The sequence below is a fragment of the Anolis carolinensis genome, chromosome 1 (assembly GCF_035594765.1).
Source record: "Anolis carolinensis isolate JA03-04 chromosome 1, rAnoCar3.1.pri, whole genome shotgun sequence".
NCBI lineage: Eukaryota > Metazoa > Chordata > Lepidosauria > Squamata > Dactyloidae > Anolis > Anolis carolinensis.
In genome coordinates this window covers 262,618,440-262,762,618 of record NC_085841.1, presented here as the reverse complement: position 1 = coordinate 262,762,618, position 144,179 = coordinate 262,618,440, and the positions used below count along the sequence as shown (strand labels likewise).

At 40.4% G+C, this 144,179-nt stretch overlaps 3 protein-coding genes and 1 long non-coding RNA gene across 10 annotated transcripts in view; 2 read left to right on the top strand and 2 right to left on the bottom strand.

Moving 5' to 3' along the window:
• cdhr5 (cadherin related family member 5) overlaps positions 1-32,682 on the top strand; it is a 47,673-nt gene extending 14,991 nt beyond the window's left edge. The window contains exons 4-16 of one of the 2 annotated variants that reach the window (XM_008108516.3): positions 386-478; positions 1,929-2,030; positions 3,483-3,590; positions 4,729-4,899; positions 7,707-7,797; positions 10,084-10,181; positions 11,735-11,938; positions 14,407-14,523; positions 15,648-15,720; positions 16,079-16,333; positions 20,250-20,798; positions 26,857-27,002; positions 29,861-32,682. In XM_008108516.3, coding sequence (XP_008106723.1) covers positions 386-478; positions 1,929-2,030; positions 3,483-3,590; positions 4,729-4,899; positions 7,707-7,797; positions 10,084-10,181; positions 11,735-11,938; positions 14,407-14,523; positions 15,648-15,720; positions 16,079-16,333; positions 20,250-20,798; positions 26,857-27,002; positions 29,861-30,361 — 2,508 coding nt within the window. In that variant the 3' untranslated portion in view covers positions 30,362-32,682. The remainder of the gene's footprint in view (positions 1-385; positions 479-1,928; positions 2,031-3,482; positions 3,591-4,728; positions 4,900-7,706; positions 7,798-10,083; positions 10,182-11,734; positions 11,939-14,406; positions 14,524-15,647; positions 15,721-16,078; positions 16,334-20,249; positions 20,799-26,856; positions 27,003-29,860) is intronic. The other variant, XM_008108522.3, reaches the window with a different exon arrangement.
• A 4,849-nt stretch (positions 32,683-37,531) lies between these two features.
• On the bottom strand, positions 37,532-44,117 carry LOC134295623 (uncharacterized). The gene is made up of 2 exons (XR_010002254.1): positions 43,631-44,117; positions 37,532-37,859 (listed from the first exon to the last, which is right to left on the bottom strand). It is a non-coding gene; the product is annotated as an uncharacterized LOC134295623 (long non-coding RNA).
• A 30,533-nt stretch (positions 44,118-74,650) lies between these two features.
• Positions 74,651-115,181, top strand: irf7 (interferon regulatory factor 7). 4 transcript variants are annotated; one of them, XM_062967587.1, is made up of 12 exons: positions 74,651-74,805; positions 77,136-77,240; positions 79,198-79,348; positions 81,202-81,391; positions 82,692-82,783; positions 84,529-84,580; positions 86,147-86,284; positions 87,156-87,389; positions 93,129-93,323; positions 96,304-96,687; positions 99,661-99,779; positions 114,954-115,181. In XM_062967587.1, exons 2-12 carry the CDS (start codon positions 77,218-77,220, stop codon positions 114,972-114,974), a joined length of 1,599 nt encoding a protein of 532 aa, XP_062823657.1. In that variant the 5' UTR covers positions 74,651-74,805; positions 77,136-77,217; the 3' UTR covers positions 114,975-115,181. The 4 variants fall into 4 exon arrangements, with proteins under 4 accessions (XP_062823657.1, XP_008106770.1, XP_008106760.1 ...); XM_008108563.3 differs by lacking the exon at positions 114,954-115,181 and adding an exon at positions 100,935-105,283 and having other exon boundaries at positions 84,532-84,580; XM_008108553.3 differs by lacking the exon at positions 114,954-115,181 and adding an exon at positions 100,935-105,283 and having other exon boundaries at positions 93,132-93,323.
• phrf1 (PHD and ring finger domains 1) lies at positions 109,874-143,721 on the bottom strand. Of its 3 annotated transcripts, none has more exons than XM_016993516.2 (18): positions 143,428-143,721; positions 139,192-139,306; positions 137,928-138,041; positions 137,070-137,314; positions 135,918-136,001; positions 134,652-134,773; positions 133,892-133,992; positions 133,260-133,426; positions 131,668-131,797; positions 130,725-130,846; positions 130,386-130,573; positions 127,066-127,182; positions 122,773-122,927; positions 119,172-121,889; positions 115,181-115,332; positions 114,478-114,738; positions 111,406-111,534; positions 109,874-110,807 (listed from the first exon to the last, which is right to left on the bottom strand). In XM_016993516.2, exons 2-18 carry the CDS (start codon positions 139,280-139,282, stop codon positions 110,670-110,672), a joined length of 5,034 nt encoding a protein of 1,677 aa, XP_016849005.2. In that variant the 5' UTR covers positions 139,283-139,306; positions 143,428-143,721; the 3' UTR covers positions 109,874-110,669. The 3 variants fall into 3 exon arrangements, with proteins under 3 accessions (XP_016849005.2, XP_016849004.2, XP_062823656.1); XM_016993515.2 differs by having other exon boundaries at positions 133,260-133,432; positions 143,428-143,720; XM_062967586.1 differs by having other exon boundaries at positions 115,256-115,332; positions 133,260-133,432; positions 143,428-143,718.
• Between the last annotated feature and the right edge of the window lie 458 nt (positions 143,722-144,179).

Sequence of the window (144,179 nt, the reverse complement as noted above, 5' to 3'; positions counted from 1 at the left end):
ATGACACCAGTTTGTAGAACTAGTGCCAGCAGGAGCTTTCCTCCTATTATGAAAAGCAGGTAGGGAAGGAGAAATTTCAGTGAGAGAAACACAGTGGGAGTTAAAGCTCTCCTCCATACCATAGTCTAACACAGGTTGTCTTTATAATTACCAGCTATTTCTTGAAGAAATATATTTTTCAGGAAGGTTCATTACAACAGATTGAAAGCCTCATATCTCACTGAGTTATTAGATTACTATCCCTTGCAGTCTCGGTTCAAATCTGATACCAAGCAATGCAGTTCTCATTTGAAAACGATCTACCAGGTTCATACAATTTTATAGCACACTTGCTTTTCAACCTTTGAACTGTCAATCAATTTCTAGTTTTATTCTGCTTTACCAGGAACAGATTCTGATAGTTATGGTGACAATTCTCGATGTCAATGACAACCCTCCTGTCTTCAGGGAAACTAACATCACGGTCAATGTTAATGAGGTAAACTGATTTATTCCCATGTCACTAATAAAAAGTAATGAGTCATGATAATTAGCTGAATCTTGGATGGAAGGAAAATTGTATGAATAATAATTAAGGTCAAGCATTAAATCTGTTCTCCAGATGTTTTAGGCTACAACTCTTATCATCCCCAACCAGGCAATGAGTACCAGGTCAGGGGAGTCTTTGGTACTCAAAGGGTCAGGCAACCTAACAACAAATGGCACTTAACTCCAAAACAAAAGCAACAGCATTTTAATATCAGTGAGAGTAAAGAAATCACCATGTGGTAAAAGCATACAATTCACTACATCATAAACTTATCCATTTTTTTAATGTCAGAACTGCCCATATATGTGTGTTCGCTTTATCAGCCACTTCAGCATGAATGATGTTTTATTCATCTCTTTGTTATAAATGATTATGCTGTGGCTTGTTTGCTGATATATTGTATATCAATATTATAGTTGTGTTGCATAGTTTCCGGAAAACAGTGTTAAGAGGGCAGCCGATATCAATGCTGTAAACATGTAAATAAAGCATAACTATATTTTCTGGGTTCATTATACAGTGTAAATAGGAAATAGATACAGTGCACAGTTAAAAGATACAAGTTATAAAAATCATAAAGTTATTACAGTTTATTGAAATGTTAGATAAGATAGAATTTTTAGGGGGTTATAGTTGGCTGATGGTTCAGTCTTCTGATGCTTCGAACTTGCACAAATCAGGGTCTTTTTTTAGAAGGAAAAAAACCCATATTTATTTCCGAGCCCTTAGTGAACTATAAATCTCCAGGGGTGGGGGTTACAATGGTTCGACAACAAGCTTACACAATAGATTTTGAACAAACGTAGACCTGCGCTAATTTATGTAATAAGGATGCAAACAACTTCCATAGTTTTCTTATAGTACTGTAATAGGAATCACAAGGAAAGCAGCCCCCATTGGTACTAATGAACTCTTCCACAAAATGCAAGAAGAAGCATTTTGTTTAGATACTGTCTAAACAAGGAAAGAAAGAGCTCGGTTTATTTGCACATTATAGTCACAAAGTTGTTCAGTTACCTAATATTTGTTTATCATATCAGAAGCGAATAGTTACCTAGTGACAAGTATTTACATAACAAAAAGTTGCATATTGAATTGTATCACACAATCGATGTAATGTCAAGTTTGGCTGTGGACTGTGGAATTTAATATACATTCATTGATGTGAACTGCATTTGAGTATCATAAGCTGCCTTTGTTCTTTTGGGATGGTGCTGATGATATGACTATATGGGCATACCTATTTCTATGAACTATACCAACAAACTATTTAATATCAGTGAAGCTATAAGATCCTTTTTCATACTGATCCACCATGGAAAGCATCAGATCTAGTTGTACAGAGTAGAAGTCCATCAACTAAAACTAAAAAATTATGTTTCTTTTCCCTTCTCCCCAGGACACGAAAGTGAATACAATTGTTGTACCCCAGGCCGATGTAACAGCAACTGATGCTGACATAGACGATGTAATATTTTACGATCTTACAGGAAGTCCAATGGTTAGTATATAGTTCAACTGAGCTCTAAAGACTGGAACTGGAGATATAAATCAACTATCTAATAAGGCTGTAAAAAGTTATTCATTTCAGATATGAGCTGGCCACTCCTTCTAGACAAGTTGCGTGCCAAAGCAGGGCAATATGGTGGTTTGCTAACATTCACCTTGTTAATCTGCTGTTCCTATCTCCCCTGAGACAATTTTATTCTAATTTTAGAGATTTTAAGGACTTAATATATTTATATTTATGTGGATTGTGCTATGTTTTGTGCATTTCAGTTGTTTTATAATTTATTAAGCTGTTTTTGATTTGCTTATATATTACTGTCGGTATTGAATGTTTGCCACTGTGTATTTTGTTGTAAGCCGCCCTGAGTCCCTTCGGGGAGATAGGGTGGGCTATAAATGAAGTTTCATTCATTCATTCTGTGCTGCCAACACTGTGCACTCTTTTTTATTTTTTTACTTTTACTGAGGCAGAGGAGAGATGGCAGTGGGATTTTGGCAATGCTGTCCAATCTTCCCTTTGGAGACCCACCTGGTGCCAATATTGACTTCATTTTGACTCCAAGTGAAAAAATGGCCATTTGCAAAAACCTTTGCACCCTAAACATAAGCTCTTCCATCTACATAGTTTTCAATCATTTTAAAACTGTTTTAAGCCATTTGATCAGTTTCTAGCTTCTTCATTTTTTTTTTACAAAATATATTGTTATCCTTTAAAATATTATTTTTCACTGTTTAAATTATTCAGGTTGATCTTAAATGATTGTTTAAATTATTCATGTTTACTATTGTCAAGGGAGATATAAATATTTTAATTAATAATAAATAAATAAACAGTGGGGAAAGGAAGTCACACTTTCACATTTTTCTGGCAGTTTCAATGTCTGTGTATATGTGTTTTAACAACTTTGTTGCCCAGATTTCTTTTTAAGAGCCAGGATCTGGGGGCTCTTACCCTCTGTTCTCTCACTTTTCAGCTGCTTTTTAAAATGTGCAATTTTCCCATCCTGAGCTGAAACACTATGCTTTTCAGCCATGAAATGCACTTCTCTGAACTATAGTAGAAACTCTGTCTCTTAACAGTCAGCTATTAGGGAGGTGAACTCATTTTCCTATGATAGGCAGTATTCCTCTTTTGAATTCCTCCCAACTATATCATTCTACTAATCATCCCTATGTATCAAGACAATTCATAGTGTCTTTCTTCTACTGGCATGAATGGATTTCCCCCACATAATTCCTCCAGGCCCCATCCCCAAATGGTGAACTGGTTGTACATAACATGTTGCAAAGGCAATTTGATTTTATGAACGGGATGTTAGCCAGCCAGAGACCGCAAACACCCCAAAATACAGCTCTCTCAACATATGGAATTGATACATTAAACTATATATGTGATGGAATGACATTTTTCAAAAATTACTGTTTCTATCTAATCTGTTTACAGGCATTAGAATATTTCAATATACAAGGCGTTAATAATCCACAGATTTCCTTGCTCAAAGCCCTGGATTATGAAACAATGAATTTAATGGAGTTGACTCTATATGCTATGGTGAGTTTTTACTATGAGCAGAACATCTATTTATTTGCACCTGCCGTGTGTGTGTTCACAGAATAATCCCCTTTCAGGACAAAAGTTGATGCTGACAAGTTAAACAAACACTGGCAGCATTGGCAAATGTCACATCCCATGGGTCAGGGTTGAGAGTAGGAATTATGATTCACATATGAAGTTTCCTTCGTTTCATTGCAGGAAACTGAACCACAGTAACCACTTATGTAGAAGTCAGTGAAGAAAATCACTGGGGCATCAGTCTGTGTGTTTGCACCAGATTGAACATGAAAGCTGCAATCAATCATATCAATTGTAATTGAATGGGTCATTTATTTAGAGACAAGGAACATCTGGCTGCCCACCTCTTGCTGAACTGAAATCATTGCAATGAGCAATTTTTTTTCGTGTCAGGAGCAACTGGAGTTGCTTCTGGAGTGAGAGAATTGGCCATCTGCAAGGACATTGCAGGGGACGCCCAAATTTTTTTTTTTTTGATGTTTTACCATCCTTGTGGGAGGCTTCTCTCATGTCCCCGCATGGAGCTGGAGCTGATAGAGGGAGCTCATCCGCGCTCTCCCCGGGTGGGATTCGAACCTGGCAGCTTTCAGGTCAGCAACCCAACCTTCAAGTCATGAGGCTTTTATCCCCTAGGCCACCAGAGGCTGGCCTATGAGCAATGATAGGAATTGTAGTCCAGTAATACTTGGGTGGGGCACATATTCCTCACCCCTGATTTACTTGATGTACATCAGTGCAAAAGCTACATGGACTGGGGTGGGGCACTTGATGGCGACAACCTGTACTGGGCATGGGTAGAGGCTGTTGTGGTGCAACAGCTACACCCAATAGCATAATTTGCCTGGTGGATATGTGTGGTCTGTTTTCAAATAACTTCTGACTTCTGACGGCAACTCAAAGACAAACTTATCACAGAGTTTTCTTGATTTATTCAGAAGTGGTTTGCCATTGCCTTCCTCTGAGGCTAAGAGAGTGTTGCACCCAAGGTCACCAAGGGGATTTCCAAGACTGAGCAGCGATTTGAACCCTGGTCTCCAGAGTCCTAGTCCAACATACAAACCACTATACTGTGATTGCATTCATGTTCCTATTATCTGTTCCTTATTTTTTTGTATAGGATGGAGATGCACATGCATCAGATACACACACGGCTACTGCAGCAATAACCATACACATCCTACAGTCGGATCGCAGACCTCCCTGGTTTCAGCCATGCACTCTCTTTGGAGGCCACAAAATGTGCATTAACCATGGCTACACAGGCAAAGTCAATGTCTCACAGAATGTGGTATGTACAAAGGATGCTGGGCTGCATCTATTTCAAAATGCCTTACTTAATATTGGTTTTCCTCCTTCTAGCTCCTTCTCTTTCTCTCCATGTTCCTGGGATGCAGTTTATGCCGCCTCCATGGATTTAAGGTTGGCATCCTGTTAGCAGCATAGATGGTAATAGGTCAACCTTATGCCCACATAAGCAGTTAATTTGGACATCGTCATTCCCTTCTTCCATATACATTGACCAAAACCTGTAGAATTGCTGCAATCCCTTCATAACCATTCAATGACTAGTGGGGCATGGCATCCAATAGCAATCTGTTTATACTCCTCTAGCCAGCACAAAATGATTAAACTAAGTAAAAATGTATATACATACATTTTGGGCTTGTATATTCTATCTGTTGTCAACACAGCCACATTATCAGGAACTTAGTTTCAATGAAAAACATGAGAGACAGCCAAAATCAAAAGTCCGATCTCACAGACACCAAATTCAGAAGTCCTTGGAAGTCAAGCCAGAATAACAAGAAGTACAAACCACAAACAGAGAGGTGTGAGCCAATGCAATGATCCAAAGCCCAAGTAGTTGAAGTCAGAATTCCTTGAAGTCAAGCTGGTGAAGCAACAGAGTCAAATCAGGAAAAAATGTGTCAGATAACAACAAAAGCCAAGGTCACAATCCAGGGTCTGAAATGCTGATCGTCAGAAGAGCAGCAGAGTCAGGTTTCAGGACAAGAAACAACATCAATACCAAGGTCACAGTCCAGAGTCAGGAATGATGTTTATCATAAGTGCTGCAGAGTCAGGTTTCAAGACAAGGGTAACAGCAATTCTAAGGTCAGTGTTGGAAACCATACATTTGTCAGAGTCCAGAAGTCAAAAGCTCAGAGTTCCTAAAAACAAACCAAGGGACAGCAGATATAGGTTCCAAAATGAGAATACAAGGATGAAAGCTGAAGTCACAGTCAAATACCATTTGTCAGGGTCAGAAGTTGGAAAGCTACGAGCCCTTGAATATCAAACTAGGGTAGTTACCGGACAAGCATACAAGGTTCTCTGCCACCCAGAGCCACTACACTAAGGGCTCTTTATCTTGAGGTCTCAGCTGGTGTAATCCTTGCACAGTTAAACTCTGAGGCATGTGATACATTCCCTATTCCAGAGGAGAAGATATGGTTAACCTTCACTAGATTTGTGGGAGGGTGATGACCAAAAGGGCTGCCTGGACAAGCTGACATCTTGAGTTACTGCACTGCGTGACACCAAGCCTAGTGATGCCATTGTTCTTCCAGCAACACCGGCTCTAGTTGTCTCTGAATTTTGTGATGTTTCTCCATTCTAGTAGGTGCCCTTCTCCTGTTTTTGCACAAGGAATTAGAGAAAAAGTCATGCAAAGAAACACAAATCCCACCTGGTAGTCAAAACATTAATCATGCTTCTGGAACATGGCCATACAGCCTGGAAAACTCACAACAACCCAGTAATTCTGGCCATGAAAGCCTTCGACAACACATTAATAATATATTTAATGTTTTTGTTTTACTAATACTATGTGTTTACTAAGCACATAGATTCTGTTCTAGCTAAGGGCCTGAATCTCACTACTTAGGTTGTAATTTATTCTGGTCTACCCTGGCTTCAGCATAGCCTACGTGATTTGCACCACAGATACAAAGACACAGAAAAACATATTTGCATACACACACTCAAGCATTACAATATACCTTAGTTTCTCCAACTCCCAGTTATGTGGTTAAAGACTGTCCACACTGTTATCTAAGCCTCTGTAAATATAGACTTTCTTTCTGTGCATGGATCTTGATTTTGAAGAAATTCCCATAGTCTTTACCAGAACAGCTTTTCATTTTTCCCCAGATCACCGAGTAGCACAAACAGCAAGTCAAAGAAATTGCACTAGCAGTGACTGGCAATGGGCAAACTATATATCATGAAGTACATGATAAAGAGGGCAGGAAAATTTTGTTTCTACTGAGATGCCAGGACTGATTTGCTCTAGGACTGATTTATTTGACTTTTTAGCAGTCTGTGATGTCCAACCCACATTTCAAATGAGTTGATTTTCTTTGTTGTCCAGCATTCTCATCTATATCTAGAAACTGGAAATATAATAGTATGGATGACCCTGAATTTGGTATTTACTTATACATTTTTATACTTGAGGATCTTGTCTAGTTCTTCTTCAGAGCTGCCTTGCCTGTATCCATCGCAAATATCTGGGCGATCATGGGTTTTAGGATGAAACCAGAGCCAATAATATTATTCTATGGCAAATATTGTAGAGATATATAACCCTGTCAAGAAGCATCTTACATATAGGAAACGGCAGGTTGTAATGTGTATAATGAAATGTTACAGTACCAGGACATATCGCTGTCTCCTTGTGGCAGCCACTCTTTTTCCCCACAACGTCTGTTCCATGTCGCAGACTTGGTCACCAGGTAATAAATCTCAAACTTTGCATGTAGGCACAGAAAGTATATTGAAGCTTGTGATGGCATGAAAATCAACTTGGTCCCCCCATGTGTTTCTAATTCTCTTTACTATGAATGAAAGCATGTTTAGAAATGGGGAGGGATGTGGGAAGCCAGCATCAGAGCAGCAGCCTCAAAATTTTCAAGGGGATACGTCCTCTAAAAAAAGCTATAATACATCATCCTGTGGGACCAATGGTCTTGAATGTAACTCATTTTGGCTATAATCATTTCTTGCAAAGGACTCCCCCACTCCATTGGGGGATGTGGAAGTATGCTAAGCTTTGTTTTGGGAAAATCTGAAGACACTTTTCCTTTTTTGCAGATTGGGCCCTTGATCCTGGAACCAGGACCCCTTTATGCTATCGATGGGGACAAAGATTTGAATGAAATTATTGTATATGAAATAGTTGGTGGTGAGTATGTGGTACCTAATTGCAGAAATAGCAATTTGGGCTCCAGTCATTTCTAGGCTCATTTAATATTATTGCTTAACATTTTTCAACATATGGAGTGCTTTACACTTTCTCATCTGTACTAACTCCATGGAGAATGTTAGCTTCCAAAATTGTTTATTAGAATCCAGAAGGAATTTTGGATTGGGTGTCATGCTAGGCAGTCTCAAATTCAGAATTGTGGTTGGTAGACTTTCTTTTTTGTTTCTTTGCTTGCTTTTTTTTTTTTTTTGTATATGTTAAATCTCACTCTACAGTTTTACTTTTGTCCTCCATAAAATCTCCAGATTCATAAACAGATGTCTTGGTTTGATAACTAGAGACATCAAGAGAAACTTTCTGTCTACTTCTTGTTGTTGTTGTTGTTGTCGTCGTCATCATCATCATCATGTTTATTTATCTCTCACTTTTTCGCTCCATATGGAGACTCAAAGCAGCTTACAACTAAAAGCATTACAATACAACTTAAAATATACAAATATGCAAATATTAAAACAGTATTAAACGTCATTAGTATTAAAACAATTCATGTTTTTAAAGCATTTAAAAAATGATTTTGAGGATGTATGGGGGAAATTTATTGAGAAAGGACTCCAAAAAAGGGATGGAGGGCTACCGCCTCAGGAAGAAATGAGATTTTGGTTAGACAATACATAAGAAGTGGCTCGGGGTGGGAGGGGGATACAAAGTGGTGAAGAAATATAGATGGACAAATGTTACATTATATATCTGCTATGTGATAAAAGTAATTATTGTATGACATTTTTTAAATTCAATAAAAACTATTTTAAAAAATGAAAAAACCCATAAAGGATATTTTAAAAATCAAAGCAGCCCCTGGCAATCTTAAAAATATTGTTCTTTAAAAGCCTGCCTGAATAAAAAAGTTTTAGTCTGCTGCCTGAAGGACAGCAGGGAGGGGGCCATTCTGGCTTCCCTGGGCAGAGAGTTCCAAAGTTTAGGGGCAGTCACCGTGAAAGAAGGCACACTCTCTCGTTCTCACCAACTATGCTTGAGATTGAGGTGGGACCAAAAGAAGGGCCTCTCCTGAAGAGTTCAGGGCCTGGACAGGTTCACACAAGGGAATGTGGTCAACCAAATTACCTGGACCAGAACTGTCTAGGGCTTTAAAGGTTACAACCAGCACTTTGAATTGTGCCCAGAAACTGACTGGCATCCAGTGGAGCTGCTTCAATGGTGGGTTGTCTGCTTCCCTGCAGCCAGTCCCAGTTAGCAACCTGGCTGCAGCTCTTTGGATCAGCTGAAGTTTTGAGCACTCTTCAGAGGCAGCCCTACGTACAGCATGTTACAGTAATCCAGACAGGATGTAACTAAGGCGTAGACCACTGTGGCCAGATCTGGCTTCTCAAGTAATTTGTTTGTCCTCATCCAATCCATTACTGATGACAGACACTGGTTTAGGGTCAGGACAGCTTCCTTGGTTTTAGGTGGGAAGGAGTAGTAGAGTTGGGCATCATCTGCATATAGGTGGCACCGAACTCCAAAACTTGGATGACCTCTCCTAGTGGTTTCATGTATATGTTGAACAGCATGAGGGACAATATGGAACCCTGAGGAACCTTACAAGTTGACAGCCAGGAGTTTGAACAGGAGCCCTTCAGCACCACTTTCTGGGTATGGTCCTCCAGGAAGGACCGGAGCCACTGTAAGAGAGTGCCTCTCAGTCCCATCCCAGCGAGACCCAGGTCATGGACAATGGTATCAAAAACTGCTGAGAGATCCAGGAGAACCAACAGGGACATACTCCTCCATTTAGCTCTCTGCGTAGGTCATCCACCAAGGCAACCAAAGCTGTCTCTGTTCCATAGCCAGACCTGAAACCAGACTAAAATGGATCTAGATCAGTGGTTCTCAACCTGTGGGTCCCTAGGTGTTTTGGCCTACAACTCCCAGAAATCCCAGACAGCCTACCAGCTGTTAGGATTTCTGGGAGTTGAAGGCCAAAAACATCTGGCCTCATTAAAGAACCACTGATCTAGATCATCCATATCATTCAGAAATCCCTGGAATTCGGACTAATGTAGACCAATGCCTTGCCTACAATGTTTCTTTGTCTGTTTTGATGCTGGGACTTAATCCTACAATGGACTATGGTCTTGCAAATGTTAACAGCCTCACATGATCAAACTCATGCTCATATCCACTGTGTGATACCACACACCAGTCCATCAGACTTCCTTGTAGTAGTTTTAAAAGCCAAGATATATTTTCCCTCCTTTTCTTTAGGAAACGATGACAATACATTCACAATAGGCAACTCTACTGGAAACATAACGATGAACAAGCCTGTTGACAAACTAAAGACATTTGTGTTGTATATTGTGGTAAGTCTCTTGATAATTTGAGTATACTGTGCATCATTAATGAGTCAGGAATATATGTTTGTTGAGGAGAAAGGAATAAGGTTTGGACAAATGCAATCAGTAGATGTGGGATAAATAAGATATAATGTTGTACTCAGCAATAGCCATACTGTTATGTAGAACGAGATGACTGCCTCAGGCTGCAGATGCTAGATGACTTGTAGGAAAGATAAAAAGATGAAAAAATTCCTTTCCGTACTTTCTAGTTGTTGAAGGAGAAATAACGTGTTAAATTGCAGTCTGTCTTGTACTTCCAAGGCTAACCATTCATCCCAGTATATTTATGAAGACACCATTCTGTTGCCAATACTCAAGGATTTCTTTGGTAATCCAGTTGTCTGTATGTGGAATGAAGGAATTAAAAAAGTGCAGTCTTTTCCTTTGTCTCAGGCAGAAAAATTGTCTCTGGCCAACCCTACCTGCCCTTTCTCACAGACATTTTCTGAATGTGCTGGAAATGTCTTGTTAGGGCTGAAATATTTGTCAGCTCTGTTGCCTTGTATAATGATAGAATTGAAAACATCCATATGTCTCTGAGTTTGTTATGGCAACTTCCTGATGTTTATCATGGAATAAGTACTTGGAATCAGTTATGATCACCACCACCAACAACAGCGTTTGTATTTATGAACCAATTTGTCACAAAATTCTCAGGGTGATTTACTGTGAAAAGCACAATTAAATGAAATACAGAACCAATACAATGCAAAGCAGTTATGATAGTTATGGGTTTTTTTATATAACTCTTTCAGCATGTTCACACACTATGTAGGAAAGTGAATCTCACAACATACCAAGGTAGAATTAGTTATTCAGTAGTTACTCATGCTTAATTATGTATTTGGGTTGTGAGAAATACTGCATCCCCTCTTGCGTCCCCCAGGATATATCCCCAGGAAACATAGGAAAATCATCTTAGACAGACCCTACTCTGCCTAAGCTTTACTTAGAATATTATTCTAGGGCAAGGATCAGAGCCTACATGATGGGAGAAAGCAGCTGAACTCATTTTGAAGCTCAACTATGTTCTTGATTACACTATTTAACAAAATTTGAAAAAAAAATCTGTTTCTGGTTTGAAAGTGTTATTTCCTGTTTAATCGTGTGGTACTTACATACTCGTACATTGAATGTAGTTGTTATACTCCAGAAAATTTGTTTTTGTGGCTGACACAAACTACCGTAAGTTGGATTTGTTGAGACTCTATGAGGTACTCATTAAAAAACTGTAGCAAAATGTGCTGCAGGATATCCTGTAAAAACAAAGTTTTTGCAATTTAATAAACTTTTCCATGTTTTTGTGATAGAACCAATTAGGAAATGACATTTACCCCTATTAAGAAATGAGTGTTAAAAAGACTGGGAACACATCTCTGTGAAGCTGAAGTTCAGTTCTCAAAGATCTACTAAAAAGAAAGTTAACATTTCTCTTTAATTCCTTTTTCATCAAGTGATTGTTAACCCTGAAAAAACAACAGCCGTATATCTGCTTCTCTCCATCTCTCTTTCTCCAGGCTTCCCAAGAAAACAATCCATACAGATATTCTCAAACTACAGTAGAAATCAAAGTTGTGCATAGAAATGACCACAAACCTGTTTTTGACACTACTTACACGGGAACTGTGTCTGTAGACTTGCCTGTTTCCAGCTTGGTCATGGAGGCTGGAAGACCTTCAGTACCCTTGAAGATTTTTGCACGTGATGATGACTTTCCTGACGTAAGGAATGATTTGATGCCATGGAGTATATGATATCCATCAAGATCAGACTTTTGAAAGAAAGAGGGGAAAAGAAGGGGTGGGTGGGTTGGAACACAACGCTCAGGATTCCCCAGCTAGCATGGCCACTACAGTGACTTTAGAAATTGTGCTCCAAAAATGTAATTTTACCAAGCTCTGATTAGGATCTTAATTATTATACAAGGGGGCCAGAATCCTGTTGATTTATGTGGTCTTTTTTCAATTGAGTTCAAGGTACTCTTCTTTATTTTTTTGCACAACATCCCCCCCCCCCCCCCCCGCCTCTTCTGAACTCTGCTATGCCTCACCAATGGAGCCAGAAGAAAATATCATGTAGTTCAAAGGAGAAGGGATAAGAGGGTGTACCCCATCTGTAAGTGCCCTCCATTTCTTTCCCCCTCTAAACTGAGCCAATTCTGTCGACTGAGTTTTCTCCTCGCTCACGCACATCCCCACGGGTAAGCAACACCAGCCCTCCAGGGTTTGACAGCTGCAGCAGGGAGATTTTGGATGGAGCTCAAAAGACAAGAGGATAGTACATTCTGTCCCATCCGAAAAAGGATTTTTGTGGGTGGTGAACATGGAACTGCAGGGGTGGTCATAGAACTACCTGTTTGATGTAATATCTCAGCCATAATGATGAAGAAGGAACTAGATGAGATTAATGCAAGTAATGCATAGAAATTTCTTCCTTGGGGCAGAAGGTTAGATTGCACTGTTCGCCCACCCATGTGCCTGCCGGGGAGAGCTGGGAGGCCACCCTCGTCTGCTGCCAATCAAGGGAGGCTTCGTAGCTCTTGCGCCTTCACCCACTTGCACATCTATCCCTTGGAACTACAGGGGCTGCTCCAAGGGTCAGGCACACAAACAGGGATGCGACTATTATGCAATGAATTGCAAAATCCCCAAACAAGGACTCCCAAAAGGCAATTATTATGTGATTAAATATGGTACTTTCATGCTTATACTTCTGCAAACCTAGAAGTCTTGTTCTATAGTGAATGTGAATAAAGGAATCGCTTGCAAGCATTGCATAATTTTTGGGAGGAAAAGTAGTGCTCATGTAACATGCACTATTGATTTTTAAAACAATGAATTTGCTTTCAACCTAAATAATATTTGATTTAGAAATAACAAAAAAAACCCCACTCACTGAAATGGTGAAAAATAAAATGAAATAGAAACAATTATATTTGCCTTCATCCCAACAATCTTGAATGGAAATGCAATGATACCATGTAATTGCATTTCATTTCTACTTATGCTTGAAAAGGTACAAGAATAAGATTGGGAGAGCATATATTACTGGAAGAAATTATAGGGCATGCTAGAACCGTGCATATTTTGTTAAGATAACAAAATGTTTTCAAGTACAGTAGAGTCCAACTTATCCAACATAAACGGGCCAGCAGAATGTTGGATAAGTGAATATGTTGGATAATAAGGAGGGATTAAGGAAAAGCCTATTAAACATCAAATTAGGTTATGATTTTACAAATTAAGCACCAAAACATCATGTTATACAACAAATTTGACAGAAAAGGTAGTTCAATACACAGTAATGCTATGTAGTAATTACTGTACAGTAGAGTCTCACTTATCCAACACTCGCTTATCCAACGTTCTGGATTATCCAACACATTTTTGTAGTCAATGTTTTCAATATATCGTGATATTTTGGTGCTAAATTCATAAATACAGTATTTACTACATAGCATTACTGCGTATTGAACTACTTTTTCTGTCCAATTTGTTGTATAACATGATGTTTTGGTGCTTAATTTGCAAAATCATAACCTAATTTGATGTTTAATAGGCTTTTCCTTAATCTCTCCTTATTATCCAACATATTCGCTTATCCAATGTTCTGCCGGCCCGTTTATGTTGGATAAGTGAGACTCTACTGTATTTACTAATTTAGCAATGTTTTGAAAACATTGACTACAAAAATGCGTTGGATAATACAGAACGTTGGATAAGTGAGACTCTACTGTATTGACAGTAATGGGCAGTCAGTGCAAACAGTTAAGATTAAACCTAGGACCAGAGCCTGGAAAGGTTTTTTTTTTTAATGAAAGCTCTTAGAGCTGGTCAGCAAGTTTGGCTATTGGTCATGGTGGCTATGGGATACTGGGAGTCAGCAGGGGGATTCTTGAAGTTGCAGTCAGAAAGTAACTTATCCCATGCTCAGTCATCAATGGGTGGGAAAACTGGGCCCTTTAGATGGTGCTGGACTTCAGTTCTATCATTTTCCCCATTGGATATAGGGGTTGTCTGATGAGAGTTAAACTTCTGGAGGGTCACACTTTGCCTATCCCTGGTTAGGACATCCATAAATGGTACATATTGCCTAGTCAGAAGTAGAGTGAGAAGCAGTAGAGTTTTCTTTTTGAATTCAATTCATTTGAATAACGTCTAATGTAGATTTTTTTATTCACTATTTTCAGGGAATCAATCCTGACATTAAATATGAAATCCAAAACAGCAGTGATTTTAAAGTCACCTCCGATGGCTTTCTCCTGACTACTGCAATTTTGAATGTGTCCTCCACTATCACACTTTTGGTGAGTCTCCCATACACTGCTGTGCTGTGAGGTGCCGTGCCGTGCCATGCCGTGCCGTGCCATGCTGGCTCTCTCATGATAGAAAGGGGAATCATTTTATCTCATTGTAATTCATCATTGCAGAATGTAAATAGTTCATTTAAAGTTAATGGAGGAAAGAACCGTGAACAAGATTATAACTGTTGGATTTTTTTTGGTTAAAAGTTTTCATTAAGTGAATTAGTAGTATACAGAACTTAAGGAAGAAAAATATTTAAAGACAATCAAATACTGTAATTGCTATTTCAAGTGGTCAGAGAGTTAATACATACTGGTCCTCAAGGAGAAATCCCGGACCATTCAGCAGCCCACTGTGAAGAATTTGCAAGGCACTTTGCAGATAAAGTCGCTCAGATCTGTTCCGACTTGGATACAGTTATTGATACAGTTCCAATGTAACTTTGGTTCCTGCTTGTCCAGTGTTGATAGATACCTTTCAGTTTGTGCAGCCTGAGGATGTGGACAGGATCCTTGGAGAGGTGAGAGCTACCACGTGTATTCTAGATCCTTGCCCATCCTAACTGATCAAACAGGCCAGAAGGGGACTGGCAGAGTGGGTGAAGCTGATAGTCGATACCTCCTTAGAACAAGGCAAAGTTTCAGCTTGTCTAAAGGAGGCAGTGGTGAGACCTATATTTTAAAAATTCAATTCAAAGTGCTGGTCTTGGCCCTTTCTGAGCAAGGTCTTAGAGCATGTGGTGGCATCCCAACTCCAAGGATTTCTGGGTGAAATGAATTATCTAGATCCGTTTCAATCTGGTTTCATGTCTGACTATAGAACATAGACAACTTTGGTTGCCTTGGTGGATGAAAGCAGAGAGCTAGACAGAGGGAGTGTGTTCCTGTTGGTTCTCCTGGACTTCTCAGCAGCTTTTGATAACATTGACCATGGTATCTTTCTGGGCCATCTCGCTGAAGTCTAATGCCTGGCCATGGGATTTAGTATATGAGTGTCAGCAGTCAACATAATTAAAATCCCCACCCAGTGCATAGTTCAATGCTAGGTGTTTGTTTGTTTGTTTTTTTGCTTGATAGATTTGATACATTTCTGTGCACAGCTAACATCCACCTTCATGTCTGCACAGGTTATTGCTAACGATACCGTGGCTCAGCAGGAAGCAAGCACTTTGATTACTATAGATGTCCTGCCTTTGGCAAGTATGTTGGGTTACACTGTCCAGGTGGCATTTAGGAATTTCAGAGGTGGAAAGAATCTAAGAGCAGCACATTGCTCTGGCCCTGATAACCTTAGCTTTTGTTTTAATACAGCAAACTCAGACAATCCCATATATTAATTTCCAAAATATTCCCTTCACAATTGGCAGTAAACCATGCATGCTTTCTCTGAAGGTAAAAGGGTTTCTTTGCCAGAAATTTGTGAGAGCGTTGCACTGTTAGGGAAATCTTACACTTTTCATTAAGGCTGTGATCATTTCTGTGAACAAACAATTGAGCTTGTTGATATAGAAACATAGTAATACAAAGAGACTTATATTAAAACTTGATGTGTTTTCAGCTACAACAATTCCAACTACTACTACTACTACCACAACCACCACTACCACTACCGCCACCTCTACAATATCATTCACTGCTACCCCAGGGATAGGGACAACTACTTCAAGGACTTCAGGTCCATTCTCCAGTTTATCCCCTGGAATAAACAGCACTCTACCTACAGTTTCCTCTTGGTCTACTGCTTCTACATCATCACCCGCAAGTACAACTAGGAATACTGGCATTACGGAGAGTACCGGAAAACCCATAACAGGTACAAAATCTGCCTCAGTTATCCTCCTTTTGTAACTACATCTTCGTCAACATCAAGACATCAAAAATTCACACCACCAGTTCTCTCTGAACTGGGCTAAGCCAAATGCCAGTGGTCAAACAAACAGCTGGAACAGACTAGTTCAGTCTCTTTCTCACTAACCTTTCCATAACAGATTAATCTATGACAAACAAGCAGGATTTATCATTTTGTTTTTCAAACCTCCTTTCAGACTTCAGCAACCAAATATTCTACTACAGATTCGATTTCCACAATTGGTAGAGTCATACAATCATATATTCTAATTCTAAATATACTGCATCAAGCACAACTTCCACTGAATGCCAGAAAACAAGTCAATTCAGGATTTGATCCTGGATGAGCTGATATCATGAAACCCAATCTGTGGCGGGCATACCTTCTCTCAGCTCTGTCAGTCAGTTTTTTTCCTGTACAGCAGCAGATGTGTCTGCGGGTAGGGTGGTGGTGGTGCAGTGGTTTATTGCAATTCCATTTTTTCTGACCAGGTATTCTGTTCCTCAGCCTGCAGGGTTTCACTGTTTATACTTGATTGTGGGTAGCCAATCTCCCTTCTGAACTAACCACGGTGGTCTTGGCAATTGCGTTAGAATCTCCTTGACTTTTAGTGCTGGGGAATGCAAACATTCACGATGAAACTGACTTATTTGTTCAGAGCTTCCCAGCCTTGGTGACAATCAGGGTCTATCTCAAGTAGTTTCTGGGCTCAATCTGGTTGTTGTTTTGTATGCTAGAAGGGATGATAGTCCTCTTTGTTTGAGGTATCATTATTCGGACATCAAGTATCATTCTGTGTTTACCCGAATTGCACACCCCTAGTGACTATCTCTTTTGGGGGTAAAGTTACAGTTTTCTCCCGATTTAATTTAACTAGCTATATCACTCACTCCTGCAACTGAAGCCTTGTCTTGCAAATCCAAATCTAGAGCATCACAAGAACTGGCCTCAACCATTCTGAATCCAGAGAACTTTGGTACAGCGCCTGATCCTAATTAAAGATGATCAAACTCATGATAGCTTTGCATAAGCTCTTACATGATTTAAGAAGTCTATATCATTGCAATCACTTGATGTTTCCTCAAGTTCTCTACAAATGAATGTGATGATCCAGTGCCACAACAGTTGGCCTGCAGATCATTTAGACTATCTAAACTTTCCAGCTCCTAACTAAACTTTTGAACTAAGGAATTCTGGTGGCTTCAAGAATGTGCAAATTTGTTCAGACTTGCTCAACTTTACCATCAAGTCAATGATCCCCAGGCAGATCGGCAAGTTTGCTACAGCCTTTACCAACTTCCACAAGGTCTTAAAATTAGTATACCTAGATTTTGTAATAGACCTTTTGCCCTCAGGAGGCTCTATGATGGTAGTAGACTTGTTCACAAAGATTTTGTTCCATATACAGAAATGCCTTCTGCCAAGAACACTGGATGTTTGTTGCTACATAACACTTTTAGTCTGTATTAATACCTAAGGGCATTCATTGTGTACCACAGTTCTGGCAAGACAATGTTCCACCTTCTGGAAGTCAAGCTTCATCTAATCTCAGCATACCACCTATGCCAGACCGGCAGATGGAACATATCAATACCACCTTGGAACAGTATCTCAAGTGTTATGTGAACTATCAGCAAGATAACTGAATTGAGTTATTATTTGTGACCAAGGACCCTACAAGATAAGCCAAAAATCCAAGAGAAGTGGGATTTTTTTATTGGAAAAATAAAAAAATAAAAACTTCCCCCTGCACTTACTGGGAGAAGATTCCAACAAGGCCTGAATTTCCCCCTTCTTTGGAAGAGCAGAAGGAGGGCTTTGGGTAGGGTAGAGGGGATTTTTCCTTCAAGGCCCCTTGTTGAATCTTCCAGGGAGGAGGAAGAGAGGCAAAGACTTCAGGCCTGCATGGAGGGCTTCCCCCAGTAAGTTGAGAGGGAAATAGGGGGCAGGAGGGAGGAAAGAAAAACATGTGTTTTCCATTCCTGCAAAGGCATGGAAAGCTGCATGTTTCCTAGGAGGAATTGGATTTAAAGGTCAGCTTTTAAACACATGTTTTCCAGCCATTAACCCAATTCCTCCGGATTCCTCCTGCATTTTGGCTAAATATTGTTTAGACACCTCCCCTCTATTAACCTGATTTAACATGTCTAGAAGGACACAAATTTTCCTTGAGCATTTGGTAACTGCACAGATCCTATTCTTTGAAAACTGTGGTATAGTCCCAAATTCTTCCCTTTAGACTTGCCTTCAGATTTCTCTTCAGTGCTCACTGCACCCAACTCCTGCAGGAACTCCTGGATGCCCTCCTCAGAGACCAGCTTAAACAAACCAGAGAGGCCTACAATTTGCCAATGATGTGCAGAAATCAAGTTAGGGGAGCCTTCACATTAGAGATAACGTATGACTTTCCTCCAAATATTTTCCCTTGCATTACCACAGCCAAAAACTGGATGATTCATTCCCCATATTGATTCAAATAATCTCTGTCACATTTTAAATCCAGCTCCATCCATCCCTGCACATCAACTCTGTATTCCTTTTGACTCTGGCTTCATCAGCTCTCCTTTTCCAGGAATCTGAGGTTCACCACCACTGATCATTGTGGAGAAGAATATGAATTTGTCATGGTTGCCTGCAATACCTTGTGGACTGGAGTGGATAAAAGCCAGAGGAGTGACCATGGGAGACAGTTCCATCAATGCTATCATGGGAAACCTATATTCCTTTACCCCATGAAAGGAGAACCATCGAGAGGGATGTGATGTCATTCCCACCACCCTCCAGAAGAGTTCCTGTTCCTCAGGAGATGAAGAACACTCACAGCAGAGAAGTCCTTTTTCAGTAGTTCATTCTGGAGAACAGCAGAGTCCTCCTGCAGTTTAGCAAGAAGGGGAAGCTGAAGGAGACATTCCAAGCCATTGTGAGAGAAGACAAATCAAGCATTCAACACAGACCTCATATCATCATCAACATTTAATTACTTATTAATCGACCTCCATCCACGATGCTCTAGGCGATTTACAAGATAAAATTGTAAAGGATAAAAATACATACATACAAATATTGATAAAATTAACATAGATTAAAAGTTCTAGTAAAGAGCCAGGTCTTGAGTGCTAGGGTAAAAGGCCCTAACTCACGCATGGCTCTCATATAGGGTGGCAAGGCATTCCATAAGGCAGGGGCAGAAATAGAAAAAGCTCTGCGTCTTGTCCTTTCCAAGTGCACTTCTCTAGGACCCGGTACATAAAGTAAGTCTCGTTGGGATGGTCGTTGCGACCTCCGAAGATGGGAGAAGGAGAGACGGTCCCTAAGGTACAATGGGCCCTGGCCGTAAAGAGTTTTAAAGGTCAGAACTAGCATCTTATATAGACCACGGTAATCAGTTGGAAGTGAATGCAGATGCTGCAGCACTGGTGTTATGTGGCATTTCATGGGTGTTCTTGTGAGTTGCCTGGCTGCCGCATTCTGAACAATACGGAGCTTTCGGGTCGTGGACATCGGAAGGCCAACATACAGGGCGTTGCAATAGTCCAGCCTATATGCAACAAAAAGCTATGTGCTCAGCTGATGTATTCCCTATCAGGCATGTGCTGATGCGATCACCAGCAGGAAAAACTTTTAAAACAATTTTTTTAAACAATGGCCATATTGTTTGAAACTGAATGGCTTTTTATCTTCTTAACTGAATCTTATCTTTTAAACTGTATGGTAACATTATTCTAATACTATGAATAGTTTAATTCCATCTTAATGTCCATTTTTTGTATATTTTACCTGAATTTTTCTTTATTTATATGGTAAGCCATCTTGTGGCCCAATTTTGTGAGGAAAAAGTCAAAAATAATATAGCATCTTCTTGTTATTTTTGTTTTTGCAGCTCCAGGGCCTGGGGGACCCACACCATCAGCACACCCTACTTTTAAGTCTACCACATCAAGTACAACTTCTGCATCTCCAGGACCTGGGGGACCCACACCATCAACACTTCCTACTTCTAAATCAACTGCATCAAGTACAACTTCTGCATCTCCAGGATCTGGGGCCACCATACCATCAGCACACACTACTCTTAAGTCTACCACATCAAGTACAACTTCTGCATCTCCAGGATCTGGAGGCCCCATACAATCAACACGCCCTACTTCTAAGTCAACCACATCAAGTACAACTCCTGCAGCTCCAGGACCTGGGGGACCCACACCATCAACAGTCTCTACTTCTAAATCAACCACATCAAGTACAACTTCTGCATCTCCAGGATCTGGGGGCCCCATACCATCAACACGCCCTACTTCTAAGTCGACCGCATCAAGTACAACTTCTGTGCATCCAGGACCTGGGGGACCCACACCATCAACACGCCCTACTTCTAAGACTACAGTATCAAGTACAACTCATGAAACATCAAAACCTTTAGAATCAACAAGTGAGTTTTATAACTTGGAAGTTTTGTGGTTTTCTTGTTCCATGCAAACTATGGTTAAAATTAACTACAACGTCTTGGTTAAATAGGAAAAAACCCTAAACATTTCCTCACAGTAGTGCTGGAAGATGGTGGACAACCATGTCCAAGAGAAATTAAGTTTATTCTAGACATCATAAACCATGTTTTATTATGACATCAAAACATAGCCTTAATGATTGTCTCTCATTATAATATTTTATAAGCCAATTATACACATTCCAGTCTCTGTGTATGAGAATATTGTGCTCTTATTTTAGATATTTCCATAAACCTCAGGGCAGGATTAGGAATCATGAGTCAGAAGTTGTTGAACTTCAGGTCCCAAGTATTCTCATTCATTGGCTATATATGCAATCCAATAATACTGAAGGGCCACATGATTATCCCTTGTTCTGATCCTCAAAAATCATTATGAATCTCAAACCAGTTTTTCTATTCTGCATATCCATAGAGGGTTAAATAATAAAGAACCTGCAGTCTCAACCAAGCATAGACTCTGAGGTTCAGCAGACAGGCTGGTGACTGAACAGTCATGCAGTTGAAATGCAAAATCAATAGAGGGAATCCTGGGCTATGGCATTCTGGTGTTGTACACATAAAGTTCCAATCCAACAAATACAGTAGTGTAAAATGTTAACAGAATGTTGTTGTTGTTGTTATTTCTTTTTACCCATGCCTCCTCAAGTTTTGAGGCAAGGCACAACACAGTTAAAAACACATAATTATAAAACATTATATAAATTAAAATGTAATTCTATAAAATACATATATGAAAACACAGAGAACAAGGATTAAAATACAGTAAACCCAAGATGTGAGTTTAAAATTCATAGTCAAAAAATAATTGGGAATGTGAGGTTGCTGTTCCCTGCATTCAAATTGTTTCTAATTTTTGGCAGCTCTGAGGTAATTGTATCACAGGGTCTTCTTGTAAGATTTGTTCAGAGGGGTTTTGCTTTTGACTTCTTATGAGACCGGGGTAATGTGTCATGTCCAAGATCACCCTGTGGGTTTCTATGGCTGAGCAAGGACTCAAAACTTGGTCTACAGTCATCATCCAGCACTCAAACAAATGGTTAGAAATGGGAGTGACTGTACCTGTTTAGTAAAGCATGAACACTAAGCCTAATGTATTTGAGACTGAGCTCTCAGAAATAGGCTTGTTACTTCTGTCACAGTGACTAGCCAAAGGCGAACATTAATTGTCCCCTTGCAATGGACTCCATATTCCCCTTTTTGATAAATGAGCTCACTGAGTTTCTGAAAACCCTCTTAAATGATGGTTATTTAAAGGACAAACCTTTGTTAATGAAACCTGTAATTTGATGAGATTTCAAGATGAAATACTAAATTTCAATACCCAGAACACAAACTTGACATTTTTCTTTTGGGTACTCAGCATTAATTAATTGGTATATATTTTAAGCAGTTATACTGCCCCCACATTTACAATTATCCTAGGAAGATAGCTTATTGATTTGTGAAGAGGCGCTAAAGTGAAAAGTAATGTTTTATCAGCTAAACTCTTTCAATAGTAAAATCTCAGATAACAATTTTTCTCACAAAACACAAAAGAGATTTCTTTGCCTGCCATATTTTACCAAAATGAGAGAATTGTATTAGGTGGAAAATATGCTATATCCATCTTTATTACAGCTAACACCATTCAGCAAGCCATTAATAATATCACCTTCTTCAGGAATACTACACAATTACAGCAGTTTAAACCCATTTTCAATATTGTCACTTTGTTCCAAGGAATTCTAAGATATTTAGCTGTAACTGCAGGAAATTCTTTATATTCTCTGTTGTTGTTCTATACTGCCTAACAACAACAAAGAATACTTTAAAAACCCTTTTATTACAATTATCAAAATATTATGACTGCTTTGGTATATTTCTAGGCAGATACCTTGGAGACTGTAGTTCAGATAAATATAAATACAGTGGACTTTCAGTTAACTAGCACCCATGAGGATTGGTAGATACCAGATAAATGTAGTTTCTGGTTGCTTGAAAGTTTCTATTAAAAATAAGCTTAATACATACCCCGTACTATACCATACACACTGAATTGACTTGATATTAATACTGGAATACATCAATCAAATGCAAATAAAGACCAATTTAACCCAAGTTTACATTTCCATAAAAATTATTTTAATTTAATTTTAAAGTATTATTATTTATTTTTTAACAGTTTATCTTATTAAACTACAAATCCTAAGCTTCTTCAAGATTACGTCATGTTGGTCGCAAAGAAAGTTCATTTAACTTGATTGGGGCATAAGGAGGAGGGTTTTTCTGCTAGCAAACAGGGTTGTAACAATCAGAAGCAAGACCTCTTTTACAAGTCCTTGTTGCTGTTTGGAAAAGAGTGGCAACACCATTCTCCCAATGCCCTTTGCCTGATCTGCTGCTGATTTCTAAAATGAATTGTGGGGTGAGGTGTCAGGGAATATTACTTAATTACATTCACATAACTAAGCATAATTGGCAAATGTTTTTTAGAATGGTAGAACATATATTTTATTTCCTAAAGCACATTCATACCAGAGCAATGTACAATAAATGAAATTAAAGACAGGCTACATCCACAGGTTTACAATTTAATGGACAAAGTGAGGGAGGCATAGAGAGAGAATGGAGATTGGCTGGGAATAAAATAAGCATGAATAAAATCAGGTATGACCTAAAGTGCAGTTTAAAAATTGAGATAGAGATCTTTCTTAATGCCAGTAATTGAAACTGGCAAGCCATATTCAAAGTCCATAGAGTAGAGATTGCAGACATGACACATTATTATTAAGACTATAAACCTTAAGAAAAAGATTATCTGGTAGTTATGACATAAGAGTGTGAAGTGTGAAATGAGAATGTACGAATTGCTGCAGTAAGCAAAACCAAGCCAGCATTTTTAAAAAACCCTACTTCCCTCAGCTTCCAGATGGTTAAACACTAGGAGAGACAAGTATATCATTAGAAAAGTCACCAATACTTTTATCGCCCTCTAGCTGTGGGCCCTTCTAGTTCATAAACATTAACCTAAATTGTATCTCTAAATTTGATGAAACTATGTTGGAAATCTTTCAAATGGTGTAATATAAGTGTTGTATAAGAGTCCCCCCCCCCCCCCTTCGTGGCACAGTGGGTTAAACTACTGAGCTGCTGAACATGCTAACCGAAAGGTGTCAGGGAACTGAAGTCCCGACTGATTGATGAGTCAGGTCTCACCTTAGCTCATCCATCAGACCACTCAGCAATGGCAAAAGTGGCACCGACAAAGAATGACAGCTCAGTCGAACTTATCTGCTGAACCCAGCAGTACTAAAGACTTTATTTTACAAGAATATTTATAATGCTAACAACCAAAGCTGTCTGGACACATCTTGCCTCCACAAGAACAGATCATGGAGTTTTCTCCGTATTTCTCTGAGTCCATTATCAGTACACTGAAGCATCTCCTCACATTCCACAGTCTGTGACATATCTTCCTATCACGTAGCACATAAATGGAAGTCTTGGTCCTTTGCCCTTCTAGTCATCAATCAGGGCTTGCTGCAGTTAACCTCTTGACTGCTGGAATGCTTGCCGGAAAGAATCCACACACTTACACAGCAACAACGGATTAAACATTTCACTACATATCCCAAAAACTGTAACAAAAGATTGGTGGTTCGAATCCTGGAAGCAGAGTGAGTTCCCGCTGTTAGCCCGAGCTTCTGCCAACCTAGCAGTTTGAAAACATGCAAATGTGAGTAGATTAATAGGTACTGCTAGTGTGAGAAGGTAACAGCACTCCATTCAGTCATGCTGGCCACATGACCTTGGAGGTGTCTGCGGACAATGCCAGCTCTTCAGCTTAGAAATGGAGATGAGCACCAACCCCCAGAGTTGGACATGATTAGATTTCATGTCAGGGGAATACCTTTTCCTTTACCTATGTTGCAAATATTTCAAATAGTGTCATATAAGTGATGTGTTCTCCTCAGACAACTCTTCTTTGGTGGAACCAAGAACATTTGTGAGGTTTGGAAGTGTCTCATCATTTTGGTTCAATAGGAAAGGATGCCACAATTCTAATACTTGCATTATTACGTAGATCTTGTTTTCAGCTTGGAAAAACTAATTTGTTATCCTTGGAGAATCGAATATATTTGAATAGGTGAAGATATCTGACAGATATGCTAAATGTACTGATCAGGAAAAATCTGTCAATTGACCACTGAGGTATTTACTGCTCCATGAGAAATAGCCTTATCTCATTTCTCAATTTCTAAAAATAGGACAAATTTTGACTTGTGATAGCCAAACGGTTTCACAGTGTGGTGAAAGCTGATGGTATTCAGTCTTGAATTCAGTGATTTTCATTTTATGAAATCGACCAAGTTTGACTGATTCACTTAAGGCATGTTTTAGTTTTTCTGGTATCTTCTAAGCAACTAGAGCTTCCCTACATAAGCAGCAATAGTTTCAAGTTGCCAACAGTACAATACCTATAATCCAACCTACAAGCCTAGTAAGCCTACCAAGGATTGCTTGTGTAGTATCTGTGCTCATTCTAATGCATTCTACCAATCTCTGCCATGAAATAAGTTCATTGAAACTGTTAAATCATTCTTCAGCTATATGCATAAAAATGAGGATATGGAGTAAGATTTTAAAAATATTTATTGCCTGCTTATATTGAACATAGCACTTTGTGTGTTATATCTGAGCTGTTATTCAGTTGGAAAGGAAAATAGGGGGGGGGGCATGTGAATTCTTTGTAACAGCTTTTTCTTGACATTGGCTGACAAACTGTTAATTCACTATTTAGCTATGTCATTTGACAATGGTATTGGGGAAATGGTCATTATCATCTTTCTTGCTGATTATGCAAAAGCCATGATTTTGCAGGAGGTAATATACATTCTTTGGCCACTGTGTGTTATTTTTCTGGTTTTGCTGTTAGCCGAAAAACTTCAAATGAGGCCCTTGCAGAATTGTCATTGTTGCAACCACTGACAGTCCTCCCCCTCCCCCTCCCCCTCCCCCTCCCCCTCCCCCTCCTCTTCTTCTTCTTCTTCTTCTTCTTCTTCTTCTTCTTCTTCTTCTTCTTCTTCTTCCTCCTCCTCCTCCTCCTCCTCCTCCTCCTCTTCTTCTTCACCATTTTTTACTTTCCAAAAGCCCCTACTTCCTACTTTTGAAAAATCAATCCTCTTTGTGGTATGTTCATTATGTTTAGTATTGAGATGTCTTCACAACTTTGGTGATTTCACAACCTCAGTGAATAATGCTAAGGTAATTCCTTGTCTTCTAAGCCTGTACATATGAAGCCAATTGATAAATATTCCTTGTTTATAATGACAGCATTTTAAAAGATGGAGGATACTTTACTAGGATGCAGCCTCACCAACATCATCAGCACTTTTATATTTCAAATTCAGCCAGCAATCCATGCAGAGGTTTAGCCAGAATGTATTGACAGAAAATCCACAACAATAATATTGAAAAGTCATTTAGCCAATAGTAACCAAATGCTTTTATTTGCAGAAATCAAATAAGATGCAGTTTTAATAATCCACAATTATGATTCTGAAGTCTGTCTAAACACTCACTCAAACTGACTCCAACCATAGAATCATAGAATAACAGAGTTGGAAGAGACCATGAGCCATCTAGGTTAACCCTTGCCATGCTAGGCCCCTTCTACACTGCCATATAAAATTCAGATTATCTGCTTTGATCTGAATTATATGGCAGTATAGAAGGAATTGACCCCTTGGTCCTAATAACCTAATTCCCAAATATGATTCTTTTTTAACAGCTCCATTGGATTCATACTGTAGAAATAGCTTTATTACAACAACCACAGGGGGTAGGTTTGTTCCAGTCTTCATTGAGTATGTCTTTAACATGTTGCTGTCATACTGTTGGGGGGGGGGGGGGGGCTCTGCAGTCTCGCTCCTGGGCATATGGAGAGCAGCAATCAAGGATAAATCTTCATTTTGAAAACATATTTCTGTTTTCTTTGCAGATGTTCCGTTGGATATCTATAAACAAGATATGGCTGTTCTGGGTGGAACTTTGGGGAGTTTGTTGGCAATTACACTAGTGCTGCTCGGATTGATCTCCTATAAATATTACAAATTGAAAAATGCACCTGGAGAAGATGACAGCAAAGTATGTGGACCACTGATGCTTGTTTATTTGGAGGAAGCCACATACAAATGTTAAAAGAAGTCTTAATGCCAAGAATAGGATGGGATTTTGAGAAGTTGGTTGTGGTATGTTTGTTTTGCTAGCTTTCATCTTCATGTTGCAACAAAATCGGAGAAGATTTATGCACCATGTAGATGGAAGGCCACCAGCAGGGCACACTCACAGCTTCCCTGGCAATGTTCCATGTTCATATATTGGAAAGAATTGTTGGGATAATGCAGGCATGGGCAAACGAAGACCCCAAGGCCAGATGCAGCCCTCTGGGCAATTACCTCAGGCCCTCCTCATTTCCATGTCCTCTTGGCATAAGGACGCAGTGGCCCGCTACATCCTAATGCCAAAAAGACTGGGAAGGCACACAGTGTCAGCAGTTAAGAGCCCTCTGATGTGCTCTCAGCCACTGTGTGTCTCGCCGTCTTCCTGGCGTAAGGATGGTGAGAGTGGCCCCATCCTTATGCTGGGAGGATAGCCCAAGGAAGGCATGTGGTGGCTGAGAGCCCTCCGGAGCACTCTCAGCTGCCACCTGTCTCACTCTCCTCCTGGCATAATGCCAAGAAGACAGCCCAAGGATCAGGGGAGGAGGATCGAGGCAGTCGCCGCATGTACCGCCTTGCTCCCAGCATAAGGATGGGGAAAGCAGCCCCGTCCATAAGCTGGGAGGACAACCTGAGGATGACCTAGGCTCTGCCCTGCCCCCTCCTGGCCGTGTCCTCTTCCGGGCCTTATATCTTGTGGGCCTGCCCCACCTAGCATGCAAACAGCCCCCCTCTCTTCCAGCCCGGCCCTCCCGGTTGGGCCTGCAATACGGCCCCAAGGCAAAAAAAATTGCCCATGCCTGGGATAATGCCTTACATCTTCTACCTGAAACATTACCAGATGTTTTCTTAGTTCAACAAAAGTGTCAAAATACCGATCAATATTCAAAAACATACATACGTACATACCTTCTGTGTTTTCATTGAAAAAAGTGCTGTAGCATGAAGGTGAAGTATGTTTCCTGGCAGGTAGTTAAATCCAATTAACTGAGCATTGCTTTTAATGACCAAAATGGCCATGTAGGCTAGAGGTGTGGAGTCCCAGGTTGGGAAAGACTGCTCTAAGGCTGAATCTACACCGCCCTATATCCCAGGATCTGATCCCAGATTATCTGGCAGTGACTCATATAATACAGTTCAAAACAGATAATATGAGATCAGATCCTGGGATATAGGGCAGTGTAGATCCAACCTAAGTTTTTCATGCCAAGGCCACATGGTTCCACTCTATACATGTGAAAACATTCATTTTCTGCAGACACTGCCAAAGTCTCAATAAAGTAGAAAACCCTGAGTTCATCTGTGCAGAAGAAAAACAGATACTTGTGATTAGAAAATTCTTAGTTCTTTTCATTTTACCCCTCTTGCCTCAGGATGGATCTACACTGTAGATGCTCAATGCTATGGAATCCTGGGACTTGTAGTTTGATAAGGCACCAGCACTTTTTGTCTGAGAAAGATGCAGACCTTGTAAAACTAAAGCAACCATGATTCCATACCATTGAGCCTTGGCAGCTAAAGTGGTGTCAAATTGCATTAATTTGATAAGGTAGATGCAGCCCAAGTATATTTCTTATCCTTCTTTGCTTTTTGTAGATAGGATTCACAAGGGTAGAAAGAAATTAATTATAAGCATAATTAGCGGGAATGTGCTCTAGCCACTGATTTAAATGTCAGTAGGTATATATATATACTAGCTTTGCCCGGCCATGCGTTGCTGTGGCTTATGCTTTCAGAGTGTTGATCTTTATTTACTGTCCTGATTTTAGAGATTATATTGTTCTGTATTATTATATCACAGTAATTTTTACATATTATATTTATAATCTTATATTATCTGCTTAGAACTGGATTATATGAGGGCCCCTTCTTCATGGCTATATAAAATGCACACTGACGTGGATTATATGGCAGTGTGGAGTCCAGATAATCCAAAGCAGATAATATAAGATTATAAATGGGTTATATAGCTGTGTGGAAGGGCCTTGAGTCTACACTGCCATATAATCCAGTGCAAATTAGATAATCTGTGGAAGAGGCCGAGGCCTAAATCTGCCTGTCCCCTGGGCTGAGTTGGCTACTAGGAGATCAAGTGGGCAGAGATTAGTCCTCTAACTGGCAGCAATTGGATAAAAACAATTATTCCTTTCCCTCTAATTAGGACTTTATTTTTCTTTTCTTTTTGTTGTATCAACCTAGAGGCATGGATGATGGGTTGTGTTGTCAAATTTCGAGGTTGGGGGGCCTGTAGTTTTGTTGTTTTGTTGGTCGCCGTGATGCCATCACTTATATATATATATATATATATATATATATATATATATATATATGAATGTGACATATGTGAAATTCAAATCAAAAGAAAGAATTGACATGGCTAATAGATGTTAAAGATGCATGAGCCCTTTTTCCAGCACATCCTGAAAGTACCAGCTCCTTTCTGATCTTGGAAGCTAAGCAGGATCAGCCCTGGCTAACATTTGGCTGGGATATTTGCAATGGTTACCAGGTGCTCTGGGCTATATTTCGGAAAGACCTGCCAAATGTACCTCTGAGTATTCCTTGCCTAAGGAAACACTGTGTGAGCCATGTGGTTGCCATAAGTCAAAGCACACACATTAGGCCTTATCATTTTAAAGGTATGTAATTCTCCAATGTGTATCTCAGTCAGAGCTTGGAGACATTACTCCTAAAATCCTCAGCATAGCTATTCCTTTTCCAAAATCTAGTTAAAACTCTTTCGCCTTTTTTGAAACTATGTAAACCTGTGTACTTCTCTTGCAGTTTACTCAAGGTTTTGTCAATGAGACCTTTGAAAAAGATGAGAAACCTAACTCAGACGGAAAGGGTGATGCTCTGCCAGCAAGCTTAGAGGTTGAACACGACAGCCCAGGAGCCCCACCTCCTTCGGAGAAGAGCGTGGAAGTCAGCTTGGCGTCAGCTGCCCCTGAAGCAACTGAAAATGAAGCCAAAAATGAGGACAGTGAAAAGGAAGTGAAGTCCATCCTTACAAAAGACAGGCGGGTGGCAGATGATGGCTACAAATCAGTGTGGTTCAAAGAAGACATTGACCCAGATGCTAAGGATGATGTTTTGGTGATTGGAGATGAACCAAACAGAAATGATAGTGACGATGATACTAATGAGGAGGATGAGGATGAGAATGATACTGGCAGAGATAGTACTGATGTTGCCATCATTCCAGGAAGAGCTCATCTATCAGAGGATCAATCACTTTTCAGTGAGTCTCTTAAGAATACGGAAGAAAACAGCGTTTATTTGTAAAGTTAATGAAGTAAAATGTCCTTTCCTTGTGTCTTTCAATGTATAGCTCGACTAGGGTTTGTTGAATGGTTGAGTTCTACTCAATTCATGTGAAACATAGACTGAGATAAGCCATGTGTAATCTTATCTCAGAGAATATGGGAACAAATCATCCTTCTCCAAATATAAATCTGATCAGAAAGATGTTTTCGGGAATCATTGTGTTCAAGATAAGTATGATCATAATACATAATGTCCAGGCCTTTCTGGTGAACCTTATGCAGAAAATCCCACATGAACCAGAAAGTTCAGCACAGAACAAGTATTTTTGTGGCAGGCACTCTAAGCAAGGGTTATTGATTTACTTTAAGCAAATAGTGGTTATTCTCATGTGATGATTTGACTAATATGGGACTGAAGCGAACACTGTAAGGATGGTGAGACTTTTGATATCCATGTGCTAGTCTTCTGACAAAACCCAGTATCTGGAAGAGCTATTTAGCATTGTAGTGAGCTGGTCAAGGGACACATCTGGAATAGCAGTTATACAGAAATATTCATGTAAACCAGAAGGAACATAGAACCTAATTGTGGGATTACTGTTTTTTAAGAACATTGTCCTTATTTGAGAGCCAGTGTATTGTAGTGGTCTGAGCATTGAACTACAACTCTGGACACTAGGACTCGATTCCCCATTTGCCCATGGAAACTCATTGGGTGACCTTGCATGAACCACACATTCTCAACCCTAGAAAATCCTATGAGTGGTTTGCCTTAGGGTTGGCATGAATTGGAAACAACCTAAAGGTACACAGCTACAATATTATAATCTACTGAATGCACTTGGATGCAAGAGCCATGGTTTTACCTTATTCCCTTAGACAAGTTTCCCATTCTCAGCTGTGGTTATCCAACTGTAAAAAATAAAGTACCAGTGGCATCTCACTAGGCAACTAAAATGGTGATGTTGATAACAATCATATGCATGTTTAGTTAGGGATGTCCAATTGAGTTCAAGGCCACTTACTCCAAGGTAAGTGAGTACAGAATGTAAATGAATGGTCTCATCCTAAATACATGCCCTAGAAAACAGCTGACCAGGAATGGGACTTGCCCTTACATAAACCGGTATCGGCCTGAGCTGTAGAATTTTCATTTAGATAAGTAGTCGCATTTTTTTGCTGAATGGCTTTATGATGTTGATCACCTTCATATAATAATTTATTCATCAAGAAAATGATATAAAATCTTACAGTTTGTAATATAAAAGTTGAAGTCATACATTCAATTCTATTAACATCAACAGGCTGATACCAACCACTCCTTTGAAATGACTAAATAACATGGAGAGAAAAATAGCATATTTCCATCTTGTAGGTGTGATTCATTTCAGAATGATGATAGTGACACAGAAAGAGAATGCTGTAGTTATCTCAAAAAGAAAAAAAGAAATACAGAAATAACTGACAGAAAAATATTTTCTCAATTTTTAGAATTGTCCTTCAGCTAAGAATTATGAATTAAAAGAAAAAAATGGATAAATAATGAACTTACTTTTTTTACTTATTGTAACAAGAGTAAACAAGGCCCCACTCTTAGAAAAACTAAGCTATTTGATTGTACATTAAAAGAAGGCTATGAGAGATTGGAAGAAGGCTGACCATTTAATAACAAACAGCTGGGTAACTGGGAGGAATGTAGCATCTGAGGATGCGGCTGAGAGAAAAGGATTGGAAAGGAGAAGGCTGAGGGCAGGGAGGAAGACGTGGTCAGAGAGAAAGATTTAGAGCCATGCATATTGCTCTTGGATCTGTCTGATAAGAAGACGCAATAAATATTTTGTGAGGATTTTTGTAAGCTTGCCAGGTGATGTTGGTGGACTCTTGGTTAGTGTTTTATTTGAAGAAGTAAATACCATGGAAGTAGACTGATCTGTGACACTTATATAAAAAGACATTTTAAAAATAAAATCAATAATTGGCCTTTAATCTAATTGTGACAGCAAGAGGGGAAAGCGGAGAAATACTGTAGACAAAAGCTCCTCCCAGTTATCAAAGAATGGATGAATAATGTGTTTCTGCAGCAAGTTGACAAGTTGTGTTTGAATTAATGAAGGTAGACAAAAGATTAATATATTCTCTGTAAGACAGACTGCAAATGTCAATTAGAGAGAGAGAAAATAAATTAACATCTAAATCATGCCAATTATTTAGACTCTCTGATAATTATGTGAAGGGAGAATATAATGCTTATTGGCTAGTGTTCATTTTAGAAAATATAAGCTACCTCTGTATAAGACCTCCACCAATACAAATACATTAAAGTTTATTTTTAAATATAAAGTTTGCGAAGAGTATTATCTGTGGTATGCACTGAGATTCCACTGAGATTGCACTGAGATCTGGGATTTTTTTTTGATTTTACCTTTTTTTTCTGGAAAAAGCTGGTAAGTCATATTTGTCATTGGTCTATGCAAAATCTAGCCATAATCAAATTTCAGTGCAAGCAGAGAGGTACCATAACTGTAAGTTCAAGGTAAAGGTTTCCCCCTGACATTGAGTCTTGTCATGTGCGCCTCTGGAGGTTGGTGCTCACCTCCATTTCTAAGACGAAGAGCCGGCGTTGTCCGTAGATGTCTCCTAGGTCATATTGACAGCCTGACTGCATGGAGCACCATTACCTTCCCACCAGAACGGTACCTATTGATCTACTCACATTTGCATGTTTTTGAATTGTTAGAGACTAACAGCGGGAGCCCACCTCACTCCCCAGATTCAAGTCACCAACCGTTCAATCAGCATGTTCAACAGCTCAGCGGTTTAACCCGTTGTGCCACCGGGATATCCAACATAAATGTAGTAAATAATAAATAATACCAACAGAGCCTCTTTACAGGGAGAATGAAGTGCTGTTTTGTGCCTTCAAGTTCTTTCAGACTTATGGTGACCCTAAGTCAAGTGTATCAAGATTTTTTTTGGCAAGATTTTTTTGGAGGCAGTTTGCTATGATGTTCCTCTGAGAATGAGAGAGTCTGACTTGCCCTGGATTACCCAATGGGTTTCCATAGTTTGACCTGAATGGAGATCTGAACCTTGCTCTCCAAAGTCCTAATCGAACACTCAGATCAATATACCAATCTGGCTCACCAGGGAAATTGAACACTATCAGGCCAGCCGAGTTTATTCTCAATGCAAGTTATCTCGTATAGTTGGGTGAATTTTCCACCTCAGTCCATGAGGCGGTGAACCCAAGGACACTCACCATTGCCACATGAAAAAAAATCCCCACTCTCAAAGCGACTGGTCCTACATGATGTTTTGCTTTGAGAGAACTGATCATACTCCAAATGTCTCACCTTGAGGGGAATTCTTTTGCATAGCAAAACATTGGCATATTGCTCTTGAAATCATGGTCCTTGTCTACTACAGTTTCAAAGCTTTGAGGATGATGATGATGATGATGATGATGATGGCCATTTAATGCTCATCAAGGTGGCCAATTGCGACATTCACACTTGCCTTCAACAGACAGGAGTTCTTTCTCCCATCCTGGACATTCCACAGATATATTAACTCCACTTGCCTCATTTCTAACAAACCTCACAACCTCTGAGGATGTCTGCCATAGATGTGGGTGAAATGTCAGGAGAGAATGCTTCTGGAACATGGCTGTCAAGCTTGGAAAACTCACAGCAACCAATAATAATAGTAATTTTATTTGTTACCCACCTCTTCTCGTGGCTCTAGGTGGCTCAAAGCACAGTCAAAACACACAAACATTTCAAAAATTCCATAAAGACACATATTAAAATGTAGTTCTATAAAAGATGCATATTAAAACATATGTCATTACAATACATATGAAATACACAGGACAGAGATTAAAAAACAGGACACGAGTTTAAAATTCATTATTAAAACTTGCTTTGAGTTGAAGAAGGACCTTGTACCCCCTTCCTGCCCAGCCCTAGGGCAGGCTATTTGGGTTCAACCACCTCTCTAGACAGCACATATGCCTGGTGTCTCATAAGGTTTCAGAGTGAGATCTGGGGTGTCCCTAGGGAGCTGAACATCTTGTACAAATTCCTACTAATGCTCATAGCCATCTCCTTTCCCTGCTTCCAGTCAACATCTGGATAGCAAACTCCTCTTTGAACTGCTTTGTGTGACCTTAGCCTTTATCATCCCCCTTAATATTTCACATAATATCTTCAGTTTTGAAAACTCAGACATGTAGTCCATGTTTTCCTTGTTGATTCCAATTGAACACAGGAAGCGCTTTATGTTGCTGTGGCAGCATATACCGATTCCTCTATAGCAGTGGTTCTCAATCTGTGGGTCCCCAGATGTTTTTGGCCTACAACTTCCAGAAATCCCAGCCAGTTTACCAGCTGTTAGTATTTCTGGGAGTTGAAGGCCAAAAACATCTGGGGACCCCAGGTTGAGAACCACTGCTCTATAGTTTTGTGATGGAGCCCTGCCAGAAGTAGTTCTACATTGTGGGGTGGGAGCCAGCAGGTGACAACTACATTTGTACTTTGAATTCAGCTTGCAGCATCTGAAGAAGGGGAAGGTGAGAGGAAAAGTGAGAAACGGAGACATTTTGGATCAGCTGAAAAAGTGGCGTGACACAGTGGATGAGACAGTTGAAGGGTGTGCTGTAGGTGGAGCTCGCCTTTCAAATACTTCAGGTAGTCTCCATGAGAAAGAACTGGGAAACTGGAGATACCCCCAAATTGAATATCCTGTGTAGTGAGACTGGCTCTGTCACAGGATAATCAGCTGGCTCAGGCAGCAGAAACGATAGGGAAGGTAACAGCAACAAGATGGTTGCAGGAAATGTGCATGCTTTCCTTGGGTTATGTGATGACTTCATGTGTAGAAGAAGGTTTTTTTCATTTGCCTGAATCAAAGGAAAATAATTCTGTATATGGAAAGGAAGGAGAACACTATCTCAACCTTTGTACTCAAGCCGCAGAGTCCCTTAAGTCAGCTGTAGCCATCACTGAGCAACAGGAGAGATAAGAGAAAATAAACAGAGTGTGCCAGTCCTTTCCCTTGGCTCCTCACTTTCACATATAATTAATTCCTTCAGTATTAGACTTGCAGTTTCTCAAGTTGCTCCTGACACACACACACACACACACACATATAGATAGATAGATAGATAGATAGATAGATAGATAGATAGATAGATAGATAGATAGATAGATATTCCCCTTTCTCCAACTCTGCTGGGAGCAAGGTGGGATATAAATTAAATTTAAAACCCCTTTCTCCACATTGCCTCCAAACCTTGATGCCTTGTTAGATTTCAGCTGCCGTGTCTTTCTTCCCCCCACCCCAACTTTGCTGTATTATATAATCTAAATCTATCGAAATCTAAATCTAAAAGCAAAAACCCATATTTGTGTATGTGGCACAGATGTCTGCTCACACAGACAGCCTCCAGCCTCCACAAACAGGCTATAGTTCCCAGGGGCAAGAATCTAGCAAGTCACTCTTTTCCACTGACACTGCGGTTACAGCGAGTGCCATGAACATGCAGCCCAGCCCCTGCCAGTGTCCTTCCCAAACACTACAGCCCACCACCCAAGGAATGCTTTCGTTTGGGGACCATTTCATCCTAGATTTTGCTTTTTCTTCCAGCACAGGCAGGCATCCCAGGGTTCTCCATTGCTGTGAATTTGCATGGCCCCGCCCACTGCCCTTTCCTTTCCAATCTCTCTGCATAACAAACAGAGCAGAAATGAGAAGCAACTAAACTTACTGGAGGAGTTTAGGGACTGACTCCACATGGTGGAAGTTGTAGTTCACCCTGCATCAAGTCAGAGCACTGTCACTCCTACTGGGGAATATAGAGGAGTTGTAGTTCACCTACACCCAGAACGCTATGAACCCAAACAATGATGGCTCTCGACCAAACTTGCCATGCAGACCAGATATGCCCAGATTTGACTACTGGTGGGTTTGGAGGGGAACTGAACTGGAAGTTGAGGAGTAGCAGGTACTGGGATTTATAGTTCACCTGCAATGAATAAGCATTATATTTGGCACACAGAGCCCCCATAACCAATACAACATATTGGACAAGTTTGGGGAAAAGGGAGTTATAGTTCACCTGCAGCCAGATAAACACTGACCCCCACCGACAATGCACTAGGACCACACTTCACACAGAGAAGCCTCATGACCTACTGAACATACTGCAGCTATTTGTGGGAAGGGCCCTTAATTTTGAGAGTTGTAGTTCACCTCCATCCAAAGACCACTGAACCCAGCCAATGATGAATTTAGACCAAACTTGGCACACAGACTGAATATTGCCTGCTGTGGATACTGATACATATTTTGGAGCAATTGCCCCGGGAATATGGAAGTTCCAGTAGTTCACCCCCATCCACAGAGTACTGCAGCACACCTGGGACACAAGCCCAAAATGGCCAACTTATAATACTACCAGGGTTTGGGGAGGATTCAGTCACGATTCTGGGAATTGTAGTTCACCCACTCCAAACAGAATACATATCATTAAAAGACAAATAATACCATTCTCAAATGACCCGGGCATCGCCGGGTCCCCAAGCTAGTAATATATAAAAGCTAGTGTATAAACCCGTTCATACGAATGAGAAATAATGGTCATGATGGCATGTAGTTTAGGGAACTCCCTGGAGCCTCCGGTGGCCTAGGGGATAAAAGCCTTGTGACTTGAAGGTTGGGTTGCTGACCTGAAGGCTGCCAGGTTCAAATCCCACCCGGGGAGAGCATGGTTGAGCTTCCTCTATCAGCTCCAGCTCCATGCGGGGACATGAGAGAAGCCTCCCACAAGGATGGGAAAACATCAAAACATCCAGATGTCCCCTGGGCAACGTTCTTGCAGACCGCCAATTCTCTGACTCCAAAAGCAACTCCGGTTGCTCCTGACACGGAAAAAAAAGGGAACTCCCCACACATCTATTGTTTCCTTGAATTCCTATATACATTCAAGAGGGACAGCCAAAGGTTAGGCAAGGAATAAAAATGAATGATGCTGTAGTCTAAATTCTTTGGTATTATTCGCCAGTATTTCTAGTGTACTGTACTTTGGAATTTATGTTTGTTGTTCCATCTCTTAGCAGCTAATGAAAAGATGTAAAGGCCACGTCAGTAGCTGCTACCAAAGAAATGAAAACATGTATTTATGGTTGCATTTACAGAGATAAAGGAATTACTGTCTTTATTTCAACAGGTCATAGCCATGAGAAAAAAAGATTATAGCAGAATAGAATCAATTTATAGGAATAAATTGCACAACTTTCCATATCTTCATGAAAGTTTATATTTAGCTATAAGAAAATAGTGGCATTTCCTCCTCTCTTTAGGTGGTACTTATATAGATCTTGTTATGCTTTTATTTGGGTAGCAATAGCTCAGTCATGCCTTCATGCTGCTCACTTCTTTTCCTTGTTTTGTGCCTTGCCATCTTTTAATCATGATTTAAAATTATCGCCCATAGTTGGTATTCTCCTGAAGTTGTTCTGAAAACACAATATGAATTGAAAATTATTGATTCATCTAGTTATTAAATATTCAGTATTCACTAAGGAATTTATTAATGCATAACCTACAGGTACTTTATTTATGATCGCTTCATATTCACAATCCCTCCATATTTACCAGTTTAGGGAATATTTATTTTTGTTTATTTTATGTAAAGTATTTCTGTAACACGTCCCAGTGCACAAGGGCTCTTGCAGTGATGAATAAATAAAAAAACAATTAATCCAAAAGTCAAAACATGTTTTTAAAAAACACACTAAAATTCTCTTAAATGCAGTCTAAAAGCAATCCCGGAATCCAGTTATGAGACCGAAACTGGAAACTTGTCCAGCGTCTAACGTCACAAAATGTTGGAACATGCAACAGGGCCTCCTCTGAAGATCTAAAATGCCTGACAGCCTCATGTGGGAAGAGGCAATCTTTTTATAGCCTGGCCTCAGGTTGTTTAAGGCTTTGAAGATCAGCACCAACATCTTGAATTGATCTTGGAAGTAAAATATGGCCCCTTCTACACTGCCATATAAAATCCAGATTATCTGCTTTGAACTGAGTTATAAGGCAGTGTAGGCTCAGTTAATCCAGTTCAAAGCAGATAATGTGGATTATCTGATTTGGCAACTTGGATTATATGGCAGTGTAGAAAGGGCAATAGTCAGTTGCTTCCCAATTGACAGGGTAACAGACCTCTGTTGATTGTCACTGCTTGTGTCTGGAAAATTAGGATTATGTGGGTCAGTGAGATATTGTTCAGCTACCCAACTAAGGCAGTTATATACCTGAGTGGTTGATACAGAACTGTGGCCCCTATTTCTGACTTTCTGGTTATTTTTTTTTCCAAAATACTTTTGTATCCATGATGTTACAGCATGTAAAATCAGTTGGTGAGTGTGTTAACTGAAAATGCAAAGCATGAAGCTGATTGGTTGAGCTATACCCAGGGAGTTCACTGAGCCTGGGAGTTTTGACAACAGTTACATATACAGTAGTTTTTTGTACAGGAGCTTACCAAGGGAGGGGTTTGTTTCTGGGCTGCGGGAAGAAGACCATTTACATGGACATGGAAAGACTATTTGAATCTCTCTCAAAGGACATTGTGAGTCAATGCAACTGTTCATATGACTATATATATGTTGATCTGCATTTTGAAGAGTAAACTTCTTGTTATTTACTGATAATCTGCTTGGCATAGCTTTTCGTTGGCAAGACAGTGTGTGGACTGGCCAAATGTGAATTACGTGTGATTTTCATTTCTTCACACATGAGACATAAAGTTTCTTTTTCTCAGCTAAACATGATCAGCTTTCTACATTTGCGGGTATAACTTTTGTGGATTTGATTAATATGATATCTTTAGTAATATCTAAGTCCTTTAGTGGAATTTTATGGTCAACTTCTGCCTGGATTGCACTGGAGAAGCTAGATATTCCTAGAAAGGTATTCTGTCGAGTTAAAAAAATGTTTTCCTTATATGTGTTTTTTCCACTGTTGTGGAGGTCCTGCACCCCTAATGCAAGCAAATGTGGAGGGCTGACTGTAACACTGAACATTATTCTTATTCCCATGTAAAACATTCCAGATACTAGGTTGCTGTGAGTCTTTCGGGCTGTATGACCATGATTCAGAAGCTTTCTCTCCTGATGTTTTGGCTTACAACTCCCAGAAATCCCAGCCAGTTTACCAGCTGTGGGTGAAACATCAGGAGAGAAAGATTCTGGAACATAGAATCTCCATACAACCATACAACCATACAACCTGAAAGCAACCCAGTGATTCCGGCCATGAAAGCATTCGACAATACATTCCAGATACTGTATAAAAGCACAGGGCAGAAAAATTTACCAAGATATAATTAAAATTCTGTCTCATTGAAACTTTTAGAGTGGGACACTGTGACTACTATTGCTGTTCCTTTTGTTTAACCCAGTGGTTCTCAACCAGGGGTCCCCAGATGTTTTAGCCTTCAACTCCCAGAAATCCTAACAGCTGGTAAACTGGCTGGGATTTCTGGGAGTTGTAGGCCAAAAACATCTGGGGACTCCAGGTTGAGAACCACTGATTACCTTTTCAATTGCCATTAGTTGCTCTTGATTAATTTATAAATAATGTGAAATATTTTCTTAGGTACTTCCTGAGAGAAGTAAAGATCAGTATGCCAGCAGCTGAGCTATTGGGGGTGGGAGGTGGGGGCAGTATCTCTGCAATATAAACTTAGTGTAGTAAACTTGTTGAAAGTAATCTGGTATTTGAGTTCCTCCCTTTATATTTTGAAACCTTATTCTGTCTTATCTGCTGTTGCCTGAGTTTGGACTGTTGTTCGCCTTTTTTTGCCCCACAGAATCTCCCTTCTTTGTATGTGATTGATTTTTTAAAAAAATATTGTAGCTCTTTTGAATGTATTTGTGGTTGCTGAATTCAGAAACCACTATAGCAATGTTGTCCTGCACACACAGTTCTTTCACAAGTTACAATACTAATTTCAGTTCTAATATTGTTTTGTCACATATTACAATATACAAACGTCAAAGTAAGTTGTGAAAAAAACTGTACGTGATGGAACAAATCTGTTGTCATTTTTTGGATTTAGAATGCAAAATTCCTGTAAAACCAGCATACATTTTTAAAAAGGTTTTTATGGTCCTCAGTTTTGCAGTCCTGTATTATTTGACTTTGGCTTCAGATCCTATTGAACTGATTTCTGTTACTTCCAGTAGTAAGTACCCCTAGTTTTGTTCCTTGGCACAGCTTCAGAGACTCCTGGATTTCCTTACATACCAATTACTTATTTGCAACACATGCTAAGAATGGCTCTTGATCCTCATCTTTGAGCCTTGATTTCAGTCCTGTACGGACCTGGACAAGGACTACGACTCTGAAGACCAGGATTTGATTGCCCACTGGACCAGGCGAACCCACTGGGTGAACTTGGGTGACACACACACGCAGCCCCAGAAGGCCCCAGGATAAGTTCCAAAGTTCAACTCTATACTGTGTGAATAATAATAGAATCATAGAGTTGGAAGAGACCTCATGGACAATCCAGTCTAACTACCTGCCAAGAAGCAGGAACATCGCATTCAAGGCAGCCCTGACAGATGGCCATCCAGCCTCTGTTTAAAAGCTTCCAAAGAAGGAGCCTCCACCACACTCCAGGGTAGAGAGTTCTACTGCCAAACAGCTCTCACAGTGAGGAGGTTCTTTCTAATGTTCAGGTGAAATCTCCTTTCCTGTAGTTTGAAGCCATTGTTCTGTGTCCTAGTCTCCAGGGCAGCAGCAAACAAGCTTGCTCCCTCCTCCCTATGATTTCCCCTCACATATTTATGCATGGCTATCATGTCTCCTCTCAGCCTTCTCTTCTGCAGGCTAAACATGCCCAGCTCTTTAAGCCACTCCTCATAGGGCTTGTTCTCCAGACCCTTGATCATTTTAGTCGCCCTCCTCTGGACACATTCTAGCTTGTCAACATCTCCCTTCAACTGCGGTGTCCAGAATTGGACACAGTATTCCAGGTGTGGTCTGACCAAGGCAGAATAGAGGGGGGGCATGACTTCCCTGGATCCAGACACTATACTCCTGTTTATGCAAGCCAAAATCCCATTGGCTTTTTTAGCTGCCGCATCACATTGTCGGCTCATGTTTAACTTGTCCACGAGGACTCCCAAGATCTTTTTCACACAAACTGCTGTCGAGGCAGGCATCCTTCATTCTGTATCTTTGCATTAATGTTTTCTGCCTAAGTGGATAATAATTGTCCAATAATAATAATAATAATACAAAATCCAGCATATCTATCTTGTTTGCTGTGTCATATAATAATAATAATAATAATAATAATTGGGTGCCGTGCCAAAAGATCTCAGCCGGCATTTGGAAACAATAGACATTGACAAAATTACGATCTGCCAACTGCAAAAGGCCACCCTGCTGGGATCTGCACGCATCATCCGAAAATACATCACACAGTCCTAGACACTTGGGAAGTGTTCGACTTGTGGTTTTGTGAAACGAAATCCAGCATGTCTATCTTGTTTGCTGTGTCATACAACATCGTTGTGTCAATAATAATAATAATTTTATTTCTTACCTGCCTTTCCTTGTGGCTTGAAGCTGGTTGCAACATAATTAAAATACATAATCATTGTAAACATTCTATAAAAAGGACAAATTAATATTTATTTCTATATAATATATATTAAAATACACAGAACAAAGTGTAAAATCCACAATTAAAATTGGCTAGGTAGGCCAGTTGAAGGAGTACTTTCTTTAAAAAATCTCCACTGAAGTTCCCACCAGTTTTAATGGGTGACCCTGATCCTAGAGAGGGAGGAAGACCTTTTTTTTTTTAGTAATTTCCACCACAATACTCTTGATTTGCATGTCTCCTCTCACTGTCCTTTTTGGTAAGCAAAACAGCTCTAAACATTGTATCTGTTTTCTCAGAGGGGAATTTATCCGGTCTCATGATTATTTTTGTTTCCTGTATTTTAAACAAGTTTTTTTAAAAGATTAGAAAAGACCAATTTCTTGGTTCCAATATAGATAGCTAAATGAACATTTCAAAAAGATAAAATAATAGGATTTATGGATAAAGAAACATTTTTGAGATAAAATAATGTCGACAGAGAAGAAAATAGGTACAAAAATATATAAGAAACTATTAGAATGGAATATTGAAACAGGACAGATTAAAGAATGTATGATTAAATGGGCTGCAAATAATGGTCGACAGATTATTAGAAGAACAAAGAAATATTATTAAACTACCTAATAACAGCGAGAAATGTCTATGTGAGAAACTGGAGACTAAAAGAAATGCCAACAATTCAACAATGGTTAGTCAAGATCTTGGAGATAAAAAAATATGGACAAGTTAACCCAATTATTGATAAGACATCAAGGATCATTGAAAGAAGAAACAGATTGGAGCCCGGTGAGGGACTACTTGATCCAAGAGAAGAAAAAATGATGACCTAGACAAGTTAAATAAGACAAGAAATGCTATCTGAAGATGAGATGGAAGAAAAGGAGAAGCACTTAGTAATAAACAAACAGACTGAAAGGAAGAAATATAAACACAATGAAGAAGATCAGAAATTTACTTTGAACTTTAATTAGTTCCCCTTTTCCCTTTTTTTCTTTCTTTTTTCTTTTTCTTTTTTCCTTTCTCTTTTTTATTGTTATTTTTATTTTTATTCTAATTTCTCCTATATTCCATATTCTATTTTATGTACAAATGCTATCTATCTATCATCTATCTATCTATCTATCTAACCCACTCTTGGAAGAGATGGGAATTCCTTCAACTGCACATTAAAACAAATTTGAAAGATTATTACTCAGCTGAATGGAAAAAAACATGATATTCTTGCAGGATCCAAAGAATAGAATCATAGAATCATAGACTTGGAAGAGACCTCACAGGGCCATCCAGTCCATCCCCCTGCCAAGAAGCAGGAAAATCGGATTCAAAGCACCTCCGACAGATGATCATCCAGCTTCTGCTATAATAGGAAGCATGGATAATCCAGAGGGAGTCCCAGAAGCAATGCCAAGGTCAAAAATAAACCAGGATCCTCCTATGCTGGCAGGAACAGACCAATAACAGCTCTGTGTCGTTTTAGGCACCACCATTCAAGAAGGATATTGATCTGGAGCAAACTTGCTCCAGAACACAAGCTTACCATTCCTTCCAATTCTATGCTTTATTATTCTTCTGTAAGATTTCGTTGTGAATGATATTGAACCTTACCTTTTCAGTTTCTATTAATTTATGAAGTGTTAGTTGTGCTCAATTGTGCTCAGTTAAAGTTTCTTCTGTAAGAGCCATTTTCGAAAACAAGTTCCTTTGGGATAGAGTGCCATCTATTGACTAAAGCAGGTATTTTTTGTATGCTGAGGAATCTTATATCACCTTTGAGATTGAGAGCTCTACCAGACAGTGTCAAAATGTGGGTTTAAAAAGTGGGGAAGAAAATCCCAGGACCTGACAGCAAGTACAGACGCAGGTCTGTCAGTCCTGGGAAAAGGGAAATTGATGATTTTTAAGTGTTTTAGTGAATTTAATATGTTGTAAATGTGTAGAAGGTATGATGTTATGTCATTATAAGCTGTTATTTTTATAATTTTTATTGTTTGTTTCTGATTTGATATATGTTATTTTTGGCACTGAATGTTTGACATTACATTTTACAGTGCTGGAAGCCATCCTGAATCCCTTTGGGGAGATAGGGCAAGTTATACATAAAGCATTATTATTATTGTTGTTGTTGTTGTTGTATGACACAGCAAACAAGATAAATATGCTGGATTTCGTTTCACAAACTTCAGTGGAGATTTTTTAAAGAAAGTACTCCTTCAACTGGCCTACCTAGCCAATTTTAATTGTGGATTTTACACTTTGTTCTGTGTATTTTAATATATATTATATAGAAATAAATATTAATTTGTCCTTTTTATAGAATGTTTACAATGATTATGTATTTTAATTATGTTGCAACCAGCTTCAAGCCACAAGGAAAGGCAGGTAAGAAATAAAATTATTATTATTATTGACACAACGATGTTGTATGACACAGCAAACAAGATAGACATGCTGGATTTCGTTTCACAAAACCACAAGTCGAACACTTCCCAAGTGTCTAGGACTGTGTGATGTATTTTCGGATGATGCGTGCAGATCCCAGCAGGGTGGCCTTTTGCAGTTGGCAGATCGTAATTTTGTCAATGTCTATTGTTTCCAAATGCCGGCTGAGATCTTTTGGCACGGCACCCAATGTGCCGATCACCACCGGGACCACTTGCACTGGTTTCTGCCAGAGTCTTTGAAGTTCAATCTTGAGGTCCTGATAGCGGCTGAGTTTTTCCTGTTGTTTTTCGTCAATGTGACTGTCACCTGGGATGGCAACATCAATGATCCAAACCTTTTTCTTTTCCACAACTGTGATGTCTGGTGTGTTGTGTTCCAGAACTTTGTCAGTCTGGATTCGGAAATCCCACAGTATCTTTGTGTGCTCATTTTCCAGTACTTTTGCAGGTTTGTGATCCCAACAGTTCTTTACTGCAGAGAGGTGGTACTTGAGGCATAAGTTCCAATGGATCGTTTGGGCCACATAGTTGTGCCTCTGTTTGTAGTCTGTCTGTGCGATTTTCTTACAGCAGCTGAGGATATGGTGAATGGTTTCGTTGGTTTCCTTGCACGGTCTGCATTTTGGGTCATCAGCTGATTTTTTGATCTTGGCCTTAATTACATTTGTTCTGATGGCTTGCTCCTGGGCTGCAAGGATCAGGTCTTCTGTCTCCTTCTTCAGGGTCCCATTCGTGAGCCATAGCCACTAATAATAATAATAATTATTATTATTATTATTATTATTATTATTGTCCCCCACCATCCTCATACCTTCCTTTGAAGCAGATCAAGATGGAGACATCCAGTGAAGGATTTAAAAAATCACTCCCAATGTACACACAAGCAGATTTCTTATCTCTTACCCCAACATTTAATTCAAGCTCTGTTCAATATTATAAAAAAGAAAGGAATGGTTGCAGAAAGTTCTAATTGCTTTCCAACTGTGCTTAGATTAAGCCACCTGTGTGTCCATAGCTCTATTTTTTGACAGCCTGATCAGCTGTTTTGGGCTTTTAAAACACGTGTGCTGGAGTGTCCACACAGGGGGGTGGGAAGGAAGTCATGGGTTTTCCATGACTGCAGGGATATACAGTCATGCAAAAGTGTGCATTTTGGGGGCAGAATTGGGTTTTAAGCATACCTTTTAAATACTTGCTTTTCAGCTGTTAACCCGATTCTGCCTGCACTTTCCCCAAACGTCATTTAGCCACCCCCTTTTTATCCTGATTACATCTGGGTTTTACTGCATGTATCAAAGGGCTCTGAGAAAGAGAAGGATGTCTTCTCCGTCTTGGTGGAGAAATACAAATATCTGGAGAAATGTTGTCTCTAGGAATCTCTATGTCCACCAGCACAACAATATGGTCAACGTCTGCTGGAAGTTGACCACAGAGTCACACTGGAGAACTTAGGGATGCCCAAAGAAAATTTATTAATCAAATACATGAATAATCAAATCTGAAAAAGTTAAACCTACTAATATGGTGGGCTGACTGTATAGTTATTTATATCTTATGTAAGACACTATATGTGAGATCCAAGGTGGTTTACAGTAAGGCTAAGGGCACTGCCAAGCTGCCCTCAAATCTGCACCAAAGTGGACTTTTGAAATCCACTTTGGCGTGGATTTGAGTGTCCCCCCCCCCAAAAAAAAACCCCAAGCTCTCCGGGGGAGGTCTACATGCCCTCCTGATAACAATTGGAATGGCATGTAGCCCCCCCCCGAGGCCCCCCAAAACAACACCAAAAAAAGTAAAAAAAAAACTTGCTCTGTGTCATTATCTTCCTCCGCACACCCTCCTGCTTCTAGGAAATGACACACCAGGAGACTGGGTGGGGGGAGGATCCCCTCTGTCTCCTGGCACCCTCCTGGTACGAGGAGGAAGATTATAGTGGCCGGGCAAGTTTTTTAAAAACTTTTTTGGGGTGAGTGGGTGGGTACCCTTTCAGTTATTCGGAGCCAGAAAAACTGAAATGGTTGTGTATTTTGGGCCCAGGGGTCACATTACGTTGTCCCCGGGCCTAATCCACAAAGGGCTCACACATGGTAAGACCCGGATCTTACCTAAGATCCAGATCTTATCAAATGTTTAATTAATTTGGTTTTCCAGAGGCGTCATTTGGACGCCTATGGTAAAACCTCGACAGGTCTCACTTTTAAGACCTGTCTGGATGGGCCCTAAGAAATTATAATGGTAAAGGTTAAAACAGAACTAAACAAAATATCATATTGAAATATAATTAATTTTTAAAATAACTTTACAAATAAAAATCCAGCACACTTACTATAAAACAATCCTCCCACTACCACTTAAACAGCAAGTGCCTGTTTAAAGTGCCTTTAGCTCTTGGCATCTTTATTGGTGTCTTTGGTAAGTTTTGCTTAGTGACAAATTGCACTATATGTTTCAAACCATATCTAACATATCAGAAATGTATTTGTGGGACTCAGTGATACTTTGTGACCCTTCAAAGCATGTTGTTCAACACTTTGTTTTTAAAGTATGCTGGGTTTCATACACAGACACTAGAAATGGTATACAGTACAGTGTTCCCTCACTTATCACGGGGGTTAGGTTCCAGGACTACCTGCAATAAGTGACAATCAGCAAAGTAGGGACACTATATTTATTTTAATATTTATACATTATTTTAGTAGTTACACATTATTTTAAGCCTTTAGCAACCAATTCTGTGTTGATAAATCGCCTCCTTTTCCTCCCATTGCCACTTTTCTCCCTCTTTGGCTCCTCCTTCTTCCCTTCCTTAGGCTGTAAATTGTAATTTTTTATGATTTATAATAGTATTAGAATTTATTGAAAAACCGTGAAATAGCGAATCCGCGAAAACTGAACTGCGAAGTAGTGAGGGAACACTGTAATCCCAGGGAAACTGCTCGCATCAGCTTTCCAGTTAACTAACATAGTTTAATTATCAAAATAAGGGGAACTACATTCTATTGATATTGTAGTAAATAATGTGCACCTTACTTTTTCTAAATTGTGCCAATAGGTTGTTGTAGGTTTTTTAAAAAAAGATAAGAAGTACAGTTCATAGGTGTAACTCTGATATTGCCTCAGTAATGCTGTCTGGGGGTTTTTGGAATTGTAGTTCCAAAGGGTACATTTTGAAAGCTGAAATAAAGCTGGAAACAATTGAGTTGGTGGTATGAAATCAGTGTTTCTTGTCATGTACAATATTTGGGGTTCCCAAAAGGATAGGACAGAAGCACTGGATTCCTTAAAAGCAGAGTCATCTGGCAGCACATAGGACTGCAGTGCTAACAAGTGTGCTTCAGCAGCCAAAGAAAAAACTTTTCCCTTTCAGTTTTAGCTTCACATACACTTGGATTTTGCAAGGGCTGATGGAATCGCAAGTGGAAGAAGAAAATCCTATTCTGTTTCCAAAGCTGATGTGCAGTTTCTTATGGTGAAAAAGATAAGATGAAATCTAGTATGGTATGTTTATTCAGGTCGTGGCTACTCAGCAGAGAGAGAGAGGTGGCACTACCTGGAGGAATCCTCCACCTTGTGTGACTGTGGAGCAGAACAAACAACTCCGCATATGTATGCTTGCCCACAATGTCCTGCCTCATGTACAGAGGAGGAGTTGCTTAAAGCTATGGACAATGCTTTTGGTCTAAAACTATTTAGTTGCTTGTGATTTCCTTTTTTTCATCATTTTAAAATGTATTTGTTATGCAATGCTTTTTGACACAAAATAAATAAAAGCAGAGAGTACTTTCCAAAATACTAGCCAAGCAAGGCCAAATAGTTGTAGGGTCACTTTGCCACAAAGCTGTTCACCTGATCAGGTGGAGGATATTGAGTGGATTACCAGTGAATCCCCAGGAAAGCAGTTGTCCAATTGCTTTATCTTGTGCCTAAGCTGAAACTAATTATTCATTGGAACGCAAATGTTTTCTGCCTCCCACTACTAGCAGCCTTAGTAAAGCCAGTGGTGAATGAGTGTTTATTTATTTAGAGTATTTATACTCTGGCCTTTAGCCTACAGGCTCCCAGGATGGCATACAAATAATTAACTGGACAATTCCCTGCCCTTAGGTTTACTGTTTAACTAAGACATGAGTGATAAGGATAAGGAAAAAGGAATGGTATGAAAGGATTGTTGCCAGAGTTGCCCACACACAGTTTATTTGCAGAATAATTGTGTGGTGAGTCATGATCTGGGTGTGTAGCGAAAGAGCTGCGTATGTCCAGTGATGCTGAAGGTAATTTTGAAAGGCATGCATTCATGTTGACAACCCACAGCCATTTTCCCAAGGAGAATTTGAAAAAGCAGGTGTTTGTGCAATACCTGTTAACATACCAATAGAAGCAACTTCATGTGCTCCAGGAGCAGGTCTTTTCAAAAGCTAATGGATCTTAGGTATTAAAAAAATAAGACACACAAAACATTTAGCATTACACCAAAGATAATTCCATCACTGTTTGGCTGTTGACTCACCTTTCATTCCATGCAGTGTCACTGGGATATACACTAGTCCCTACTCCTTGCGCTGCCAAGGTCCATTTAGTGCACCAATTCCACCTGCTAGTTCTGCCAGTGGTGACCCATAGGGACTATGTTCATTTTATTTGAATCAAGACACTTAGGACTTTATTCCCCTCTCCACCATATCTAAACACTCCATTGAGGGAATAATGTATGCTGGAGCCCTTCCCATGATGCAGGGGGACTTCCTGCGAGCGCCTGCCATGCTTTGATGGAGAAACATCTGAAACAATCCAAAAAAGGGGGGATGGGGGAGAAGATGATCAGAGATTGACTTCTGGACTCAGGATCTGGGATATAACTGGAGAAAACACAAAAAAACCTGTGGGATGAGCTGTTGAATCACTTCAGTGATGTGGAGTCAGGGGCATTTCTGTGGGCGGTCTCCCACTAAGCATTGACATTTCTCTCCCAAAATCCTGCTTCATGAGCCTAGCATGGTAATTTTTTAAATTAATGTAATCATTCGAAATCCCAAAATTTTTTAAATACCTTTGTTTTTTCTGTCTGTACTGCTAGCTTTTGAAGTTTTGGACTTCTGCAATGGAGAGTACTGAGATTGGGAGGAAAGCCCTGTAACCCCCGAATGGTATCTTTTTAAGGTCAATGCCTCGGGTCTACTCCAGAGCAGCAGGATTGGAGGCAGGAGAAAGCCCAGTATCCCCAGAGTCCCCCCCCCCCCCCCCCCGGGGTTTCTTTTTTTTTTTAAAGTGGAGCAGCCGGGAACTGCACTTGCTTGTATGATGAACTTGAAAATTGATAATTTGGAGAGAAAAGGCAAGAAATAACATGTGATAAGGAATGGCAAACAGAATTATGTCCTTTGTAATGCTACAGGACTAAATGACACGCCCACCCCCCACACCACATGGGATAAAGTCCTTAGAACTAACTGGTTTGAATATAAATGCCATAATAACTGCTATGGTAGACACAGGGATTCCCACAAGAGCTTCTTAGAAGTAATTCTCCATAGTCATATCCATTGTTAGAAACCCATTTCCAGGCAGATCCCTTTCAAAAAGTATATGTTTGACTACAAATGGAAATAGATCTTTTGCAGTGGTGGCCGCTTTGTGGTGAAGTATCCCTCCCACCAAAAAGTGCCTACCTGTCATCCATCGTACTAATATTTAGGCTATAAACCTATATCTACATCAGAGTAGACTCAGAGAGAGTTCTGAACAGCCAGGCATACAACTGCACCCAAGCTAAAGGACTGTTTGCTTAGCCTTTTCACAAGCAACAAAGTTCATATGTTTTTCTGCAGCTGCTTTTGTTAAATATATATCTTTGTAATATTGTTTCCATTATCATATTGTTCCTTTTGTTTTCAATTCTTTATACTAGACACTGTGTTAATTTATTGATTGGAAAGGAAGGGCACCAATACAACAGATATTTACATGAATCACAAAACACATTTTGTTCTCCATTCTTTTTAACCAATCGACAAAGACCAATTGAGACAGTGATTCCATATAAAAGCCATTCTCTCTGAAAAAAATTCAGGGTTTGTCTATGTGGAAGAAAAAGAAATCTGTTTGGCATTGTATTTTCCCGGTCTGCATTGCCAATCTTTTTCATTATTTTTGGCTGTATGGTCATGGCCACTCGGCTTTTTTTTTTCCATCATGCATGTACATGTTTATGGAATTTGTTTCCAAAATTTCCAAGCTCTGTACTGAAGTGATTTGATACATTAGGTTGCTGTAACTCTTTTGGGCTGTATGGCCGTGTTCCAGAAAGTTTCTCTCCCGACATTTCGCCTACATCTGTGGCAGGCATCCTCAGAGGTTGTGAGATATGATTTGATACATTTGGACTTTGTTCCATACATAATAATCTACGCCTAGACAACAATGTGATGCCATCTATAATTCACTTTTCAATTTTTGGGGTTGGTATCTTTTAGAAACAAACTCCGCTATTTGTATTTCTGTTAAACAGGGGTGCATCAATACTTATAATGATGATGATGATGCTTTATTTATAGGCCATCCTATCTCCCTGAGGGGACCCAGGGTGTCTATATATTCACATATACACACATTACATTATGATTTTACAAATTAAGCACCAAAACATCATGTTTTACAACAATTTGACAGAAAAAGCAGTTCAATACACAGTAACATTATGTGGTAATTACTATATTTACGAATTTAGCACCAAAACATCACAATGTATTAAAAACATTGACTACAAAACATTGACTATTAAAAGGCAGACTGTGTTGGATAATACAGAACATTGGATGAACGAAGGTTGGATAACTGAAACTCTACTGTGTATATTTTTATAGTAAAGATTAGGCTTGCTCAAATAATTCGATTTCCCCGTTACCCGTTATTAATTCGTTACTTTCGTTTGTTTTGAAGCAATATACGGTCTTGATTGTCCACATGTCTGGATATCGCGGTTTCGAACCGCGAGAGGCCGTTTTTTGTTATGTCGTCGTTTTTTTCGTTAGGAAAAAAAGCTTTTGCAAATCACCCAAACTCCCACCATTCAGGCCCTTTCCTTTTGCCCCTCAGCAAAAGGGCCGTCACTGGCTCAGCCAATGGGAGGGGGCGAGGGGGAAGGAGGCCGAGGAGGAGGAGGAAGACGGAGGGGGGAAATGGCCGCCGCTGCCGCCGCCTCGCCTCAGCTCAGACCTGGTGTCTCTCTGTGAGGCGGGAAGGCGGCGGATGGAGCCGGGAATGGAGAGACCGAGAGAGACAGAGACACGCAGAGATGGAGGCTGGCGCGGGGCCCGGCGGTGAGGAGGAAGAGGCCCAGGATATGAGGGGGTGTGGGCCAGGCCCGTCCTCGGCTGCTCCCGGGGAGGGAGGGAGGGAGGACTACGACTCCCAGGGGCCCAGATTCGCACCCTCCCTCCCCCCAATACAGGTCTCCATACCACGCTACATGAACTTGAATGGATACTGTGGTTGTGTTGTCGAAAGCTTTCATGGCCGGGATCACACTGTTGTGGTATGTATTCCGGGCTCTATGGCCATGTGCCAGAAGCATTCTCTCCTGACGTTTCACCCACATCTGTGGCAGACATACTCAGAGGTTTTGACGTCTGTGCGAAGCTAGGCAAGTGGGGTTTATATATCTGTGGAAGGTCCAGGGTGGGAGAAAGAACTCTTGTCTGTGGGAGGCAAGTGTGAATGTTGCAATTGGTCACCTTGATTAGCATTGAATAGCCTTGCAGCTTCAAAGCCTGGCTGCTTCCTACCTGGGGGAATCCTTTGTTGGGAGGTATTAGCTGGCCCTGATTGTTTCCTGTCTGGAATTCCCATTTTCTGGGTGTTGTTCTTTTACTGTCCTGATTTTAGCTTTTCTGTAGCTAAAAATGCATATAAAATTGATTCTATAGGGAGGATAAATGATTGGATTTCAACTCCTACAGCTTAGCTTTCTCTGCCAATAATGGTACCATACCAAACTAAACCTCCCAAGATTCTGTAGCAGTGAGCCATCTTGGATATTGTAAGGGATTTTTTTATTATTATTATTATTATTATTATTATTATTATTATTAGACCTTGCTCCCAGGAAGGTGCCTTCGCTGTGGCTCCCAACTTATCTACCTTTCCACATATTCTCCACACTGTGTGTATGTGTATGTATATTATATATACATGAGCCCCGATGGCGAAGTGTGTTAAAGCACTGAGCTGCTGAACTTGCAGACCGAAAGGTCCCAGGTTCAAATCCCGGGAGCAGAGTGAGTGCCCGCTGTTAGCTCCAGCTTCTGCCAACCTAGCAGCTTGAAAACATGCCAATGTGAGTAGATCAATAGGTACCGCTCTGGCGGGAAGGTAATGGCACTCCATGTAGTCATGCCGGCCACATGACCTTGGAGGTGTCTATGGACAACACTGGCTCTTGGGCTTAGAAATGGAGATGAGCACCAACCCCCAGAGTCAGACATGACTGAACTTAACGTCAAGGGATACCTTTACCTTTACTTATAAAATATATATATACACACACACACACACACACACACACACACACATATGCAGGGACTATATATATATATATATATATATATATATATATATACAGTATATATCACACACACACCAATTTAACAAGGTTTCAGCCACAAAAACAAAGTTTCTGAAGTAGAACAATGACTTTCACAGTAAAGACAACCCAATTTAACAGGAAATAAGACTTTCAAACCAGGAACAGATTTCTGCAATTATTAAAAAATGGTTTATTATAAAAGCTATGAAAATTCGCCAAAAATCAGAGGATAAGGGAAACGTTCCAAATTTTGGTGAGCTATCAGTGTTAAATGTGTTCTACCACTGTACCAAGTTAGAAGAAGATCACTCAAAAAATGAGGGCGGGAGAGTCCTGTAAAGTCCTCTCCCTCTGTGCTGTTTTGGGGAATTGCGCATGCGCGTCCGCCATTAATGAATTAATTTAGAAAATAACGAATTTTCGTTAATTTCGAATTTTTTGGGGGGCAAAATTCGGAAATGACATCAGAAACGAAACGCTGGCGCCCCCAGCTTTTGAAACGAGTTTAGAATCAATTTTTTCATGGATCGCTCAAGCCTAGTAAAGATAAAGGTTTCCCCTGACGTTAAGTCCAGCCGTGACTGACTCTGGGGGTTGGTGCTCATCTCCATTTCTAGGCCGAAGAGCCGGCATTGTCCATAGACACCTCCAAGGTCATGTGGCCGGCATGACTGCATGGAGCACCGTTACCTTCCCGCCGGAGTGGTACCTATTGATCTACTCACATTGGCATGTTTTTGAACTGCTAGGTTGGCAGAAGCTGGTGCTAACAGCGGGCGCTCCCATTGATATTGAGACAGATCTACAACTCTCAAGCATCTTGCTCCCGGGGATTTGAACCTGGGACCTTTTGGTCCACAAGTTCAGCAGCTCAGCGCTTTAACTCACTGTGCCACCAGGGGCCCCGTATATTTTTATAGTCTCACTTATATAGCAGATTCCTAGATTAGCTTAGTGTTTACACCTTATTTTATTTTTTGATTATTTAATCTTTAATGTTTACTTTACTTAAGTGATATTTGTCTTTACTGTTCTAATGTAGCATAAATCCTATGTAAAATCATACTACATATTTTTGACATTAATATTGAAATCTGAAATATATACAGAAAGTCTTTACATATCACACCCATACATATCACACCCACACCCACATTTTTGCTCAAAAGCAAAGATGAGGCTAATCTGCAAGATCCAGAATGGTGAGCTCATCAAAAGCAGTGGCCTGATATGACATCATGGGCAAATCCGGACAGATGCCAGCTTGGGTCATTCAGTTTGATATCTCTTGGGAGGTGCCATTTCTGGTTCAGTTACCTGCACCGGAATCCCTTGATGTCAACAACACCCTGAGCCAACCTTGTTTTACTTTCCATTTTGGTTTAATGTGCTGATCTGTGTTGAGCCACAGCCGTGAGAAAAACATCATTGCTGACACATCTATTAGTTTTTTTAATTACAAAATCCATAGATTATGCAACACCTGCCACCAGTGACTGTAGATTTTTTTTGTCCATTTAATCCCTTGCATCATGGAATGTTTCGTTCTTGCATCACACCACATATATTTGCTTTCCCAACCCAGTGCCCCTCAGATATGCTGTCCTATAAATCCTCAGCCAATTGGAGCTTTCAGAAATTGTTGCTTTTAAGTTGTTAAATTAGTTCTGCTTTTAGTCAATTCAATTTTCTTGCAATTTTTTTTACTATTATTAATTTTCAAGTCATGTTTTTGTTTTACTCTATGTTGTGAGTGGCTTTGGATCCCCTTTTAGGAAAGATTCCAGTACTCAAACACACTTTCTCAGCCTGGGCCCCTGGTGGTGGCACAGTGTGTTAAAGCGCTGAGCTGCTGAACTTTCCTAATGTAAGTGACATTCTCTTTACTATCATGCATTTCACAGCTGGAGAGGTTACTTTAAGACTACAAGTTTTGAGAATCCTAAAGCCTATATTTGGAGAACTGCATAATTTAAACTCCTGTTTTAAATAAGTTTATGGGGCCCCTGGTGGCACGGTGTGTTAAAGCGCTGAGCTGCTGAACTTGCAGACCAAAAGGTCCCAAGTTCAAATCCCGGGAGCGGAATGAGCGCCCGCTGTTAGCCCCAGCTCCTGCCAACCTAACAGTTTGAAAACATGCCAATGTGAGTGCATCAATAAGTACCGCTCCGGCGGGAAGGTAACGGCGCTCCATGCAGTCATGCTGGTCACATGACCTTGGAGGTGTCTACAGACAACGCCAGCTCTTTGGCTTAGAAATGGAGATGAGCACCAACCCCCAGAGTCAGTCACGACTGGACTTGACGTCACGGGAAAACCTTTACCTTTTTATCTCCTCATATGTTAGATGTTGTAGGGAAAAGGGTCATGAATGGGCTTTTTCCAGTATGAAAAAACCTACGTTTTCATCAACCTTTGAAATCAACGACATCATGCAATAAGGCTAAGCAAATGCAGAACTAATGCAGTACTATGACAGCATAATGGTAAATTGTAATAATTTCTTTGGTCATGGCATTATCACTTTACCTTAACTGTTATAAATTAAAGGCAACACAACCCAAGGTACCATTATGGTTGTTATTTATACAAAGTGGAATTTCTAATTTCTGCAGCTATATACTCTAAGGGCCCGCCGAGACAGGCTCTGTATCCCAGGATCTGACCCCAGGTTTTCTGCATTAAACTATATTATATGAGTCCCCACTGCCAGATAATCTGGGATAAACAGAAAACCTGGGATCATATGGTGGGATATAGGGCCTGCCTGGAAGGGCCCTAAGAAAGCGAGGACAACAGGTATCAAAAGGATTTGCATTGCTACATTTGGATTGCATCTCTGTTCTGCATCACTATATTTGGATTGTTGCTAAATTTAAAAAGATAGAAAAGGTGAGAAAGCCCTTGTGCTCTGACTCACTTCATTACACCACTGTATTTGCATCATCAGTTGGTAGTAGCAATAGCAAAGATACCCCACCCCCACCATAAAAAACTAATCCAAGCTAATTACAAGGTGCATTGAGCAGTATTTACTCTCACTAGGGGAAATCCATTGTGTGGGCAGAGGGAGAGTTGTGTGCTCTAGGAGTGAATAACCACACCTCCTTTTTTCTTTCCACAAAATTCCCCTCTACATTTCTGTCTCTCATCAGATCTGGTGCCCTTGCATTGCATCACCCCAGGCTGGAGAGTCCATGTAATAGCATGAAGCACATGGAGCTAGAAGAAATGATTCAACGTTTACACATTTGTTTAATTGCAGGCAATGATTCTTCTTTTCTGCAGCAAGGGATTTGCAGCACAAAGTAGGTGGGCAATGTACTGAAAGACAGTAAACTGTAGTAGTTTGAGCTTCAATCAGCAAATTAGGGATCAAGATTTTAATCCCCACTCAGCCATGGAAATTACAAAATGGGTGACCTTAGACAAGTAATATTCTCTCATCTTCAGATAAAGGCAAGGGAATGGGTGGCAAGAACAACCCACCTTTGAACAAATCTTTTGTTTCAGTTCCTATGAAGTAAGCAGTCAAACTTAGAAAAGAGAAACGTGTTGTCGAAGGCTTTCATGGCCGGAATCACAGGGTTGTTGTGTGTTTTCCGGACTATATGACTATGTTCCTGAAGCATACTCTCCTGACGTTTTGCCCACACCTTTGGCAGTCATCCTCAGAGATTGTGAGGTACCTCACAACCTCTGAGGATGCCTGCCAAAGATGTGGGTGAAACATCAAGAGAGAATGCTTCTGGAACATGGCCATATAGTCCGGAAAACACACAACAACAAAGAGAAACATGGTTGGTTGTCAAGTGATTTCATCTTCCCTTCCAGTCATAAAGTTCCAGTACTCTTGAAAGCTCTGGCTCTATCCACACAGCACAACTGTAACACTTTGATCCCACTTTAATTGCCAATGCTCTGCCCTCTGATTTACCAAGGAGCTCTAATACTGTAATCCAGGAAACTGCACCAGAGTATTCTGAGTCCCTCACCAAACTATCAATCCCAGAAGTCTATAGGAAGGAGCCATAAGCAATTAATTGCTATCAAACTATTATAAATGTGTGCTGAGAATATAGCCCTTGGTTTCATTTCATCGCTACATATTTCCTCTCCTTCTCTTCCCTCTGTCTTGTTATTAAAAAAAATATTCAGTATGTAAGCAAGCACTCTGTAATTTGAAAAATGTGACCCAACCCGCTAAAGCTAGCCTTGCATTTGTCCCAGGCAGAGTCTTCTTCCTAGCAAGAGAATCCATTCCTTTCCAGTTTGCTTCCTGCTGATGTTTTTTTATCTCCTTCCCTTTGTTACCACTTACCCACTTGACCTCTTCTTCTGGAGGAGGCAGATTCTTGAAAGAAAGGACTGGCAAAAAGCAGGAGTGGCACCCTTTGCTTAGTCAGATACAGAGACAGATATCAATACATGTACTTTCCAAGAAACCAAAAGGCGTCCTGCTGACACTCAAGTCTCTGGTTCAAAGTAAGACTTGGAAATTGACCCTCCACCTTTTGTCACTGTATATTAATCTTTCCTAATACGGTGCCCTCTAACACTGGATCTACACTACCAAATAATACAGTTTGAACTGCATTAAATTGTTGTGTGAATTTCAGCTTCCATAGCCCAGCTTGTCTAGCTTCCCAGAAGGCTGAATGAGACACAGACAGGCTGCAGGGAAAATCAGAGGCTTTATTTTGAATGGCAAGAGAGGATGTCAGTGAGGACAGCACTCCAAAAAACTGACATACTGCAATTGTGAATGCATAGCAATTCACAATTATGGTATATCAGCTTTTTGGAGACTCCTGTACCAGCTTCTGATTGGTCCAGAAAGTATCTGGCTAGGATCTGCTTCCTGGTTGGTATGAAGTTCCATCCCATGTCATTGCTGGGTGGTCTCTGCCATGGCGGGAGACTTTAATGAACAGTCATTACAATATTTTGAAGTTTGTGTCCATTTATTGATCCATCCTGAGAGGGGTGCAATCAGAAAGGAATGCAGTGGGGCAAGCCATAATGGGCTAAAATGAGTCTTGATATCTCAGCTCCAGTTAATACCATGGGTGCCAGACCAGGAGAACAAAAGGATCCCTTAGGTGTTGTATATTTCAGTGGGAGCACATGGGATGGTTGTGGTTTGGAGACATGGACAAGAAAGTATTCCCAAGAAGGAATCTGACAATATCAGGGGAAATAGGAAAAGAACCCGGAGGCTGTGGCACAAAACCATTGTGTGCCCCCTGAGTCTTCCCTGGGTATTGTGAGAGGATTATGATAATTATGAGGTTATAGCTCAAAGTCTGAGGCATGGTGGGGCAACATTCCAGGGAAAATCATAAAAGGTTACAATAAGATGAAGAGAAAAGTTAATGCAAGCTCAATGTAGATCCCAATGGAGTCATGTATCATAATTCAAAATTTTGGGGTCTAAGTTTCGATAGCAATATGGTCAATGTAGACCTATATAATGCAGATCAGTGCAGCTCAAATTACATTACACCAGGGGTTCCGAAAATAAGGCCCATAGGCCACATGCGGTTAAAATTGTTCTTCATTTTAAATATTGTATGGTTCTTTCATGTTTTTGCATTACAAATAATATATGTGTAGTATGCATTGGAATTCATCCATTTTTTTCAAACTATAGTTTAGTCCCCAACAGTCTGAGGGACCGTAAACTGGCCCTCTGCTTTAAAAAATTGAGGATCTCTGGTTCACACTGACTGTATAGTGCTATTCAAACTGCATTATTTGGCAGTGTAGATCTAGCCCAAATGTGTTGGACTTTGTCCTGCATCATCTTCTACCACGTAGGGCCCTATTGCTCCACACATTACATTATATGATTCTACTTTATAGAAAATTCTACCTTAACTGCCACGGCAACACTATGGAAATTTTGAGATTAGCATTTGGAGGAGAAGAATTTTGAATTATCTTTTCACCCCTAGAATTTTGGTACCCACTAAACTACAAAGCTCAGAATTCCACAGGATGTTGCTATGGCAGTAAAAGTGGAATAACAGTGCTATAGCAATGTAGTGTGATAGTAAACTTAATCCAAGACCTTTGAAGGGCATAGAGGAAAGCTGGTATAATTACAACCATTCAGTACTTTAGGGAACCATTGTGCACTTTTCAGCTACTTATTAAGTTGAAAGACAGAACAGTTCTTGGAAATGCAAGAAGATATGTAATTATTTTTTCACCATCTTACTCAGGCAGTAAGATCTCCTGTACATGATGCCCATGTGGAGTCACTCTTTCCAGAGATACCTGGCTGCTTTTGTCCAAAACTGGAGCACTGATCTTTTCACTTCCTTCCTTGTTTCTCTTCCTTTTCATTTCCCACTCAAAACAGAGTTGGAGCAGATAATTGAAACCAGGAAGGTGATAAAGTTGACTGCTTCTGCATTTTTATTACTGAAGGAAAAAACAAACTCTAACTTAGGTCTATTCAAAGTATCTTGAATCCTGAGTCAGCTGGAAGACTGACTTTAAATAAACTTCTCTAGCCCTATGACTCTCCGAAAGCAGGGTCTTTCCAGAAAATGTTAACATAGGTTACTTGATTGGTTATTTTCTTTTATTGGTAAAAAATATTTTTTAATCCTGTGACTGCCAAATGCTTTCATATTTTCTGCTTGATTTACTGTATATAGTTATATTTGATTTACTATATATATATTTAAATTCTGTCACATTATTTATTTATTATTAAATCCTGTAGCATAATTTACAGGAGCCCTGGTGGCGAAGTGTGTTAAAGCACTGAGCTGCTGAACTTGCAGACCGAAAGGTTGCAGGTTCTAATCCCGGGAGCGGAGTGAGCGCCCGCTGTTAGCCCCAGCTTCTGCCAACCTAGCAGTTCGAAAATATGCCAATGTGAGTAGATCAATAGGTACCACTCCAGCGGGAAGGTAACGGCGCTCCATGCAGTCATGCTGGCCACATGACCTTGGAGGTGTCTACGGACAATGCCGGCTCTTCGGCTTAGAAATGGAGATGAGCACCAACACCCAGAGTCAGACATGACTGGACTTAATGTCAGGGGAAAACCTTTACCTTTACTAGCATTATTTAACGTTATCCATTTGATTTCTTGCTTGGCTTTTAAAAGAAAGTTTTTTCTGTATTTTGTTGGTTATAATTTTGCAAAATACTTATTTGAGGACATTTCTGGCACCCTGGTGGCACTTTCACAGTTTTGTTTGCACACGAGAGTTCGTGAGCATAGTTGCAAATGCATGTAGACTTAGAATCATAGAATCATAGAATAGTAGAGTTAGAAGAGACCTCATGGGCCATACAGTCCAACCCCCTGCCAAGAAGCAGGAAATCGCATTCAAAGCACCCCCGACAGATGGCCATCCAGCCTCTGTTTAAAAGCTTCCAAAGAAGGAGCCTCCACCGCAGTCCGGGGGAGAGAGTTCCACTGCCGAACAGCCCTCACAGTGAGGAAGTTCTTCCTGATGTTCAGGTGGAATCTCCTTTCCTGTAGTTTGAAGCCATTGTTCCGTGTCCTAGTCTGCAGGGCAGCAGAAAAAAAGCTTGCTCCCTCCTCCCTATGACTTCCCCTCACATATTTGTACATGGCTATCATGTCTCCTCTCAGCCTTCTCTTCTGCAGGCTAAACATGCCCAGCTCTTTAAGCTTCCTAAGTCTTTATCTGTACACTTCCTAACATTTTTTGCAGGATGCCAATTAAACATAAGGAACATTTACCGAACAGACTCGCATAGATTTCAATACAAACAGGATTGTAAGAGCATGGAGGTGGGTGCCTGCAAACAGGACAGTGGATGGAGGTGGGTGTTTGGGTGTGTGAATATGAAGGTCTGTTTCGATTGACCAAAAAAGTCATACTCGTTTCATATTGGTTGCTATCCTGAGACGTAATGTTTGTGATGATTTGCATCCCATTGATTCTTTGGTCCTTAAACCACGACCACTTTTAAAAGAATTACCTCTTATCCCTTGTTCTGGTCAGAAATGAGTCTTTGAGTTATTTTCCTATGGCTATCACAGAAACAGGTAGCTGTGCATTGGAGCTGGGGGAGAAATGAGGGGTGGCCTGAACTGGTTGGTGGGAGGTGACAAGAGCAAGCAGGCCAAGTGATCATTCCTGCCAGGACATTGGCTTGGTCATTGTTGAATTTTTAATTTAAAATTGGCCATCTTTTTTTTTAAGGAAGGTGTCTGCAAATAATTGCAGATCAGTATATTGGTTTATCAATATCAGCCAACAGGATTACTAAAGACATCTTAGGCAGAAATATATATATTCACATGGCTGCCAATAGTGAAAACTGGGGGAGAGGGATTCTGAAAGCAAGTTTGCATTGAGGTGGGTTTACCCAGGGAACTCATGTGGCTGGTGAAGATGCTTGAGCCCATGTGGTATTATCAGGACAAATGCGCGGTCTATGCAGATGGAGAAAATACAGTGCTAAGAAAAAAAATTCAGGTGTAAACAGTCCACTAGTGAACATCTGACCACTACTTTGATCCTTTACTCTAAAAACTCTACTTCCATTACAGACTGTCAGGTTGTAGCTCAGAGAATTTCACTAATTCCTTCCTTTCAGATAGCATTGGGGACATCACAGGCTGATGTGCAAAACATCAAACAGAAACTTTACCACTCTTTTGTACCTGTCCCAATTTCTGCACGTTGTCACCATTTATTTCTTGCTAAATCCACTTTTTTAGTGTAACTTTCTTAGAACCCATTTGGAATGCAATGTAAATTGTGTGAATTGAATTACTCCCAGCCACATGTTCATTGACAAATTTCCCCAGACTTTAACATGTTAATGAGACAGGACTTGAGGGGAAGCGGTGGTGCTACATGGGCCATTCTCATATCCTCCTTATAGCATGTGTGTGTGTGCATATGTATATGGACGCATTACTAAGGGGACCTCAGGACTTGCTTGTTTTTGTTGTTGTGAAATATTGCTTATTTGTTGTCAAACTCTAAGCCGAGGGGTTTTGTCCCTCATTGCCAGGCTCATCCTGTAAGGACTGGGAGTTTCCTGACCTTAGGTGTGTTGGGAGGAAGGAGTGATGGCAGTTTACCTTTCCACACTAATATTCAGTCCTGATTCTGTCATCTGCCTCCTGGGCTATGACCTTTGGCATGACTGTATTGTTCTCTTCGTCCAAGACTTGCAGCAGTACAAGGCAAACCCTGGCTGTGTTACACTGAAGTAGGTTTAACTCAGTGTTGGGCAAATTGCCCAGGTGGCTTCTGTGGCCCTTGATCCCTCAATATTTCTTAGACTGCCCCTTTCCTCATCAAAAGAAAGAATGACTTTTCCCTCTAAGAAGTCTTTAGGGAAGCATTTCAAATTTTCAGTGGGCTGCAGGCAGGGCCAGCCCAATGAGGAGGCCCCTGAAGCGCCCGCTTCGGGCGCACGGTCCCGGGGGTGCCATGGAGGCCAACCGGGCAAGGGCGCGCGGGGCGGGAGGCGGGGCCCTGTCTAGGCGGAGCCCCGCCTCCCGCCTCCCGCCCCGTGCGCCCTGGCCCCACCTCTCACGCTGCGCGAGAGGCGAGGTCAGGGTGAGCAGCGTGGGAGGCGGGGCCAGGGTTGGCCCCGCCTCCCACGCAGCTCACCCTCGCCCATCTCCATCTGGCCTTTTCCAGGTGGCCAGACTGCAGCGGAGGTTTCTCCAGGCCACAATCACGGCCTGGAGAGACATCTGCTGCAGTCTGGCCACCTGGAAAAGGCAAGGGCGCGTGGGGCGGGAGGCAAGGCCCCCGTCTGGGCAGAGCCCCACCTCCCAGCCTGCGCGCCCTGGCCCTGCCTCCCACACTGCGCGAGAGGCGGGGTCAGGGTGAGCAGCGCGGGAGGTGGGGCTAGGAGGTGGGGGGGACACCTCCAGCAGCGCGGGGGGGGGGTGCAATTTTCGCCCCCTGCTTAATGTTTAAAATTTTCTCGGGCCGGCCCTGGCTGCAGGGGACTCCTGTTATGCTTAACATTTAAAAAACAAACAAAAACTATTTTTCAAGAGCAGAAGTGGCATTCTAGCAACTTTAGGTTTGTGTGGGGTTAAGTGGTTTTCTTTCCACTTTTTAAAGAAGGATGAAAGGAAATGGTCTGTCCTTTGAACTGCAGCCACAGGAATGTCTCTGCTTGCCAATCAGACAGGAAAGTACCCAGTTTCTAAAGGATCAGGCGGAGACCAACCAAACAAACTTCAGTGGATAAATGCATACATGGGTCTCTGTCTCTCTCTCTCTCTCTTACACACACATCAGCTCAATATCTTTAATGATTTATTTATTATTTATTTATTTACAACATTTATACCCCGCCCTTCTAACCCGAGGGGACTCAGGGCAGCTTACAAAAATTGGCAAAATTTAATGCCCAAAATGCAATCATAAAAACAAAACAATATAAACAGACCCATTAATAACATTGTTAAAACACATTACAAAAACCTTAAAAACGTATATATAATTAATTCAATTCATCCGAGCTCCTCATGTTTCATCCTTAAATCAGGCCATGTCAACTTTGTCATTTACTCATCAAAAGCTTGGGCACATAACCATGTTTTCACGGCCCTTCTGAAACCCAGCAGGGTAGGAGCCTGTCAGATATCTCCGGGGGGGGGGGGCGTTCCACAGTCGGGGAGCCACCACCGAGAAGGCCCTGTCCCTCGTTCCCACCAGCCGCGCCTCTGAGGCAGGTGGGACTGACAGCAGGGCCTCTCTAGATGAGTTTAGTGATCTTACTGGTTCATAGGAGGAGATAGATTTAGAACATACCATCTCATCCAGCAATTTCCATCTGTTTCTGGGGCCCATCTACACTACCAGATAATGCAGTGTAGCACTGGCATTAGTCTGGGGCATCCAAACAACAGCTTGACCCTGGGTTAAAAAAACACCTGCAAAGATCTGGATTTTCCAGGATGATCTGTATATTTGCAGGTGCTTTGGCAGTGCACAATCTCAGATGGCATCCCATAGCCATCCCACACTCCATGGGCTCATGGGATGGTAGTGCCTCCTTACCCTCCCTGCCCTCTCTACACCTCCTCCCCCCAATTGAAGGAAATGCCTCCTTACTGTCGCAAGAGGAGGTCCTCTTCCTGGATTGTGTCACTGAGGACGCAACAGGGCTTTGCAGGAGGTGAGGTGGGCTTCCTGCTCCAAAGCTCAATTGAGTTATGAACAATGTGATCCAGTGAGAGGATCGCTTCCAGCTCCAGTAAGGATGATTCCTTGTCGTTTTTGTGGTGAATTGGTTTGCAGGGAGGCTGTGCTCATGGCCAGCTGTGCCAAACTGGAGTCAGCACGGCTGGGCTATGTGGCCGATCTCTTGCCCCTTTGGCAAGGTATAGCAACCATGTGGAGCCACCACGCAATTCTGAATTGGCATGTTTTTGTGCCAATTTGAGACACATTTTGTGCTAGTGTGGAAAGGCCCCTGGGTGGTTTCAAACAGATGAATGCTCAAACCACTGTTCTATGCTGGCTCCCTATTTTTCCATACTCCTGCCCTTAATATCTCCCATCAGGTACATAACTGGTGATGATAACAAGTGAACTTAGAAATGCTATCCTTTGCTATTCGTGCTGGTTAGTATTGAAGCCATCCAGCTGCAATGCTGCTGATGACCTCAGATACTCTGGATTGTAATTTTAAAAAAGCAGAAGTTGAAAATAGCAGACAACATTGTGATTGCATGAGCAATGTAGAAGGCAGTTTTTTGTAGCAGTTTTTCTTCCTGTCAGAGTTCTGCTCAATCCATTTTTTTTTCAACCATACAGAGAAATTTGAAAATACTGTAGCCTGGATTATTCTGAAATGTAATTGTATGTTTTTGCACTTGTACCCTTCCAGATGGTGTTGGACTTCAACTGTTGGCACAGTCAATCAATTTCCAACTGCACTGCTAACCGCGGGAAGGATTACCCATCACACTACATACTTTATTCTATTCTGAGCCCAGATAGATATAGACATACTATAGCTAAGAATGCAAGTATGGTCATGCTTTAAAAATGCACCGTAATCTCCTCTGGTGTCAACTGATATGATGGGCAAATGAATTGCTGAGCCTTCCTTCAGCTGAGCCTTCCTTCCTTTTTTTAAAAGTAAGCCTGCAGGACATTGGCCTGGATTGGGACCACAACAATAGGTAAGGGAGGGTTAAACTATTATTTATAGCCATCCTGCATGGCAGTCCCTTCTCCATCCAAGGGATGTGTGTATGGATTTTTAAAAACTTAGTACCATTGGATTCCCACACCCTTTGTGTTTGTGTGGTAAATGTAGAAAAAAGGTTTACACTTCCCATACCTGTATGATGATCTCAGTTTGCATTGGGCCTCTGCCAGTAAAAATAAAGACGGTTTCAACTGCATGCTCCATGTGATGTATTTAATGTAAGGCCTTGTTGCTTTGCCTAAATAAGCTCTGTTTCAGAAGAAAGAGCTGGCAAAACCGCATCTGAATATTCCTTGGCTAAGAAAATCCTATAAAATTAATAGAGACACAATAAGCCGACAGGCAACTAGAAGGCATACCATGGTGTAACTCCAGTGTGACCTAATACAGGCAGTCCTCAAGTTACTTACGACTCATAGTTACAAACAGGGGTGAGACAATAGGAAGTCTCTACCCCTAGGATGGGAAATTCACTCCCAAAAGAGTTATCATGGGGGAAAGGTATCGCCACTGAAGCTTGATCTCCAATTCTTGTTTCCACAACGAGCCAAATCCAATTATCACAGAGACAAAAAGTGATACGAAATCTTCTGAACAGGGGCACAGACAGCAGAACGAACACTACAGGGGTGTATAACCTTCACTTTGCTATCCAAAGCTGCATATCCCCCCACTTCTCTCTCTTCAACTTAAAAACAAACCTACAGAAGCTATCTCATTCATAACTTGGGGATCACATGTATTGAGTAAAACCATAGATGATTGTACTGTGTCTTGCCCTCTCTTCTTCCAAACCCAGAGTGGCATCCAAGGTCATTCTAACCCACTGTGTTCAATCTACAAACAAAAAAGTAAACTCTTTCATGGAGTTACTCTGGCTTTTCCAGGAAAATGTTTTAGCAGAAACATAATGTTTCATTTCCTCTTTCACAGCAAGCTCTGTTCGCACCACAGAACAGAAGTTACAGAAATCGTTTTGCATTGTATATGTGTGGAAATCCATAACTTTTGACAGAAAAACCCTTTACTACAAAGATTGAAGCTGTAAAAGTTACTGTTTTTCAAGTTTGTAGAGAAGCCATGGATTACACAGATTCCATGCACACACAATACTATGTACAGTAGATATATCTATGCACTGTGTTTCCCTAGTACAAAAAGAAAGCTGAGAATCTTTTAAGACTGTCACAACATCCTGCACCAACAAGTTATTGTTGCAGCACAAGAACTAGCATCTTTGGCCGTAATGTCAGGAGAAGATTTCAGCCAGAAGATAATCAGGTGTCCCTGGTGTGGGCTTCTTTTTAAATGCACTCAGCCAATCCTTTTATGTTAGGGTTTCAATCTGGGCACCTGCATGTGTTCTAACTATTGTTTCCTGTTTTATCTGAACTTCTGATAATACGCTCCATTTTTTAAGGAAGAACAGAAAAGATCAAATGACCCCTAGAAGAGGAGCATGTAAACTCTTGGCCACTGTTTCTCTGTTTTAATTTTGAGCAATTTGAGATATCTGAAGTTATTTTTACCAGTGCAAAAAGTGAAGAAAGACCCGGTAACCAGCTGCTCTTATGGGTATTCCAAATGCTTCCTCTTTCTACTTTGTGTGTGTGTTCTTTCTAAGAAGACCTGCAGAATCACAAATTTCCCTTCTTCACACTTTTTGCTTCTAGACTGGGAGTGAAAGAAGAAATACCATAACCTATATTCTGTGACAGGATGATTCAACACCTCACTTATCTGTGGCTGAATCTATATTAATCATTTGGTTTTTCTCATAGTTGTTAAGATCTTTCCATCTTCATGACCACTTTCCAGCCCAGGCGAATTTGTGAGGTAACACCTGTTAGTTCTTTCTCTGCCATTATTCCTCAAAACTAATGTGGCTTCTTGGGGAAGCAAGCTATAGTTTCATTCTGAAAATTCTGCTTAGAATTTTCTACTACACATTTATGTTGTTTCCAAAAATCTTCCATTCCTTTCATCATGTTTATCATCTCATATAATATATTGTCTTATTATGCCCACCTTGCATCATATCTTGTATTGAATTAATTGTGAAGTTAAATGTTATCAGACTCTGAATTTAATGGTCTTATCCTCTTCCTGAGACCTCTGGATGCTAAATTAATTTGCTTTCTTCTGCTGTGTTTGGCAGGGGGACATAGTGGCGGGAGGGATCACAAGAGACATCTACTCCTAATTTCTGCCATGCAGGAAGATACACTCTGAGAAATGGCCATTGAGGCTGGATCTATACTGCCATATAACCCAGATTATCAAATCAGATAATCCAGATTATCTGCTTTGAAATGGATTATATGAGTCTACACCACCATATAATCATAGAATCATAGAATTGGAAGAGATCTTGTGAGCCATCCAGTCCAACTCCCCTGCCAAGAAGCAGGAAAATTGCATTCAAAGCACCCCTGACAGCCATCATGTCTCCTCTCAGCCTTCTCTTCTACAGGCTAAACATGTCCAGCTCTTTAAGCTGCTCCTCATAGGGCTTGTTCTCCAGACCCTTGATCATTTTAGTCGCTTTTCTCTGGAATACATTCTAGCTTGTCAACATCTTCCTTCAATTGCGGTACCCAGAATTGCACGCAGTGTGATTCCAGATGTGGTCTGACCAAAGCAGAATAGAGAGATAGCATGACTTCCCTGGATCTAGACACTATACTCCTATTTATGCAGGCCAAAATCCCATTAGTTTTATAGCTGCCACATCACATTGTTGGCTCATGTTTAACTTGTTGTCCGCGAGGCCTCCAATATCTTTTTAACACGTACTGCTGTCGGATCAGGTGCTCCCCATTCTGTTCAAAGCAGATAATCTGGATTATATATGGCAGTGTAGATAGGACCTGAAGGTGCAGCTACACTGTAGAATTAATGTAGTTTGACACCACTTTAATTGCTATGACTCTATGCTGTGGGATTCTGGGAATCCTTAGATGTGTTGTTTGTTGAGGCACTAACATTCTTTGGCAGACCTTGTAAAATGACAACTCTCATGAATCCATAGTATTCATCCATGGCAGTTAAAGTGGTATCAAACTACATTAATTCTACAGTGTAGATGCGCTATAAGTTTATGTTTAAAAACCATCAAAGAAGAACAGTTCACCATTCCTTGGGGCAGTCTAGTCCATTGTCTTTTTTACCATCAAGAAGTTTAGGTAAACTCCATTCATTAACCAGTGAATCTGCTATAGCCATTCTTGTCTTTCTCTTGGGTCCTCCGTACCATCAGTGACCTTGGAAAAATACTTCTATATCAAAAACAACAAGATTCCTGTTGCATCTTCAGGCAAAGATGAGCCACTTCCAGATGTTTTAGGCTGTGCAGGACCTATTATCCCTCTCAATTGTTATCTTGGCTAGGGCAGTTAGACATTATAGTCCATCAACACCTGGAAGCCCTCCACTATTCTCATTTTTGCTCTGCATGCTTAACGAAGACAAGAAGTAAACAACAAGCCTGCCATGACAAATTACCCATTCTTCCTTTTCAAAGTCAGATCAGAGCATCATCTGGGGTGACCAGTTGTCCTTGGGAGATAAAATAAAAGTGGAAGAAGTGGGACTGACAAACGGGTAATCCCGAAGATGTAAAAATTAGAAGTCAGCAGATGATAGACTTTAGTCAGCTTTCTTGCCATTTCACTTGGCTATCATTCATGTGTGAAGCAATGAATGTGTGGGTGCCAACCACAGACAGCATGAATAGGATATGTTGATTAAGGCATTGCCAGCTCTTTAAAATGACCATGCTCCTGTTCCTCTTCCTTGCTCACAAAGACAAAAAGCAAATAAAGATTTGCCTGGTGTGTAACAATGAATGGGGGAATCCTCACCACCCTAATTTTAGCAGGATAGCTGATACTGAAAGCACACAGCCAAAGCCAGTTAGAAGGTGATAACATGAAGATGTTCAGCACAAAGTGGGAACAGGGAAAGTATAATGACAAGAACAAATGGGATGAGGGGAGGGACAATTGTTGCGTAGATGATATAGAGGCATAGGGACAGTGAGTATGATCCATAATGTTTGCCCCAAAAGTCTCTCAAACAAAATCCATCTAATTTACAACCTGAACCATAAACAGTTCCATTTGCAAAGCAATTGAGTTTGCAAACTTATATAAAGGTAAAGGGGGTTGGTGCTCATCTCTATTTCTAAGCCGAAGAGCCGGCGTTGTCCATAGACATCTCCAAGGTCATGTGGCCAGCATGACTGCATGGAGCACCGTTACTTTCCTGCTGGACCTATTGATCTACTCACATTTGCATGTTTTCAAACTGCTAGGTTGGCAGGAGCTGGGGCTAACAGCGGGCGCTCATTCCGTTCCTGGGATTTGCACCTGGGACCTTTTGGTCTGCAAGTTCAGCAGCTCAGCACTTTAACACACTGTGCAACCAGGGGCCCCATAAACTTATTTAAAACAGGAGCTTAAATTATGCAGTTCTCCAAATATAGGCTTTAGGATTCTCAAAACCTGTAGTCTTAAAGTAACCTCTCCCAGCTGTGAAATGCATGGTAGTAAAGAGAATGTCACTTGCATTAGGAAGTGCAGCTACATCAGTTCTTTCAATGCATCATAACACCTCCAACATGTTTGGTCATTACTCCATCTCTTACTCATCACTTTATGGGAGAGGGCCTTCTCTGTTATGGTATCCCAGTTATGGAATGACCTCCCCATAAAGGCACAAAGGGCACCTAAATAGCTGTCATTCCAGTGCTAAGTGGAAACAGTGGAGTTTATAAAATGTTTTAGAGCCTAACTGGTTTTAAACAGATACACAATTGCATCAGGTTTTTTTATTGTTTTAATGTATTGTAACTGGGTTCAATCTCTCTTCTTTTAACTTGTCGTATTGTTAGATATGTGTTTAGCCTTATGAAATCATATTACCATTTGTTTTAAATTGATCATAGTGCCTTATAGTAGGCTGCTCTGAAATCTTCAATTAGATCTTCAGTTGGCCCTTTATATCTTATGGGTATTGATTCCAGGACCCAGTACAAAAACCCAAATCCAAGTCTCCACCCTGACAACCAGTGGCAAAGGGGATGTCTGCCTGTCATGTGTGTCAACTGCCATGGAAAAGACTGGAAGGTGGCTCCCCAGTCTCTGTCAAACTTCAGTTTACCTTAAGTCCACTAGACTTGAATTTTGATCAGCCCCCCCCCCTCCTTCCTTCCCTTCCCTTCCTTTAAACCTGTCTTCCAGCCTACCTTAGCAGCTTCTTCATCCTCAGCAGAGGAGCACTGCAGAACAGCTTCTATCAGAGTACTTTTGCAAGATCACCATAGAGCAGGCAGGGCTGGAGAGAAATGAGACATCTCGAGCTTCTTTTTTAAAAAAAATCAGTGAGTGGTTGGTTGAATCTGCTGATGAAATACTCATGGCATGAATATAAAAAGCAAACTCTCCCTCCCTCCCTCTCTATCAGTGGTCCCCAACCTGTAGTCTGTGGACCACCAGTGGTCTTCAAGAACTAAAATATGGTCCATGGCCTCACCATTACTACACCATTGCAACAAAAGCGACTAGTCTCATGAAACCATCTTTTAGTGCCGAAACAACGGGGATGTCGGGGGGGGGGAGAGGCTGACTACTCATGAAAAGCACGTCAAGTCTCCTGACTGTTGCTTCTCCTTCTCTTCTCTCCCCCTGAGCACCATGTGGTGCCTGGAAGCGGGGCACCTTGGTGCCTTCGTTTTTAGGCCTGTTCCTGGCGTTATTTGGGGTGCTGATTCAGAAAATTGGATAGACCACATCAGTTCTAGATTATTAAAGATGGTTTTCTATGAGCGAGCAGATGGCGACTACTGGATGGCATATGTTCGGTATCAGAAACTAGAGCTGATGTCATATATCCAATGCAATTATCTGATTCAGCACCCCAAATAACCAAACCGAATCTAAAGTTGACCAAAAACTGATTCATAACCCTTTTGGTACTAATGTTGGAGAGTGGTTCCTGGTCAAAGTGGTCCTTGGTCAAAAAAAAAGGTTGGGAACCACTGCTCTAGATAGATAGTTATCAGCCCATGGATATGAAAAATCAGATAGGAAAGCTGGCTTTCCATATCTGTGGGTTCCACTTCTGCAGAAGGAATATCGTATTTACTCAAGCCATAACATGTAATGTGCATCTCAATTTTGAAGGTACACATTACAAAATAAATGGATTTGCTATCAAATATAATGTGCCCAATGGTGCAAGCATAGCATGTCAGAGAGGCAGGCAGCATGAAAGAAGCTATGCTCCTCTGTGAGGCCAAGACTGGCAAACTCACCAGCCTCACATGATTCCCAGCTCGTCTTATTCATGAGCCCTTCAAAACTTTCTCCTCAGTTTTCAAGGCTTTGTGAATGAGGCCAGTTGGGAAGAGCACAGGACAGAGCCTTGGGGGTTGGTGAGCAAGACACCCTGAAGGTTGCCAGGGAGGCAGAATTCCCAGCCAACTGGGTCGGCAGCTGGTTGCTCCTCCTCCTCCTTCGGCCACCATAAAGTTCCGTCTGGCCTTTGGATTCCTCCAGGCCTTTTCACATAATTGGGTTTATTCTAGTATGGCATCAAATCTAATGTGCCCCTCAATTTTGAAACGTTATTTAACCAAAAAGGGTAGCATAAGACTTGAATAAATATGGTATATATATTATGCAGATGTGAAATCTGCAGGTATGCAAAGCTAAAAATTTTATATAAATAGTCCTTGCCACACTGTCCTTGCCTTGCCCCATGGAGAGCAAACCACATGATACCAATCAGCCTGTGGACCAGGCATGCCTCTCTTGCCTCACATGCTCTTCAGACCACAAACAGGGGAATTTCCTGTTCCAAGAAACCATTCACAAAATAGCTTTGTGGCAGAGGGGGCACTCAAGGCGGGGAAGTCCAGCAGACAGCAACAGTTGCAATATGAAATAGGAAGGAAAATGTGGCTGGGAAAAAAAGAGTTTTAATTAGCCAAGACATAGTTTAGAAACTGAATACATTAACAAGAGGAAGGGAAGCCTTTCTCAACTGTGCCACTACTCCATGCCAGCTGAGAATGATCGCTACCCAGGAATTTGCAAAGCATTTTATACTTGCCATGCTGACTAAGGAAAGTCACATTGTGACTAATGAACTATGGACTTTAAAGTACTGTAGCTGCTGTAACTGATACTTCTAAAACAGTGGTTCTCAACCTGGGTTACCTGTTGTTTTTGACCTTCAACAGCTGGTAAACTGGCTGGGATTTCTGGGAGTTGTAGACCAAAAACATCTGGGGACCCCAGGTTGAGAACCACTGTTCTAAAAGTATCTTGGTCCATGTATGTTATATTTTCCATGTTGTAAAAGGGTTTCACTGTAAAAAATCATCAGCCATTCTCACTATTCCCATCATGCACACACTAAAGTATGAGTGGCCAAGAAAAAGAGTACCACCTAACCATTTAAACAAAATAAAGCATCTGGTTTGAATTGAGGGAATCACCTTTCCCCAGAAAGGTGAGCTGAGTAGTAAATAAATCCAAACTCAAAGGATTTCTTGCATACAACATAGAAGTGTGGGAAGGAAAACCTTTGGCCATCATGCCCACTGCAGTCAATGCTAGTTATGGCAAGCCATAAAGTCCAGGAACACCAAGGTCATTGTTTGAATCTCCTGTCAGCAGAGGCATTGCAGCAAACAGAGTTCTGGTAGTAAAACAACTTTTCAGCCACAAAATCCTCAAGATATTTGCTTAGAGATTGACAGGCTTTATGTATTACACTATGTAACAAAGTTTGAAAAAATTATATTCCTGGTTTGCAAGTGTTATTTTCTATGTTGTAGAAGGCTTTCATGGCCAGAATCACTGGGTTGCTGTGAGATTTCCAAGATGTAAGGCCATGTTCCTGATGTTTCGCCTGCATCTGTGGCAGGATCCTCAGAGGTTGTGAGATATGTTGGAAACTATGCAAGTGGGGTTTATATATATGTGGAATGTTCAGGGTGGAGAAAGAAAAGAACTCTTGTCTGTTTGAGGCAGGTGTGAATGTTGCAATTGGCCACCTTGATTAGCACTGAATAGCCTTTAAGCTTCAAGGTCTGGCTGCTTACTGCCTGGGAAATCCTTTGTTGGGAGGTGTTAGCTGGCCTCAATTCTTTCGTGTCTGGAATTCCCCGTTTACTGAGTGTTGTTCTTTATTTTCTGTCCTGATTTAAGAGTTTTTTTTAATACTGGTAGCCAGATTTTGTTCATTTTCATGGTTTCCACCTTTCTGTTGAAATTGTCTACATGCTTCAGAGAAGCAATTGAAATTCACAAGTATCCACCTGCCTCAAACAGACAAGAGTTCTCTCTCCCATCCTGGACATTTCACAAATATATAAACCCCACTTGCGTAGTTTCCAACAGACCTCACAACCTCTGAGGATGCCTGGCATAGATGCTTCTGGAACATGGCCATGGAGCTTGCAAAACTCACAGCTTATTTCATGTTTAATTGTGCAGCTCTTACTTTGAAAGTAGTTATTATACTCCGGAAACTTCATTTTTGTCACTGCTACAAACCATGTTGAATTGATTGTCTCTATTAGATATTCATTGAAAAACTATAGCAAAATGTGCTCCCTGATGTCCCGCAAAAACCAAGTTTTTGCAGTTTGATAAACTTTTTCTATGTCTTCGTGATAGAACCAATTAGGAAATTACATTTATAACCTAGGAACAAAAATCATGTTACATAGGGTTATTAGGTTTTTTATCTTGTGGCAGCACCTCTGCTGCCACCCATGCTTCTCCCTATGCACTAACTGGCTTGATTCAATGCTATGGAATCATGGGAGTGTCAGTTTTACAAGATATTTAGCCTTAAGTGCTAGTGTACTGGTGCCTCCATACACTACAGCTCCCAGGACTCCATAGCATTGAGCCATGGCAGATAAAGTGGCGTCAAATTGCATTCATTCTACAGTGTAGATGCACCCCTAGCCCCATAAATATAAAATTATAAAACATAAGTTGAAAAGGGGAGGCGGAAGCTCTTTGGGTGAGCTTGCGTGCTTGAATTTGGCCACAGAGAAACGGTTTCGCCCACTTTCTTCTTAATTTTTATGGCCACCAGTTTCGCTCTCACTTCCTGCAAGGATCTGGCCGCTTTCCCAGGGAAGGGAGCCAGCTGCTTCACGCGCCTCCTTCCTCAGCAGGATGCCGCTCCCGGCCCGCCTTGCAGAAGGGCGCCTCGAGGAGAGGGACAGCTCCAGAAATGAAACTTAAGAGTGTTTGGGGAGGACACGTGGTTTACGGGAATGGCATCACCAGGCGCGGCAGAGAGATACCGCTTGCATCACCGAGAGAGCGAGCGCGCGCGCGCGCGAGAGAAAAAAGATGGGCGCGCGCTGCTTTGCAATCGGCTTCGTCTCTGATTGGCGGGCGATGGTGATCACGACCAATCAGAGGCCTCCAGGCTTTGCAATATAAAGCGGCGCGCGGAGCCGGGCGATTATGTTTATGTTTTCTACCATTCCACACCTCACCTGCAATAGCAAGAATCCGGCAAAGAGAAAGGTATTGGTTTTTTTGGTGGGCTTTTTAGCGTATGTTTTGAATGTGAAGGTTGGAAAGCTGCAGATCCAGGATCCTTCCACACAGCCCTATATCTCAGAATATCAAAGCAGAAAGTCCCACGTTATCTGAGTGTGGACTAGATAACCCAGTTCAAAGCAGATTGTGGGATTTTCTGCCTTGCTATTCTGTATGGAAGGGCCCCCAAAGGGATGAAAGCTGGAAGGGCAAGGAAAGTTATTGTCTCGCTCAGGACTTTTAAAAGAACCTTATTGTCAGTGGTTTGCTGTGAGTTTTGCGGGCTGTCTGGCCATGTTCCAGAAGCATTTTCTCATGACGTTTCACCTGAATCTATGGCAGGCATCCTCAGAGGTTGTGAGGTTTTTTGGAAAACTAGGCAAGTGGGGTTTATATACCTGTGGAAAGTCCAGGGTGGGAGAAAGAACTCTTGTCTGTTGGAGGCAAGGGTGAATGTAGCAATTGGCCACCTTGATTAGCATTGAATGGCTTCAAAGTCTGGCTGATTCCTGTCTGGAGGAATCCTTTGTTGGGAGGTGTTAGATGGCCCTGATTCTTTCCTGTCTGGAATTCCCGTTTTCTGAGTGTTGCTCTTTGTTTAGTGACCTGATTTTAGATTTTTTAAAAATACTGATAGCCAGGTTTTGATCATTTTCGTGGTTTTCTCAATTCTGTTGAAATTGTCCACATTCTACTGCAGGCATGGGCAAACTTCGACCCTCCGGGTGTTTTGGACTTCAACTCCCACAATTCCTAACAGCCTACGGCAGTTAGGAATTGTGAGAGTTGAAGTCCAAAACCCCCGGAGGACCGAAGTTTGCCCATGCCTGTTCTATAGCATAGAACCAGGGCAGTTAAAGTGGTGTCAGACTGCATTAATTCCACAGTGTGGATGCGCCTATACAAGCCGATTCGGGACTAAACCGCATTACATTCAGCTGGGTTGAAACGTCAGCCGGTGCTGTTGTTGGTGGGTGGGTGGTCCAGACGACAAGCGGAAGCGCGCGCATGCGCAGTGTGAGTAGAACGGCCCTCCGTCTCCCTTCGTTTAGTTGGGAGTGCAGGGTCCCTCTGGGCTTAGATCCTGAATTGCACTCCATACAAAACCGGACGGGCCCGTTGAGTTCCTTTATTTATTTATTTTTGTCGCTTGTTATGAACAGTTATTTTTGTTTTGTTTTTAATGCTTTTAAAAAAATTGAAGAGTCAGTCAGGCATGGGCATACTTGGGCCCTCCAGGTGTTTTGGACTTCAACTCCCACAATCCCTAACAGCCTACCTGCTGTTAGGAATTGTGGGAGTTGAAGTCCAAAACACCTGGAGGGCCCAAGTTTGCCCATGCCTGGGGTAAGTCATTGGTGCCAGGCTTGCAAAGTCACCCAACCTGCTATAGATGGATCAGAGGTAATGGAAGTGAAAGAACCATTATCAAGTCCATGGATGGGAAATGTTATTAGAATAATAAATAAATAAATAAATAAACTTTGTTTTTAAACCCGCCTTCTCTCCCCAAGGGGACTCAGGGCAAATGCATCATCCATCCATTGAGCCCATCTTTGCTGTGTATTTTACACGTGTGATTTTTCCCTAGCTCACGTGTGTCAGATTCTAAGCCCATGGTCTGAATCGGGCCCTCCATGTCATTTTATGTGGCCCTCCAGATGCTGAAATACAACTCCTGTGTTTTTCATCATTAGGCATCATGGGTTGTGATACAATAATATTTATAATGCTGAAGTTTGTTGTGTTTGGTTAGTGGGGTTTGGGTTTAAATCAGTGGTTCTCAACCTGTGGGTCCCCAGGTTTTTTGGCCTACAACTCCCAGAAATCCCAGCCAGTTTACCAGCTGTTAGGATTTCTGGGAGTTGAAGGCCAAACATCTGGGGACCCACAGATTGAGAACCACTGATTTAAATACAAGGCTTGTGATTATGATGTCTGACTTTAAAACGAACTTTAAACTTTACCCAACCTGAGAGCCACAAGTGTTGTTGGGTTGCAATTCCCATTCTCCCCAGTCCACATGGCGGATAATCAAAAGTGATGGGAGTTGTCATCCAATAACTTCTGGGTGCTTGAATTGGGTAAAAACTAAAGAGCACCAACAACCATGCAAGCAAATTATAGTTGGCACTCTGTATCCACAGATTCTCCGTCTATGGTTTCACTGGTCCATTGAGGACAACCATAAGGCTGATTTGGCCCCTGATTAAAATGAGTTTGACACCCCTGATTTAGATATATAAGTCGCTGCTTGTATGCTGTCAAGTCTACTGATGGGGATTTTCCCGTTTGGTTTATTTCTGGTGATTCAGATTCTTCTATTAATCAACAAGACATCAAGTACCGCAAGCCCAGAAGTCTCCGTTCATTCCTATTCCAACTCTTGAACCCATAATGGCCGCAGCAGCAAACAGAAAGTGAGTGCATGCCTTCAGCAGCCAGATGTATACAAAGTGGGTGGGCACAATAAGACATCTGGAGATCAAGAGGCTGAAAAATATATTTGTTGAATTAAAACTTGCCTTTCAGGTGCTTTGAATTTATGTTGTCATAAGGAATAGCATTTAAAAAATAGCATCATGGGAAATAACCAGAATCTGTGCAACATAATCCTACACTGTGTTGTCAAAGGCTTTCATGGCCAGAATCGCTGGGTTGTGCATTTTCCAGGCTGTATTGCCATGTTCCAAAAGAATTAATTGCAGCATTCACACTGGCCTCCAACACACAAGAGTTCTTTCTCCCACCCTGGACCTTCCACAGATATATAAACCTCTCTTGCTTAATTTTCCAATATGCCTTACAACCTCTGAGGATGTGTGCCATAGATGTGAGCAAAACGTTAGGAGAGAATGCTTCTGGAACATGGCCATACAGCCCAGAAAATGCACAGCAATCCAGTAATCCTACACTGTTTTTGGAAACAAGTTTCACTGTGATTAGCAGGGCTTTTATTTTAATAAGCGTCTCCAGGACTGCAGGCTTATAAGCCAGAGTCTGCCGATAGCCATCCTGGAACTCAGGCCAGTTGTAACACAAGATAATGTTGCAGGGCTGTGTGCTGGCCATTAGATAAATGTCAGAAGGCAGTGCATCCAATGTTTGTTGGTATGCTCTTGAGAGCAAATTAAGACAGGTGTTCCCTTTCTGCTGGCTGGGGAATTCTTGAAAGTCTAGTCCAAAAAAGTAATTTTGCAAATACAAGGGTTCTTTACAGTGCAACATTCTCGAAGAGCCAGTTGATACTGTGTTATTCTCTGATAGGTTCATATGGGAAATGGTGGAGGTGGCAGCCTAGCATGTGTACTGTTTCAACATGCATCAACATCTGGAAGGCCACTGGGAAGAACACCATCTCCCTGGCCATCGATTGGCTACAGAGATATAGCCACGTTCTGTGTAGCTATTTTGAAACATATCAGGGAAAAGGAGCCCATCAATAGCAAGGGAGAAGAAGCCTTGCAAAAGGATGTAGATAATGTCTCTCCAATATCTATAAAAGCATTTAAGTTATATATACAGTATCACCAAAAGGATTCTATTATCTCATACTTCACTATGTTTTAATATCTGATTTTATAGATGTATTTGACTGTTGTACCCTGTTTCTAGCCAAGCTGAGAGGCAGGAAATAAATGGAATTATTATTATTTATGTAGAATATAGAGGGAGTATTTTCCACCACTTGGACAGTGTCTTCAGGTCATTTGAGGTTCTACTGTTTTTCCAGTTACCATTTTATGTTTTTCAGATGGTTAAGGGGGCCTCCATCAAACCAAAGCAGTGCAACATTTAAAGTAAAATGCATTGCCCCTTTTGTGTTAGAAGCAAAAAGATGATGCTACAGTACAGTAACTGTTCAGTACAGATTTGTTCTGCTGACAATGCCAGACATAGTGTGACTAACATCTTACTCCCAAATCCTTCCCTGTTCCAGTTTTCATCTGAATTGGAGCTCTTGAGCCAGCCCTGATCATACCAGATAGCAACTGAAATGCTGCCTTTGCAGCGAAATAGGAAATAGCAATTTCTTCATTTGTTTGATTTTATTTTTGAAATGAATGTACATATACATGGTTGAAACCGATACAGAAGTGTAAATTATTGTACATGAAAACTTAACTTGAAAGAATGTCTCTTTCTTTTAGGAAAAGAGAGGATCTAGTATCAAAACTGTTAGAAAACAATGTGCTTCCAGCAAGAAACAAAACAAAACAACAAACTACTATGGAACTGGGCATTTTTTAAAAATGTAGAATTACAGGTCTAGCCTGACTACACTCTACACACATCATCCCTTATCTTATTGCTTGTTGCAGTAATGCTCAGCCTGTCCTACACCTGGAAGTTAAATATGTTTCCTTTCTATTTCAGTAACCCACAAAAGATCTGCTTTTTTGATTGGCTGGTCAATGAGATCAACAGCAGAGAATATTGGCTCGATGAGGCCCATACAATCTTTTGCATCCCCTGGAAACACAATTCAAGAAAGGATATTGTAGCTGATGATTACAGGATTTTCAAGGTATAATCTCTTCAATCAAGGGTAGTTTCTTGTATGTCCATATTGTTGTTTGTCTTTAAGTAGTTTTCAACTTGTGTTGATCCTGAGGCATCTATCCAGAGTTTTTCCTGGCAAGATTGTTCAGAAGGGGTTTGCATAACACATTTTTCTTTAAACAAATTGGATCAGGACTCTGACATAGAAATGTTTTTCTTCCCACACCATAGGTGTATTTCCTGACTTGAATTGCTCCATCGCTCATAGATTTGCTGTTCTCATTAGGAACAGTTCTTCTTGAGACCATGGTATTAAAACTGTCCACGCATTCAAATACTGTGGTCCCAATTTTGTTTGCTTTCAGCTCTGTACTATTTGTACATTGAATGTTATGTCCAGGGGTTTTTATCTATTTGTTGTAGTAGGGAATGGGGATCCTTGGGTTGTCTGCATAGCTAATTGTGTTTGTTTATTTATTTATTTATTACAGTCTTTCTACCCCACCCTTCTCACCCTTACAGGGACGCAGGGTGGCTTACAATATAAAACACATAAACAGTTACAGTGATATTTCAACTCAATTTAAAATTAAATTACATTAAAACATTCATAAATACACATAAAAATAAATATTTAGGCGCTTTTCAAGTCCAAAACCAGGTCTGTCAATTTCATCCTGAGCCATATATTGTAATTGATATTGCCACTATTAATTGAAAGCCTGGTCCCACAGCCAAGTCTTACCTTTTTTCTGAAAGGAAAGGAGGGAGGGAGCCTGCCTGATTTCACCTGGGAGGGCATTCCATAGGCGGGGGCCCACCACCGAAAAGGCCCTGTCTCTCATCCCTGCCAGCCGCACCGAAAGCAGGCCCCCTCCTGAAGATCTTAAAACACGTGGTGGGTCATAGCGGGAGACACGTTCAGACAAGTAAGCTGGACCGGAACCATTTAAAGCTTTATAGGCTAAAGCCAGTACTTTGAATTGTGCTCGGTAACTAATTGGCAGCCAGTGGAGCAAAGGAGTAGTAAGCTCCCTGTACATCGCTCTGGTTATTCACCTGGCTGCCTCCCATTGTACTAGTTGAAGCTTCCGAACAGTCTTCAAGGGCAGTCCCACGTAGAGTGCATTGCAGTAGTCTAGTCGGGATGTAACAAGAGCATGGACCACCGTGGCCAAGTCTGGCTTCCCAAAGGACAGTTGCAGCTGGCACACAAATTTTAACTGTGCAAAGGCTCCCCTAGCCACCGCTGAGACCTGGAGCTCCAGTCTCAACGATGAGTCTAGGCTCACCCCCAAAGTGCGAACCTGTGCCTTCAGGGGGAGTGTGATCCCATCCAGCACAGGCTGTAACCCTTTACCCTGTGCAGCCTTCCGACTGACCAGGAGGACCTCTGTCTTGTTTGGATTCAATTTCAATTTGTTGGCTCTCATCCAGACCAACACAGCGGCCAAGCACCAGTTCAGGACCTGGACAGCCTCCTTAGTGATAGGTGGGAATGAGTGACAGAGTTGGATATCATCCGCGTAGAGATGACACCACACTCTGAAACTCCTGATGATCTCTCCCAGTGGCTTCATGTTAATATTAAACAACATGGGGGACAATACAGAACCCTGCGGGACCCCACAAGACAATGGTTGGGGCCGAGCAGGAGTTACCCAATAACACTATCTGGGACCGACCCTCCAGGCATGAGTTGAATCATAGAAGCGCAGCAATATCAGAAGGACCACCCATTCACTTCCCTACTCTACTGTTATCCTTACATAATATGAATTCTGCTTGGGACAGGGATTCAAGCAACACAGAGGCCAACTTTCTGCAGCATGGTCCTTTTCACATTTTCTGCATCTCTTATTTCATGTTTTTGGAAAGGAATGGGCTGTAGTCAGCAAAAAATACAATGAACATCAACCAGACCCAAGCAAATGGAAAACCAACTTCCGTTGTGCTTTGAACAGCACAAAGAAATTTAAAGAACTGAAGTCGAATAATCCTGATTATCATGTGTATAGAATCATCTCTCACAATGCTGCACATGCTGCCAACCTTCCTGCTGATAGAAGTAAGTAAGGCAGGGATATCTGTTGATATTCATAATACCCCAAACTCTGTTTGCAAAGTCTTCTTCATTACTTTGGGCAGCTGATCATTTATTTCAATTCATTGGGTCTGGTGAATATAAGGTGTTTATTCCACATCTTTTCATGTAGCTAAGTTTATGTCATGCCCTACATCTCTTGCCCAACTCAACATACACATTTTTACTTGCTCTTCACCTGTTTCACACTTGATTTTACTTTTTATGAAGTACCGCTGAAGCGTCTTCTGCAGAGTACACTATAAACTTAGTATTATGTGTTTACACTGTTTATGTACATGTCTAAAGCAGACACTAGGTGATGTTCAGTAAACATTTATTTTTGCCCAATTTTTCGGGATCCCATTTGGAGTTGGGACCCGCACTTTAAAAGCATGATGTCAGTGATCAGAACAATTGTTCCTGCTGTAACTTTTGTCATGTAGATGTGCATTCTCAGATAAAGTGCCCGTCCTCCAGATTTGACTTTTGCAGATTTGATTAATCTAGTTTCTATAGGAATCTCTACGTCCTCTAATGTGACTCTATGGTCACCTTCTACCAAATAATTTCTCATGGAGTCTTACTGAAGTAACTAGAGATTCCTAAAGAGACCACCTCTCTAGAAATCTGGAGATCCACCAGTATGATCCAGCAGAAATTGACCATAAAGCCATGCTGGAGAAGCTAGATATTCCTAGAGAATGGTTCTGTCAGATAAAAACATAGCATTTTTATTTGCAGTTTTCCACTTTTACTGGAGTCTTGTGCCCCTTATCCTAACAAATGTGGATGGGACTATAACACTATTTTGATTGCACATTCAGTAGTGCAGTATTACAATTCAATGGAAAGGTCATTTAGTACAACCAGCATATAACTCTGCATACAACATTTGAACTCTGTGACTCAGATGTAGGCTCTTGACCACAATTTTCTATTTTAGGCAAAATGGAAAATTTTCTTAGAGGCATCTGCGTTTAACTGATGAAGGGAATGGGGGAAAGAGATTCTGCCTATTTGCAACAAGCTCATGGCAGTCTTGGTTCATTAAACTGTGAGCTGATTCTCCATAAACAATTTATTTTATCCAGATTAGACTGTGGGATCAGCACAAATAGGATCTATGCATGGGATCGGGCAGTTAAAAGGGAGATGTTCCTAAACACATGTATCTTATAACTTAGGACATTAAACTTTTTACTGTCCCCATTAGAGCTGCACTCTAGAGATACTGTTTGTATCTTTTTTCATTTCTTCGGTTTTTTTGTTTTTGTTTTTTGAGGGAACGATGGTGATCATGAGAATGATATGTTACGTATTAGCCCTTCCAGTGAAGGAGTTCAAGGTTCCGACCAGACGACACCTCCACTTCAGGTACAAAGCTGTAGATTGCAATGGGATTGAGGGATCTGAGAGCAGTGAAGCAATTGAGCATCTTCTAATGTTATGATGTTGTAAACCAATGTATTATTCTGAGTGTCATTCAGGGCTACTACCATACCATCCAGAACACACCTAAACCTACCTGATTCTGGAAGTCAAGCAAGGTTGGGAGACTGCTAGAGACCTCCTGGTAGAGTTAGAGAAGAACCCTACCTGAAACAAAATTAGGAGAGGTACTGCCAGTCAGAGTTGACACTATTGGCTTAGATATGCCAATGGTCTGATTCAGCTATAATATAGATTTTTATATTCCTATTAATGACAGCATGGCAATGATTGATGTTAAGGATCTGTCTTTATTCAGTGGGAAGCAAGTCAAATGAAAAAAAAAGGGGGGGAAAGTTCTATCTGACCGGTTTGTCAGGGGACTTTGTTTCCATAGGAATTGATTCTGCAAGCCATTTATATGTAGAACTTTAGATGGACTTCAATTTTCTTTTGGTTACATTGAAGTTGCAAGTCGAATATACAGTAAGTCCTGTGGAATTCTTAGTAGACATATAACCATCATTCCTCCCTGAACTCCATCTGACTTCAGAGTATAAACAGAATCGGGCATGGTTAGAACTTGAATAGAGACCATCAGGAATCTCCAGGTGGAGCTATGAGAATGTTCAAGAGCCATTTCTGGCAATGAGAATCAACAGTGTCTGAGAAAAGCACAACAATTTGTTGATTAGCCAGTTGGCCTTAATCAAGAACAGACAGTACTAACACAACATACATCTAATTCACTTAAAATAAAATACAGATATACAAGTATTTGCCAGCTTGGTGCCAATGTAGCTTAGCCATAGTGCAGAATTTATTGTTATGGTCTCAAAACAGCTCCTTTGCCTACTGGGGAGGGACAAGGGTGGAGCTGTGAAGCAATACTTGATACTTCAAACATTCTTGAAGAACTAATGCACCATGGAGTAGAACAGTGGTTCCCACCTTTTTTTTTACCAGGGCCCACTCTCCAACATTAGAATCAAAAGGGTTACGAATCAGTTTTTGGTCAACTTTAGATTCGGTTTAGTTAATTGGAGTGCTGATTCAGAAAACTTCATTGCATAGACCACATTAGCTCTAGTTTTTGATACAGAAACATTTATTTATTTATCTAGTATGCTATCTAGTAGTCACCATCTATTCACCCACAGAAATCTATCTTTAATAATCTAGAGCTGATGTGGTCTATCCAATGCAATTTTCTGAATCAGCACCCCAAATAACCCTAGGTACAGGCCTAAAACAAAGACACCAAGAAAAAAATTTTTTTGGTTGGGCTTAAGAATTCATATTTAGTACCATCAGGCTCGCTTCCTTTGGCACATCTGATGCTAATCTCCCCCACATGTCTCGCAGACCTTATTTTAGGTCTCGTGGCCCCCAGGTTAGCAGGACTTATTGTAAACTTTGTATTTAAAAACATCAATTAGTTGAAATATGTGGAAGTAGTCAAAGATTTTAGACATTCGTATCGAAGACATTCTAAGTCTGTAGTCTTAATCAAAACCTCTCTTGCTTCTGCTTCACAAAGTTGAAAGACACCTGATCATTGAAAATGGTGTTATGCTCTAGAACATGCTACAAAAGGTGTGATCTAAGGTTGCTGGAGAAGAGTATAAGGCACATTTTTGCATGGCTTCCCTTAAATGTGTGACAAACCTGCTTATTTATCTGTTTTACAGCAGGAGATAAACATTGCCTTTGAAATGCTGTCATTGGAAAATCCAGTCCCAGGTATGATGACCCTAATGATAACTCACTTTTTAGTTTATGACTATAAATGTCATCAGAGGCAGATGCCTATAATAGGGATAGGTTCAGGTAACAACTTTCAAACCCCTATTTAGCACTTTAAAAAATGGGCCACTTTGTCTTGCATTGTTTGTGACCCAAGAACTCAGATTCTAAACTTAAGCTGGGATTCAAATTCCCAAAGAGTGGTGCCTTTCACTGACTAAAAGCCCAGGACCCCTTCCTGGGAGGGACTAGAGTGCCTTCCAGGTTCTTCCTGGAAGAGCAGTGTTATGTGAGATGTCCAATAAGATTCCCTTTCTTCTAACACAACCAACACTTCCTGGGAGATGCTTTAGCTTTGGAGCCTTGTTTGTTGTATTGCTGAAATCATTTCTGACTTATCATGATACCAAAACAAACCTATCATGGTAATTTTTGGCAAGGTTTGTTCTGAAGCTAACAGAGAGTGACTTGCCAAAGACTGAGTGGGTTTCCATGGCCAAGTGGGCATTCAATTTCAAGTTTTCAGAGTTGTGGTCCAGTGCTCAAAGCACCACAGTACTCGGCTCTCAGGAGCGTTGCCAGCTTAACATTGTAAAAAGTTGAAACATCCTCTGCCCGCTTGTATTTAAAGCAAATTGAAATTCCCCCTTTCCCCCAACAGATGAAGTAGAGTCTTACTAATGAACAATACAATGTACTGCTTTACTGAAACATCTAGCAATGAGGCACAGGAGTGAGTTGAGTGACAAAGCTGATGTAACATGTTAGTATTGGGAGGTTATGTTTGCAAGGTGTGACCTAAGCCAAGGAAAGGTCACCTTTCCATAGTATCATCAGCCCCAATGGTATATTATTAGCTACAGTACTATGACCAAATTAATATAAATAGATCAATTCAATATTACTTCATATTTAAAATACCTAGAAAAGTTATTTGTCTTATTATTAAGTTAAGGTTAGTATTCAAGGCTAGCGTCTTTGCTAAAGAGCAAGCATGATGTACTGGTTTGAGCACTGGATTACGACTGTGTAGACCAGTGTTCAAATCTCCATTTGGCTATGAAACCCATTGGGTGACCTTGGGCAAGTCACATTCTCTCAGCTTTAGGGAAATGCAATGCAAACCTCTTCATAATAAATATTGCCAAGAAAAACCCTAGGATAATGTCACCAAAGTCAGAGTAACTTGAGGGCACATAACAACTTCTTTGTTAAATTAACATTTATATTTTGCATTTCTTTTCTGTCTGAATGCACCACTGATATTGCATGAACATAGCCAAGGCTGTACCTGTGTTGGTACCCCATGTAACTGCAGCATGGAGCAAATTGGAGATATCAGCCAAGAACCTGTACATGGTTGTTGCACAGTCAGCTGGCTAAATTTCATATAGACATTCCCTCTCTGTTGGTACAGATAGGTGAGATTGTGGTTGACTCCTTAAGCCAGTGGATTGAGCAAGGGAGCCTCTGCATATGAGGGCCAGTTGTCCCAAGAGGAGACAGAGCACAATGCCATGCTAACCTATGGTCCTGATATCCATGTGTGTGTGTATGCTACAGGACTAAATGTGAATACAGATGAAAATGTTTACCAGTGTAGCAGTGATACGCTCCAGTGGGTTATGCAGCAAGCCAACATGAATATGGATGAAATTCAGACAGTCTCATGGGCTCCTTCTCCCAGTGATCATCCCATAGGTAGGTTGAGATTCACAACTGACAAATGCTTTTTAATTTTTTTATTTAGACAGATTAGAATAAAACCTACATACAAACATACAAAAAAGCAAAAATAAAACCCAACAAGATCATCAACAACAAAAGATTTAAAATACTTTTTCTAGAATGCTATTATATCCTAGACATAAAAACCCCCAATGACTACAAACTGCAAACAATCTATGTTATCTAATCTAATGGCCCTACATTCTCTGTCTGGTGGTTATATTCTCTCAATCTTCTACACCCATTTAGTGAAAAGAAACCATTGGTACATCCATTCTCATATAGTCCAGTAAAACAGTGATGGAGATTTGGCCCCACCTTAGCTGTAGAAACACAATAAATGGGCCCCTGTCTTTCTTAAAGTTAGAGATTTCTCTTTAATCAACATAGTACATTTGTCTATTTCTGCAAGTTCATTCTTTTTTCATAAGCCAATCATCTTGGGGCGGTATCATTGAGTCTTTCCATCTTTGAGCGTAAGTAATTCTTGCTGTCGTTATTATATATAGCAAAATTTATGTATTTGTGCCTAGTGTTTCTGGGCCTTTTTACACCACATATGATCAAAAGTGCCTACCTTTTCCCCAAATTTCCAACAATTATTTTAATCATTTCAAATGCTTCTTAAGCCTTGCCTTTAGTCTTTGGGTTATAAGGCTGACTACTTCATAAATAGCAGATGTATGTAATGTCTTCATGTACAGATGTCTAAATGGACAGGATATAAAGAGAATGTAAAGTTTATGTGTAGAAAGACATTAGATCAACAGGCATGATATTTTGATCTTACAATATTATCATTTTGTCTCTTCCACGTTTTTTTTCTTTCTCCCCAATTCTACAGGTGAAGTTGCTTATCAACAAAACAATACCTATGCTGTCCCTCATGTTGATCAAACTGGCTACCACCACTTGAGGAATAGAGCAGTGAATGAGACAGTTGAAAATAGGTATTATGAAGAGCCATCTAAGTGGCTGCCTGAAATCACAACAGATGTGGTGCATCAATCAACTGCCACACTTGCAGTGCAACAGGCCCAACAAAACTCCCCTGCCCCAAATCAGCTTAATCATTTGGGTGAGTGTGGAATTTATGAATTTACCAAAAAGGAGCACGTCATGTGTCATTCCAGTATCTAAAATTCTCAAGAGATTAGCGCCAAAGAGAGAGATCAGTCACAAATGAATTCTCTTGTATGCCTAGAATAAACTGTTTTTAAAATATGGTTTTATTTAGAACCAGCAAAATACCAGATATTAATTGGATCCATACTTGGCCAACTTTAAAGTTGAGCCAATGCGGACAAAAACCAGCTGAACAAATTAATTTGGAAAAGATACTGTTTTTGACAATAGTGTCTAAAATCAGCTAGATGGTACGGTCAGCAGCTGTTATGGCGTGATTCTGGGAATTGTAGTCTGGGAATGGTAGCGTCAGCATGGTTTAGTGGATTAAGACTGGAGACTAGGGTTCAAATCCATGCTTGGTCATGGAAACCCATTGAGTGACCTTAGGCAAGTCACACTCAACCTCAGAAGGTAGTGAAGGCAAAACCTCCTTCTGAACAAATATTGCCAGGGAAACCCTGTGATTAGTGTTTCCACAAAATAGAAATGACTTCAACATAGACAACAAAAGCAAGTCCAATAATTTCTTAAGGTTTGTTTTAAGCTGAAGGCCCATTTTAGGTGGGCAACAAACAGAAGCATGCCACAAACCTATGTGTGGGGTTGTCAGGACCCAGGCTGCAGAGCACCAATAACCTTACACAGAGGCCAGTCTCTATCTAATATCTTTATTAAAGAAATATATAAAAACAATAAAAACAAGTGAAGAATATAGTTCAGAAGCAGACCTTTCAGATAAGGCCAAATATAGTCCAGAAATGTATTGTCCAATATAAGATATTAGAGTTCAAAGTTGTAATCCACTTGACCGAAACACACACTTTGCCAAGCAATAGTGTGGGGAAATAACAAAGTCTTTATAGTCCAATGAAGCTTGACAACAAGGCTGGAAATAAACTTGATTCTTGACTTGATCCAAGACTTAAAACGAGGCAAACATGAAGCATGAAACAAAGTCCGTGGCAAAACCGTGAGACAAGGCAAGACTTGAAACTTGATCTGGGAAGCAGGGAACAGGGATTACGAAGTCCACACACGATCTCTCTCCTCAAGCTGATCAATTGACTCTGCAAAGTTTCCCTTGCGACAAACACCTATATTGGGTCTCGTTTTCCCGCCAACAGAACTCTTTCCCTAGAGAACGAGAAACGAAACCCAACTCTGTCCAGATGCATGACTCCTTAGAATTTCCCAAGGGAAGCAGACCTAATCATCCATTTGTTTGGCAGCGATTCTCAGGCTTCTGCGATTAGCCTCCCTGGCTCCCCTATCTTTAGCATAATTTTCCCTCCTGGAAAACGGGGGGGAGTTCTGCCCAAGGCCTGTTTGGCTGAATTCTTGAGGGCAAACGTCAACATCCTGCAGGTGAAGAGGCTCCGGCTCTGGCTGAACCGGCGAAAATCCCATGTTTTCCTCTTCGTCTGCCACAATAGTACTAGGAACAGGACTACAAGGCCCATGAGTCATCACAGGGGTGTGCGTGATATGCTGCCTGTTAAAATTGATGAGTTGCTTACTTTGGATGAGTTGTATACCAATTCTGCAGCAAAAGTATTGGAAATAGAAAGGATCTGAGAGATCTTGGCAAGATGGCGAAGTGAACAACAGTCCCCTCATTAAACTCTCAAGGGGGATGTTGCCAGCTATGGTCACATCAGCTTGTGTCATTTTCATACTGGTGGATATTCATCCCTGGTATGAGAAGATTGGAGAAGATTCTTCAGATAAGCTCCAATTTCTGCTCTCTAATGCTGTGTTTAGGCATTTGTTTTGACATCTGCCACATCACAGTGATAGCCAGAGCTAATAAGAAAGATCTGCCACAGATGGTCGTTGTTCCCACAACACGAGCAATGCCAACCTGCTTTTTTAACCAAGAAGAATTCAATAATATTTCTTGAAATTCCCGCATGTTGAATCAAGTATCCTCCTTTTCTAATTAATGACCTTCTGCATGCCTAAGATTGTGAGTAACTTTTTGCTTAGAGCTCAAAAGGTCTCCAAGAATTGAAACGGTAGAGAAATTGTAGTCACTGCCAAGGAACTCCCCCCTTACAAAATGATTTAATGGACATCAAGGAAAGCCATTAAAAGCTAATCTTAAAAGTGGGACATTTATCTTCAAAGCCAAAACAAAAGAAGGTCATCAGGCTGAAAAGTACACAGAAAGACAGATTTTCCCCCTTTGTTGGTCATAGCAACCTATTGAGGAAAGAAGTGTAATGGGCTGTCACTGCGTGTTCAACCACAACAGATAATAAGTGAATATGGAATCACTTAGAAGGACTCAGAGGAAATTTACATTATAAAGCCATTGTGAGCTTAAGCAAAAACCAGTGGATCTTACCCAAATTCTTCATGAACTGAGACTGATGAGGCAAGGCTGTCAGTGAAATTTAAAGAGATTCATATCTCGTTGGATACGTTGACTGGTGAGCTAGTGCAGAGAAACCAGAATTAGTAAAATCTGGGACTCAAAAACAGATGGAAAGTTTAGGAAAATCATAGCACAAGAAGAAAATCCTGGAAATAATGTCTCTCCCAGAAGTCAAAGAGCAGGAAAAAAAAAATCAGTGCACGAGATTTGCCAAAACAACTAATGCAAGTGACTTGTTTCAAGTTGTCTGAAGTCCTTGTTGATCGTGCAGAAGTTCCATGCAAAGATTTCAGCTGTGTGGTGAATGAGACTTATTGAAAGGATTCTTATGAGATCAGTCAGAAAAAGCTTCATAGAGATGTGTTGGTTAGATTTATAAGACAACAGATTAGAGATCTGATTCTTTATCAATGGATTGTGTTAAGGAAGAGATTGGGAAAGAAGATTGATTAAAAAGGGAAGAGAAAAGCAAGAGGAATGTGTGCCTAGAGAATGGAAGACAAAGAGAAATGACAACGGCTGATGAAGATGAATGAATCTGTTGAGATGGACAACATTAACTACGCTGCTGAAGGGAAATATTTGTCCAACTACAAGCAAGATTGTAACGTACTAATTTACTAGTTATAATAATGAGGGGATATTTGTTATGGCTTTCAGGAATTAGTAGAATGTTATTAAAGGTAGAAAGTTGATTACCGTATATACTTGAGTATAAGCCAACCCTAATATAACCAGAGGCACCTAAAATAGATCCCAGTGAAATTATATCAGTAGGTTAAAGGTTTTTGAATATTTACCGTATTTCAAAGCAAAACAGCAAATTAGTTCTGTAAGTGGAAAAGTAGGGTCAACAAAACAATATGGTATGAATAATAATAATATAATAAAACTTCATTTGTACCCTGTCCTATCTCCCCATGGGGATTCAGGCCAGCTTCCAACATAGTAATAGGCAAACATTCAATGCCTACATAAACAATGCAGAGCTAGATATAGATCTATAATTATATAATTATATATACTAATTTCACATACACATTTCCCCCTGAAATGGTTGAAAATCCTCTCTATATATGTGCATTTTCCTCCTGCAATATTTGGAAGCCCTATATATTTATGTTTATACCTATCTAGAAATCTGTGTGTGTGTGCGTGCGTGCGTGCATTGCCCCTGCAATATTTACAATCCCTATATATCTATATTCATATCTATCTATCTAAACCATCTCTCTGTATATAGATAATTATATCTGCATAGGATTTGCAAAGGTGAAAATTCATATATAAAATAATGTATACACATAGATACAGATATACAAGTTCATGGAAATCTCTAGATATCTATATGTATATAGGATATGCAAAGACTTGCAAACATATGAGGGGGAAATTCATATATAAAATTAATGTAGATAGATATAAAGATAAATAGGTGTTGCAAAGGCTTGCAGGGAGAAATGCTTATATATCTGTAGCAGAGATTAACAAATATTTCAGGGGAATATGCTTTTATAAGATTAATGGGTATATATATAGTCTTCCTGACGTGCAAGGGCTTCTTTCCCTTTTCAAAACATTCCCTTGGTTAAGAGCGAGGGAGGCTTCGGAAAAATAAACACTAATAAGGGAAGGGAAGATGAGAGAGAAATATATCATACTAGCTGTGCCCGGCCACGCGTTGCTGTGGCGAAGTATGGTGGTATGGGAAATAAAGTATTGAGGAATTGGTGGTAGTTAAGGTAAAGGGTTAAGGTTTTCCCCTGACATTAAGTCCAGTCGTGTCTGACTCTGGGGGTTGGTGCTCATCTCCATTTCTAAGCCGAAGAGCCGGCGTTGTCCGTAGACTCCTCCAAGGTCATGTGGCCATTGACATGACTGCATGGAGCGCCATTACCTTCCCGCCGGAGCAGTACCTATTACTCTACTCACACTCTGGGGGTTGGTGCTCAACTCCATTTCTAAGCCAAAGAGCCGGCATTGTCCGCAGACTCCTCCAAGGTCATGTGGCCATTGACATGACTGCATGGAGCGCCTTTACCTTCCTGCAAGAGCGGTACCTATTGATCTACTCACACTCTGGGGGTTGGTGCTCATCTCCATTTCTAAGCCGAAGAGCCGGCATTATCCGCAGACTCCTCCAAGGTCATGTAGCCATTGACATGACTGCATGGAGCGCCGTTACCTTCCCGCCGGAGCAGTACCTATTCATCTACTCTCATTTGCATGTTTTCGAACTTCTGGGTTGGCAGAAGCTGGGGCTTTAGATAATCTGTGGAAGAGGCCTAAGTGAAGCCTAACTCTGCCTGTCCCCTGGGCTGAGTTGGTTGCTAGGAGACCAAGTGGGCGGAGCTTAGACTTCTAACTGGCAGCAATTGGATAAAAACAATTATTCCTCTCCCTCTAATTAGGACTTTATTTTTCTTTTCTTTTTGTTGTATCAACCTAGAGCCGTGGATGATGGGTTGTGTTGTCAAATTTTGAGGTTGGGGGGGCCTGTAATTTTGTTGTTTTGTCCGCTGCCCTGATGCCATCACTCTTTTATATATATAGATATTGCAAGCAGTGGCCTCCAGGCTCTGCTGCCGGTTTGACCTTGACCTGATTATAAGCCGGGAGAGGCTTTTTCAGCTCATAAAAAGGGCTGAAAAACTCAGCTTATCTTCGAGTATATATGGTATATAACGGCATTTAAAGAGAAAAGTGTAAATAGAGATAAAAATCAGCATGCAGTGAATGAGAGGTTTGTAGATCATTTCTCTGTGTGGTTTGTTCTTACTGCGTTGGTGTGTGTCCTTGTTCGTTTTATGTTTGTCCAGTAGTACTTCTTTTAAAAAACCTAAAAGTTTCATTTGTGTAAACATGCTATTGATTGTTTGGTTTTTGGTCTTTGAATAAAAATATTTTTTTAAAAAGGAAATGGGAAGGATCTACAAGAAGACTACATTATCTTGATTAGAGCAACTAAAGTGAGGGGGCTGGCAATGTGAACCCCCAGGGCTTTTTTTGTGACCCTGGGGTACCCCAACAGCTGAAGCAATATATTTTTTGATTTTTTTAAAATTTGTCTTTTTCTCCCAAATGGTCTTTGTGTGTGTGTGTTTTTTACCACATTTTGGACCTGCCTAGCCATTTGAGGACCAGGAGAACTGTGATAGAAATGTCCTCATGCTCATCGAAGGCATTTGGAGACAAAACATTACTTTTGGGGCTGTAGGCACCAGTCCTTAACAGTTGCTCACCCCGAAGCAAAGCTTCAATGATGCCTGCTCCTAGAAACATGAGTACATTCAATATATGTATCTTCCATAGTAGCTGATGCCCTTGGTAATGAGAGCTGCTTCATTGAAAATATGTTCATGGATGAAGACCCTCTTGCAAAAGGAGTGATGATGTGCAATGCAGCAAGCCAACACACCATGCTGGAGCAGAGCCCATGTCCATTACCCGTTGCACCCCCAGTTGAGCAGCCTCCTGCCCAGACTACTCTGTTGCAGAACGACTCAGGTCAGTGAATGCATTCTGCTTGCATTTTCCTAAAGAGAAAGGGCAGACTACAACTATGGCCATATAAACTACATTCTAAACTAAAGAAAGAGATTACATACTCTCTGGTATAGCTCAATTTCCATTCCTTTCTAATTCCATCTTAATTTCCTACTTCTACCTTTCTCCTTATCTACCCCACCCCACTCCCTCTCCCTCTCTCCCCTATTCCTCTGGGAACAGCTGTAATTCAGTTTCAGCTTTTACTCTATTTATTGGATCATGGAGATGGTCTGATTTAGTTCCTTTTCTCTTCCCCTTCACTTTGTCTATCAATTCTTTCCAATTCGAGACCCAATTCCCCATAGGATATCTATTTATATATTTATTTTTCCTTTCAATGATTTAATCCTGGAGCATTTTGTTGGCTAAAGATTCATACATTTTTTATTTCCCATTGTTTTGTATTCTTTCCATCCTAGCACAACCATTGCTTATTATATATAAATACTAGCTGTGCCCTGCCACGCGTTGCTGTGGCGTTGTCTGGTGGTGTTGGTGAGAAATTGTTGAGGTAGTGGTGGTATTGAATGTCTGTTGTATGGTTGCCTTTATTTTCAGTATGCACACTGAAGTGGATTATATGGCAGTGTGGACTCAAGATAATCCAGTTCAAAGCAGATAATATAAGATTATAAATGGGTTATATAGCTGTGTGGAAGGGCCTTGAGTCTACACTGCCATATAATCCAGTTCAAATCTGATAATCTGTGGAAGAGGCCTAAGTGAAGCCTAACTCTGCCTGTCCCCTGGGCTGAGTTGGTTGCTAGGAGACCAAGTGGGCGGAGCTTAGACTTCTAACTGGCAGCAATTGGATAAAAACAATTATTACTTTCCCTGTAATTAGGACTTTATTTTTCTTTTCTTTTTGTTGTATCAACTTAGAGCCGTGAATGTTGTCAAATTTCGAGGTTGGGGGACCTGTAGTTTTATTGTTTTGTCCGCTGCCCTGATGCCATCACTCTTTTATATAGATAGATTATGTTAATATTTGCTCAATCTTTATTACAATCCAACCTTCCATTTTCCTGGTGAAAAACGGTGTTTTATTCAGCTCTATTTTTAGCCCAGATACTTCTTCCATGTCACCCTTTACTTTCCTATAAACGTTTTTGTTCTTTGTCATATTACCACCACATATGCATAAAGGAAATAAATAGTAATCAGAAGGATATTGATTTGCAGATTAACTCAATTAAAAAAACTTAAGCATCTGAGAATTAAGGAAATACAATGGAAAATACTGAGAAAATAATATAGAACTCCTTACCAATTAGCCCATATTACCAAAAGCGCAAGAAAATTGTGTTGGCATAAATGTGTCAAAACAGGAACCTTTTTTTCTACTTTTGTGGTGGCCCTGTACCCTTAACCCTGAGAATACTGAGGGCTATCTCTATACAATAATTACATTATAGAATATGATAATGAAGTCCTGTGCTAAAGTTTAGAATAAAAGAATAGCCCTTTTCTGGACTAGGCCTAATTTGTCCAGGTTTCTTTTCTTTTGGACCTTGCAGCCCAGGCTAGTTTATGTCAATTTCGGGCCAGAACCCCTTTCCTTTGGAGTTCAGGGGATACAGTGACCCTCTCAAAAGTTCTCCCCTAAGTTGAGGACTTCAACTGAATAGTTTTGGCACCATTTACATTGCCTAACAACTGGGAGGCCTCGTGGTTGCAATCATAGCAGAAGATCACCTTGACTGCTAACTGCAGAACATGAAGAGCATAGTGAAAGTCATTGGATTTTGTATATCCTAGCATTTTCTTTGCCCCAGTTCCTAGAAAGAAATATCTAAATTGGGCTGGGGAATCTGTTGTCTGCCAGAAATTGCTGGCCTCCATTTCCCATCATGTCCAACCGGCATGGACAGGGATAATGAGAATTGGAATCCAGGAGTATTTATAGTGCCACAAGTACCCAACCCTTTATTTCATTTGTGTGGTTATTTAAAAAACCATTATAGAGGGTTGTTGTATGTTTTCTGGGCTGTATGGCCATGTTCTAGAAATATTCTCTCCTGATGTTTCGCCCATGTCTATGGCAGGCATCCTCAGAGGTTGTGAGGTATGGAGAAAGGAAGGTTTTTATATCTATCTATCTATATATCTATATATCTGTGGGAAGTCCAAGGTGAGGGAAGAACTCTTGTCAGTTGGAGTTCTTCCCTCACCCTGGACTTCCCACAGATATATATAAATAAACCTTCCTTGCTGAGTTTCTCCATACCTCACAACCTCTGAGGATGCCTGCCATAGATGTGGGCGAAACATCAGGAGAGAATACTTCTAGAACATGGCCATACAGCCCGGAAAACATATAACAACCCTGTGATCCCGGCCATGAAAGCCTTCGACAACACATTAACCATTATAGACTTTTGCTCCCATGTAAACATAATACATATTTTAAAATCTTGATCACTTTGTGCTGGTTTGGATGTAATGGATGTTGACTTTTGGCTTAGATGTCAGAAATATCTAGGACAGGAACAGGCAAATGGCTGCTGGTCCTTCAATTCCTATGCTGAAACTGCAATTCATATATCCCTTTCACTGTTGGTTATACTGTTTAGGGATGATGGGAGTTGCAGCTGAAAAAAATCTCAGGAGCCAGAGGAAGAGCTCTCTTCCATGTTGATGACATAATCACAAGTACTGTATCTAAAAGTTGCATATCCGTGTATTTTACTTCCTCCAATGTGTGTATTCCAAAATGATTCATATGTGTCTGTATTGTCATTAGTTGAATTTATTTTATTTTGCCAGTGGTAATATTTTGTGCTATTTCAGATATGATAGTTCAATGGGTGGACTTTGAAACAGCAGTTCTTTGTACGAGCTTTAAGTGCTTCATTAGCATGTAAAGCTTGTACAAGCCCTTTATAGACCTGGAGATAATATTCTTCTGCTATATTAAGCTCAATCTTTTTTCTTACAGGAATGCATCCTTTGAACCTGGGTGTCTCCATCTATTACAGGGGGAGTTTGCTCAATGAATTAAGAGTGACAGCGGGTAGCTGTTTGTTTACCTACAACAACAACCACACTGCCCAAGTACTAGGCAACCCACAGATAATACAATTTCCAAATCCCCAGATGCTTCCTGATCAGAAGCAAGTTACGCTCACCTTGACTGCACTGCAGAAGGCGGGTTTGCTGCTTTATCAGAAGAATTGCAGGCTGTGGGCCAGGCGCCTTGGTCCATGCAATGTCTTCTGGGCCTTCTCCAAGCAGCTGGAGAACATTGCTCAGTACCCCGAACACAGGCTGTTGCAACGGGAGGTAGACACAGAGATCTTCAACTTTGAACATTATTTCCAAGGTAACTGTTCAGGAAAATGAAACTTCCTCTGTGACATGTGTGCTCAACTTCAGTATGTCCAAAATACTATTTCAGCCTCCCACATATATCTCCCTGATGTCTAAAAAAACATGTAAATACATAAGAAAGGAAATGTCTAGGCATGTCATTTCAGTTTCCTCCAGAAAATGCCTTTTGGGTAAAAAAATAAGGAAGGGGGGAGATTTGTTTTAGTGAGAATCTGTATTTATTTATTTAATTAATTAATTAACATCTCAAGCTACCAGGGCCTAAAGGCAACCCACCAGGGCCCAAATGCACAACAGATGAAAGATGAAATGCAGGTACACAAGCATTTCTGGGCATTACTTCTGTAATAGACAGTTTGGTATTGGAGACAGAGTTAACATTGGAGAAGGTAGGGATAAGTTCTTACACCACAAAAAAGAAGACTTATACCTATTTCGGCAATATGCACATGTGAAGTGAAACAGCCAAGGCCAGTGAACCTTGAAAAAAATAACAAAAAATTGAACTTTTTTTGTAGAGCAGTGGTTCTCAACCTGAGGTCCCCAGATGTTTTTGGCCTTCAATTCCCAGAAATCCTAACTGGTAAACTGGCTGAGCTATCTGGGAGCTGTAGACCAAAAACATCTGGGGACCCCAGGTTGAGAACCACTGCTCAGGAGTCTATTTCAGGGCTTCTTCCAAAATGCATCTAGACTTGACTTTTGTTTTCAACAGCCTCCACTTTTCATATGATTTTCATTTTGTTGGACATATTAATATTAATAATAATAGTAATAATAAACTTTATATCACACCCCCTCCCCAAAAGGACTCGGGGCGGCTTACAAAACATAAATATAAGACCAAAGCAAGAATAAAAAACATAATACATAATGACAAAATAAAAAATATCAAACTAAAAATAACAATATCATTGTAAAATACACAGATTAAATCTTTGCAGGATTTAAAAACATATTGTAATGTAATTGGCTAAGCAAACGAACCCAAAGGGTGCTCACCAATGCGTCGTCTTCATTTTGGAAAGAAGTCACAAGTGGAGTGCCGCAGGGTTCCGTCCTGGGCCCGGTTCTATTCAACATCTTTATTAATGACTTAGACGAAGGGCTAGAAGGCATGATCATCAGGTTTGCAGACGACACCAAACTGGGAGGGATAGCCAACACTCCAGAAGAAAGGAGCAGAATTCAAAACGATCTTGACAGACTAGAGAGATGGGCCGAAACTAACAAAATGAAGTTCAACAGGGACAAATGCAAGATACTTCACTTCGGCAGAAAAAATGGAAATCAAAGATACAGAATGGGGGACACCTGGCTAGACAGCAGTACATGTGAAAAAGATCTTGGAGTCCTTGTGGACAACAAGTTAAACATGAGCCAGCAATGTGATGCGGCTGCTAAGAAAGCCAATGGGATTCTGGCCTGCATCAATAGGGGTATAGCGTCTAGATCCAGGGAAGTCATGCTCCCCCTCTATTCTGCCTTGGTCAGACCACACCTGGAATACTGTGTCCAATTCTGGGCACCGCAGTTGAACGTAGATGTTGACAAGCTGGAAAGCGTCCAGAGGAGGGCAACTAAAATGATCAAAGGTCTGGAGAACAAGCCCTATGAGGAGAGGCTTAAAGAACTGGGCATGTTTAGCCTGCAGAAGAGAAGGCTGAGAGGAGACATGATAGCCGTGTACAAATACGTGAGGGGAAGTCATAGGGAGGAGGGAGCAAGCTTGTTTTCTGTTGCCCTGCAGACTAGGACACGGAACAATGGCTTCAAACTACAGGAAAGGAGATTCCACCTGAACATTAGGAAGAACTTCCTCACTATGAGAGCTGTTCAACAGTGGAATTCTCTGCCCCGGAGTGTGGTGGAGCCTCCTTCTTTGGAGGCTTTTAAGCAGAGGCTGAATGGCCATCTGTCGGGGGTGCTTTGAATGAGATTTTCCTGCTTCTTGGCAGGGGGTTGGACTGGATGACCCATGAGGTCTCTTCCAACTCTACTATTCTATGATTCTATGATTGTGCACCAGGGCAAAACCAATTCAGAACTGCGCTTTTGTTGGGGATAGCTGATGAGGGAGGCACATTTGCTCTCCACTCTTCTCTCTGTTTTTCTGTTTATATTGCTCAGGGAGGTGATTCTGAGGGCATCTGCTATTTACCTGCCTTTTCTAGGCAGGCACACACAGCTGCAGTAGGGTTGACTAGAGTAGACAGGTACTCTTCCCAGCTCAAACTGTATCATGTTGTTTACTGCTGACATGCAGCTGCAAGTCTATGTTTCTTCATGCCTCCTTCACCATTCTCCAAATGTCAATGCTTCTAAAAGAAAAAAATGTCTAATTACACAGTGGACAAAGAAGGAAAGCGGGGATGGACAGGTTTAAAAAGACTTCATGGAAAGGAGATTTATTTTCAGGGGCTTTGTTAACTGATGTATGCACAAAGATACTAAAAACCAATTAAAACAGTTTAGGTTTATTTTTATTTTTTAAATCTGAAAACAGGTTTAAAAACAGCCAGAGTAGACACCAAAGACCATAGGGCATTTCATGGGCAAGTGCTGTTACAGAAAAAGCTCTGTGACATGTACCCACCAGTCTACCCATCAGCCTAGTCTTATGGGGTTGGTGGAATGACAGTAGTACTTCCACACAAAATATCTTACATATTGGGCAGTCTCATATAGGATGAAGTGGCCTTTCAGATAGTTCAGCAAATATAGCTTTTCAGGGTAGCAGTGAGGAAGATCACAGAATCTGCTAAAAATTAGGTTTGTGTGGCTTACCAGCCATGAGTTACTAACTTCTGTTTTGAAGGCACCCAATAGATAGATGTTGGAGTGGATTTTGCCAATCTGTTCAGTTTTTCTCTTTTCTCTAGTGATTATGTTGTGAAAGTTTTTGTTGTTTTTCATGTACTCCCATACACAGCCTCACAAAATTATTTTTGATTCTTTCTTTCAGGACTTCAGCAGTTCTATGATGGTCAAAGAAGTTCATGTCCTGATTATACCATCTACTTGTGCTTTGGACAGCGTTTTTCTGCTGCCAAACCTAAGGAGTCTAAACTAATTTTGGTGAAGGTAAGTAAGGAGGTAACACAAAATGCTTTGATGTGAGAAAAACAACAACAATAACAACAACAATAACACTTTATTTGTAGACCACCCTCTCTCCCCGAAGAGACTTGGGGTGGTTTCCAGCATATATGACAAACATTCAATGCCAGCAAATGGTAGTGCCTCCTGATCTTTAAGACCAAAGGCAGACGTTGTGTACTTCCTCTTGAGTAATACAGTCATGTTTGGCCAGTGATTCACAGTCACAAAGTATCCCCCCCCCCCCCCCCCGCCCTTTTGCCCTCACTGTCCAGAGAACAAAGCAAGTAATTCCTTTTTCTATCAATCAAAAATCAGAAATTCTGTCAGGCCAGGACTGAAATTTTGGGTAGAAAAATCTGATCAGGATTTTGTCCCAAAAAAGAACGAAAAGAGTTACAAGTGAACTTTATGTGATGCACAGCAAAGACACGATAACAGTTGTTATTCAGCTGAGTTGAACTTGGTAAGGAGTAGCAAGATGTGGAATTCATTACTTCAGAGGTTTTTGTCTTGCCTTTTACTGGAAGGAGAAATAGTTTTGATCTTGTCCTTTTTATCTATTTGAAAATTGCTGGATTTAATGTGGGCCAACTGCATTCAGTGCACATGTGGCTAGAAGTTATATTTGTGGTTCTCTAGTCCCTGAACATGCTCTACAACAGCCACTTTGGGTCTCTTTTTAGACCCCCAAAGTACTCTTCCATATTCTGCTTTGGTCAGACTTCACCTGGAGTACTGTGTCCAGGAGGGGGCAAACTGTTTTCCTTGGCTCTGGAAACCAGGACATAGGACAATACATTCAAGCTGAAAGAAAAGAGATTCCACCTAAACATTAGGAAGAACTTCCTGATGGTAAAAGCTGTTCAGCGGTGGAATATGCTGCCTCGGAGCATGGTGGAGTCTCCTTCTCTGGAGGTTTTTAATCAGAAGCTGGGTGGCCATCAGTCAGATATGCTTTGATTGAGTGAGGTTGGATTGGATAGCCCTTGTGGTCTCATCCAGCTCTGTCATTCAGTCAATTCAATCTCCAGTCATCTTTGCTTGGTTGTTGACTGGTAAGCTGAGAACAACTGCATATGAGGGAATACATTTCTATACAGGTACATATCCTTAACCAGCTTTCTGAATCTTTTGCAGTTGGTTCCAGAGCTTTGTAAACATTGGCACGAACGTGTACTGAGGGAAGGCGTCTCATCCTTGAACAGCGAAATTGAGAGCTTGCAGTTTTCCAACAGCCTCTTTGATATGATGGAATATCTAACTAGTATCTGTAGGCCAGCCGATGAGGAACATTGAATGCTCTCTTTCTAGACATTTCTCCAACACAAGAAAGCATAATTGTAAAAGTTCTGTTTTTAGATCTGGAATTATGTCAGACTATACATCATGCATTGACAGGTTTAGAACTTACCTTAAGTGGGAACTTCCTGTTGTTAAACTACAGGTGAGAAATAGCTTCACCAAGTCTTCCCAATAGCCTTTTTAACACTTGTACTGTTATGTGGTACCACATTATGAATTTCCCCCTGCCAATGGCAGCCAATGATGTGGTTTGAAGCTGAGGAAACCTCAATTCTTAGGCAATGGAATACAGGGAGGGGCACTCTTAAGTATTGGGGTCTAAACCATTTAAAGCCTTGAATTCATTGAATTCAGACCTGAAGTAAAGTGGCAGTGAAACAGCCTAAACAGCATTAGAAAAAGCATATTAACGGTTGCTAAACTGGTTTAGCTGGTTAGATTGTTTGATATGTTTTGCTTTTAATAATTGTTTTGAAGTGTTTAAATTGATTTTATTTGTACGTCACCTGGAAATCACTTGATACAAGGTGGGATATAAATATATTTTAATAATAATAAACAACTTACATTGGTCGTCCTGGCCAATGGTCAGGGATGTTAGGAGTTTTAGTTCAGAATATGTGAAAGAACACCATGTAAGGGGTGGGAGGGTTGGGGCTGGAACATAGTTTTTTAGCCATTACAATGCAGAATTGGGCTTACTAACTCTGTGTTTTTCCAGCTCTATAGAATATGTATTATGCATATTCCAGACTGAAACTGAGTTGATAGCCTCGCTCCTTGTGCAAGCGACTCTGCTTTGTCAGATTTTTCTGGGACAGATTTGTGGTCAGCTTCACAGACAGCAACACTGTAGTTGCTTCCATTGTCTTAATTTTCGAAAGTCTCATTCTCGGAGTTGTATGGAGTGTGCAAAGATAGCATTGCAGGATTAAGCTGTGTGGTCTTTGTGATGTCTTCCAGCTCTGTGGTTCTAAGACAGGCATGGCAAGCTTTTTTGCCTTGGGGCTACATTGTGCCTTCTTTGAGCTGTCCTCCCGGCATAAGGATGGGGCCACTTGGGAGGAGGTCAAGACACACAGTGGCCTCCAGAGAGCTCTCAGCTGCTACGTGCCTTCCTCCCCCATCTTTTTGCCATAAGGATGTGGTAGGCTGCTGTGTCCTGCCAAGAGGACAGGGATAATGAGGAAGCCTGAGGTAAGCACTCGGGGGCTGCATCCAGCCCCAGGCCTTAGTTTTTCCATGCCTGTTCTCAGATAAGCCATTTGGAGTTGAAACCAGGATCTGACTTTCCTGGACAGAAGGGTTTCAACTCACCTCGGCTCATCCCATATCCCTTAGTTCTCCCATCTTCTTTATTTCTTTTTCAGAGGTAGGGATGGGGTGGGCTGTAAAAGGGTAAAAATAGAGAATTCTGCTTATTTGCACATAATTTGCGGGGGGGAGGGGGTGTGTGACCCATACTGGTAGGTTGCAGAAAGATAGTTAGAAATACTAGTGGGATGATCTATAGCATTGGTGATCAAAGTGTAGCCTGTGAGCCCTATGTATCACCTTACAGACATTTTTTGTGGGCCAAAGGGCATCCTGTTGGTCAAACGCAAACTATTTTTTTTCCAAAAATTGTTTTGCTTCACAATTGCTCCCCAATGCTCCATAGGTAACATAGGAGGCATTTTCACTATGCTTTCAGGCATTGTAAAGCAAAGTTATTTCCTCTCTTGAAAATGGTTTCTCGTGGGTCTAAAATGGGCCAAAGTGAAAATGCAACCCATGCTTCCTAGAGGGCATCTGGGGACAAGAACCTTTTTTGATTTTTGTAGAGAGATGCAGTCCTATAACACAAAACTGTCCAAACTCTGTGTTGCAACACATTCATGTGTAGGCTGTAGTGCAGGTGTGTCGCACGAACATAATGAGAAATGACAAAAATCTTGGAAATGTTTGTCATATATTTTAAAATATATAAATGAAATATTTTCATGAGATGTGTTGTATTACCATACATTTAATTATTACAATTTATGTATGTATTTGTATCTCTTATAAGGGATTGGTTTAACTGAATCAATGTGTCACGAAATGTTGCCTGTCAAAAAAGTGTGTCACCAACATATGGAGCCACAAAATCTAGCCCTTACATTTGGGGGGTATTGTGGGGCACCAGTTATCCACCTCTGATTTCTACTGTCCCTCCCATTTCTACTATCCGGTTCCCATATAAAAAAAAATCCAGTATGTGATGCATCTAATGTACTCAAGACACTAGCCATCCTCTTCTATTGAATGGCAGGAATAAAATTATTCCTGAAGCAATGTTTTTGAAAAGTTATAACTTGCCTTGAGCATCCATATGGGTGACCAATTAATTACATTCATGGACAGGGACTTTGCCTACTTCCCGATCTATCAGGTTGTCCCTGTGAAGTTGGCTTGTTGTGGTCATCTGATTCTAGTAAACGTAGCCACAGATAATGATTAGAGGTTCTGGGATCTAAAGTACAAAACATCTGGCTCACCAAATGTTAAGAAGCACTAATTCTATTTATTATCTATTAGAGAGGGGAGGGAGAGAAGGGCCCCCATATCCTTAGGGCATATGTTCCCAGTGGACCATGGTTATGTAGAACTGTGGGCACAACGACACCATTAATAGACCTAATGTCTGGTCCCAGCAAGACACAGAACTGTGTTGGAAGACCTAGATATATCTAAAACACTAATCCACTTAAGAATTTCCTAGGTCCTCCAGCATAACTCCTATGGGAAGTGTACCATAGAACCAACTGGAGGATCTAGTAAATCTTTACTGTGACAATTTTTCCCCTCTTCCCCAACACTGGGAAGTGAAACTGCTGGTATTGGGGTCTTACTGTATATGTAATATTACATACACAGAGAGAGAGCTTGGAATTCTGTTTGTTGGTACTAAATAAATAGTTTGAATTGAGAGCCAACACAAGTGTAAATCCCACTGGGCTTACCCAAGTCAGGAATACCAACAGTACATAGGTCACCGTCTGTGGTAGGCAAAGGGGTCCATAAGCCTGTCTCACTGTTTTTATGGCCTGATGGAGCAGAAAAATCCCTTTTGTAAGGCAATTTAAATTACAATGTTTCATTTGAGAACCGCCAGAATCAGTTATAGCCTTAGAAGTTATTCACTCTCTGGATGAAAGCAATATCAGAGGCTATAGAGCTAGTTTATCTTTATAAAAGAATTTTCCTCCTGCCAACCTCAAAGATAGTCTAGAAAGTCTCATTACAGATGTACTTAAAATAGACTGCACTTCAATATGGATACACAGCTACTTCTCAAATTCAAACTACAGGCTGTACTGAGCTTCTTGTATAACATCTGCTTTTTTAGTGGAACTCAGAGTTTAGTATTTTTAAATACAGCTTTTCAAATGGCTTCCAGTTAAAATGCTGCTAGCTTAGAAATGCGACTGTCTGGCATTGCTAGCAGAAGTGTTCATCTGAAACAAAAAGCCTTCTGCTAACCAAAATAGACCTTCTGCCCACAGGAGACTTTTGATAGACCCAACCCCATGAAAAGTGGCTGATCTTTTCAGCAAACACTCACCCATATTGCTCCTTTAGCTCTACTAGAGCTGCACATGTGTTGTAAATCTAGGGCGAAAATTAGTGTGTTTCAAGAATGAGAACTCATAGGGCCTTTATTTTACTCACATGTGATATCTTCACCACTTCTATGGTGATGAAATAGCAGCTTCCTCTGAGAAACCTAGTGGATTCAATTTGGCAACTTAACAGCTCTTTTCGAGAGCTTCCTCTTGATTGTTTTTGTGGTAAGGGTTTTAGATTTTTTTTACGATGTTATTCTGGATACCAGCTTTTATTTTGAAGGGAAAGAGAAGTATAAAGTATTTTGCTGTACTTGCAGTTCTTTTCATTTTCTGTTAAGTTTGTTTCATTGAAAAACTCGTAATTACTTGATTAAACTGTCTTGATTTTGAATGTTACGTTTTAGCTCAAGATTTTTCTACATGGGGTCTCTTGGGGCATACTGATTTCCTTTATTTGCATATATTTTTCTTGTAAAAAGAATTTCTGTTCACCATGGTGACAAATCACATATACTTCTGTAACCTTCGCTAATGCAGAAAGCTCTCTAAGCTGGGATTTCAAAATGACATAAAATAAAATGACATTCCACAATGTGTGAGAAGCATTTTATTGGAATTTGATAACCATTGAGATATAATGAAACACTTGAAGTATTCAGCATAATGTGAAAGACAGGGCCAAATTTTGACCAGTGATTTCTCCTACATGGCCAACGGTCCAGGATATTCTGGAAAAGGAAATCGATTGGGGGATGTTGAAAAATATCCATTTTGTCCATAAGCAATCAATTACTGGATAAGTTCTTGTAAGAAAATGTCATCTGGCAATGTTTTTTGCAGTCTTCTGATAGTTTAAAGGATGAACACAAGAAGGGCATTCAAGCAGGTAACTACTCTTTCACTGTAAAGGGCTTTGCAATGAAAGCTGTGTGTAGCCTTATGAAAGCTGCATGTAAGCTTCAAGTTTGGTAAACAGGAAAAGACTCCTGGTATTAGTTCAGTTTTGGTTCTGGTTGAGTTCCAGCTTCTCTAGATGGACCAAGTTTCTGATTTCCTCTGGGAAGTCTGTTATGTCATTTTTGGACAAAATAAGCTTTTTCAGGTTGTAAAGCTTTGAGATTCCAGTGAGGTATTTCAACTTGTTCTGGTCCAAATTCAAGACTTCAAAGAAGCAGCACTCGGAACCTGAGTCTGGAAAAAGTCATTTCACTGGAACACTCACCTTGCCCTTGCCCTGGTTAACAGAGTAGGAGAGATTGCTATTTAGCAGTCAGAAAGAGGGCTCCGCTTGGATCACAAGCTTAAAACATCTATGGGGCTGCTTGTATAGGATAAATAACAGTCCAACAAAAAATGTTTCTTGATGTCTTGATTTTTTTAGGCCTGTTTATGATGTTATTTGGAGCACTGATTCAGAAAATTACATCAGCTCTAGTTTCTTAGATATGGTTGTCATAGTTTTCTATGGGTGAGCAGAAAGCAACCAGTAGATGGCATATCTTCTGTATCAAAAATGTGAGCTGATAGGGGAAAACATGCCATTTATGGAATCAGCAGCTCAAATATACCCAGAAAGGCTAACATTTGAGGCACCAAATGTGTGTTGGTGTTCCTTCCTAGATAATAATCTGCCAGATATAGTGCTCAAAAAAGTTACAGTTGGCCCTTTGTTGCCACAGACTGCATCCATGGATTCAAGAGTAAAAGCAAACCTTGATTTTGCCATTTTATATTACACCATTGTATATATGATAAGACTTGAGCATTCATGGATTATGATATCCATAGAGGTTCCTGGAACCAAACTCCATGGGATACCAGTGGACTCTACTTCACATAACAAAATGTTGTAATCTGATTTTATTTATTTATTTCGTGTCAAAAGCATTGTACATTTCAAATAATGGGGGGGGGGATCACAAGCAACTAAATAGTTTTGGACCAAAAGCGGGCAACAGCAACCGCAACCGCATTGTCTGTAGCTTTAAACAACTCCTCCTCCGTACATGAGGCAGGGCATTGTGGGCAAGCATACATATGCTGAGTTGTTTGTTCAGCTCCACAGTCACACAAGGTGGAGGATTCCTCCAGGTAGTGCCACCTTGCCAAGTTGTCTTTTGATCTGCCCACTCCGCTTCTGAGTCTGTTCAGGGACTTCCAAATTGCCCGTTCTTGGTTTGCCCCTGGAGGAAGACCCTCATGGGGGGCCATCCAGTTGGGATTGGTAATCTGATTCATTCATCTGATTCATGATTCATCTGATTCATTCATCTGATTCATGAGAGTGCAATTCAGGAAAACATTTAATGTGTGAGCCTTAGCATGTCAAATATTATTGTGAGCATCTCTCATGGATCTCCAGTCTAGATCAGTAAACTAAGCACTTCTGAGACATGCTGAAATCTTGATCCTCAGTCAGTTTTGAATGAGTGTTCTACTGCAAAAACACTGCAATTGAAGGGCGATGTTGCCAAGCTGGAATGTGTCCAGAAGAGGACGACTAAATTGATCAAGAGTCTGGAGAACAAGCCCTATGAGGAGCGGTTTAAAGAACTGGGCATGTTTAGCCTGCAGAAGAGAAGGCTGAGAGGAGACATGATAGCCATGTACAAATATGTGAGGGGAAGTCATAGGGAGGAGGGGGGCAAGCTTGTTTTCTGCTGCCTTGGAGACTAGGACGCAGAACAATGGCTTCAAACTACAGGAAAGGAGATTCCACCTGAACATTAGGAAGAACTGCCTAACTGTGAGAGCTCTTCAGCAGTGCAACTCTCTGCCCTGGCGTGTGGTGGACGCTCCTCCTTTGGAGGCTTTAAACAGAGGCTGGATGATCGTGTGTTGGGGGTGCTTTGAATGCAATGTTCCTGCTTCTTGGCAGGGGGTTGGATTATTCTATGATTCTATAGCTCTTGACACACCAAATAGTCAAAAATATGAAGACAACTGAACGCATATGTATTTTAGTCTGTGGGCTCCTGAAGCCCTTCGCTAGCCCCTTGAACTCCAATTTTTAAAAAGTGTGATTTTCAAGCAAATTTTCTCCTAAAACTGTACCCAAATTTACATGCAGGAAATTGGCTTCTTCTGCTGTTGAGATTGCCCAAGTTGAGACTGTCACCGGTGGATGAGTGAGTTAGGAAGACGCAGATAAAGATTCCTTCTGCCCCCATTCTCCCAGGGTATTGATTTGAGGAAAAGTCTTAAGTTCTTATAAAGACTGAATCCGAACTAGGTTGATATAGTAGTTAAGAGTGTTGGACTAGGACACTGGAAGATGGGGGTTCAGATCCCCAACGAAACACTGAGTGACCTCAGGCAAGTCACACTCTGTCTCAGATGAAGACAAAGGCAAACCCTCTTGAACAAATTCTGCCAAGAAAACCCTGTGATGGATTAGCCCTGGGGACAACTTAAGTCAAAAGTCCCCTCTTCCCAAAATGCTTTTAGTCCCAGAAGGGCAGTCAGGGGATACTTCTCTCTCAGGGAGAACAACATAAAATACATTCTAGATCTCAAACACCTTAATTGTTTTTCACACACAGCAGAACCACTGGATACTAGTATGTAAGAGGAATGAAATGTTAAGTAGATTATTTTATGTCTGGGTTCACTAAACCTACTGTGTGGCTTTGGCTTTGTTGCAACCCTGCACAGCATCTCTCAGTATAAAGAGTTGCTCACTATTCTCATTGTCAGTCAGTTCAGGGTCAAAGCCAAAGTAGATTCAAACAACAAACTATGCAGGGATAATCCAGAAGGCGTTATCAATAATCCAGTCCAAAGGTCTTGACCAATGCATCCAAACTATATGTAGCCCAAAGTCAAGGTGTAACACACGATAAGGCACAAGAAATCATCCGACAAAACTCCAAGCTGTAGCAAATTCCAAACATTGCTCCCAGCAAAGACCAAATGCAAACTGCCACTCTTTATGCTCCATAGCACAAGTGCTCTCACCTGTTGGCAGGTCTCTGTGCGAATCTACGCAGCTGAATAGCATAAGTCCTCAGTTGCAGTCTTTCTGGGATACTTAACTCTGGCTCATTGCTCTCCTGATCCTGAGTTAACTCAGGACTCCCACTTGCCTGAGGCACTTGGTCCTGCACTGCAGGGGCAGCTTCCATAGTGTCAGGCTGCAGGTGGTGGTGTTGTTCCATGCTTTCTACTGACTCAGATGCTGGGCCTGGCAGCCTTTCATCTTCGTCTGTATTGTAGATCATGACAGGCTTTTACAGTACAGTACTTTTAAAATACAATAGTCAGATAAGTTTGTCAGGCCAGTAATGTGTTTGGGGACCAATGTTCTGTACTGAAGATCTTGCAGGGAGATTGCATAGACTGCAAAGAAGGTAAGCAAAAGTATTTGAAGTCCATTTCTGTACTTGAAACAAAGCCATGGTTTGTTTGGGGTTTTCTGTGTGTGTTTTAAATGGCAAGAGAGGCCCTTGAACTTATTTAAAAGGAGAATTGCAGTTCCTGGAATGTTCCAGGAGCTAAGATTCACTTTTTCCACAGAACCCCCCCCCCCCCCCCACACACACACACACCTGTTTTAAAAGAAACTCAGAGGGAGTCTGGGCAGGGGAAGGGAACACAGAATCCAAAAATGGGTCTTGGAAGGGCACATGCTGCTCCCAAGGCCACACTGTGTTCACCTTGTGCTAAATAAATAAGCTATGATTTATGATATTGAATAGAAAGTGCATCCTTTGCATAGATCTCTAACTTATTAATGATGATAACAAGTGAAGTTAAATGTAATTGGAAGAAGCAGCAGATCAATTACATGGTGCTATAGAATCATATGTGAGTAATGAGTTTATCATCCTTTTTTCTGTCATCTGCATTCAGTTCTCTGTATTACTTCCACCAACGTGAATTAAAAAGCTTAGGGAAATGCCTAACTCTAAAGGAAGCACCAGTTTAGCTGGAGCTCTCACAAAAGATTTAGGAGATTCTCCAACCTAATTAGCAGGCTGATGACAACAAGTGTATATGACATTATACCCAAATGGGTATGTCTATACATATGTATATCTGAACAAATACATATCATCCCACAGTCAGTTCCTGATTCCCAAGCCCCAGAAATTGTATGCTGCACTATTTTGCAATTAATACTTTTGTTCAGTTAGGCAAATACTTAATCCAAGAATCATACTAGAATTAGGACAAACACAAATATGAACAAGAAAAATTCAAAATAACTTTATAAATTGTCACATTTCTGCTTTGTACATACTTCTGCCACATTCCTTGGCTTCACTATTGACACTCTGCAACTTTGTTCTTCTTCTATCCCCTCAGCTGACTGCTGACTGCAAAACCAGCCTTCACCATACTATTTACAGGACGCAATGCAGTTTGGTTCCCCCACCACCATGCCCCCACAAGTCCCCAAAGAAATCAACCACTGATATACCTTAACAAAATGTGTCAACTTTGAAGCAGAATTTCAGAAGAGGATTTGTAAAGGTTAGCACACATCTGTAATTCCCATATGGCAGACTTGAGTCAACATTGCTCTCACAGAACAGGCTGAAAAATACCACAATTCAAGTAGTAAACGGGCTTCTGAGAAATCTCTAAAGAATCCATATTTCTGATAAATTTCTGATAAATAAAAACACAAGGAGAGCAACATAGATTGTTGTGTACTGCATATAAAAGTGTCTGCTTTAAATTGTTAGGACAGATCCATATACCCCAAAAGAAATGTGTCAAAGTATAACCATGAAAAATGATAGGATACTTTCCACCACACCCAGAGTATCTTTCGTCCAGAGTCTCTCCACAAGTTAAGGAGGACACATGGTCCTTAAGTAGGATCACATCCTACTCTTCTGTGAAAAGGGTGTCTTCCCTTCAAGAAGGTCCAATTGCATCCAGTTTCTGAGGGAGGGGGCTGCAACATGCAACTGCACTTCCCTGCCTCCCTCTCGAAGAAGGACAAGTCCTTGCATATAAAAGTCTGTTCGTCTCAATTCCCCGTTTCACGAGGCTCTTCTTCAGCATCAGTCTTTTTATGCTTCCTCATATGTTTGTATTTCTCAACATAAGCTTTCACAAGATTAGCCACCTTCACTGGGTTGATTTCACCACTTTTGCTATGACAGATCTAGGAATAGTAAAAGGAAACCAAGTCAGTTTCAGTAATTTTAGCAGAGGGATGCCCCAAATCATCCCAGATTCCCTCAGTTCAAATTTACTACTTAAAATTAATTTATTATTTACTAATTAAATTTTTAACCCGCCTTTCTCCCGTCAAGAGCCCAAGGCAGCTTACAGCCACTACAAACATACAATATAAAAATTAAAACAAGTTAAAAACCATAAATATTAGCAAATACTGTGAAACACTAATTAAAACCTCTATAAAATATATTAAATATCACCCTGATAATACATACCAAAGTAGAAGGGCCTTCCTAACCTTCAGCTATCATTAGTTTCCTCCAAAGACTTCCTTGAAAAGGAAGGTTTTTAGGCTTTTCCTGAATGCCAACAAAGAGGATACAGATCTAATCTCCCCTGGGAGGGCATTCCAAAGAGAGGGAACCACTCCCAAGAAGGACCCCTCTCTAGCGGCGTTCAAATAACAGAGTATGGTTGTATTCTCAGCTAAAACCCAGCTCCCAAAGTGTTTGTGGATATTTGCAACTCCTTCATATCTGTCTGCCTAAAATTAAAATAAGATTTGCCCACTCCAACGTCACCTTTTGCACTGCCTTGCGAAGAATCTCCTTGTATTCCTCCTTGGTAATCTCCCTCTTCTGGTAGAAGGGCTTAATGGCAAGTTTCACTTCTTCCACAGCCCTCTCTTGCATGTGAAGTTTCTTCATGTACTAGAAGAACAAGAATGGAGTCAATCGGCAATCTACAACACTACAAGCAGTGTATCAGATCAGAACATCAGAGCAACAGTTCGTACATTAAAGGAGCATACTGATGTTGCTCTTTTGTTATGTTAAAAAAAACCTAAAATTAGATGGGATGTGCAGCTGTGATTTCTAGCAAAGAGATAGGACTCTGTCCTAGAAGGGGTCAGCTGTTCTCAGTTCAGTGGCAGACCTTAGCTCTGGGACCTTTAAAATGCCTTTATTTACAATGTGAATATAATTAGGTTTATTTTACGATGAAATCTATATTTCTCATTGACATAAGATCTGCAAAAAGTGTCCATGGCAAAAGCTCATAACATTTTTCTTCAATCATATACTGGTTGTTTCTCAGCCTCTTAAGTGCTTGATGAGGATCCACGGCCATGACTTTCCTTGCTAACTTGTTAGGAATATCTATCCAATATGCCTGTTGATGATGGTTACGGAGACAGTGTGTTGTGTACTGCTTGGAATATGAGAAGACAGATAAGTTTAGCTCAAAATCTCTCTCCCAAAGACTTTTATTAGGAATTATGCTAGTTGTTTGTTCATTTGCACTAGAAGCAAGGGTGGATAATACAATGGCATCATTAGAAATCCTGGCTAAATTACAGAGAGCTATAAAACCCTCAGAGACTAAAAGATGCACCTAAAGAATTTCTTCACTGGTCAAACTGACACTTAGATAACAGATAATTCAACATAAGAGAATGCAGTATTGAAATACAGATTATCTAGTTTGTGATAATTCTTTAGGAATACAACTTTAAGATCATAATAGAAGTTGATGAAATTAACAGCTTAGTATAGTGCAGCTGAAAAAATGGAAATGTTTGGAATTAACAGGCAAAGGCAGAATGCATACATGGGCATTTCAAAAGTATGCAGTAAAGCTGAAAAAGGTGCAAAAATAGCAAAATAGACAGCAAATAGATTAGAGAGCATATGGCTTCCTCTAAGCTATATTAACACTTTTCTTGCTGAAGCTATATTTCTCTGGTTTCCAAGGTCCCAGTGAGAGCCAATTTATTTTTAATATATTCATGGGGAAAGTGTACAGATTGATGTCATCTTCACTCAATCAAAAATAAAATAGGCACTTCGAAGATGCACAAGACCTTGATAGGCATTTAAGGAGACACAACATTTACATAATGGGACCCTTGTACATCAAATGGTCAATCTGGTGTCAAAATTTAGAACATCTTTTAAATGAACAAAAGCAGATAAAACAGACTTGCTAGCTTAGGAAGAGAACAGCAGAAAAGGAATATAATACCATATTATACAATTAGTAAAAATGGGAATGAAATGGAGAAACACACCGTCTCTTCCTCTATCAGAATGAATCATTCAACTAAAACGATAGGCAGGAAGTTGAGGCAAATGAAAAGGAGTGAGATCTCATTGAAAAAAAAGATACAAGCAATATGTTTTACAAGATCATTACAGTGCTAGAAAGTTTTCAAATTTGCCAGACCTCTTAATCAGACACAAAAGTACAAGCATTATAAAATAAAGGAAGAAACACAACATAATTGAAAAATACCATAAATAACTGCTTAGGCTTTCCTGGCAAGAATACCGTCTTGCTGCTTCGTGTTAAAAAATAGCTCAAGAATTTGTTAACTTTTTAAAAGGCAGCAAGCACTTCTCAGTGTACAGTGTTCCCTCACTTATTGCGGGTGTTCCGTTCTAGGACCACCCACAATAAGTGAAAATCCACGAAGTAGGGACACTATGTTTATTTTAATAAATATAGCGTCCCTCCCCCCCCCTCCCTCTTTTAAAGTACAGTACTGTATTCCGTAGCCATCAAGATATAGAGGATATTGTGCAAGGACTTGGAGGCAGGACGTGCACAGAGTGTTGGCAGCAGGGTGCATGCACACGGAGCGTTGGCGGTAGGGCATGCGAGCACGGAGTATTGGAGGGGGCGATGCGCATGGAGCGTTGGCGGCAGTGGGGGGGTGCGTGCGCACGGGGCGGCAGCAGCAGGGACAACACCATGTGCGGTGACACCGTATCGAATGGGGCCCTCAGGGATTCAGCCGGGGCGGGGGAGGAAAGAGGCCCGCTGCTCGGCTGGTGTGGGCTCTTGGAGCCAGGCCCTCTTTTGAGGCAATGAGGTGCACACCGGGAGTACTGGCACTCCCTGTGGGTGGCTGAGGAGGACAGGACAGGTCACACGCCTCAGCTGGGGCCCTTTTGTCCCTGCAAGGGAGGGAGGGCTGTACAGCCTTGTCCCAGAAGCATATGAAAAAACTCGAGAAATAGCGAGTCCGTGAAAAGCAAACCACGAAGTTGCAGGGGAACACTTTACCAGCAAACTCTTTGGGAGAAAGGTGAAAGAAAATATTAACTCTGCATCCACACAAGTGAAGGATGGTCCTTTAACAGCCTGCTCTTTACTGAACCTGGAATAACCATGTTACAGTATGTCATGCCAGACATGCAAAATGGCCAATACACTACTAGAGAATACCTGTGGAAACTTTGTTTCTTTCTTTATACTCTAAATTTTGCCTGATGAAGAGTTACGAAGAATCTGAAAGCTCACATCTATTTAATTGTATTTTTGTACAATTTGAACAGTTGTAATAAAAAGTATCACTTGTGTCTTATAATTATCCCAATTTATGGAATGTCCACCTCCTCAGGTGCACTTGAAAAAGTGTTTAAATGCATTCATGGAAACAAAGTCTATTACTGAGTATTTCCCTTAACAGCTTCATGTTCAGTGGTGTTATTCTTCAGCCAAGCAAAGGCTGGGAGAATGCTTTCTCTATGAGTCATTTAGATTGGGTGTTCTGATCAAATAAGCAATTTCTAAGATTTTATGTCCCAAAAATCTCAATGAGCTTAGCTTAAATACATAATGTCTGCTAGACATTTATGTTCACCCACCTCTTCATTTTTTGTTTTATCCACTGGAGATTTAGGTGTTTTCACTGTCTCCTCTGCCTCTCCTGTGGAAGCGGCCTGAATCCCTGGTTCTGAGGCGGTGGCCAGATTCCCAGGCTCCGGAGTCAGTCCCTGGCTTGCCACGCAGCTGAGCAGAGGGAGGCTTCCCTGCATGATGAACTGGACAGTGGGCTGACTGACAGGGGCATAAGGGGGCAGGTTGGAAGGCAGCGGGGCCATCAAAGGCAGATTTTGGTTGTACACCTGAAGAAAAAGGAGAAGAGTCAGACACCACTCTTTCCGCAATACAAACTAGGAAGTTCTCATGGATTCTAAAGTATGGGACCTTCTACCGGTTCAAAAAGCTGAAACGGCTATGAGGACCTCTCATCACTTTTGTTGTTAGCTATCAAAAACATGATCAATATTCATTCTAATAATTCTTTTGAAATGTCTTTTGTTTTCCCTTTCTTTTAAAGGATAGAGCCACTGGAAAGTAGAAGCCACAAATAGCAGAATATGATTTCTTCTTTAAAATGCAAGATGGGGAAATACCAGAATCAGATTACTGAAGCATATGGACTGTATGAAATGCACTGCATGTGGGTCGAGAAGAAGCATTCCACAGTGAAACAAGTGGGCATGATTTCATAGATGGAGTGGGATGGTGTCCACAATGCCCACAGCGTCTGGAGTGGAAACCAACCTGATTGGAATCTAGGTCAGGAAACATAGGCTCAGGAACCATATAATTAGTTGGAAGAGGCTCAGTTAACTGCACCTGATTTAATGTTTGAGTCAAATCCTCTGCTTTCCAGACCCCTTCATTTGTTCTTTGCTGTTTACAAAATGCCATTCCTAAAATTCCCCAAAAGGAAAAAAAAAAGCATTTCATTATGGTAAAAAAACAGAAGCAACCACAGCAAGTAATTCATACGCAACTTAACTCAATATAAAAAAAAAATCATAAACTTGACCCAGATTTAGTAGACCCCTTGATTGATGAGGTTATGATGATGATTAACATAGGCCTAAATCTGATTGTTGCTCCTGATTAGAACAGATTCAGTTAATCAATGGGATTAATCTATATGGTGATTCAACCACTGACTGAATGGGTGTGCTCTACTTAGAAGGATGTCTCAAAAGGCCCCATTAATTTCAATAGATTTACCAGGAAAATTTTTGTGTTAGTCTCAACCACAGAAATGAATGGAAGTCTCCAGTTATACATAAGTTCCATACATTGCAGTAAATATATTATTTTTGAGATTATCATTAGATTTAGACCACTGTATCTAAATTTGCATCCCACACAACACTGCTGGCAAACCATCTCTTTATGTAAATTCCCCATAAGTACAAAAACTCTCTTTCAATGACCTAGAGAGTTTAAAATCATAGTTGAAAATGTCTTAAAATTGAGATTTTTTTTTGGTATCTTGAGTGTGACTCAAGATAAGAGCATGAGAACTGAGTCCCCAAGTAGTTTCAACTAGGCTTCACAATTTGGAGATTTTTTTTAAGAACCCACTGAGCAATGGATGTATGCTTAAGGAACTCTATGGTTTATTTAACATAAACCTACAAAAGCAGGTGTCATTTTCCAGTTGTGATGCCAACTGGAAGCTATCATTTCCCTCATATAACTGAAAAAGAACATAAACCAAGGACAGAGCACTTTCTGCTTTTGAACTTCTGATTTTAATGTTTTAAATTCCTGGTCTGTGACCATATAATAAAATCTATTAATTCAAGGACAGAGCATAGGAACCCAAATGATACCAAATCATAGTTTTGGTGGCGCAGTGGGTTAAACCCTTTCTGTTGACAGGACTGCTAACTTGAAGGTTGGGTTGCTGACCTAAAGGTTGCTGGTTTGAATCTAACCCAGGGAAGCATGATTTTAACATTTTATCTTGTACTAGCTGTGCCCGGCCACGCGTTGCTGTGGCTTAGTCTGGTGGTGTTGGTCAGTCTACATTAGGTTGTATTGATGCTGTGACCTCCACCCTTCTTTATACTCACATTAGTAGTAGTATTTGAAGTCTGTTACCTTCTTCAATTTTTGTGTTGATTGATAATTGCTTGAGATCCCTGTTGTCTTTGGTTTGTTGTTAATTGTAATGTCTGATTCTGCTGAGTGCGGTTTATATTTTTATTGTGGTACAATAGTCTTTTTTTTTTTTTGCCTGTGTAGGTGTTTATTATTATTGTTGTTGTTGTAGTGATTATGAAGGTTGGATAAGTTAGATGCTACTGTATTGTTTTTTGGAGGCCCAATTTAGCACTGACTGGCCTCTCAGCCTCAGTGCCTGGCTGTTTCTTGCCTGTGATGGTGTTGATTCTTATTGTTGTTGTTGTTGTCATTGTTATTATTGTAATTGTTTTTTTGGAGGCCAAGTGTGAATGTAGGGATTGGGGAGGTGGATGAGTTGTGTTGTCAAATTTTGTATTTGTTATAGTCACAATGTGTTGTTGTGAGTTTTGTGGGTCTGGATTGTGGTTTTGTGGTGTGGTTGTGTTGTTACAACTGAGAGGCACGGCTTTTGTGTTGTGTTGCGAAGTTTTGTATTTCTGGATCGTTTAGTTGTGTGCCAAGTTTTGTATTTCTGGGGCGTTTAGTTGTGTTGTTATAGTCACGATGCATTGTTGTGAGTTTTGTGGGTCCGGATTGTGGTTTTGTGGTGTGGTTGTGTTGTTACAATCGGGAGGGAATGCTTTTGTGTTGTGTTGCCAAGTTTCGTATTTCTGGGGCGTTTAGTTGTGTTGTTATAGTCATGATGCGTTGTTGTGAGTTTTGTGGGTCCGGTGTGGTTTTGTGGTGTGGTTGTGTTGTTACAACCGGGAGGCAAGGCTTTTGCATTGTTTTGCCAAGTTTTGTATTTCTGGGGCGTTTCGTTGTGTTGTTATAGTCATGATGGGTTGTTGTGAGTTTTGTGGGTCCGGATTGTGGTTTTGTGTTGTGGTTGTGTTCTTACAATTGGGAGGCAAGGCTTTTGCGTTGTGTTGTCAAATTTTGTATTTCTGGGGCGTTTTGTTGTGTTATAGTCATGATGCGTTGTTGTGAGTTTTGTGGGTCCGGATTGTGGTTTTGTGGTGTAGTTGTGTTGTTACAACTGGGAGAAAAGGCTTTTGTGTTGTGTTGTCAAGTTTTGTATTTCTGGGGCGTTTAGTTGTGTGCCAAGTTTCGTATTTCTGGGGCGTTTAGTTGTGTTGTTATAGTCACAATGCATTGTTGTGAGTTTTGTGGGTCCTGATTGTGGTTTTGTGATGTGGTTGTGTTGTTACAACCGGGAGGCAAGGTTTTTGCGTTGTGTTGTCAAGTTTTATATTTCTGGGGCGTTTAGTTGTGTGCCAAGTTTCGTATTTCTGGGACATTTAGTTGTGTTGTTATAGTCACGATGCATTGTTGTGAGTTTTGTGGGTCCGGATTGTAGTTTTGTGGTGTGGTTGTGTTGTTACAACCGGGAGGCAAGGTTTTTGCGTTGTGTTGTTAAGTTTTATATTTCTGGGGCGTTTAGTTGTGTGCCAAGTTTCGTATTTCTGGGGCGTTTAGTTGTGTTGTTATAGTCACGATGCATTGTTGTGAGTTTTATGGGTCCGGATTGTGGTTTTGTGGTGTGGTTGTGTTGTTACAACCTGGAGGGAAGGCTTTTGCGTTGTGTTGCCAAGTTTCATATTTCTGGGACATTTAGTTGTGTTGTTATAGTCACGATGCGTTGTTGTGAGTTTTGTGGGTCCTGTGTCGTTTTGTGGTGTGGTTGTGTTGTTACAACCGGGAGGCAAGGCTTTTGCATTGTGTTGCCAAGTTTTGTATTTCTGGGGCGTTTAGTTGTGTTGTTATCGCATGATGCGTTGTTGTGAGTGTTGTGGGTCTGGATTGTGGTTTTGTGGCGTGGTTGTGTTGTTGTAACCTGGAGGCAAGCCTTTTGCATTGTGTTGCCAAATTTCGTATTTTTGGGATGTTTAGTTTTGTTGTTATAGTCACTGCGCAAACAACTTTATCATTTTATATATATAGATGTGGTTTTTATGACTTGTTTTTATGGTTTGATTATTGGTTTCATTGGTTTCTTATCTTGTTTTTATTGTTCTATTCGGGCTTGGCCCCATGTAAGCCGCCCCGAGTCCCTTCGGGGAGATGGGGCGGGGTATAAGAATAAAATTATTATTATTATTATGAGCTTCCTCTGTCAGCTATAGCTTCATGCGGGGACATGAGAGAAGCCTACTCCAAGGATGGTAAAAACATCAAAAACTACCGGGTGACCCCTGGGCAACGTCCTTGCAGATGGCCAATTCTCTCACATCAGAAACGACTTGCAGTTTCTCAAGTCATTCCTGACATTTAAAAAAAATAGTTTGAATTACATTCTACACGACAACTAGATATCTTCCAAAAATGAAGAGGTTGTAACTTTAGGAAGAGCTCTCTAAAATAAATATTCTCTGTTTTCTCTTGGAAACTGTAACATGCAAGTTATCATTATTGTCTGCCAATGAGACAACCTCACTTGAAATGAATATACCTTAAGCATGTTCAACTTTAATTTTAATATAGTCGGAGTCAGCACAACCTATTCTGGACTTTGATAGGCAGAAATATTCCTTCCCTATCTTAGAAAAAGAAGTGGCTTCTACCCCCCATTATCTTGTTCATTGCCATTTTGTAAAAAGACCCGTCTTGCACTTACTTGGTGTTTTGTCTGCAGCCGCTATATTGCTTTCTTCCTCTTGTAGATTCCAGGTAACCCTTTTCACTGGTGCTTTAGATTTCAACAAAGGACCTTGAACTGCAGCCTCCAATTCAGATTTATTTGCATCACCTATATTCTCATCCAACATAGGTAGCTCACATTTAACCTCTGTTGGTCTTTTGATTTCAGACAAAGTTGGAAATGGTGTAACCTCATCATGACCTGATACAGGCTTCCCCTTCTTTAGAAGAACAGAGTCTGAAAAAAATGGGCACACATCATCGTCTTCTATTTTAATTTCAATCTCCTCCATTTTCACAGTGATTTGGCTATCAGACCTTGGTGATTCATAGCCCACTGCCAATTCAATTCCAGTAGGAGAATCTAGGTTGTCAAGAAATACTTCAGAACTTGAATGGTCTTGCTGGGCAGGAAGAGTTTCATGCTCAAGCTCCTCACAGACTTGCTCTGTTTTAATGCCCCCTTTTAAATCAGCCTCCATTATGTCATCCTCTGGAGGAACTTCCTGCTCAGGGATCAGGTCTGAAGGAACATTCAATGTTTCTGGTGACATACATCCTAACTCATGACTCCAATTTGGAGCATGCTCAAGAGAACAGTCTAAGTTGTCATCTGAAGACCTCTGGCCCTCCTCTTTAAGAAGCTGAGGTGATACCTCTTTTGATTTGTGTTTCCTTTCTTTGGAGCGTGATCTGGATGGTAATTGTCTCTCCCTGGGTTTACTTCCTTTGGACTCCTGGGATCGTGATGAGGGTGACCTTGATTTCCTTTTTCTCTTCTCCTGAGACCTGGATCTCGATCTTTTTCTCTCTCGTGATCTTGAGCTCCCATCCTTCTCCAATCTGTCATAGCTTCTCTCTCTTCTGTGTTTCTTTTTTTTAGTTCTCTCGGCATTGTTCGAATGGGAATATTCTCGCCCCCTGACTCCAGGGTCAGAGTGCTTTTTCTTTTTCCTGTTCTCATATAACTCAAAAGAGGAATTGCCAGGGCTAACAGATCGTGATCTAGCTCTCTTGTGTTCTTTTGGCCAGGAACTTTTGGCTTTTTTGTCTTTAGTTTTGTCTTTTGCTTTCTTTTTTCTTGATCGCTCATGACTACTAGAGCGATCTCTTGGTGGCTGCCGGGCTTTGGATTTAACCCAAGAGCTTTTGCTGTATTTTTCTTCAACTGATGGTGAAGTAGATCTGGAGCTTTTATCCCTTGAATGTGTTCTCGATCTAGATCTTGGATGAGTGCTTTTGTGGTCTTTCATGGGTACTTTTTTTCTTTTAATTTTTTTCTTACTCTCAGAACTGGAATTTGATGGGGATCTTGAAAATGACCACCTTTCTGCTTGCTCATTTCTAATAATGTTTTGTGGCTCATTTTCTCTTATGGGGCTGTCTGGCTCAATTTTTACCTTAAGTTTATCTTGGTCATTATCAATAACAAGCCCAGGATTTTTGTTGCTTTCAAGTATATGCTCTTGTTTGATGGCAGATGAAGTACAGGGTATAACTGGCAATTCTTCTTCCTCATGTTTTACTTGCACTGCATCAGGAACCTGTTCCACAAGCCTCTCCTTTAGCATCACATCATCACAGGACTCAGTGGTAGCTGATGGCACATCAGTTGATTCAGCCTCCAATCCAAAGATATTTTCCAGGTTGTAAGGTGTGATGCGGCGCACCGTTTGGAATGTCTGAGCTTTGGGACTTGCTATAGATATTGTTCTGGTGATATTAGCGAAGGGCAACCTTTCAGGACTGCTGTTTGTTGAACTTGAATCGGAGCCTGTTGGATCAAAAGGATCATATATTTCACTTTTAATTGGTTTTGTTTTCTTTAGTGAAAACAGGGGTGAAGGATTCTCTTTCTGTTGCACCTTATTGTCAACAGGTCGGAAAGTATTGCAAAACCCAGGATTAGACAGTCTGCTGGAATGTCCAATATTTCCAGGGATGTTGATTTTAAAACTCTGAAAGGAGGAGCTGCCAACTTTTCCCCTTGCTGGAGGAAGTGTGGAACCACCATCACGGGCAACAGTCGAAGCAGAGCCTCCACTCGTCTGTCCTTGTTGATGACTGGCACTTGATATGCCACTTTCCATTTTACTACTTCTGATTGGCTGGTTTGCATTTCCCTTACCAGTCAATTGTGTTATACAGGCGCTGGGGATGTCACCACTTCGATCACTGGCAGGCTGTGATCCAAGATGGCCATTTGTGGTTTCCTTCTTAATCTTTGGTATTCTGGGAAGTTCAGATATCTCAAGTCTTTTAGGGGAAGACTTCAGAGGTTCTTTGACAGACATTGCTTTTGAGGTTGAAGAGGAGCTGCTGTTCAATGGTTTAAAAGATGCAAGAAGAGGTGCACCTGATAACTTAGAACCTCCATTAAATCTAGACACTTCACCCAACTTGGGGCCACATCTGTTTAGACTGGCTAAATTCTGGGTCTGAACAGACCTTGGAGTCATCGAGTATTCAAATCGAATGGGTGTCCTTCCAGATGTTGTTTGACTCAAAGGACTCACATCTCTGTTCGTTACACTTAGTGATGATGGTGATGAGATGCAAGTATGAGAGGTGGAGGGTTTCAATTTTGAAGATTCAGTATCAGAACTACTAACTGGGTTCACCAAATGTGACATCCCAAGCTGGGCAGTGTCTCCCAAGCATTCCTCAACATTTGAACTGCCTTGCCGTGGTGGAACTGAAAGATAAAAACATGTTCTTCAATCGTTTGCTCAAACTACATTAATAAATTTTTAAATATAATACAGGAGCAAAACTACTTTTTATCTAGGGAGGTGACTAATTAAATTAGCTTCTAATATGAAAATAAATTATTTACCCAAGTACACATGCAATGTACAGAACTCTAGGGTCTTTTAAAAGGGTTATTAGGACGTTGGTCACTGAACCCTAAATTCTGGAAATGTTTTGATTGATACCTACATATCCTGCTTCCACAATTACGAATGGGTATTTTTCAAACTCTTTTGCAATTTACACACTAGTTCAACTGTGCTATAGTTGATTGACCTACAATGTGTCCTTCAACTGAACCTCTGCCTGCAAAAGGATTCACTTTGAAGCTCCTGTAAAAACAAAGCTTACTTGCAATTTTGTCTTTTGAAAATTTGATTATTCACCAATTTGATTTAAAATATTTTCTTTAGGAATCTTTAGGTCCTCCAGTGTGACTCGATGGGCAGCTTCCTCCAGACATGCTGGAGGATGTAGAGATTTCTAGTGAGAACACCTTTCTAGGATTCTCTAGGTGCTCCAATGCAATTCCATGTTCAGCCTCCAGTGGAGGTTGACCACAGAGGTCTACTGGAACACCAGGAAATTTCTAGAGAGGTGTTCTCTCTGGTTAAAACATTTTTTTCCATGGGGCTCCTGTGCCACAAATCCCAGAGAATGTGGACAGCTGACTGTATTATCAGAAAACACAAACAAATCAATGCATATTTATTTCCCCAGCTTTTGTAAAAATTGCAATGCTCATGGGCATACAGCATAAACATATCCACACTCTTAGGATCTGCCTAGGAACCCCACTTGCATTTATGGATTTAAAAAACCCTTACTTGTTCTCTTTGCAGTTAATGATCCATCTCTATTAATGACAACATCAGACCCACTCATCATCAGGAGGCTCTGTCCAGTCAGGATGCTACCCAACAGGTCTGGCACTGGGGCGGCTTCCACTTCTGGCTCAGGTGAGAAGGCAGGCACACTTCTCCTACAAATTATACAAAGCAGGACTCTTGCAATGTTTGCCTCTGTACAAAATAGCAGATTTACCAGACTGAAAATTTAACCTTTTTTAGTATACTGGCTCTCTGTGTAGGTTTATCTCAACAGCTGCATTTTCATTAACAACGACCATCTACATCAGTGCTTCCCAGGTAGTTATTGTTTTCCAATGTGCTATAGATATACACTAAATTTGTGCCCATTGGGTGCAATTGTTTCTTTCTTTGTTTGTTTTTTGGAACTCTCCAGGGACCTGCACTGGTACAAGGACCACCATTGTAGATCATTGTAGATCCACCAAGGAGCACTGATCTACATGAGTGAAAGCAGACCATCAGCAATGACTGGATAGAGACTCAGGGCTACAGTTGTCCCTACATTCAGAAAAAGTACAGTATTATTAGTATTATTAGCCCAAATTTCATGTTTTTTGAAATAACATTTATCTGTACAGAAGGTGCCCCCATCTTTTCCTTTGTAGCTGTCCTGGGCTTTCCTAAACTTTTTTCCTGAAACAAACTGGGGGGAAAAGGGAAATCAATAAAAATGTATATATAACAAAGTGTCCTTCAATTCTTGATAGTTTTCCCCAATTGAATTAATGATCATAATATAACATTAATGGACTTGAATTAATTCTGCCATGATGTGATAAATAAATGACTAGCATTAGTCATCCACACTATCACTGGATCCTCAAATCAGGCACACATTCATTGATACAGTAATAGTACAAAATAGTGACACCAGTTGGTAACTCCCAAACAACCTGGAACCAGAGGATCTTCCTGACCCCTACAGTTTTTAAATGGAGTGCTGCTCTGTTAACCTGCAAGACAGGCACATAAGTAACAGGAGTTATCCTGCAGTGTTTCAAATGTGGTTTGGTCTATGAAAGAAATCTACAAGTTTTGCCACTGTTAACTTTCAATGAACCCCAAAGAACCCTCTGAGCAAAAATGTTTAGACCTGTTCTGAAAGTCATTTTTTCACTGATTTTTCTGATGTTATTTTATTGTGATTGTTTTTCATTTAGGAAAGTTTTAAGAAATGGACAGAATATTTGAGTAAACAAACATATACCAGATAATAAAGAGCTCAGCACAAAGAAGCAAAAGCATCAAAAGAACTGGCACCGGAAACAGGATTGTGATTGTTAGCGCACACATCCTGAGAGCTCTTGTGGACAGCCTATAGATTTATCAAAGTAAATGTTCCAACTAAAACAGATATAACACTATGAAAGGGTCAAACTAGTAAATTTGGGAACTTCATGTTGGCAGGTCTATCATGTGCCATTAGTTGTGTGCCTTACCTGTAATAACTCACCTGCAACTTGCCTTCTTTGGAGGGTAACATTTGGCTGCATTCCTGCTCTTTGGTAGATTCTCCCCTAATTCTCAATGAGCTTTGGGCCTCTTTAGCTCTAGAGGGAACATCTCAGTGTATTCAGCTTACACTTTGGCTCCTAATAAAAAGGAAGCAGAAAGCTCCCTAAAATTTAAAGTATTATTGTTTATTTATAAAAAGCTGCACAGGCATGGACCCACATGAGAGAAAGTTCATGTTTAGCTATATCTTGGGGAGAGGAGCAGGAATCCAGCCAAATGACCTTTTTCAACCCCTAGACAAGGAAACTATTCCCTGAAGGAAAATTTTGTATCTACAACCTTGGCCAACCTCTCTCTCTCTCTCTCTCTCTCTCTCTCTCTCTCTCTCTCTCTCTCTCTCTCTCTCTCTCTGCCCTCTCTCTGCTTAGCCTTGCTGCCTCCCAGTGTTGTCATGAGGATAAAACGGGGCTGGGATTTTGTGAGGATAAAATGGGGGTGATGGAAGAGAAGGTCTCGAGCTCCTTGAAGATAAGCAAATCAACGTAACAAAATAAACCCCAGACAGATGTAAACAATGTACTAATATAAAAAAAATTAGGCCCCATCTACACCGCCATATAATGCAGTTTAACTGCACTGAACTGCATTATATGGTAGACACATCTAATGCATTTCAATGCAGTCAAACTGCATTATGAAACTCCATTATATGGCAGTGTGGATGGGGCCTTAAATTCTATAGATTTTATGAATTAGAAGCTTTGACCGTACAACTAAAGAGCCAAATGCACAACTGTGTTAGTCCTCAAACATGTCACCAAGATACACACTCAGCACCCTAATACTGTTTGCAAGCTGGCGATGAGGGACACATAAAAGTTGCTTCTCATTATGTCTTGTCTGCCTCTGATCTCTTACAAATATGTGAATTAGCCTGCTAGTATTTGGGCCCTCTGGGAAAACCAGTACATATTTAAAGTGGGCAAAAGCAAGACTTATGCTCTCTGGCTTATGCTCTCTGGCCCTGGGTTGTCTTCTTTGCTAGAATTAAGAGAACTCAAGCAGATGGGAGAGTAAGATCATGTTCTTTATCCAAGTAGTTTTAAACACAAAATAAAGCAGGTAGTCTCCTCCTACTTCTTTCCAATCTTATATAGAAACTGCCGTTGACACACACTCACCTCATTCCCTACTGAAGGAATGACTTGAGAGTGATATATTTAAATCTATCAATAAGCTGTTTACAATCATTGGACATTTTTCCCATTACCCTTCCCCATTAAGTCTACTGCCACCATCTTCTTTCTTATCCTTTTGTTCTTCTTTACAAAGCTTAATGTATGGGAATCATTTTCAAAACAGAAGAAGGATATGATTTTCCAGGTGATGAGGCAGAACTGAATCCCTGCCCTAAAACTCTAATAAGATCAAATGGTGGACTGAGTTCTTCTTCCTCAAGTTCACTTTCCCCCCCCCCCTCCCATTTTGCTCTTAACTCACATGCATTTTTCCTTCGGCCTGGATGAGGCCCCTGGTGCCTGCCTTGTCCTCCAACTGCAACAGAATCCCACAGACCCAGTATTCCAGGACCTCTTTAAAGAGATATGGCCTAAAAATGTTATACTAGCCCTCTGAAAACTAATTTGAAGCCAGCATGGAGCATTCTTTTGAGCCAACATGCTGTAGTCATTTGAGTGCTGAACTAGGACTCCTGACATCAAAATCCCCACTCAGGTAAGGAAACCCAGTGGATGACCATCGGAAAATTACATTCTTGGCGTATGAAGAAGACCACAGTATGTATGCTCTGAAAAGATCTTGTAAAAAAAAAACCTAGGATAGTGTTGGCAAAGACTGGAGGCCACATAACAATGATGGGGTGATGGGGCATTTTGAAAGAAAAAAGAAATAGAGCAAAATGTAATGATTCAAGGCATGACAAGGACCAGTATGCTATGCTGATGTGTCAGGATTCATTTAAATCAGAGGCATCCTGAGTGTTTTCGGACCCACTGCTGTGCATGACTTACTGGACCTGTTTGCCAAAACATTTGGGAAGCCAAGTGTTTTCCACTCCTAATTTAAATGTGTTGGTGAATTTGTAGACCCCCAGCATGGCTGTTGTGAATGTTCCTTGTTTGTTATATGTTGTTTTGTTTAAATTTGCAGCTCAGGCCTGAATATGAAAATGAATGAAGAAAATGAGGAATAGAAATAAGTATGCAGCAATGTACTTTTCACAGGTTAGTATCCACGAATGCCATCCTCCAGCTTCAACATATTGGACAATTTATCCAAAGACGTTTGATATCTCTGTGGTCAACCAAGGCAGTTTATGAAACAGTATGCCACACAGGTGCAAGTACATATATGTTTGTACATATTAACAATGCTAATCTAAATATTCAAAGGATTAACATTTTCTATTACTTATCATGAAGGCATGTTAGGAAGCTTCACATTGACAATCTGCAATTTTGGCAAACTTGGAAATGAACGGAAATGTTGTAGCTTGTTCAATACTAAAAACGAGGCAGGAATTAAACCTATTCATAATGGAATATATTCTTTTCGTAACTGCCCATGCTGGATTCTCCTTGATAACTGATGAATTCAAATTATGCTTATGAACAGAATTGAACTTTAATTTACAAAGGTAACAGAAAGAGTTGGGGCTTCAATGTGTAAGGCAATTAAGCAACAGGAGAGACCACAAGCAAAAAGTGAACTTTGCTAATAGCAGTTCTGACTTCTCTCATTCTGCGCAAGAAAGGATCACCTGACCAGCCTTACCCAGGAATGCCCACAGCAACTGGCCGAGCAACAGGGCGATGAGATCTAAGTGCAGACTGAGAAAGACCTCTTCTTTTGGTGCTCAATGGTGAGTTTGCAACAGGAAGCTCATCATTACTAAGAAGAGAGAAACACAAAGCATAACCACATCCATCTCATCTATACTTTGTTTATTCTCACAGCTGAAATCTTTAAAAAGACTGATTTCAGTTGTCAAATTTGTTAGAAATGTTTTGGTGACAGGAATAAAGCTTGTATGTACAGAAGTTTATGCAGTGGTGAATCAAATGGATTTCATTTTGAACAATGTTCACAATATGATTTGATTCAGATCAGTTTAGGTATCATTGCTCACAGCAGGACAGGTTTTCCATTTGAAATATAACAAGTACCAGATTAGTAAGGAGGCAATTTTTTTGTGAGTGTGACCAAAGTTTTATAACTCTAGTCCAAAATAATTCAGGACATTTCCATTGGTTGGTGTGAATAAAATATTTGACCAATAAGCCAGATGACAAACATCTGACAAATAGAGCCCTTAAGAACAGTAACAACACAGTATACTCAGGCCACTTAAGTACAGGAGTTTAAAAAAGAGAGAAACAAAAAACACTGAAGGAGATCTGCACTCAAGATTTCAATGCTAAGAACTGGAAAACATCAACTTTTCTTTAAGGCAGGAATGTCAACTTTCAGCTCTTTGATGAACACACTGATAACTCAACTACCACGGACAACATACCAGCAGCATTTGCTGGTGCCGTTAAAAAATTTTTTTTTTCTTTTAAAATGTAATGCACGAGGAGCATGAATCCTATTTTAAAGAAAATAAACATAATTTCCCTGATGCCAATCCAGCAAATGGGTTGGGAGAGCTACCTGGAAGTGGGGCGGTACAAACATCTTATATATGTTTTTCTAAATGTTTTATGCTGTTTTATCTTTTAATTATTTTTATTATTCTACAGAGCATATTTTTTATTAAGATGTCTTGGGTTCCACTCTGGGAGAAAGGCAGCATACAAATGAAAAAAAAGAAAAGAAAATAAAGTACGTATGTTTTCTACTCTTGCTTGAGAAACAGTGTTTGTCATCTGAAACACTAGTGTTCTGAGAAGATAATTAAAATAATAAGAGGATTCCTCACCACTAAACAAGAACTGCTTTTACAGGTCTAAATGTGATGCGCATGACAGTATTAAATCCCATCACTTTATTCTTTTAATTAAAAATATAATTAAAATTTACAAATGTAATAAATACACACAGTACACATATCACACACAATTCTACATGAAAGACAATCTCCTTGCCCATATCCTACATAAAGTTGACACCTATCCCACTCACCCACCACCTTGACTTCCATCCCTAGTCACTGTGATGCCAATAAAAATTCTTATTTACTCTTCTAACATGCTTAATCATAAATTCCTCTTGGGCAGTGGTTCTCAACCTGTGGGTCCCCAGATGTTTTGGCCTTCAACTCCCAGGAATCCTAACAGCCAGTAAACTGGCTGGGATTTCTGGGAGTTGTAGGCCAAAATACCTGGGGACCCACAGGTTGAGAACCACAGCTCTTGGGGCTGTTTACAATTCACTTATTTGACTCTCCTTCCAGATATGCCATGGCTCGTTTCCATCTCTTTAAGAACTCTTCGTTGTTTTTACCTACCAAATTATTGGATAACCTAGCCATTTGCATATAGTTCATCTCTCCAATCCTTTTTGATTATGTTGTTCCAAAATACTTGAATACTCTCACATAACAACAACAACAATAACAACAACAACAACTTTATTTGTAACCTGTCCTATCTCCCCAGGGGGACTCAGGGCGGTTTCCAACAAAGGTGGCAAACATTAAATGTCAAAAAACAAACAACAAATCAAATAAATAACAATAAATAAAGACAAGCTAAGAATAACTTAGTGACAAACCAAAAAAATAACCAAGAGTTAAAAAATTAAATATACATAATGTAAACTTCACACACACTTACCACATGATAAAATATGATGAGTAAAAAGCATTAAAATATAGGATAATTTATGGTGACCAACAGGGCTAAGGTAATATTATTTACTATTATTTATTATTTTTTACCCGCTTTTCTCCCATGGTGGGATTCAAGCGGCGTAGATTTCCAGTATCAAACCAGAGTATGTATAAACGATGTACTAATCCTCCTCCTCTGTGTAAGCTAAGGTGCACAAAGGGGTTTTTAAAAGCTTCTTGAAGGAGAGGAGAGAGGGGGCCATTTTTAGTTCTTTAGGGAGAGAGCTGCAGAGGCAGAGAAGGAACCCTCTCTCGTCCCCACCAGCCACACTTGAGACGGGGGTGGGATCGAGAGCAGGGCCTCCTCTATAGACTGCGGTATCCGTGCTGGTTTGTATATGGAGATGCAGTTTTGCAAATAGTCTGGGCCTGAACTGCTTAGGGCTTTATAGGTAATAACCAGCACTTTGTATTTAACCCGGAAGCGGCCCAGTAGCCAGTGGAGCTGCTGTAACATGATCACCACATGTGAAAAAAAGTTCTTTTCTGCGTTTTACATCACCAGCACCTATCTTGTTGATTTGTTTATTTTTGCAAGTAGGACTAGTGTTGTATAGTTCCTGTAAAACATTTTATATACATTTTCCTAATTGACCCCACTATTGTAAAATTGAATTCTTTCTTCCAGAGACGTTCCCAGGTTTCTAGATCTGTAACTCTCCCTAAATCCATAGCCCAAGTAATTGTTGATTTTGCTCTATTATTGTCTATGTTATAGCCTAGTTTGTATTTGTATCGTCTGGAAATTAATCCTTTAATCCCTTTCTCTAATATACTTTCTCATTCTGATTTTCTTACTGCAAAGCCAATCCCCACATTTTTAAAAAATCTTTCATAAAGTTGAAGGTAATAAAACCAATCACTAATGGTCTCTACTGCTTCTAATGGCCTTAGCCATAGGGGTGTTTTGGTTCCATACCATTTTTATATCCTTTCTATATGTCTAAAAGACTTTCTCTATTTACATACCTACTGATATGTTTATATAGCTTATCTCCTTAATACCATAGGTACGCATGTCAGCCGTACCTGAGGTCATGGTCTTCTAGATTAAGTAGGTTTTGGTTCACTAGTGTTATCCAGTTTTTCAGCCAACACAACCCTGCTGCTTCATAGTAATGTCTGAGATCCAGAAAGCTCAAGCCAACTCTCTCTTTTTGCATCAATTCTATATGCAATCCTGGCTCTTTTCCCTGTCTGCATGAATTTGGTGAGATCCTTTTTCCATTGATCACATTATTCTGATCAGTTATAGTCTTACCTGTTATACGGATCCAACTCGAAAGGATCCCCAAAGACTGATAGGGAGGCTGCTCCAATATCTGCTCTCATCAAGCCAAGTGAGGGTTCTACTGGTTTGTACACAGAAGGGATTGAAGTGCCACGCACAGGTTTTCCAAGGCGAAGGGTTTTTGCAATTCGGGAGCGAGCAGTCACTTCAGTTTTCACCTGGGCAGAAAGGCGAGAGTTAGCTACAGGTGAAGGCCTAGATGAAGTACATTCTCTATTTCCCTAATAAAATGATTATTACAGAATTGTTGCAAGAAAGGTACTAGCCACATTAATTTCTGCACCAGTAAGAAATAATCCAGCAGCATACCTTTGCTTTGTTCACTCTTCTGTGCTTTCGACGTTTGCGCCGTTTAATCCATGTTCCGCCACTCTTTTTTCCAGCAGATGATTTTGCGTGAATTTTTTTACCAGCTGTTCTCTTTCTTCTCCCTGAATTAGAGGAAAAAAAATTAAAGATTGCTGAATTTTGCTCAGCAAATATGAACTGCAATTTTACCCGTCTGTAATGTGCACTTTCAAATGTGTTGGAAAGTAAAACCAAATAAAGCACTGTATATATGAATTTAGAATCTAAACAGAAATTTTATTCTGAAAAGAACAAATGCTCCAAAGGGTTTCATGCACTAATAATTTTTGAGCCTTGTCAGTTAAACCATATGGAGTAGATTCAGTCTATCCTTCTGAAAATATAAAGCTATCTGCAGAACAGTTTCTTTGCGATAAGATGGTTGCTCACAGAAAAGCCCCGAACACCTTACTTTCCAGATCATAATGATCCCCATTCTCATCATGTCTGCAACAGGCCCAAGAAATAATAATGGCTGACTTATCCATCAAAATAAAACTTACAGATGCATTAATATGTCTAAATAAATTGCCTGAAAAATCTCAAGTACACATAATTAATAAGTTTGCATATGTGACAGGTGATCTGTATTTGCAGGACCCACTGACCGCTAACATAAAACATCTTTAACTTGTATGAACATGCCAATACTCTTCAGTCTTTAAAAAAACCCCTGATGTATACTATTGCTTTGTGTTTCAAAATCATGTATAGATACTATTCTTCCTGTGCCCCCTCCCTCGGATCTTTTGTTGTTCCAAGTTTGCATTTTATTAAGGAAATTGTTCAGTTGTGTAGAAGAAGAATTCTACTGAGAAACATAAACATGAAATAGAAAAGTTTCATAAATAAGTACATTATAATAGCTATAAGCAATGCAGTTTTTATTGTCTCGTACAATTACCTCTTTTCCCTTTCTTCTTGGTTGTGGACCGAGGAATCAATGGTCTCTGGTAAACCGCTGTGCTTAGTCCTGCGGCAACTGCCTCAATTGTTTCATCAAGAAGAGAAGACATAAGGTACCTTGGTACATGCTAAAATCAAGGGCAATATTAACAATTACTCATTTAACTAATACAAACTGGTGTAAAACTGCATTGCATCCAAGGTAGAGAAATCTCCAACTTTCTTCTTCATTCATTTAAAATCCACCTCCCAGGAAGAAAGTAGTGATTTGGGTGATAGATTAAAGACTATGGAGACCAGTGCTGCAATTCCCGTTCAGTCATGGATACTACTGGGTGACCCTGGGTAACTATCTCAGCTCCAAACAGAGGCTTTGGCAAGTCCCAGCTGAACAAATTTGCCAAAAAAACATGTGGTGGATTCACCTTAGGGTTGCCTTAAGTTGAAATGACTTAAGGCACATAATAACTATCATCACCACAAGAAATCTTCCAGGATGCCATTTCCACTTTCAAACACATGACATCTGAGAATTAAAATAATAAAAGGTGAGCCAGACCAAAGTACCTATTGCCTTATCAAGAAAACAGAAGTCCATAAAAATCCCTGTATAATTAGCCTATTATTTTGCGATACCTCCACCAATATTAGGAATTTCCGCCTCTAAATTTCCATATTAATCCATGGTGATAGTACATACACAAAAAAGCATTATTGCCTTTGTATACATTTAATATTAGCCATTGAACAAAGTTGAATCTCTTTCTGACCTGGTATGTTCCTTCAAGTCACATTAGACAAGTTTTCTTAGACAAGAAATACACCAAGGTGGTTTGCTAATGCCTTCCTCTGAAATGTTAACCACAACACTCAGTATTAATTGGTGGTCTTTCAGTCAAATACTAAGCAGGGCTGATCCTGCTTAGCTTCAAATATCAGACAGGATCTGATGTCTTTAGGGCATTTAAGCATACATAGGAAGAAGCCAAGGCTCTATTTGGCAACAATTCCTTGTTCAATATTAACATGCAAAAGCTGATGGGCTTTATTACAGCTTCACTTTGAGTAAGTAGCACTTCAGCGTTGTTTGTTACAGAAAGTATATATATATTGCAAATGGGGATATGTATATCTCAACCTAAGGAGACATTATGTGGACTAAGGAGGCAGAGCTAATCACAGTCACCCAAACATGACCACCTCATACCCCAAGTTCCTGGGGATGTTCATAATACCCCAACAAACCACAGCAAGCCTGTGATCCCTAAAAGTTCTCATGCTGGTCTTGATAACTATTATACTTCCGATTTCAATCCATAAAAGCATACTGCTTCACTGTTCTTTTGAAATTCATCCTATGCCAAATGAGTGTATAGTTTAAGTATACAGATCAAAGAAATGAACCTCCATACATTTTAATAGAACTGGCAAATTACTGCTTCTTGATAGATTCTGCCAGTTTATAATCACATGTTACAGTATTAACCATTACACAAAATCATTCTTTTCACACTGGCAAACATTTATAATTTACATACATAAAGAATGGGGCAATAATTAAATTTGTTTCATCCCTGTACCACATAATACCTGAATTCGCTGTGCAGTGGTTATCCGATTTCTGTTCACTGTTGCGCGCACACGCTCACTCTGCCGTGTTCTAGCTATAGCTCGTGTTCGGACATTAGGACGCAGTCGACTGGTAGTGGGAGTTACATCAGCTATAAGGGAAGCGACCTCTTCTTCACTCACACGGTCTGTTTCTTAAAAGAAGATCTGTGTGTAAGTTGTCAGCTGTGCTTCAACAAGTATCTGAACATCTTTCTAGCAAACCAAATTCAGGCTTTCTCCTAAATTTTCAGAACAAACTGCAAAGATTCTGAAACCAAGAAATCCCTTTCATTTAGTTTCAAGACAACAATCTCATCTAAAACCCAACTGAAATAAGCACATTGAGATAAAACTGTATCCACTAATGCAATGCACTCGGTACGTTTTCACTAGATTTAACTGCTTTGTGTAATGAACATCTGCTCACGAATGTTACCTGAAGTGATATCATGAACAAGAATGAGACTTGTTGTGGTATTGCTCATTTTTATTATTGCCCCAGTAAAAATGTTTTTAAATACCCCAAAATGTTGCCCAAACTCTAGGGAAGAAAGGAAAATCATTTTCTCTTCTGTGTAAGCTTCAAAATGCATTATGAATAAAATACTTGCCAGCATCAACAGGCGTAGCATTTGTAGGTGCACATGGTGGGCAGAACCACTCATCCACAGGTATCTCACTCAGCGGTGGATTAAGGCATTCCATGTGGTATCTAAAACATACACACATGTATTTTCAAGAGGGATGAGGATGGAAGAAATACCACATCTCTTTTTCCAAGGATGCAAGCTACCCTACATGCAAGTAAGACTGTACTATTACTTCCAAAGCCAAGAGGAGCACTATTGGCTTCTATTTATTATGTATGTCTTCTCCCCAAAACAAACCTGGGACAGCTTACATACAATCAATAAAGAGTAAGATTATATTCTTAAAAAATTAATCTCCCTTTGAGACATCTAAAGTAGACCACAGAGACAGAATAGTTGATACTTAATTCTATACTGCAGAATTATCTTCAGAGCACAAACTCCAACAAATTCTTAGTTTATTTTGGCATTAAATGATGGAAGTACTAAGACAAGTAAATGAACTTCTAAAAATAAATGTTTCAAAAGGAGAGCCTAAATCCATTTGGAAGAAAGCATAACTAGCATTTTCTGAATATGTCCAGACAAGACAACCTGGAGGAGAGTTTGGCAGAGTGTGGCAGGAGCAGAAAATAAACATGACCCCTAAACATAAGGTCACTCTACAGAGCTTTTGGCAGTATACATAAGAGGAGGAAGCAGCTTAGGGTCAAATTACGAGCACAAAACATTGGGTGAAAAGCAGGAACTGGGGAAATTTTCAGAAGCAAAGGCTCCTTACCCAGCATCACAACCATCACAAAGCAACAGGCGATCCTCTCTGTCACTTCGGCCACATACTTCACAAAAGGTTGGATCATCTTCCACCTCATCTTCCTGAGACTTTGTATTCTGAACTGGAATCTGAATGAAAGTTGCACATTCTTAGGAAAGTTTGCATCTTCAGGCTAGTAACAACAGATTGTAACCAGGACCATAGCCAGAAAAAAAAATTTGAGGGGGGAGGGGGGGTTGAAACTTTTTTCTAGCAAATCATAAAGAGTAGTTCAATAACACAAAATAATTTAGAAATCAGGCTCCATCGATAAACTTCAGTGGACACTCAAGACAGATAAACCTCAGTGGACAATCATGGGGATTTGGTTAATCAGTTAAAATTCATGAATAAACCAGGTTTTCTTAAAACCTGAAAAATTTCGGAAGGGGGGGTTGAACCCCTAATACCCCCCCCCCCCCCAGCTACAGCCCTGATTGGAACCACACTGAAATTAAATGTTTAGCCTAATACAGCATCTCTATAGCTATCCTTCAGGTTAATCAGAGCTGTAAGTTTCCTTCTGATTCATCTGAGCTGCTTTATCTTTAAAAATTATTTTAGTTGAAGGAATACATCATGTGCAATGAGGGAAACGTATTTTAGGCATTTTTAGCATGGCTTCCTCTAACTAATGGCACAAAAATCACCAAAAGTGAACTGAAGGAAAAATGCACCATAAAATTAAAATTTTAAATAGAGAACATATATAAACAGTATTGCTAAGTGATCAGACGTAAACAACAAAGAATACCTTTACTTAACAAAATCAGAGCCCTGAAAAATATTAAGCTTTTTCCAGATTTATTAATCCATACAACTGAGTGATTCCTTTCAATTTGGCCATTTTTTTTTTAAAAAAGGTTTCCAAACAGAAACAGGAATGCAACAGACAGTTAAATCCAGAGTGGTGGTGGTGGACGTGTGTGTGTGAATTTAGGAGCTGAAGGTAAAAAAGAGCAAGAAGTTAATTTAAAAAGGTCTGCATAAATTGTAAGGAATATTTATTTATTTATTATTTAAAACATTTTTACCCCGCCTTTCTCACCCGAGGGGACTCAAGGCGGCTTACAACAACTGGCAAAATTCAATGCCCCAACAAAATCAACAAAAATCAACAACTCATTTAAACAACTAACAATAATTAATAAAAACATTGCACAAGCTTAAAAACATATAATTACTTATAAGGAATATAATTTCTGAGTTTTGCTCAGTCAAAACAAAACTTACTTTCTTCAAGATTTCTCCACCAAAGCGTACTCTAACACAGATAGACTTGAAAATAATTCGATCCACTGGACAAGAGTTGGCATTCTGCAAAAAAGAATGGAAATTGTAATTTCCTGTTTAGGACAGGAAGTAGAGTCAGTAGCAATCAGGTGTTTAGCTTTGTACCAAGATAAAAGTAAAATTGGTGGATTCCTGAACACTAGTTGAGTTTTTATACTACTCAAATGGTTACATATAAATCACCATGCTAAACTGTAAACTTTGAGTCTCATTTGGGAGAAAGGTGAAACAAAACAAATAACTAAAATAAACAAACTTTATGTATGGGATGAGAATACAGTGGGCCCTTGATATCTGCTGAGGCTTGGCTCCAAGACTCTCATGGATACCAAAACCTATGGATTCTCCTCTTGTGTACAATGATCTCCTATGCAGGACTGCAATTTCCCCTTTTTAAAATATCATCAGTTCCTCTGAGCCTCAGTCTCTCTCCAGCCTCGCCTCTTAGACAGAAGCAGCAAATGAGTGATATATGAAGCTAGAGAGAGACACAAGAATCTATGAAATGGTAGGATGCCGAGATTCCTGATATTTCAGATACTCCAAAATAAAATTCAAAAAATTCTGACATCCATAACACTTCTGGCCCCAAGCACTTCAGATAAGGGAGGCTTAACCAGGAGAGAGAAGGGTCAGGAAGACATGATAAGAGCTACTGAGATGATAGTTTTTGGCAAAACTAAGCATTGATTCAGCAACTGGCCTGAAGCAGTTTACTAGAAAGAGCTTATGACTGTATATGGACAGTACTAACTTGATTTTATGTGATTTTACAGAGTTTCTGCCATGACATATTAGAAGCATAAAAATAGCACTTTTGATTTTTGATGCTTTTTGAAGTGGACATGTTCACTTCATTGCTACGCAATGCCTGATTTCACCTTTCGTCCCAAATGCCTGATTTCGACCCAAAATACAGGCTACTAAGCAACTTGATAGACAAGCCCTTTGATTGTGCCCTCTCCACTGTATAAGCATGCTAGGGGAAATTCTGGAGGATCATTCCTAATACACTCTCCACATATGAAGTTAATACAAAGAAGCCAGATGCCCAGGTTTTTAAAAGTTAAAATAAATAAATAAACCTCTTACTTTAGACCACTCGACTATACAATCCAAGCAGAAGTAATGGGCACAATTCTCAGGTGTTCCAACTGCTTGATCCCTAAATGTATTGAGGCATATTGGGCAGTTTTCAGCATCTTCATCTGAAGAGGATGCAACTCCTCCATTAAATTGTGGTTTTGCTTTAGCTGAGTAAGATGGTTGTTCATTAGCCATTTCATTCTCGTCTTCCTCATCATCATCTTCCTCCTCCTCCTCCTCCTCCTCAGAATCTTAAGAAACAATTAAAAAATTCTAGTATTTAAATCCACATAATACATTTTGGATTGGAATGTTTGCATGCTGTATCACTCTGAAGAGAAGCAAAAGCTGAATGAGTTTCTGAAAAAGCAAGGAGAGGTATTTTCAATATTACATCCTTAGAATCATATGGTACCAACGTTCACAAAAGATCCTGTAAGTCAGAAGACTAGCCCAAGAATCACAGCATGCCCGTTCATGATGTATACTTTGAACTGTACAAGAAGCCAAACAAATAAATATACTATAAGTTCCACAGTAAAATCTAATTTGGGTAAAGGTCAGAACATCAGGACTATTGCTGGCAAGCTGCTCAGTCACAAATTTCACTGGCTGATCAGGAACCAGTCACTTAAATGAACCTTCCACTAACATTATTTGTAATGGACATGACCAATACCACTCTTCTAATCTTTCGATGAATTGTGCCCTTTGTTCTCAAATGTTTTACACATATTAGCTGATTTCTCAATCTTGGATCTGCTCCAGAGTTCAACAGTTGTCAGTCTTATTAAAGAACTGCAGATGTCAACATTATGCCATTAGGTACTAATGAATATAACTGAAGAGGCTTATTATAATCACCTTCTAGATCTTCATCTTCACCTTCTTCATCCTCTTCACCTCCATCTTCATCAATATCATCCTCTTCCCCGCTGCCTGTGTCATCTGAATCTGCACTACTGCCATCGGTGCTCTCTTTTAAACAAGAGCAAACAAAAGCAGATTTGACATGAGTGTTCATACAACACTGTTCTATGAACAGTTGCCAGGAATGGCTATATCAGTGGTTCTCAACCTGAGCCCCCAGATGTTTTGGCCTTCAACTCCCAGAAATCTTAACAGCTGGTAAACTGGCTCGGATTTCTGAGAGCTGTAGGCCAAAACACCTGGGGACCCACAGGTTGAGAACCACTGGGCTTACATACATTCCAAATAAAGCTGTTAGGAAGAGAATCAACTGATTTTAAATGTGATGCCTCAGAAATGTTCTATAAATACCATAGACTGCTAAGACAAATAAATGGGTCATAGAGCAAGTCAGGTTTGCACTTTCCCTAAAATCCAAAATTGCTAACCTGAAACTGTTGTAATCTGGATATATTACAAGAGGTTTTAGGAAAGACAAGTGTTTAGTAAGCAATAGAAAAACATGGTAGAGTAAGGAGACTCAATCAAGAAGACAACAGCTCTCATTTATAGGGTCATCATAAGTTGAACTTGACTTAATGACAATTAGCAATAAAAATTGTTCTCATCAATACTGAATATTAATAGTCACATATGAAACACCATATTACTACAGATATACAACACAGGCATGTGGTAAAGAAGAAGTACTTTTTTTCTTTTTCTTGTCTTATCGAAGGCCACATTTCTTTGAGGATAATAGTTGGGAGGCCCACAATGGCAGCAGTTAAGAGCCAAAGCCAGCGTTGGATCAAGTCAGTATCAAAAGCGGACAGGGTCACTTCTTTCTCTGTCTATCTCTTTTACATACACACCCCAACATGAGAAAAAACACAGATCTAGAAAAGTGGAGACCTTTCAAAATTAAGCTGTGGGTCACCAAGCTGCATACTCCTGACACTTCACTGAAGATCACTGACATTTTTGTTGGAATGCTAGGCTTCATTTGAAGTAAAGCTGATGTTTGTAATTTACATTGAGTAGAAAATAAAATTATCCATAAAAAGTTATACAACCATGAAGCTAAGGAAATACTATAGCCAAATTTCTTGTTGTAAATGCCTAGAATCATAGAGTTGGAAGAGACAACATGGGCCATCTAGTCCAACCTCCCAACAATTTTTTAAAAAACCACACAATTCTGAACAGTTTCACTTACCTGCATCACTGAAGAGCATGGCATTTGTTCTTTTAACTTTGCCTACTGCAGCATTCTTATTTATCAGCTCATCCTGACTGTCATCATCCATTGCAGGGCATTTGGAACTGGCTCCCTAAAAGAAGATAAAAGTAGAAAGCAAACATTTATAAAGAGCACAGAATTCAACATCTAAATCATTAGGATCATATAGGTGCAAACTGAACAAGTATATGTATCAACAATTTGGTCAAAGTCTTTTTAAGATATATGAAGATGTATGAGAACTGAAATTCCAAATAGGTTTAAAGCCAACTTTATCATTGGCAGTCAACCCCACTGTCATGGTGTACCTTCTACTAGCTTTGGCAGGTTAATTAAAATAAAGCCATTTCTGAACAGAGATACTGTTATCATAGAGATCTGTCTATGGTAACAAGGATCCAAGAACTACTGTATTTACTCAAATCTAATGCTTACATTTTTTGGCTAAATTACCTTCCAAAATTAGGGTGTGTATTAGATTAGAATAATATGGTAATTTTAGTGCTGAGCCAAAGCGAAAGGGGAAGCTACTTCAGAGGCATCTGGAGCTCCTATTTGGGGGACGTCGTCTCTAATATAATTGCCTTGGTTCAATTATATGATATGTTGGAATTTGTAGTTTGGTGAGGCATCATAGATGCACCACAAGGTTTTCTTTTTCATTGCTGAAAGCTTTGGTGTTCTAACACTTCTGTTTTTAAAAAAGGAATTATAAGGAGGCAGCCACTGTAATGCACACCTTTTTTGTCCAAATTACAAATAATGCACTTTTTATCACTGCACATTACATTCACCAGGAAATACTTTTTTTTGTTTCAGTGTTTTGAAAATTGAGCTATGCATTAGAGCTGATAGCGCATTAGACATGAGTAAATACAGGTATGTGCCCAAACAAAAAATCTATCCAAAAACAATACAGTAAGACTGCTTCTGAACATATACAGAATGCCTTTGCCTTTCCACAAGGCAACTGGCAAACTGCTCCTCTTACAAAAGGCTCAATATAGCAGACAGCTTTGTTTGAGTAGTTCTGAATTCTCTACAGGCTTCTTTGGGTCTCTATCAATAAAATGCAAAGTACATGTCTGAAGATCTACACTGCATCCACTTCCTTGGCAAATCCTAGCACTACACGCAGAAAGGCTTTAGTAGCACTGATACAGAGGAAAGCAGAAGTAAAAAAGAAGAATTGAGCCTTACTCTTTGCCATCTCACATTTATTTTATGGAGTAAAATTTTCATCTTGTTTTTGAAAATGTACCCACAATTAGAATGAAATGTTTAACAGGTATATAATTAGATGGATGAGGGAAAGAGGCTGAGACAAAGGATTATCAGATATTGCTACACAGTAAAACATAAAACAGAGTGACATCAGGAGGATATTGAAACAGCCTGCCCCACTATCAAATTGCAGAATTCAAGGAAGGGAATTCAGTGTCTTGCATCCAAAACACAAGACAATGAGGCAACAATCTACTCAAGTTTTTCTGGCAGCTTTACCTAACTGCTATGAATACTTGAGCTTGCCTGCCCTATTTTAGGACCTTCTACTCCAAGTGCCTTCTTCATTGGAAAAAAAAAAGATCTAAATACAATGATGTTATCTAAAACTAGTCTGATTTAGATAGCATCATTGTCTGTATTAGATCTTTTGTTTAAAATGGATATTAGGTTTACAAGCTAGTTGGATATTACTCATGTATCTATTTTTAAAAAACAATGATGCACTACTTATACTCTGTGCTGCACAAGAATTTCATGTGATGAAGAAAGCCTAGAAATATTTTAGGTTTTAATAGATTGTAATAAAAGGATTATAATGAAAACAAATCTAATGCACATTGTACAATGAGTAAGAGACTAAAGACTTTCCAGGATTAGGGGACTGAAAAATAAAGATTGACAAACAACTACATTTAATAATTCTTCCTCCCAACTGTTATTGTTTATTTATACAGTGTCAAAAATGGACACAGAACTCTACAAGTAAAACAACGACAAAAAAACAGCCTACCTTGCCAAAAGATGCAATCTAAAATACAATTGTTTATATACACACACACATAGTCAGAGGAAGGAAGAAATGCAAATACAAAACAATACAAGAAGCTACTGCTTATCTGCTGGGCTAGGGACTGGGCCAGTATCAGAAAACGAAAGTGGCTGATAGCTTGTAAATGCTAAACACTAGACCTGAGCGAGAGAAAACCAGTATGCCTAAAAAAAAAAAAAAGCAGCAAAAGAGCAAAACAGGCTGGAACATGGCTAGAATTTAGATCTGTCAAAACAGCAAAATGGTAAAAAATGTGTAGGGCTGAAAAGGGGGTTATGCCTATACAACACAACTGTATAATTGTTCCTGTTGTTATTTAGAAGATGACTACCATTTCTAGAGGAGTTGTGTATACTTTTATCCCTACTAGTACTTGGTAGATTATTACCACTGGGTAGAAAAAGAACCGATATCTTTAATATTAGAACTTAACAGAAATTCAAAACATTACACTTAAATGCTCAAAGAAATATTAATAACATTAGATAAATGATACCAAGAAAGTGAATTAATACTGGTAATTGGTGCAGGTCACATAAACCCGTGTTCAAGAATACGTCAAACTCACTTTTGTGCTGAAAAGCTGTTTAAAAAGAGGTTACCATGAGTGCATCTATGTACTTTGACTGCCGTGATTCAATGTTAGGGAATCATGGGAATTGCGGTTTGGTGAGACACCAGGATTCTTTGGCAAGGAAGGCTAAAAACCTTGTGTTGTCAAAGGCTTTCATGGCCGGATTCACTGGGTTGCTCTGAGTTTTCCAAGCTGTATGGCTATGTTCCAGAAGCATTCTCTCCTGATGTTTCACGCACATCTATGGCAGGCACCCTCAGAGTTTGTGAGGTGTATTGGAAACTAGGCAAGTAGGGTTTATATATCTGTGGAAGGTCCAGGGTTGGAGAAAGAATTCTTTTCTGTTGGAGGTAAGTGTGAATGTTACAATTAATCACCTTGATTACTACTGAAAAGCCTTGCAGCTTCAAGGCCTGGCTGATTCCTGCCTAGGAGAATCCTTTGTTGGGAGGTGTTAGCTGGCCATGAGAGTAAAGACAAAGATATACCATGAGGAAAAGTGTTCTTATCATACTTCAAGGAACCACTGACCACATAGGGAAGCTGATGAAGAAACACAACCTACAAACTATCAACAGACCCACTAAGGAAATCCAACAAATGCTACGTTCAGCAAAGGACAAAAGGGATCCTCTCACCTCTGAAGCCGTCTACCGTATATCATGTACCTATGCACAAGTCTACATAGGGACCACCAAACGCAGAATTGCCCAAACGCAAATCAAAGAACATGAAAGGCACTGCAGGCTAATTCAACCGGATAAGTCAGCCATTGCAGACCACCTAATGAACCAACCTGGACACAGTATATTATGTGAGAACACAGAAATGCTGAGCCACACTAACAACCACCATAACAGACTGGCTACCAGTATTACAAAAAAACCCTCTAGAATCAGGACAGTAAATAAAGAACAACATTCTGAAAACAGGGGAATTCCAGACACGAAACAACCAGGGCCAGCCAACAACTCCCAACAAAGGATTCCCCCAGGCGGGAAGCAGCCAGACTTTGAAGTTGCAAGGCTATTCAATGCTAATGAAGGTGGCCAATTGCAACATTCACACAGACTCAGGCAGACAAGAGTTCTTTCTCCCACCTGGACCTTCCACAGATATATAAACCTCACTGACCTAGTTTCCAATATACCACTGAACCTTTGGAGATGCCTGCCACAGATGTGGGCAAAACATCAGGAGAGAATGCTTCTGGAACATGGCCATACAGCCCGGAATACTCACAGCAACCCAGCTACAGATCTTATAAAACTGCAAGTCCCACGGTTCCATAGCATCGAGCCATGGCAGTTCAAATTATGTCAAACTGCATTATTTTCACAGTGTAGACGCACCCCTAGTTCAGACAGGCAAACAGCCTCCTGGGCCTCTCCTTTCCTGCTACGAAAATTCCTATCAATAGGGAATCAATTCTAAAATGGGGGCCTTTGACATGGCGCCAGAGTCACAAGAAGGCCTTTCCCCTTCTCTTTCCACATTCTGGCGACTCCAAAACAACAACAGCAACGTCAACAGGCCTCCCCTCACCCCATAGGAATAGGCAGAGGGATCTCCTGCTGCTCACCTGTCAGGAGGGGACCCAACCAGGCTATGCAACAGGAACCAACAGCAGGACCGCAATGCGCACGCGCGGCCCCCGCTTCCGGTGACGGACAGAAGGAACGAAGAGAATACTCCGTGAGGATGGAGAAAACGCCGGACTGCTGCGAAGGCCGAGGCCGCCCCGGAAGAGAAGTGAGCGCTACATCCGGGTGGCCGTACGCGGTGGGCGGGCCAGAGGGAGGAGGACGTGTCGGGCTGTTCTATTTCGGTACCAGGGAGAGGGAGGAAACTGCGAGCCAATCGCCGCGTGGGCTAATCCTCCGGGCGTGCCGATGCTTCAGGCAGGGTTCGTGCGCATGCGGACTAGGCGACGGCGCGCTCCACTCAGCCTCCTTCTGCGCATGCGCCCAGTTGAGGAAGCTCAAAAGAAGTTGCGCGTTGTTCCGGAAAGGAGTATTACCTTTGCACAATGTTCCTATCTATCCTGTAGAAACGATGCAGTTTAATCACTCCTGTGGCTCATAGCTATGGCACCGTAGGAGTTGTAGTTTGGCAAGGTCTGAAGCCTTCCCTGCTAGGGCCCGGGCTGTGGCGCAGGCGGGAGAGCAAGCCAGCTGCAATTAACTGCAACTGACCAGGAGGTCATGAGTTCGCGGCCGCTCGGAGCCTATGTTTGTTTGTCTTTGTTCTATGTTAAAAGGCATAGAATGTTTGCCTATATGTGTAATGTGATCAGCCCTGAGTCCCCTTCGGGGTGAGAAGGGCGGAATATAA

Bases quoted from the DNA above. Each gene is read 5' to 3' on its own strand.
- irf7 (XM_008108546.3), top strand. From the start codon at position 77,218: ATGGCCGCAGCAGCAAACAGAAA. The intron at 79,349-81,201 runs GTATAATCTCTT...GTTTTTGGAAAG, and splicing joins ATGATTACAGGATTTTCAAG to GAATGGGCTGTAGTCAGCAA. The intron at 86,285-87,155 runs GTAGGTTGAGAT...CCAATTCTACAG, and splicing joins TCCCAGTGATCATCCCATAG to GTGAAGTTGCTTATCAACAA.
- phrf1 (XM_016993515.2), bottom strand. From the start codon at position 139,282: ATGGATGATGACAGTCAGGATGAGCTGATAAATAAGAATGCTGCAGTA. The intron at 136,002-137,069 runs GTAAGAGGTTTA...TCTTTTTTGCAG, and splicing joins GTATAGTCGAGTGGTCTAAA to AATGCCAACTCTTGTCCAGT. The intron at 121,890-122,772 runs GTAAGGGTTTTT...TTTATCTTTCAG, and splicing joins ATTAACTGCAAAGAGAACAA to TTCCACCACGGCAAGGCAGT.